This window comes from Prionailurus bengalensis, chromosome X (genome assembly GCF_016509475.1).
Source record: "Prionailurus bengalensis isolate Pbe53 chromosome X, Fcat_Pben_1.1_paternal_pri, whole genome shotgun sequence".
NCBI classification, from domain to species: domain Eukaryota; kingdom Metazoa; phylum Chordata; class Mammalia; order Carnivora; family Felidae; genus Prionailurus; species Prionailurus bengalensis.
Window position 1 is genome coordinate 95,052,844 of NC_057361.1, and position 144,179 is coordinate 95,197,022.

The 144,179-nt window shown below is 38.8% G+C and overlaps 2 protein-coding genes and 1 non-coding gene across 4 annotated transcripts; 1 reads left to right on the forward strand and 2 right to left on the reverse strand.

Annotated features, from left to right (window-relative positions):
- Positions 1–13,248: 13,248 nt before the first annotated feature.
- Positions 13,249–113,763, reverse strand: LRCH2 (leucine rich repeats and calponin homology domain containing 2). Of its 2 annotated transcripts, XM_043571473.1 has the most exons (21): positions 113,347–113,763; positions 81,826–81,970; positions 77,299–77,425; positions 72,115–72,220; positions 71,895–72,031; positions 67,389–67,522; positions 59,880–59,967; positions 59,461–59,572; positions 58,900–58,997; positions 58,744–58,802; positions 56,833–56,940; positions 50,883–50,948; positions 43,246–43,294; positions 43,051–43,167; positions 36,072–36,116; positions 33,758–33,808; positions 31,260–31,317; positions 30,384–30,496; positions 30,062–30,199; positions 29,838–29,915; positions 13,249–16,023 (listed from the first exon to the last, which is right to left on the reverse strand). In XM_043571473.1, exons 1-21 carry the CDS (start codon positions 113,696–113,698, stop codon positions 15,904–15,906), a joined length of 2,301 nt encoding a protein of 766 aa, XP_043427408.1. In that variant the 5' UTR covers positions 113,699–113,763; the 3' UTR covers positions 13,249–15,903. The 2 variants fall into 2 exon arrangements, with proteins under 2 accessions (XP_043427408.1, XP_043427410.1); XM_043571475.1 differs by lacking the exon at positions 33,758–33,808.
- Positions 33,309–33,437, reverse strand: LOC122478137. Its single transcript, XR_006295887.1, has one exon. It is a non-coding gene; the product is annotated as a small nucleolar RNA SNORA35 (small nucleolar RNA).
- LOC122477946 (protein SET-like) lies at positions 61,176–62,265 on the forward strand. Its single transcript, XM_043571476.1, has 2 exons — positions 61,176–62,034; positions 62,218–62,265. The coding sequence occupies exons 1-2, from the start codon at positions 61,176–61,178 to the stop codon at positions 62,244–62,246; spliced, it is 888 nt and encodes a 295-aa protein (XP_043427411.1). The 3' UTR covers positions 62,247–62,265.
- Positions 113,764–144,179: the final 30,416 nt, after the last annotated feature.

Below are 144,179 nucleotides of genomic sequence, written 5' to 3' on the forward strand. Positions count from 1 at the left end.
CGCTCTGGAAAGCAGTGTGGAGGTTCCTCAGAAAATTAAAAATAGACCTACCCTATGACCCAGCAATAGCACTGCTAGGAATTTATCCAAGGGATACAGGAGTACTGATGCATAGGGCCACTTGTACCCCAATGTTCATAGCAGCACTCTCAACAATAGCCAAATTATGGAAAGAGCCTAAATGTCCATCAACTGATGAATGGATAAAGAAATTGTGGTTTATATACACAATGGAATACTACGTGGCAATGAGAAAAAATGAAATATGGCCTTTTGTAGCAACGTGGATGGAACTGGAGAGTGTGATGCTAAGTGAAATAAGCCATACAGAGAAAGACAGATACCATATGGTTTCACTCTTATGTGGATCCTGAGAAACTTAACAGGAACCCATGGGGGAGGGGAAGGAAAAAAAAAAAAGAGGTTAGAATAGGAGAGAGCCAAAGCATAAGAGACTGTTAAAAACTGAGAACAAACTGAGGGTTGATGGGGGGTGGGAGGGAGGAGAGGGTGGGTGATGGGTATTGAGGAGGGCACCTTTTGGGATGAGCACTGGGTGTTGTATGGAAACCAATTTGTCAATAAATTTCATAAAAAAAAAATACTTGAAATAAATTAAGCTAACTAAAAGTAGCCCTGAATGGAAACTGTTTATCAGTACCCTGAAACAATTCAGAAGCACCTACTTACCATTATCTAGATGATTTTTTTTATGGTAACCATTTAAATTAAGAAGAACTGTGTTTGTGGGTAATGCATTTAACCATGTCACTTTCCTCAGTGAAATATTTTCATCCTCTTATCAGATCATTTTTCACATTAATTAATTATTAAAATTCTTTATTTGTTTAAAAATTTTTAATGTTTATTATTTTAATATGAAATGTATTGTCAAATTGGTTTCCATACCTAGATGATTTTTAATCAATCTTCTCTGTATATCAAGCATTCCTCCACATTTCAATCGTAGCCAGGAGCCTAGAAACATGCAGGTGAGTAGATGGAAAGAAGTGAATGAGAGTTTCAAAGTATTCTGGTCTCATTTGTCGCTAGGTTGAAAACCTGGCAAAAACCTTGCTGGTCCAAAATAACACTCATTACTAATATTGTCACCAAAAATTGCATCTTCAAAGCAGTGTTCTCAGGAGCCTCGGCAACATATAGAGATTAGCACGCAGCTTCATGCGACAGTTTATGGAGAATTTATTTTCCCTGGTCTTAACAGGTAAGGAAATCAGGGGGAAAAAACCTGTTCATAATGTATCTTATGCCTGAAAAAGTTATTCATAGATGTGCTTAGAGTCCTCAGTATTTAAACTGTGTTCCACGGACCACCAGCATCAACCTGACACAAAGGCTTGTTAGAAATACAAAACCTCATGCTCTTCCCCAGACCTACTGAGCCAAAATCTGCATTTTAACAAGATTCCTAGGCAATCTGTGTGCACATTAAAGTTTTGGGAAGCACTGGCCTAGATGATTTTGGAATGCTTTATATCTAGTTGATAAAGTACTTTAATAGTGTCGATTATTATCAATTGTGAAGAAGGTCTCAACCAGAATACATTAATAAAACACTGAAAAACACAATCTATACAGATTTAGATGGAGATATAAATGTATGCTTATCAAACTGGGAAGGGGTAACCGCTAATATGTTAGAATGCAGAATCAAGACTCCAAAACAATTTGGAAATGTCTGACAACTAACAAGATAAAATGAATGGAGAAAAACTATAAAAGTTCAAAAACTAAACTGTACAAAAACAGAAGAAGGGAATCTGGCTCAATAGCAGTTTATATATAAAATACCTAAGGGGTTGGGGCACCTGGGTGGCTCAGCCGTTTGAGGGTCCAACCTGCCTTCAGCTCAGGTCACGATCTCGCGGGTTGTGAGTTCGAGCCCCGCGTCGGGCTCTGTGCTGACAGCTTGGAGCCTGAAGCCTGCTTCGGATTCTGTGCTTCCCTCTCTCTCTGCCTCTCTCCTGCCCTCTCTCTCTCTCTCTCTCTCTCTGTCTCTCTCTCTCTCTCAAAAATAAAACATTAAACAAAAGATATTTTTTTAAATACCTAAGGGGCACCGCACCTGAGTGGCTCAGCCGGTAAGCAAGACTTCTAAAAATTCTGTCAATGATGGAAAACTAGCACAATTACTAACTTCTTCCATGAAATTAACTCTAGAGAAACTAGAGAGGAAAATACAGGCCCAAAAAACTAATTGAACTAGTTGAAGTCGAGTACCAATGTTACCTAGATGCTGCAGTGAAAGGAATAGTTGGCAAGAAAAAGAGGTTTATGTTTTGGTTTTGCCTCTACTCTGCATCTCCTTGAAACAATTAGTGTACTACAGTAATGAGAGCAGGTATATGCGACCACAGGGGTAATATCAGGGCAGGCCAAATGAAATATGAGGTATTAAAGCAATCGTTATCAAGGAGGATTTATCCCATCAACGCAAGGTTGAGTCAACGTCAGAAAGCCTATTAATGTCAATTGCCATAAAACAGACTATGGGACTAAATTACAATTGATGCAAACAATATTTAATACAGCCTAACATCTACTTATGGTTATTTTTAAAAGTCTAGAAATTTAAAAGTCTAGAAATATTTTTAAAAGTCTAGTTTAAAAGTCTAGAATACTTGATAGCATGTTCAAAAACGTACAGAAAATATTATCCTTAATGGAAGAAGATGAATTCATTTCTGTCAAGACTAAAATGAGGACAAAACAGCCAGCTATCACCATAGTATAAAACATACATTGCAGGTCCTGGCCAAGGTGACAAAGAAATAAGAGGTTTAAGGATTTAGAGGGAGACCTGAAAGCTATCATTATTTGAAGATGATATGATCATTTACATTAAAGAACCAGTATCATAAGCAAGTCATTGAAACTAAGAAGACTTAAGCAAGATTTCCAAACACAAACTAAAGAGCATTTTACCATGTCCGCAATAACTAAGTAAAAATATAATTTCAAAAGTACCATTCGCAATTGCATCAAAATCATAAAATATCCAGGCATTAACTTAATCAGGAAGGCCAAAGGTCTCTATGGAGAAAATGATAAATTGTAATAGCAGACACAGAAAAGCCAAATAGACATACGTTCCATACTCCTGGCTGGAATGACTTGTTACAAATGCATCAATTATCCCCAATTAATATTTAAATCCTATGTAATCTCAACTAAAATTCTAGTTCGTTTTTTTAAGAAAGTAAATAAATGTCCTAAAAATGTACACAGTATAATAAAGGTCCACGCATTGTTATGTCAACCTTAAGAAGGGTGAAGAAAGTGCCATAATAACTTTTTTTTTTTACTTTTTAGAAAACCGTAATACTATTGCAACAGTCAAATGCACCTATATAACAAAATAGGAAGCACAGAGATAGACACGTGTTTATGTGACAATTTAAAATAACAAAGACGGGGCGCCTGGGTGGCTCAGTCAGTTGAGCGCCCAACTTCGGCTCAGGTCATGATCTCACGGTCCGTGGGTTTGAGCCCCACGTCGGGCTCTGTGCTGACAGCTCAGAGCCTGGAGCCTGCTTCAGATTCTGTGTCTCCCTCTCTCTTTGACCCTCCCCCGTTCATGCTCTGTCTCTCTGTGTCTCAAAAATAAATAAACATTAAAAAAAATTTTTTTTAAATAACAAAGATGGCACCACAAATCAAAAGAAAAATAATGGATTACTTAGTACATGGTGTTGAAAAAAACCCTCTCTCTGTATGAAGGAATATAAATGAATATTGCCATTGTGTTACAATAAGAAAGTCTCTGCCTCCAAGTTTGTCCCTGTGATCCAAAGCAAGCAGGTCTGAAAACTCCATCTTGACAAATAATCCTTCCTTTTCTGAAGAATCTGTCCTTATAAAAACATAATTATAGGCTAACTAATCTTTGACAAAGCAGGAAAGAGTATCCAATGGAAAAAAGACGGTCTCTTCAACAAATGGTGCTGGGAGAACTGGACAGCAACATGCAGAAGGTTGAAACTAGACCACGTGCTTACACCACACACAAAAATAAACTCAAAATGGATGAAAGACCTAAATGTGAGGCAGGAAACCATCAAAATCCTAGAGGAGAGCACAGGCCACAACCTCTTTGACCTCGGCCACAGCAATTCCAATAAATACATACATACATACATAAATAAATAAATAAATAAATAAATAAATAAGAAAACGTTCATCACTATGTCATACATCTGCAACTATTGCACAATTGTGTCAATTATTCAAATTAAAATATATTTTTTAAATTTTTTAATGTTTATTTATTTTTGCGAGAAAGAGAGAGAGCACGATCGGGGGAGGGTCAGAGATAAAGGGAGACACAGAATCCGAAGCAGGTTCCAGGCTCTGAGCTGTCAGCACAGAGCCCAATGCAGGGCTCGAACCCACAACCTATGAGGTCACGGCCTGAGCTGAAGTCGGATGCTTAACCGACTGAGCCACCCAGGTACCCCTAAGATAATTTTTAATAAATAAATGAAATTTTAAAAAGTGTTTTATTTATTTTTGAGAGAGACAGAGTGTGAGCAGGGGAGGGGCAGAGAGAGAGAGAGGGAGACACAGAATCCGAAGGAGGCTCCAGGCTCTGAGCTGTCAGTACAGAGCCCGGCGTGGGGCTCGAACCCAAGAACTGTGAGATCATGACCTGAACCGAAATCAGAGGCTTAAGCGACTGAGCCACCCAGGTGCCCCATAAACAAATGAAATTTCAATTTGGTTCATCAAAAAAAGTGACAAGTCTTACAAATGATTTGAATATGAAAAATAAAGTTAAAAAAGATGACACCCAGTTTCCTATCATGAGCACCTGAGTGGATGATATTAATATTTATTCCTATGGGTATGAATGTGTTTGAGGCCAGGGTGCAGAATCAGTAGTTCTTTTTTATGTTTATTTACTTTGAGACAGAGTGAGTGGGGAAGGGACAGAGAGAGAGAATCTCAAGCAGGCTTTGCACGGTCAGTGCAGAGCCCAACACGGGGCTCGAACTAATGAACCGTGAGATCATGACTCTGAGCTAAAGTTGAACGCGTAACCAACTGAGCCACGCAGGAACCCTCAAAATCGATAGTTCGTTATTGGCTATTTTAGGATTGAGATGTCTGAGATACTGCAATATGATGTTAAGTAGGCAACTGGATACATTCGTTTGAAACTCAGGAAAACAGTTAAGCCAAAGATAAAAGTTCTAAGTCTACAGAATAGTGCGTTTCTCAACTCTGGCTGCAAAGGAGTATAACCTGGGAAGCTTTTAATAATAGTACAGTCTAAGCTACATTCCCAGCATTTGTCTATGTGGTCTGTAATTGGCACTGGAAGTTTTTAAATGCTCCCTAGGTGATTCTATATTGTAGCTATGGCTGAGAAGCATTGATATAGTTAGAAGTGGAGGAGTTCTCCAAAAGAGAAAGTAGTAGACAGAAAGAAGGCACAGGAATGACCTAAAGAGCAAAGGTTTTCAAAATCGAGATTTACGACCCATCTGTATCATAATTTTTGGGAGTACTGGTCAAAGATAGGTTCTTAGGCTTCATTCAGAGCTCTTAAATCAGAATTTCTGAGAATGCCCAAGAATCTGCATTTTAAGAAGCTTCCAAGGTGATCGTAGTGTATTACTAAAGTTTGAGAACCACTCATTTAGAAGTAGGGTAGGAGTAGCCAGGGGAATGCGGAGGCCAACTGGGAGAATACAGTGTCCTAAAGATATGAGAGGGCAATGTTGAAAGGAGGGAGAGGCCAACAATGAGGAAAGCTGGTGAGAGGTCGAAAGAGATGATGAGAATAAAGAACTGACCATATCTGGAAACACTGAGATCATGGCGATTTTAGCAAGAGCAATCCTTGTCAGTGAGGTGGGGAGGTAGGGAAGAATAGAGAGGACTGAAGGATGAATGGGAGGCGAGGAAGTGGAGACAGCTTAAGGAATCTTCTAAGAGATTTGGGTTTGTAGGCAAGCAGAAACAGCAGCCAATTGCTGGGAGTACTGTGGGGGGTTTTGTGATTGTTTTCAAATAGCATGTGTTTTTATCTTGATGGTAACAATCAAAGTGGAGGCAAGAAAATTAACTAACAAAAAAAGCAAAGTACAGTTTGTTTGTTTTTTCCCTTCAGATAATAGGTGGCCTTTGATTAAGTGGAAAGACACATCTTCCATTGTAAGAGTCCTGAATAATCCAATAGTTTTAAGGGTAGTTCAATCTGCAAGTGGAAAGATTAGGGAGTTCTCAACTGATCATTTCTACTTATGAAATGAAGTGTGAAGCAAATTAACCAAGAAAATGTGGGGATGAACTTAAATTCCTGAAAAACTTATAATTTGTATACATTACCTCTAGTTGGACCACTGAGAAAGCATTCCACCCCAAAATGAAGTATTTAATATGGCAGGAATCATATTAAAGTTACTTTGTTGCTAAGGAGATAATCAGACCTTCTGGTTTAAAGCAATCTCGTCTGCATTATAGTGCAAACCTGGAATTTCAACTGAGCAACTGTTAGACTTTTTTTTTTCTTTTTCAAAATTTTTTTTAATGCTTATATATTTTTGAGAGAGACAGAGACAGAATGCGAGTGGGTTGGGGCAAAGAGAGAGGGAGGCACAGAATCTGAAGCAGGCTCCAGGCTCCGAGCTGTCAGCACAGAGCCCAACACGGGGCTCAAACTCACGAGCTGTGAGATCATGACCTGAGCCGAAGTCAGACACTCAACCGACTGAGCCACCCAGGCGCCCCGTTGGACTTTTAAATAGACGATACCCATAAAGGAAGTTTGGTACCTACCTACAGGCAATCCTGTGGCCAACCAATAGAAAGCTTACATCTGAATTATGATATAATTTTCTCAACAAAATATCTTTGGCGATCTGCACATTTAATATCCAAATGGAGGAAACCTACGTCACATAAGAGCTATGCTGGGCAATCTACACAATTCCCATTTCATCTACTCCATGTACTAGCCATATAGACAGGTTAAGTTAGCACAAAGTTCCATAGCTAGTAAAGGAATTTTGGATTAAAGGGTCTGTCTTATGCTCTGTGCACAATACATAACAAATTATTACACTTACGGTTCACTGAACGCAGCACTGAATGATCTCCAAAACCTAGGGAAACAGTGATCCTCTTGTACGAATTCCATTGTATATTATATACCACTTCTTCTTTATCCATTCATCAGTCAATGAGCCTTTGGGCTCTTTCCATAATTTGGCTACTGTTGATAATGCTGCTATAAACATTGGGGGGCATGTGACCCTTTAAATCAACATTTTTATATCCTTTGGATAAATCCCTAGGAGTGCAATTACTGGGTCGTAGGGTAGTTCTACTTTTAACTTTTTGAGGAATCTCCATCCTATTTTCCAGAGTGGCTGCACCGGTTTGCATTCCCACCAGCAGTGTAAGAAGATTCCCCTTTAACTGCATCCTTGCCAACATCTGTTGTTTCCTGTGTTAATTTTAGCCATTCTGACAGGTGTGAGGGGATATCTCGTTGCAGTTTTTTTTTAGTTTATTTATTTTGAGAGAAAGAGAGAGTGAGCATGGGGGAGGGGCAGAGAGAAAGGGAGAGAGAGAATCCCAAGCATGCTCTGTGCTGTCAGCATGCAGCCCAACATGGGGCTCTATCTCACAAACCGATACCAAGAGTCAGACACTTATCTGACTGAGCCACCCAGACGTCCCTCATTGTAGTTTTGATTTGTATTTCCCTGATGATGAGTGATGTTGAGCATCTTTTCATGTATCTGTTAGCCATCTGTATGTTTTCTTTGGAAAAATGTCTATGCACGTCTTCTGCCCATTTTTTAACTGGATTATTTGTATTTTGGGTGTTGACTTTGATAAGTTCTTACAATTTTTTTAACGTTTATTTATTTTTGAGATTGAGAGAGAGACAGAGCACAAGTGGGGAAGGGCAGTGAGAGAGAGAGAGAGAGAGAGAGAGGGAGGGAGGGAGGGAGACACAGAATCTGAAGCAGGATCCAGGCTCCGAGTTGTCAGCATAGAGCCTGACATGGGGCCCACACTCATGGACCACGAGATCATGACCTGAGCCGAAGTTGGATGCTTAACTGACTGAGCCACCCAGGCATCCTAACTTTGATAAGTTCTTTACAGATTTTGCAGGAGGAAAGAATATCCAATGGAAAAAAGACAGTCTCTTCAACAAATGGTGTTGGGAAAACTGGACAGCAACATGCAAAAGAATGAAACTGGACCGCTTTCTTATGCCAAACACAAAAATAAATTCAAAATGGATGAAAGACCTAAATGTGAGGCAGGACACCATCAAAGTCCTAGAGGAGAACACAGGGAGTAATCTCTTTGACATTGGTCATAGCAACTTCTTACTAGACACATCTCCTGAGGCAAGGGAAACAAAAGCAAAAATGAACTATTGGGACCTCATCAAGATAAAGAGCTTCTGCACAACAAAGGAAACCATCAACAAACTAGAAGGCAAACATTGGAATGGGAGGATATTTGCAAATAACATGTCTGATAAAGTGTTAGTATCATCATCTATAAAAAAATTTATCAATCTCTACTCATTTTTTAATTGGATTATCAGGGCTTTTTTTAGTGTTGTGTAAGTTCTTCACAGATTTCGGATATTAACCCCTTATTGGACATTTGTAAGTGTCTTCTCTTGTCAGTAGGTTGCATTTTTATGGTTTCCTTCACTGTAGAAAAGTCTTTTATTTTGGTGTTGTCACAATAGTTTAGTTTTGCTTTTGTTTTCCTTGCCTGAGGAGACCTATTCATAAATATGTTGCTAAGGCCGGTGTCCAAGAAGCTATTTCTTCATTTCGGAGTTTTATAGTTTTATGTGTAACACATTCAGGTCTTTAATGCATTCAGAGTTTCCTTTTGTGTTTGGTGTAAGAAAGTGGTCCAGTTTCATTCTTCTACATGTTGCTGCCCAGTTTTCCCAAAACCATTTGTTGAAGACAGACTGTCCTTTATCCATTGTACTTTCTTCCCTTTTTTATCATAGATTAATTAACCATATAGGTATGAGTTTATTTGGGGCTCTCTGTCTTATAATTCTGGGCCTCAGCTTCCTAGTATAAAGAATGAAACAGCAGCAGTACACAAATTGTAAAAGCTTTTATGGAATTAAATTTTTTATGATTATACCTAGGAGTGTATCATGAACTATTTCTTATCTTATTACATAAAACACCTGGAAATTTTGGTGGCACACAATAACAAGAAATTATACCAGTACTTTGTATATCGGTACATTTGTACATTTGGTATATTTGTACATTTTATTTAAAAAAATGTATACGGCATAGATGTTGTTTCTTCACTAATAACCATGATTATATGCAATTAAGTACGATTTTATAATTTAGGTTACGCCATAACACTAATTTCTAACACTAAATCAATCTTAATTTTATTATTTAAAAAAAATTTTTTTTAACGTTTATTTATTTTTGAGACAGAGAGAGACAGAGCATGAATGGAGGAGGGTCAGAGAGAGAGACAGACACAGAATCCGAAACAAGTGCCAGGCTCTGAGTGGTCAGCACAGAGCCTGACGCGGGGCTCGAACTCACGGACCGCGAGATCATGACCTGAGCTGAAGTCGGCCGCTTAACCGACTGAGCCACCCAGGTGCCCCTCAATCTTAATTTTAAAGATTATGAATAAGAGACAAACTTCAGTAAAAGTATATAGATTTCATTATTTGTAATTCAATTAATAAAAAAGCATCTAGTAAAATGTTTCACATGATTCTGCTCTCCCTTTTTATACTTAATTATAAACCTTCCCATATTTTCATCAGAGTAAATGAGTCATCTTGCCCCAGAAGACATTCAGCTGCCCTTGGTAATTCAGGCTAACTTGTATTTTAATTTGATTTTTAATGGACAATTTACCACATGCTTTGGGAGGCACTAAAATAAGTGAAATGATTCCAAATGTTTTAAGTCAATATAACTCACTTTACCATAAAAAAAAAAAGGAATGAAATAGAGGCACCTGCGTGGCTCAGTCGATTAAGCCACCAATTCTTGATCTCAGCTCAGGTCATGATCTCACAGTTGTGAGATCAAGCACCATGTTGGGCTCCACACTGACAGCATGGAGCCTGCTTGGGATTCTTTCTCCCTCCCTCTCTCTGCCCCTCTCCTGCTCATGCTCTCATTCTCTGTCTCTAAAAATAAATAAATAAACATCTTTAAAAAAGGAATGAAATAAATAAATACCTTTTTCCATTTGTTCACAAGGGATGTAATCTGTAACTGAAAGTGTGAACTCTAATTAAAAAACCATAAATTGGGGCGCCTGGGTGGCTCAGTCGGTTAAGCGTCTGATTTCAGCTCAGGTCATGAGTTCACAGTTTGTGAGTTTGAGCCCCGCGGGGGGCTCTGTGCTGACAGCTCAGAGCCTGGAGCCTGCTTCGGATTCTGCATCTTCCTCTCTCTCTGCCCCCTCCCCCACTTAAGCACGCGCGCTCTCTCTCTCTCTCTCTCTCAAAAATAAATAAGCATTAAAAAATTATAAATATTTAAAATTAAGTATGCATTTGTATGGGGCCCAAATTTTGTATTCATCATGGTAGCCTGAAAGAGTAAGTATGCTTTCAACTTGAAACCAAGAATTTCTGCCTAGCAAGAGGAGAATGGACTAACATGAACACCATGAAAAGTAAGTGTGGTTTTCTTCCCTAAGCATTCCAAAAGAGGAACATGCTTTGCGTTAATATTTGCTAATTTAACATTATATGAACTTGAGTTTTATAAATACTTATATTATTCTTCATGTGACTAAAATCACATGGTCATGTGTGCTTAAAATAGATTTTAAAAGAAAATTTAAAAAATAGTATTAATCAGAGCATCAAGCACATCTCTTTTTTTTTTTTTAAGTTTTTTAAATTTATTTTGAGAGAGACGGAGACAGAGGGAGACAGAGAATCCCAAGGAGGCTCTGCACTGTCAGCACAGAGCTCAATCTCATGAACTGAGAGATCATGACCTGAGCCGAGATCAAGAGTTGGAGGCTTAATCCACTGAGCCACCAAGGCGCCCTAAGCACACCTTTTAAAACCATAAAAGAAGGGGAAAGCGTTGGTGGGGAAGGGGTTAAATAGGCAATGGGGACTAAGGAATGCACCTGTCGTGATGAGTACCAGGTGATGTATGGAAGTGTTCAAACACTATATTGTTCACCCGAAACTAATACAACACTGTATGTTAACTAACTGAAATTAATATAAAAACTTAAGAAAATAATTAAATAAAACCATAAAAGAAAATCCAAAAGTTCTTAATAAAGTAGAACACATTTCAGAATAGAGACCTATTAAAAAATGCTAAGTACCTGTTACCAAGACCTTGAATCATCACTTAAAATATCGAACTACTATTGTATAATAAACTGATACTGACATAAAGTTTGAACGACCACAAAGCCTTATTACTAAAACTGGTCACTCAACCAGCAAGATCTGCATCACTTGGGAGCTTGTTAGAAATGGAGAATCTGAAAGCCCACCCCTGAACTGTTGAATCAACTGGTATTTGGTTAATAAGGTCACTAGGTGCTTCACATGCATATTAAAGTTTCAGAATCACTGTCCTATAGAATAATATTATTACTTCATAAATTATACAGCATTACTTGTTATTTCTTTGCATTAGAAGTGACTGAGGTATCTGAACAAAGTTCTAGAAAATTCAACTTGCTATCTGAAAAATCTATTTCTATTTATATATTTACATATGTACATACCTAATATATTTTTTGCTTATTTAGGTAGACCCTTGATGAATATTAATGGCATACAGTAAAAATGATTAACTTTCCTTAATCTTCAAGTGGCAGGATAATATTATGTATTTAAGAATCAAAGAAAATAGGCTGCAATAGCTTCTTCAAAATTTTTTAAAAGAAAAAATTTAAAGAATTTTAAAGAATCTCTTTTACAAATTGTGGTAACTTTCAAATGATTGTCAGCAACTTCCCATCCTAAACTACTGATGTCAGAATTCTCACAGCTTGTAAAAACTCTGATTTTCCAATGCAGTAAGACTCTCCTTGGCTACAATAGACGAAGCCTTGCTTAACACGTGCATGCGTGTGTGCACACACACACACACACACACTCACACACACACTCTCTCCCTCTTTCTGTGGAAAATCTAAGCTGTTTTAACACCATAAGCACAGGGATTTTTTTCATGTTTTAAAATGCAGAAATAAAAAAGACTATGCCTTAAGGAAGAGAAGACATCTAGGCATTTCCAAATTAACTTAATATACATTAATGTATCAAAGGGCACCCAGTCTGTTAGAGCACTCTGGATGCTGAGACAGGTTCCTGAGAACCTTAGAACCACTCTATGTATAACATCAATATTTATTAAAGCAAATAAAGACAATTCAAAATTCTGTGATAAAGTTAGGATACTTTTTTAACAACTTATGCTAAATGTTTACTTCTTTTCAAAAAAAAATTTTACATTTATTTATTTTTGATAGACAGAGACAAAGCACAAGTTGGGGAGGGGCAGAGAAAGGAGGAGACACAGAATCCAAAGCAGGCTTCAGGCTCTGAGCTGTCAGCACAGAGCCCGACGAGGGGCTCGAACTCACAAACTGTGAGATCATGACCCGAGCCGAAGTCGGATGCTTAACCAACTGAGCCACTCAGGCACCCCACTGTTTACTTACTTCTTAAGCACATCTTTAAATCTCAGACTTTAGGGTAACTTTATAGTTACAGGGGCAATATCACCTTTAATAATAATATTTACCTGAATAAGCTTCCACTAGTAGGATGAATAATAATTATGAATAAATGACAGTCATTTTAATGAAATAGGTGAAGCTTTTAAAAACTGGAATTACTTGAAAATGAAAGATTTTTTTTATCAAATTGCTTAAGGGTAATTCAATCATATACCTCACACTAAATTCTACAATATAAACAACCACCTATCCTATCTTTTATTTTACGTAAAAGTTTATCTGACATTTATGTATCTAAAGAGTCTAACTTATATAAAGGTGATTTATTTTGTGACGGTATCTTAGGAACTGTAAAGAGAATCTGAACTCTTAAGCAACTTACATGAAATATCCTCTTGAAGTCTATTTTTCCATAGTAGAGAATACAGACACAAGCTATCAAATACCTAGGAAAGATGGATGCTGTGATGTTGGGAGAAGAAGTAAAGAGAGAGAAAAGAAATCTCAGACTTTAATTTTTTCATTCAACTTTATCCACAGTTTGCATCGGTAATATACATTTAGTGTTCCATTTATTTTTAAATGCATCAGAAAATCAATTATGATAGATCTGTGACCAATACAAAGATTTCTGAATTCTTCAAAAAATTCACTTAGAAAAGTCGATAAACTAGCATTCTGTAAAGATAATTATTAAACAAATGGTAATGCATTTTTACTCCTTATTTCAATTCTAACATATCCAACATCACTTCTTTCTTGTGCCATACAGTAATAAAATTTAGCAGAAGTAGCTATCTACTACATTTTTTAGGGCCTAATAAAATATTTGCTTGACTTATTTAACCCCTTCAAATCACAAATCCAATTCAAATAATTATAATCATTCTTAATTCAATAAGTGATGAAGTAAATATAAAATAACCATAAAAACCATTTAGAATAAAATTTACACTTATTTTAAAAACTACTAAAAGAAATACATCAGAGCCTTGATAAAATGTGTCCTTGGGGACTATGCTGAGAAACTGACTTAGAGGTGGTGTTGCCTTTTGGCACTAGAGTAAATAGACTGACATGATGTGAACCTCAGATGAACCCATCTTAAATGGAATTTTGCTTTGCGGCGAAGAATGCTGTAAGTGAGGTTCTGGTGTATTTTCCCTTTAAAGCAATAACTGACAAGTAAGTGAAATGCAATAAGGAAATGGCCTATAATTTCAATGAGAAACAGGAAAATACCTGTAGAATAATTAACATCTAGACTGACTGAGAAGACGAATCCTACCGCATGGGAACGAACTATGAAAGCAGTATGAATGATTGCTGTAGCTCTTAATGGTCACTTGATTTGTAACGTTGTCAGATTTGTACAATAAAAACTAACAACTTGAGATCTTTATTTGCCATTTCTTACCTTTATTACCCAAGTTTTCACTAGGGAGATTGATTATGCCAATGAAGTTTTTTTTTAGATCCAACTGAAAAATAGTAACTAATTAACTGAAATATTTAAAGTAATAAATTACTAATAATTTAATTTTAAACCTTACAGTTATAAGAAGCTTTAGTTCTTTAAAAGCTCCAATTTCACACTTGGGGAATGTAAAGAACACATGTGTATTCTAATGCCAAAATGTAATTATATGGCTTCATTGCCAACTGATCAATAAAAGTAGAGTTGTTTCTAAACCAACCCTTATTATACCATTTGGCACACTAGTTTTTACCTTTTATATATACCCTTTGAAATACCCAGGCCAACACTTTTAATAAGTTGCATCCATATTAAGAGGTAACAAGTGCAAATAATCACGTATTTAAGATATGGTACTTGCTTGGCTACTACAAAAGTAATTATACTAAGGTTCTTCTATAGCAAACTGAGTTATTACAGTAATGTTTTTGAAAAATTCCTGCACTCCTACCAACGTAAATTTACCCAGCTCCAAACTAAACAAGGACTTTAGGTAACATAGCATACTTAGGAAAATATTTATAGAATGGTCTGTGTTTAATTCAACATCATGTTCACTGAGGATCCTAAGATTTACAGGATCCACAAATGGCCAGATTCCAAATGCACACCTATTCTTCAATGGCTGCTCTATGAATCTGAAAAAAAAAAAACAACCCAGCTAATGGCAGCACGCCGACTGAAAGTCCAGACACAGATCCAAACTTTGGCAGTTTTATCAAAGTGTCCTTGATAATGAGTACTTGGCTACTTCTCAAAAACCTTACTGCTTTGTGTAACATTTTCAATACAGAAATAAAATACTCTTCAAATAATACATATTAAAAGATGATTAAGTTTTGCAAAATTAAATAGCATAAATTAAGCATATTAACATTGTTTTTTTTTTTTTGACAACATGACATAACCAATTTAAGGAAAACTGCAATGGACTAAATAAAAAACCACAAATGTCACCGTGTGAGGCACATTTAAATCCTCACGTATAACTGACCTTACAAAATCTACTAAAATATTTTAAAGTTCCATTGATTCCATTAATACATAAAAAGAAATTGCAAAAATGCTTAAGACTATGTAAGAGTCATCAATTACACAGGCACTTCACATGTAAACAGTCTACAGTACAACTGAAAATATTTTGGCACTAACCTATAATACTAAAAGAATTTAATATAAAGCCAGAGTTCTGCATTTTCTACTCATTTTTTTTCTAGAAAACTAAGACCAAAGATTGAAGAAACTGTGTATAAACTAGAATTAGAAGTGTATTAAATAACTCAAATATAGAATAGTTTTAAATCGGTAAAAAAATGATTACCTCATCCAGGTGTTTACTAGTATGCTCTGATATAAAAAAGTAAACCTAATGTGATTATTAAATTGAAACCACATCTTAAATTTAGTATCAATCTGGTTTTTGAAAAATAATGAAGGTTATCAACTGACTCAGTAAAAAGAGAATTTGAATTTATCAAAAACTCTTATTAAGTTAATCCAGTTTTTCCCCCAAAAGAAGTTTGGGCAATTCGAAATTTAACTTTGATGTTTTAACATGATTTTTTTTAAGCTATGGATTGACCTAATAAAATTATTAATTTTGATTAGACATTCTTATCACGAATTGGAGATTTTTTAAATCACTTCAAATAAATGAAACTATACACTTATAATTTTGAAATGTTACATCAAGCTGTAGAAAGCTGAGATGCCTTGGTTGTAGGTAATTCAAGAAGAGCCTGCACTGTGACACCAACTTTCACAAGACCTCTCTCTTCCAGAATATGATGAGGCAAACAGAGTCTTTCCTGAAAAACAAAATAAATGATATCAGAACATCTGTTTTTTAATAGTGCAGTAAAGCCTGAACAAGTCAGAACTGGATTTTTAAAACATGTGTCCTGTAAAACTTCAAGTAGAAAGTACACAATTTTAATTAAATTCTAAACTTTTTATTCTCTTCTTGAGGTGTAATTGCCATGTAACATTATATTAGTTTCAAGTGTAAAACATAATGATTTGAACAGCATTCTCTTCTCTGTATCTATAATGTACATTTTATTTTGTTTGTCCACTTGGGTTTTTTTTAGAGTCTACATGTAAGTGGAAACATACAGGATTTGTCGTTCTCTGTCTGACTTAATTTTGTTTAGCGTAATTCCCTCAAAGTCCATCCAAGTCACAAATGGCAAGATTTCGTTCTTTTTTATGGCTGAGTAGTATTCCGCTGTATGTATACCACATCTGTGTCCATTCATCCACCAACGGTCTCTTCGGTTGCCTCCATATCCTGGCTATCGTAAATAATGCCACAATGAACACAGGGGTGTGAATATCCCCTTGAATTGGTATGTTTGTTTTCTTTGGATAAACACTCCGAAGTAGAATTGCTGGATCATATGGTATTTCTATTTTTAATTTTTGAGGATCCTGCATACTGTTTGCCACAGTGGCTGCACCAATTTACCTTCCCATCAACCTGACGCAAGGGTTCTCTTTTTTCCACGTCCTCATCAACATTTTGTCTTTTGGACAACAGCCATTCTAACAGCGGTCAGGTGGCATCTCCTTGTACAAATTCTAATTCTAAAATGGCTCTTTCGATAGACTTTTAGGGTATGGGATTCTATTTTACGGGCTCTGTTCTGATCTGAGGTTGATCTGATCCACATAAATAAGCGAATATTTTAAAGTGAGACAGTCATGCTAGAAGTTCCCTAAGCTCTTGTGCTGGAGTAGAAAGAGCACTCCATTTCCAGTCAGGAAATCTAAGGGCCATGCAATACGAAGTACTAAAGGTACTAAAAACTACCCAGAGACTCAGTTTCTTCAACCTGAAGAAAGGACCGTGTAAGAAACAAACTGAACTCTTCAGTCCTGTACAAAATTGGCCTCTCTACAAAATTAGAGACGAGAGAGGTCTCTAATATATGAAATGACTCAGTACTTTTTTTTTTGTCTTACTGTTACTTCTTTCCAGCTGCTAGTGATCTTTGTTGCTTCTTAGTTCAGTGGTCTAGAATTTGAGAAGTAGCAACTGCCTCCTCTTGTAAGCACATCACATGTCATTTGACCTTAAAGGCAGCTTTGCATTAGGTTTCATTAGCCTTGGCTGATCCTCTTCTAACTTCTTTCCTTTTTGTAAGTAATCTCTACTCCCGACGTGGGGCTCAAACTCACCACCCCAAGATCAAGAGTCACATGCTCTACCAACTCAGCCAGCCAGGTTGTCCCTCTTCTAGCATTCTTGATGTTTTCAAGAGTTCTGTCTTCACTCTCTTCTCTTTTGTACTATATCTTCTCTTTGGTATTCTGAAAGCCTTATCAAAATTGCAAGGGTTAACTAAATAAATTTGGTAGCTATTTCTGAAGAAACAGGGTAGTCCACTGCTTCAGCTGGGACACACATTCATCTCAGGAAAGTAAGCTAGTAATGGATAGTGTGGGCGGCAAACAGACCATCGACAGGACCCATCTGGTCCATAACTATACACTTGGTGAGCACAGTATCTTACAAGTCTAGAAACATTACATTTTTTTCTAAATCCACTGTTTCTTCAAACATGGGGGGCCTTGGCAAGACTAGGCCCCTATTCCCAAACAGTAATAACTATATCCTCCACGCTGATGACTTTCAAATCTTTATTTCCTGCCATGACCTCTCTATTGAGCTCCAGATACAAATATGAACATGATACAGCCAAATGGATGTCTAACAGGCAGATCAAAATCAATCTGTCCACAACCGAATTACATCATCACTAAGTTAAACTGTCCTTTTATATTCTGTACCTACGTCAGTAATACACTATTCAATTTCTCTCAATATAAACCTCGGAATCCTAATAGTCTTTTCTTTCTTCCTTATTCCCATAAACCATTCACCAAACACTACTGGTAATAATCCCATTTATCAGAAGCATTCTCAAAAACTATCTTCTTATCTCCATTTTCACAATAGCATTTGCTGCCTTCCCAATGTTGTGTTTATTTATTCAAATAATCACTGAAATGTTAGAAAAGAAAAAACGGTTTCAAATCAATGACCTCAGCTTCCACCTTAGAACTAGAAAAAGAACAAACAAATTAAGCCGATGGCAAGAAGAAAGAAAGAACATATGAAGTTGAGAGAGGAAAGCAATAAAATAAAAACCAGAAAATAATAGACAAAAAAAAAAATCAGTGAAACCAAATGTTAGTTCACTGAGAAAATTTTTAAAAATTTATAAGCTTCTAGCTAGGTTAATCAGAAAAAAGAAAATACACAAATTACCTACATCAGGAATAAGAGAAGTAACATCAGAAGAGATATTACAAATACTAAACTGATAATAAGGGGACATTATAAACAACTTTATAATAATAAGTTTGACAAACTACATGAAATAGACAAATTCCTTGACACACAGTATACCAAAAGCTCATGCAAGAAGAAACAGAAAACCAGAATAGCCTTGTATCTATTAAAGAAATTAGAATTGTAGTTGAAATCCTTTCCGCAAAGAAAACTTTTGGCCCAGCTGGGTTCATTAAAGAATCTGACCAAATGTTTTAAAAGGAAGTAAGATCAATTCTACACAAAATTTTCACAAAAAGTGAGGGGCAGGGAATACTTCCTAACCTATTTCTTAAGGTCAATATTACCATGACACTAAAGCCAGGCAAAAGATATTAAAAGAAAAGAAAACTAAAGACCAATATCCCCATGAACAGAGATGTAAAAAGTCTAAACAAAATTTTAGCAAACTGAGTTCAACAATATCAAAACAACAACAAAATCTATGATGACCAAGAGGGGTTTATCCCAGAAATCTAGGTTTGAGTTAATATCTGAAAATCAACCACCATTAAGTCACAATACTGTGAAAGCAAAAGGATGTTATCATCTCAGTAGTTGTAGAAAAAGCATTTGACAGAACTCAACATCCGTTCCTGATAAGAACTCTCAACAATCTACGAATAGAAAGGAATTTGCTCAACCTGATACAGTTCATCTATAAAGAAAAACAACAGCTAACACTTGCAAAGCATATATCTCATAGAGTACTTTTATCTGGAATATAGAAAAAAAACCACCCACAACTCATTAATAAAAAGGTGAATAATCCAATTAATAAAGGGGCACAGGATTGGAAAAGACACTTCTCCAAAGAATGTATACAAATAGTCAATAAGCACATGAAAATGTGTCCCACATAATTAGCCACTAGGGAAATGCTAATTAAAACCACAATGGCTGTGGGTGCCTCACATCCAGTGAGCTATGCTAGCTTACTGTCAACTTCCCCTAGAGGGTGAGGGCCCCCAATCCAGCTGCACAGCTGTGGATGCTGGGGATTGTGTTGGATGTCCAGAAACAGTCAGGGGTGGCAAATGGGTCAGATCCACATTTCAGCTCTGGAGGAACTCTGGGTGCGGGGTGGGGCAATGGGATCCTCCAGCCTTTGCATCCCAGGCTCCCCCATCGAGCCCAGAGCCCAATCCCTCCCCCGAGGCAATGGCAGGACTGGGTCCCTAGCTGACCAGGCGCAGGGATGCTGCAGGGGAGGCGACACAGGCATCAGCCACAAGAAACCGAAAAGCAGCAGCTGTGAACCTCTCCCAAGCACAGTAAATGATGTGACGTTCCCCGGCTCCTCTGAGAATCTCTGCCTGCTCCCTCCTCCTTCCCACCCTCAACTGTGTCCTTGGGGCCTAGGTATAGAATGAAGAAAGCTGAAACAAGTGTTCAAAAAAAAAAATTTGTTCATGAGTGTTCATAGCAGCATTATTCATAATAAACAATGAGTGGAAACAGCCCAAACGTCCATCAACTTATGAACTGTAAACAAAATGTGGTATAAATGTTAGTCAGTTAGTTAGAAGGTATCAGCCAGGAGGGATAAACTGGTGCTGGCCACACCCTCGGAGGCACCCCCAAAGGTTAACAGCCACACCTTCAGAGCCACCTCTAAGGGCTAACAGAGCAGGAAAGGCTTAGCCACAGAGTTGGCTCAAAAGGCACAAAGGGACTTCTAAGAACTGAGCAAGCACACAAAAGGTTGCCTTGTGCTATCCCCTGTCACCTTAGGTTACCTTAAAGTCACAGCAAAGCCCATTAAAACTCTTGAATATGCAGCACATAAATAAATACAATTATAACAGAATGCATCATATGTAGCTAGAGCTTCTCAGGTCCATTGCCATTCTTACTCCGGCAGGGGCCTGCTTTCACTCTTAAAAGTATACTATACTTATCTACTTGATAAACTCTATCTCCCTATTCTGGTCTCAGGTCTCTAATTCATTGCTGCATCCAGGCCAAGAACCTAGTGACCCAGTAACCTAGACATACAATAAAATATTCAGCCATAAAAATAAATAAAGTACCACTTTACACAAGAACACGGATAAACCTTGGAAACATTATACAAAATGAAAAAAGCAGACACAAAAGATCCCATATTGTAGGACTTCATTTATACGTAATGTCCACGATAGGCAAATCCACAGAAACAGAATGGAGTGTGGGGTGCTGGGGGTGGGGAGTATGGACAGGGAGACTACTAATGGGTAAGAGGTTTCTTTCTGGGAGGATAAAAATATTCTAGGGGAGGAGCTAAGATGGTAGAGTACTAGGAGGACCCTAGGCTTCCCTCATCACTGGAACATACCTAGATAACCATCAAATCATTCTGAATACCTAAAAAATCCATTTGAGGACTGACAGAACAAACTGCACAACTAAAGGGAGAGAAGGGGCCACATCATGGAAGGTAGGAGGCACGGAGCTATGGTCTGGGGAAGAAAAGTGCTGCAGAGGGGAGGGAGCCCTGGTTGTGGAGAAAAGAGAGGGAGAGAGAGAGAGAGAGAGAGAGAGAGAGAGAGAGAGAGAGAAGCACAACAGGGGGTAGCATAAGGAAAACACTTCTCCAAAGCTACTGACTGGGAAAAGGAGAGAGGCTGATTTTCATGAGTTTTCGCACCCAGCGGGGCTCAAAGACTGAAGTATTAGAGGTCTGTGGCACAGCTGGTCTAGAGCCCTGAGAGCACTGCAGTGCTCCTGTAAGAGGTGATAGGCAGGTGACCCGGGGGCAGACATGTGACGCGTGGACTGCCTGAGATGCACTGACAGAGACAGTTCTCCATTCTTGGAGCACATCTGAGAGAGGTGGAGTTTCCTCTCCAGGGACAAAGGAGCCAGTGAACGCCATTTCCCACCCCTGCCCCCTGAGCATAGACACAGAGACACCCACTGAGGGCAGCCAGCCTAGGCACTGGTTCTTTAGCGCACTTGGCCCCTGCCCTTCTGGGTCAAACCTGCATCAATCCCAGTGCAGCAAGACCCTCCCCAGGAAGACCGGCACAGGTCCCCCCCCCCCCCCCCGCCATACCTGGGTCCCTAAAGTTCAGAGTTTTAAACTCAGTGGGCCTGGCTGGGATAGAGTCCAAAGTGCACTGCACTGCTCCAGGCAGGCAAACAATCCAGACATATTGTGAAAACAGCAATCTGAAAAACACCTAGGACACATGAGGGAAAATTATTAGCTCCTCTGGGAGGGCTTCCCTGACAGCAGTGAGCATAAACCCCTCTCTGGGGACAAAGGAGCTGGTTGGTGCCATTTCCCTCTCCCATCCCTCAGCATAGACTAACTTCAGTCAACAGCACAGTGCCAACACCTGCTGCTAAAATTACTTTCACTAAGCCCCGCCACCCTTCGTTGTGCTGGTACTGCTTTTCTCAGGCAAACATCCCTGAGAACTGATGCAGCAGGCTCCTCCCCCAGAAGACCAGCACAAAACCCTGCACAAACCACATCTACTGACCATAAAGATCTGCAAGGCTTCAGCTCTAGTGGAAAAAGCATCAGGTCTGTTAACAAGCAGACCAAAGCACATGTAGATAGAACTAGCCACGCTCTGGCCAAGGTCCAAACACTCCCCACTGCAGGCAAGGAGCAACTCTACAGAGGACTAACGGATGGGATACAGCAGTCATAACGTGGCAGCAGAGCACATGTAGCATACGCCAGAGACACTTCCTGAAGCGTCAGGCCCTGGATGTTCTATGATTTCTTATTCATAGAGCCATTAACCTCAGAAGCAGGGAACATAACAGGCTTTCCTAACACACAGAAGAAGACAGAAACCTAGACAAAATGCCAAGACAAAGGAATTCATCCCAAAAGAAAGAATAAGAAAAAGTCATGGCCAGGGATCTAATCAAAACAGATGTAAGTAATACGCCTGATCCAGAATTTAAAACAACAATCATAAGGATACTAGCTGGGCTTGGGAAAAGCATAGAAGACATCAGGGAGACACTTACCACAGCAATAAAAGAGCTTAAAACTGATAAGGCCAAAATGAAAAGTGAAATAACCAAGATTCGAAACCAACTGGTTGTAATGACCACAAGGACGGAAGAAGCAGAGGAATGAACAACATATAAGATAAAATTATGGAAATAATGAATCTAATCAAAAGAAGGAAAGAAAAATCTTGGACCATGAATGTAGACTTAGGGAACTCGGTGGCTTAATGAAGTGTAGTTAACATTCATATCATAGGACACCCAGAAGAAGAGACAGAAAAGGGGACAGAAAATTTATTTGAGGAAATTATAGCGTCCCTAATCTGGGGAAGGAAATAGACTTCCAAATCCAGGAGGCACAGAAAACTCCCATCAAAATCAACAGAAACAGGCCAACACCAAAATGTATCATTAATTTGCAAAATACAGAGGTAAGGAAAAAAATCCTAAAAGCAGAAGACAAAAGAAGCCCCTAACTTACAAGAGATGACAAATAAGGTTAGCAGCAGATCTCTCTACAGAAACTTGGCAGGCTAGAAGGGAGTGGAATGATACACTCAATGTGCTGAATGGGAAAAATCTTCAGCCAAGAATACTCTATTGAGCAAGGCAATCAATCAGAAAAGAAGGAAAGATAAAAGAGTTTCCTAGACAAACAAAAATTAAGAGTTTGTGACCACTAAAGTAGCCCTGCAAGAAATATTAAAGGGGACTCTTTGAGTGGGAAAGAAAGACCAAAAGCAACAAAGATTAGAAAGGAACAGAGAAAATCTCCAGAAACAATGACAAAACAAGTAATAAGATGGCACTAAATTCATATCTATCATTACTCTGAATGTAAATGGACGAAATGCTCCACTCAAAAGACACAGGGTGTCAGGATGCATAAAAAACAAGAGCCATCAAGGGGCGCTTGGGTGGCTCAGTCAGGTAAGTGTCCAACTTTGGCTCAGGTCATGATCTTACAGTTCGTGGGTTCAAACCCTGTGTTGGGCTCCATGATGACAGCTCAGAGCCTGGAGCTTGCTTCGGATTCTGTGTCTCGCTCTCTACCCCTCCCCCACTTGTGCTCTGTCTCTATCTCTCAAAAATAAATAAAACATTAAAAAAAAAAAGACCCATCTATATGCTGCCTAGAAGAGACCCATTTTGGACCTATAGACAGCTGCATACTGAAAGTAAGCAGAGGGAAAAACATTTACCATGCAAATGGACATCAAAACAAAAAAGCCAGAGTAGCAATACTTATATCAGACAAACTAGATTTTAAACTAAAGATTGTAACAAGAGATGAAGAAGGGCACTATATCATAATAAAGGAGTCTGTCTATCCAACAAGATCTAACAAGTAAATATTTATGTCCCCAACTTGAAACCCCAAACATATAAAACAATTAATAACAAACATAAAGGAACTCATTGACAATAATACAATAATGGTAGACTTTAAAACCCCACTCATATCAATGGACAGATCATCTGAACAGAAAATCAACAAGGAACAATGCCTTTGAATGACACACTGGACCAGATGGACTTAACAGATACATTCAGAACATTTTATCCAAAAGCAACAGAATATACATTCTTCTCAAGCACACATGGGACATTCTCCAGGATAGATCATGTATTAGTTCACAAATCAGGGCTCAGCAAGTACAAAAAGATTGAGATCATACCATGCATATTTTCAGATCCCAACGCTATGAAACTGAAAGTGAACCACAAGAAAAATTTTGAAAATACCACAAATACATGGGAGGATAAAGAATATCATTCTAAAGAATGAATAAGTCAAGCAGGAAATTAAAGAAAAAATAAAAAACACACATGGAAACAAATGAAAATGAACAACATGGTCCAAAAGATTTGGGATGCAGCAAAAGTGATCATAAGAGGGAAGTATACAGCAATACAGGGCTACCTCAAGAAGCAAGAAAAATCTCAAATACACAGCCTAACCTTACACATAAAGGAGCTAGAAAAAGAACAACATATGAAGCCTAAAGCAAGTAGATAGGAAATAATAAATATCAGAGCAGAAATAAATGATATAGAAGGAAGAACAAGAACAACAAAAAACCACAGTAGAACAGATCAAAGACACCAGAAGCTGATTCCTTGAAAAAATTAATAAAATTGATAAACCCCTACCTGGACTTACCAAAAAGAAAAGAGAAAGGACCCAAATAAATAAAATCATGAATGAGTGGGGAGAAATCACAACCAACACCACAGAAATACAAAGAATTATAAGAGAAAATTATAAAAAATTATATGTAAACAAATTGGACATTCTGGAATACAATCTGGAATAAATTCCTAGAAATATATCAACTACCAAAACTGAAACATGAGGAAATAGAAAACTTGAACAGACTAATAATAACCAGCAAAGAAATTGAATCAGTAATCAAAACTCTCCCAACAAACAAAGTCCAGTATCAGATGGCTTCAGAGGAGAAATCTAACAAACATTTAAAGAAGAATTAATAGCTATTCTTCTCAAACTGTTCCAAAAAATAGAAATGGAAGGAAAACCGCCACGTTCATTCTACGAGGACAGCATTACCTTGATTCTAAAACCAGACAAACCCATTAGAAACAGAGCTACAACCCAATATCCCTGATGAACATGGATGCAAAAATTCTCAACAAAATACTAGCAAAGCGAATCCAACAGCACATTAAAATAACCATTCTCCACAATCAAGTAGGATTTCTTCCTGGTTGCCAGGGTTGGTCAATATTCACAAATCAATCAATGTGAAACACCACATTCATAAAGGAAAGGATAAGAACCAACATGATCCTCTCAACAGACACAGAAAAAGCATTTGACAAACTACAGCATCCATTCATGATAAAACCCTCGAGAAAGTAGGGATCCAGGGAACGTACCTCAACATCATAAAGGTCATATATGAAAAACCCATGGCTAGTATCATCCTCGCTGGGGAAAAACGGAGAGCTTTTCCTCTACAGTCAGGAATAAGACAAGGCTGTCCACTCTCACTGCTGTTATTTAACATAGTACTGGAAGTCCTAGCCTCAGCAATCAGACAACAAAAAGAAATAAAAGGCATCCAAATTGGCAAAGAAGAAGTCAAACTTTCACTATTTGCACATTACATGATATCTATGTAGAAAACGCAAAAGACTCTACCAAAAGACTGCTAGAGTTGATACACAAATTCAGTGAAGTCGCAGGATACAAAACCAACATACAGAAATCTGTTGCATTTCTATACACAAATAATGAAGCAGCAGAAAGAGAAATCAAGGAATCAATCCCATTTACGATTCTACCGAAAACCATGAGACACTCAGGAATAAACAAATCAAAGAGGTAAAAGATCTGTATTCCAAAAACTATAAAACATTGATGAAAGAAACTGAAGACACCACAAGGAAATCGAAAGACATACCATGGATATTCTTTCCTGCTTTGTCAAAGAGGAGTTGACCATATAGTTGTGGATTCATCTCTGGGTTTTTTATTCTGTTCCACTGATCTATGTGTCTGTTTTTGTGCCAGTACCATACTGTCTTGGTCCCTACAGGTTTGTAATACAGCTTGAAGTCTGGATTTGTGACCCCCTCCAGCTTTGCTTTTCTTTTTCAGGATTTCTTTGGCTATTCGGGGTCGTTTGTGGTTTCATACAAATCCAAAAGCACTATTTTTAAACATGATAAATTTTACTTCAAAAAATATAAAGCTTGTGCTGTTTGGAAGATACTATAATGAGGGGCACCTGGGTGGCTCATTTGGCTAAGCGTCTGACTCGACTTTGCCTCAGGTCATGATCTCATGGTTCTTGAGTTCAAGCCCTGTATTGAGCTCTATGCTGACAGCGCAGCATCTGCTGGAGCTTCTCTCTCTGTCCCTCCCTCTCTGCCCTTCCCCTTCGTGCTCTCTATGAAAATAAATAAATAAACTTAAAAAAAGATACTCTAATGAGAATGAAAAGATAAGCCAAAGACTTGTGATACAATATTTGTTTATCACATATCTGGTAAAGAACTTAGTTCAAAATTTATAGAGAAATCTCAAACTCAGTGACAAGAAAACAGCTCAATTAAAAAACAGACAAAAGAGGGGTGCCTGGGTGGCTCAGTTGAGTAAGCATCTGACTCGATCTCGGCCCAAGTCTTGATCTCACGGTTCTTGGGATGAAGTCCCGCGTCAGGCTCTGTCACTGATAGTGCAGAGCTTGCTTGGGATTCTCTCTCTCTCTGCCCCTCTCCTGTGCACACATGCATGCGTTCTCTCTAAATAAATAAATAAACTTTGAAAAAAGAGACTAAAATAATAGAAGATTAGAATAGAATACGCCATAAAAGAAGCCATACCAATGGCAAATAAGCCCTTGAAAAGATGATCAACATTATTAGCCTTCAGGGAAGTGCAGATTAAAACCACATTGACAAACTGGTACATACCTATCACAATGGCAAAAAATAAAGAAAAAAAAACACTATATTAAATGCTGTTGAGGATATGGAGGAACTAGAACTCTCATATACTGTTGACAGGAATGTAAAATGGTACAACTACTTTGGGAAACAGTTTTTTACTTTCCTGTAAGGTTAAGTACACACCTACCATATGTTTCATTCATGTTACTCCTGGGTATCTACCCCAAATTAAAGAATGTATGTATATATTCAAAGACTTGTGTATAAATGTTCATAGCAGTCTTGTTTGTCTCAGTGGTCGCTAAAACTGGAAACAATCCAAATGACCATCAACAAGTCAAAAGACCAACAAACTGTGGTTCACAATGAAATACTACTCAGCAATAAAAAGGAATGATCTATTTATATATGCAACATCACTGATGAGTCTTAAAACAATTACACTGAGTGAAAAAAGCCAGAAAAAAAATCATACATATTCTATCATTCCATTTATATACAACTCTAGATAGAAAATGCAAACTATTTTTTTATTTTTATTTTTTTTACATTTATTTATTTTTGAGAAACAGAGTGAGACAAAGCATGAGCAGGGGAGGGACAGAGAGAGAGAAGGAGACACAGACTCCAAAGCAGGCTCCAGGCTCCAGGCTCTGAGCTGCCAGCACAGAGCCTGACGCGGGGCTCGAACCCACGAACCGTGAGATCATGACCTGAGCTGAAGTCGGATGCTCAACTGACTGAGCCACCCAGGCACCCCAGAAAATGCAAACTAAACTATAACAACAGATAGCAGATTAGTGGTTACCCACAGAAAAAAGGATTGCCAAGGGACACACGGAAAGTTTTAGGGGTCATGAACATGCTCATTATCTTGACTATGGTGATGATTGCATGGTGTATGCATGTCAAAACTTACTTAATTGTATAGCTTATCTATATGCACTTTATTGTATGTCAATTATACCTCAAAAAAGCTATTAAAACACAAAAATCTCTTGGGGCTCCTGGGTGGCTTAGTCAGTTAGGCATCTGACTTCGGCTCAGGTCATGATCTCATGGTTCGTGAATTAGAGTCTCACATCGGATGAGCTTGAGCCCAACTTTGGGTGAGCCTCACTTCTCTCTCTCTCTCTCCCTCTCTCTGCCCCTCATGGGATTCTCTCTCCCTCTCTCTGCCCCTAGCTCACTTGCACCCTCTCTCTAAAAAAAATACAAAAATACAAAAGTACATGAAAATGAAATAAAAAACACTAAATGAAGAAACGGACTCTATATTACAATTTCTAAGTCAAGGAAAAACAAGAAGCTAATGCTAAAACTCTTTCCCCGATACCAGTAGCTGGGAAGTTTGAAAATGGGAGTTGAAAACTGGTCCTTCCATAGTCCCTCTTGTGGTAGCATGGGTGGGTTACTAACCCTTTCCTAAAACAAGCTAGAAAGAGAGTATTAGACTATGCTAAGTAGAATAGTTTCCGTTAAGACCTTCCTAATTGATGCTTCTTGCCTACTGTACCAAGAAGGTATCTGGAATATGTTGCAATGTCTTTTCTTTCATATAAAAGAACACAAATAGAGAGCATCCAAGCTTGAGGATATGTTCTCAAGTTAGATCACCTGGGTTCATAGCTTGGCCCCCACTGTGCACTAAAGATGAGACCTTGGACAAGTTCTCTAACCTCCCTGTGCCTCAGTTTACTCATCTGTAAAATGTGCATTCATTCGATAAATGTTTATCGAGAATGCCCCCCCAAAAAACTCTTAAAAATGATAAAACAGAAAAATATATATAATGTAATCCTAACTAGAAAACAAAACTTCCTAATTTTTCTGTTTTCTCAATAAGAGATTAAGAGTCTAACAAAGAAGAACTAACATAAAAATGTTTAAGAATTAAAATTTTAAAACATCATGTCAAGCATAAAGATGTAATTAGAGAACAGCAGCATGTAGTTTCGAAATTACAGGGTAATTCAACTGATTCTCTCTATATAAATTATATTTGTTCACTTGAGGAAAGAGATTAAAGTGGAATCTGTCGACCAGATTATTAGGACACTGGTAAAAAGAGCTAAATGAGCACAACTCAATATATAAATGTATCAAATCAACACACTGCACACCAAACTTAATGTTATGGATCAATTATATCTCAATAAAAATGAATTTTTAAAAATAAAAGGATGTCAGCAAATTTGACAACAAATTATATTTGAAAAACTAAATAAAGAAAATAAAAGGGAAAAGTATCACAACTATATTGTGATCTGGTAACAACACCATGTCCTTTCAACACCTGATCATCTTGATGTTGGGCCTATGATGTTTTCTAAAAAAGTAGTATTTTAATTATTTGTTTTCATTATACATTTACAATACTACTTTGCTAATTTTATAGTACTGCAATTATCACCTGAAACATAAGCCAAATTCTACAAATTTCAGACAAAGTTTGTCCCATGAGAAATTGTCATAATATGTTACTAATATGTAGAATTCGACATTCTAAAGTTTAAAACGCTGTTCACCCTGAATGCAAATCTTCTGATGAGAGTCTACCCATGGATTTACAAAGCAGTCCAAATGTGTTTCAGCAGGAGAAATGAAAGCAGCAACTGCATCACAATCAACTTTTAATATAGCCACTAAGTTATGTTTTCTCAGTGATACGTATGATTACTGCATTTTTCCATATATGTAGCTATTTCATAAATGACTTTAAAAGCAGCTTTAAAACATTCATTAGACAGCTGCTACAGTTAAAGCTGGAACTCAGTAAAAGGTACCAAGAGAACGTATTCATTTTCATGTCCACAAAGCATTATTTGTTCCTATTGTGAAGAAGAACCCTCGTATGCACATAATAAGTTAATATATAAATGATCATTTTGTTAGAAAAAGAACAGTTACCTGTGAGACACCCAACTTTTTACATGCATCAAGAAAATTTTCTACATTTCTTCGACATTTTGCCATGCTCAGTTTAGGCTGTGAAGTAAGGGGAAAAAGGTATTTTTCAGGCACATTTATACAAAAATTAATCAAAACTAAAAATTACATTTACTGACGTGTATTATTTAAAGACAGTTTTGAGAAGCTCTATCTTCCTTTAGAGAATTACTGAAGAAACTTACCACTGCTGGTGATGGCACGTGAATACTAGCTACAGAGCGTGGCCTTATATGATTGGCTAAATGGCAAAGAACAACCCCATCCATCAGTGCAGCTCCAATGTCATCAGGCAAAATGACTTTTAACCTGGATTCGAGATTCTATAAAGAAATGGGTATAAATCACAGACATTCTATCTAAATATAAATGCTATATATTTGTATCAGTAACCATTATATAATCCAAAATTTTAAAAAGCTTTGCAAATAAAATGCATCTAGCTTGCTAATTTTCCAAGTTAAACTCATTTCTACAAAGCAAATCTGTAAGGTCAATCTCGCTTACATTGCGAAGTTGTCGTATTTGCTCTCGTTCTTCCCGGAGATGTTCCATCTTTCTTCTCATTGTAAATCCTGGATCTGCTGCCCCATATTCCTGACGAGATGAGCGGCTAAAAGCTATAAAAACAGACATTTCCTAGCTTATCACAAGGCTAACAGGAAGAAGCAACCAGCAGTGGGGAAAGAGGCATGATGAAAAAGAATCAGTACAAAACTACAAAAAACACCATCACTCAATACATTCTAAATACTTTTTGTAGAATATCATTGAAATCTACTTATGTGCATAACTGAAAGCAACAGGGAAGACAAGTGTAACAATTTCTACCACCCATACATGTTCTTATTTAAACATATGTGATTAGAAACTTATGATCCAGGTTAAAAATTGTTATTGAACATACATCAGCCGTTATTATCTTTAAAGAAAAAGGAAATTATTCTTGAAGGTCAATACAGTTATTCAGGAATAAAAACTATAATTCAATACCTTGCCAAGTAACATGGATCCATTTTCTTTTGGGCTTGCCAAATGCGAAAAGATCCCTTTTTAAAACCACAATATAATGGAGTGCTACAATTTCAAACAGTGTTTGGTCTGCTGGCAGAGTGGTCATTCTAAGAGCAGTCACAGTAGAGTAGAAATAAGACTGCAGTATATCTAAGGCAAAAAGCTGAGGTTTCAGGAGCTTGAAGGTAAAGAGGAAGAAAGAAATGGGGGATGGGAATTGGAAAGACAAATAAGGTTAAGAGAAAATTACTTTTAGGAGAGGGGAAAGAATCTATGTGTACTTAAAACTACGGAATCAATCCCATTTAAGCAGGAAAGCTCTAGTTTCATACATAACCAATAAATTTTATTTGCAGAATATATATTTACCTGATCTAGGCTTCAAGCCAAAAGGACCATGTGAAAAACCATCAGTTCTATCATACTCCTAAAAAAAAAAAAAAAAAAAAGAAAAAAAAAGAAAAGAAAAGAAAAGAAAGAAAAAAATAAATAAATAAAACCACTTCTCTTTCCAAATAACCAAGGTAGTTATTTGTATCCGTTTCAATTTTAGAAGTATTTGGTTTTTTCCATGATTAGTGGAGCACAGAAAGGTAAACTGCATTTCAATTCAAATCGATACATTTCACTTTTAAAAGACCTACAAATATTTGCTAATTGATCTGACTGCATAAGCTTTTAAATACTTCTCTCTCATAGTTTAAGGAAAATTAAAAATTATTGAATTACATAAAATAAATAGGTATTTTTTGAATGAAGAACCAGATTAAAGCCTCCGAAAAAAATGAAGTAAGCTGCAATGAAGAAATAAGTGAAATCAGCAACATTTACTAAGTGTCTACTACGGACTTGACATTGAATAGATAATCTGAGGCAAATCTACACGTTCACGGTAATAGGGAGTGACAGGTGATACCAACAGATGACAAATTATCATCTCTTCTATTTTAAGGTTCATTGTTTCCAAGTGCATTTAGAGGTGTGCTATGGAAAGAACTGTGGTATGTTTTTAACGTCTGAGCTTGGAGTTAGAAAGCTTAGCAAAACATTTAATTTCTCTGTGACTACTTCTTCACATTTAAACTGGAAGACTGTTGTGAAGATTAACTGAGATGACTAAAAGAAAGTACTCTGGAAATTGTACAGCTGTAAGAAAACAATTTTAGCAGTAGCTTACTTAACACTTGCAACAACTGCAAGGCCCTCAGTCGCTTCCCTACCATTTATTGACTGGGATCGTTGGCAAAGGTTACCAGTCTCCGCAGCTATAAAATTATGAGGATAATACTCAGCTCATGGGGCTGGCTCTAGGTTCAGGTGGACAGGCAAGCACTTTGTTAAAAGTAGAGTACTATAACTAGGGGCGCCTGGCTGGCCCAGTCGGAAGAGCATGCAACTCTTGATCTCGGGGTCATGAGTTCAAGCCCGACGTTGTGCATGGAGCCTCCTTAACATTTTTTAAAAAACGAAAATGAAAATAAATAGTATAGCAATATACTAAATGTTTTTACCATTTTGTTTGACAGATGAAATGGAAGTTATCAGAATTTCGGTGATTCTCTGAATCTTCTGCTGATCAGTATGGTACATGCAGTTCAAGTTGAATGTTAATTGAGCCACCACCACATGTATTCATCACCCTATCCACCCACAAGCCTCACGATTTGTTCGTTATTTTGGTTAAAAGTATTATGAATTCCCCCAAATTTCATTTATCCAAATGCAAGCAAAATGTATTATAAAAGCAATATAATTTATCTGAGAAAACTGGCACTAATACTCTCTCCCCATGAGCATAGATCATAAAATCATAAAGCAACCAGGCAACTAGTCACTTATATGCTTACATTTTTATAACTGAAAGTAAAAGAAAGGATTAACAAAAGTGACAAAGACTAATTTTACGATACCCTAACTTAAATTACTTTCTAAAAGAATGCAAACCATTTTACCTGCCATACAAATAATTTAGAGATGTGTTTATAAAACTAACATCCAAGTCCATTTAAAAGTTTTATAATGCAACTCACCCAAAACAACAGACAAATGATCCGGGCTTTTTAAAAAAACTAACACCACCTATATAAAATGAAACACTACCTTTGTAATTAACCAAAGTTATATGGTGAATATGGATGACCCAAACATTTAGACAAAGTTCCGAATTCACCAAATGAATACATAATCATTTATTTACCAATGCCAACACACTTTTATAATACTAAATAAGGTCATCTGAAGTAGCAAAGATACTGCTTAGAATTGTTCATTTATCTCTTGTTGTAAAGCAATAGGTCTCACTAAGTTAGAAGAACCAATCATTCAAACCACTAGAGTATTTGGGTAAGATCTCACAAACTCCACCTTTCAGCCACCCCTCCTTCCCCAGGCTCGCCCTTAGGTCTAAGATGCCAGGAAATGTGTACCCTCCTGTCGATAGGAACAACCCACCGCAGGGATGTTTCTCGTGGAAAAAGGAAGTTTCTGTTGCATTGCTTTCAGACCTAAGTGGTTATGAGAAAAACCAAAGGTCATTGCACAATGCTGAAGTACTTCTTTCAAATTTAAAACTGTAAAGTTGCTCTTCTCATTTCAAAATATAGATGAATTCTAAAACACAGAATTTTATAAATGGAAGTCTTTTCTGTGCTCTACAGGCATTTTCCAATTATGATTATGAACATTTGTACAAAAGATGGTGTCCTCAGAATTTTTTTACAGACTAGGTTTGTACAAATTAACCTACTGTGGATTTTTTAATATGAGTGAATAAATTGTATTGTTTCAAAAAAAAAAAGAAAGATGAGGTTACAGAGAAGAGACAAGGAAGAAACCTATGTAAACACACATAAAAACAGAACTTGTACCTCAGATGATACTGGAGATTGTGGTGACATATAAGCATTATCACTGTCTTGCTAAAATATAAAAATAAAAAGATGAAAGATGAAATTAAAATACAAATGATGATTTAGACATATAAAAGAAAAACTGAAAATTGCTTCTGATCCACTGCTAAAGGAAGAATCTAGAAAATACCATCTACCACCTTGCCACTCAAAGTGTGGTCGGTGAACCAACAGCATCAGCACCCTCTGGAAGCCTGTTAGAAATGCAGAATCTCAGGCCAACCCTAGACCCGCTGAACCAGAATCTAGATCAATAAAATCATAAGCACTTTAAGGTATCAGAAGCACTATCTAGTCGTATCAAATATTCCTGTGAATTTATGTCCTTTAAGTAACACAAATGAGGAAAATCTTTATTTCTTACAAGAGATCCATATATTAGGATTAATTCAAAATGCCAACAATACGCGACAATCTGAGAGAAGTACGTGGAGGCAAGCAAAAATTGCATCACCTCAAATAAGAACATTTACCTGGAAAATTACGTGTATCTACTATAGGCTTAGAAATAAATACAAAAGATTTACCTGCCTAAACTAATAGTAAATAGTCCATGTTTTTTTAATGACCACTAGCAACCAAATTGAAAAATCTTAACATTTAACCTTGAATATGCATACCATAGGACATCATCATTTCCTTTAACAGAAGATTACCGACTACCTACTGTATGTCAGACACTGTGCTACCCAGTGGGAATATTAAAACTTAGTAAAATATCATCCACTCAAGGATCTCTCAGTCTAGGGGGAAAATAGATTCATTTGTACAGGCAATACAACCTTCTCAGTACGATGACAGACCCATGGCCTGGCATATTATGAGACGCAGATGAGGGGCACTTGGGGAAATGGTAGGGGTGGCGGAGAAAGGCAAATTTCCTGGGAAAGTAAAAAACTGAGTAGGTGTTTACCAGAAACAGAAGGAAGGGAACAACATTCCAAGACGAGAGGACAAGGACGAAGGCACGGGAGCAAAAATGAAAGGATGAGGCAGAAAACCCGTGAGCAGTTCATACTGCTGGACGGCACAACGAAAGCGAGAGAAAGCAGAACACATCATGAGCAGAGGCTGGTGTGATAAACAGGGGCTTGATCAGGAAGGCCCTAGAATTTACCTTCTAAGTGACGGGGACGCATTGAAGGTTTCTAAGCAAGGAGAGAACCTGCTCACATTTCTGTGTTCTTTGGAGCAGTCACTGTGGCTGCAGGGAGGAAAATGGACTGGAGAAAGGGATGAGAGCAAGGACGCTATTGTGGTGGTACAGGCAGAAACTGTTAAGGGCCTGGGTCAGGGCAGAAATAGCAGAAGTGCAGGTGGGGAATGTATACAAAACATTTCAGTATCAAAAAGAAAAAGTAGGTCTTGCTAAGTGATTAGATATTGAGGTAGGCAGGACCAGAGTGGATATAAAATATAAAGGGACAGGGACAATAGCCAAGCTGAGCGTCTGGCTCAGGGTTCAGCAAACATTTTCTGTGTGGTCCCATTTCTTAAAATTGAAGTATTCAGAAGCCCTGCCAAGTACTCAACACCAAATTAATACCAATCCCTTCAACCAAAAATACCCAAAGCTGAAGTATTTATGGTGATGACACTGTGTCATTCCAAAAATGCTAGGTTGCTGCATAACTTAAAATGGTGAGGTAGAAAAATTTATAATAAGGCACAAACCATAGAAATCTAATTTCAAATGTTAAAATAGTACACAGAATTTGCAGAAAAAGATTAACAAATTCCAAAAGAATCTCAACTGACCACAAGGTTGGTTTAGGGAGACAAAAGATGAGAAAATGTAAAAGGTAAATGTTAATAAAATTCTAAAACCGAACTATTAGATGGGGCGCCTGGGTGGCTCAGTCAGTTAAGCGTCTGACTTCAGCTCAGGTCATGATCTTGTGGTTCGTGGGTTCGAGCTCTGTGTTGGGCTCTGTGCTGACGGCTCAGAGCCTGGAACCTGCTTCTGATTCTGTGTCTCCCTCTCTCTCTCTCTCTGCCCCTCCCCTGCTCTCACACTTGTCTCGCTCTCAAAAATAAATAAACATTAAAAAGAAAGAACTGAACTATCAGAAATTCCGTTCGAGGTAAAAGATATATGGAAATTACATAATTAAATCAATAACTGCATGATGATGTTCTGTTTGTATTATTGGAAAAAACCCACGCATTAAATCACTAACAAACTGACAGATGTATTACATTTTACTTTCATTGAACCAACTACATATGAAAAGTAAACATTTTAAAGAATTGCTTTACCCTCTTTTCTCACCTCATCGTTTTCATTGCCACTTGAACTCTTCCTTGATGATTTATACTGAAAAAAATTTAAAACATATACTTTACTTTTCTTTGAACATACGAATTCTCTACTAGTAAATGCTATGTGAGGTTTATTCATATCTTATTAAATTCTCTGATACTTTTGTTAAATTACCTGATACCAAGTTTAGATATATAAGCAGTTAAATAGTCCTTGGCGCTTACTAATAGCTAACATACAGTGCTTTCTATGTGCAAGGCATTGTTCTATATATCTAGTAACGTTTCTTTCCTGAGCTGATCCATTTCCCATCCATTCAGGTTTGCTATCTGAAGGTTGTCTTAAGTTCGCCCTTTTTCTTAACCCACCATATCCAAGACATCATTGTCATTTTTTTCCATAATCTCTCTCAGACTTACTTCTTCTGAACTCTTGTAACTACCAGGGTGCCTGGGTGGCTCAGTCAATTAAGTGTGCAACTTTGGTTCTGGTCATGATCTCACGGTTTTTGGGTCCAAGCCCCACGTCGGGCTCTGTGTTGACAGCTCAGAGCCTGGAACCTGCTTCAGATTCCATGTCTCCCTCTCTCTCTGCCCCTCCCCCACTTGTTCTCTCTCTCTCTCTCTCTCTCTCTCTCAAAAATAAATAAACATTTGAATTCTTACAACTACCAACTTATCCTGGGCCCCCATTATCTCACACTTTGTCTGTAATTTCACCAAAAATGCAACCTATTGCTAAGAAGCCTACTGATTTCAGGTAAGAAAAAATACCATACTAGGTGTTTATATTGACTATACAATAACAGTAGTAGCAATAATAGCTAATGCTAATATTGCTGCTTCCTATAGCCCAAGTACTGAAAGAAGTGTGTTTACATGTATCATCCCATTTAATCATCGTAACCACCCTCAAGTAAACACTATTATCTGCATCTTATACTGAGGCACAAAGATAATATGCTTAAAATAAAAAATGCTACTATGTGAAAAGGTGCTTGTTTTTACAATCAAGAATTGAAGAAATGCAGTATGACAACCACTAGTGTTCTTATTTCTAAGTCCTCCTCACCACAAATAATCTCGTAAATCAGTGGCAGATTACAACACTTGAAATATTGGGGCGCCTGGGTGGCTCAGTCAGTTAGGTGTCCGACTTCGGCTCAGGTCATGATCTAGCGTGGGTTTGAGCCCGGCGTCCGGCTCTGTGCTGACAACTTGGAGCCTGGAGCCTGCTTCGGATTCTGTGTCCTCCCTTTCTTCCTGCCCTGACCCTGCTCTCTCTCTCTCTCTTTCGAAAATAAACATTAAAAAAATTTTTTTTTAAACACTCGAAATACCACTTGCAACTCAGGATTCTCCTATTGGAAAACCGACTTGCAAATTTCTTTGCCTGGCACTCCCATGTTTTATTTAATGGCACCCTTTACTTACGCAGCTTTAATTCCCTACTCTTGGGAAACGAGATAACCTACCTGATAGCTCAACCACAGATTGGTGAACGAGCACGATTACGGATTACAAATACGAGACCTAAGTTCCTCCATTGTCTCTCCAGTGATTTATGACAACCACCACTAACCTACCAGGGTGCTTTTTCAAGCTGACCTCAGACATAGTGTCAATATGTTTGCAACCCGATGTTCCAGAGACAGCCCCTGAAGGCAGCCGGCATGTGCGAACAGACCTATCTGCCATCTCTAGGCTCAATGCTCACTGGCAGCATGTATTCTTGGTCCTATTCTACTTTAACAAAAGGGTGACATTTGCACAGCAGACCCCAGGACCTGAAGATGGTGTCAGTCATAGCAATAACGGAGAAGAAACGCATGGATGTCAAAACGGAGCCGCTGCCAAGCTGAATACCGATGCAGGATCTCACCCCTAAAGGCACTGTTGGGAGGGTTTCAAAGAGGTTACTACCAGTACCACAAGTATGTCAATGCGAAGAAAGGGAGCATCGTGGGGGTTTCTATGTCGCTGGCATCTTACATGCTTTTCAACTACTGCCGTTCATACAAGGACACTCAAACATAAGCAGCTACACAAGTACCACTGAAGAAGGCCCAGTATGGATTCCTGCCTTCCTGACCATGACCTTCTTTGCCAGGCACCCCTGATAATTTGCTGCAACCTTTCATATTTTAATTGAGAATGAATACCCGATAGAAGATGACTCCTGCAAAAACTAAAACTAAAACAAAAGAATGACATTTGAGTGAATAATAAGCTAATTTTTATTAACTGTATACTCTGTGGCAAGTGCTTTTCTAATAACCACTTTATATTATTAAGTAATTCATTAGTGAAAATAATCCTGTAAAGGAAGACACTATTCGAGTCATTTGAGGATAGAAAAAAATTAAGCTTAACAAGGTTAGGTAATTTGTCAAAGTCACACAGTTAGCTGATCTCCCAGTTGAACACTGGAACCAAAGTGGTTTGATTTGACAAGCCAAGGATATTAACCCCTATGCTATACTTCCATCTCTAAATCCCGAATGATTAGCAAAGGTTTGCCAGGAATAAAAAGGGCTAGTGGGCATTCTCAGAAGAAGGAAAGCACAGAGGAATAAAAAAGCTCAGTCTGTGCAGAAAACAAAGAGTAGCAGTATGGCTACTTGAGAAGAGTGAATTGTGGAAGGTAGTAAGACTTAGAGAAGTAGGGAAGCCTGGCGCCTGACATTTTTTAAAAGTCCAAACTTGGGGTGTCTGGGTAGCTCAGTCAGTTAAGTGTCTGACTCTTGATTTCGACTCAGGTCATGATCTCATGGTTCATGAGATCGAGCCCCATGTCAGGCTCTGCACTGACAGCACAGAGCCTGCTTGGAATTCATTCTCTCTCTCTCTCTCTTTCTCTCTCTCTCTCCCCCTCAAAATAAATAAATAAACATTAAAAAATTAGTTTAAATAAAAAAATTCTTAAAATGTCCAAGCTTTCTGTTATTGATACTAGAGAGTCAAGAAAGTCTGGCCCTAAAATAAAAAAGATAAGGCAACAGCTGCAAGGGGAATTAGGGATAACTGTAGAGGTCTAAGCACATTTATAAGATGGAAAGTAAAGAGACAGAAAGGATGTAGAGAAGTGAATAATTGATAAAGGAAAGAAACAGAGGATGATGAAGTCAAGAACACAGATAGTAATAATATTACCTACTACTCAACTATACTTCTAATGAAAACACAGAAAGGTACTACTTAGTTTGCATTACTGCACAGATTTGAAGGTCCTAAAACCCCAAACCTAATATATACACAGATTTGAAAATATTCTAGAAGTCCAACTTGTACTGAATCAACGCAGCTGCCCTCAATTAGTATTAGTCTGAATAACTGAAGCTTACTATATCTAAATTCAAATAATATAATAAAGACCTGTTTACAAACCAGAGAAACAAAAAGGTCGATTCACTTTTGAAATTTAAGTTAATTTCACAGGAGAGACAGTAACTAGTGCACAAACTCGAACTCAGAACAAATCAGGTTATTTCACAAACCCAACTGGCTTCCCCATCCCAGTATAAAATTAACCATGATCACAGAAAATATACAAAAATATTTTCCTTGGAGTTAGCCTTTAAATTCAAACATTATACTATATTTATGCAATCAGATAAGTATTTTAAGGGTCATTGTAATGTTTTAGCGCAACAGTAATAAGATACCTTTGAAGACAAATATGTATGGCATGTCGATAAATCAAATCATCCTTAAAACTGATATGTTACAGTTACTGTAATGCTTTATAACTTCTTTGTTTAGAAATCAATCATCAAATGCATTTAGAAATTCATGTGTTATCATTCTTAGAAGAAATTAAAGCTACTAATTTATATTAATGTAATTTATCAAAAAATCAGATGTTCATATTTTGTTGTGTATCTCATTAAAAAGGTTAACACGTTTCTGTAAAGTGTAAAATACATTTGCTTTTTGTAAATGATTTTTAATAAGGTAATATATTTCCTGAAATACTTTTACTCTGAAAAATGCGGTGACTTTATTTTGGCAATAAGGACACTAAATTTGATTTAGTAGAGTAGTAATCTGCACAAGAATGGCCTGGAAGCCTAGAAGGGTTAGTCAGTATCACTCTGCTGTAGTGATTTACTTACTCAGATAATCTGACCCAATTTATCTTCTTGTTCACATAATCTGGCTAGTATGTTGAAACATTTTTTACTTACTTTCAGGGGCTTACCTGAAAAACCTTACTACCCAAATTCAGTCTTGGCAACTAGGAAGCAGTAACTGGAGAGATCCACATACAACAAACATTCACACAAACGCTTTCAATAAATATACTGAATAACAACACCATTAATAATTTACCATGGAACATAAAGAAACCTTGTGGCTTAGCCATTTATATGTCTTAGGATAAAGTGGCAACAAAAGCTCTGTATGTTTCTTAACACAGAAAAGCTAAAGGGGCCATCACTGAGTGAGCCTGGTGATATTTTGCTATGAATCTCTAGAGTAGTGCATTTTAATGTTGAATGAACTATAAATCCAGATTAAGTGCAGTGCTGTATCCTATGAATAACCCTTTTGATTCCTGGGAGATGGGTGATTAAAAGAAATTTTGTTTTTTTAAATAAAGACACTTCATAGCTGTCAATGATGTTTCAATCAAGAAAATCCTGGCAATTCTGAATAATGGTTTTGACTTAGAAACTATCTCAGGGTTTATATATTTTTTTTTACATCTTAGGAAAAAAACTGTTGACATTCCATTTTTTTGCAGTGTCCTAACACTGACATCTTCTGACTGTTGAGGAGAACTACATATCTCCTTAAAATTTCCCAGTCACTAAAACTTACCTTTGCACCCACTTTATTTTAAAGTGGAAGACATTAACATTTGTTGAAAGATAATAATGTAATGGACATTTCAAATATTATCTCATTTGATCTCTTAGCAACTTATAAAAGAGAAATATTACAGGAGATAATTTAAGCCATAAAAAATGAAATCCTTATCAACAAATGATGCTATTAACTCAAAGAACTTTTTTAAGAGCTCACTGAGGCTTCTAGTAAGACTTTATTGAGAAGTTCAGTTGGGGGCGCCTGGGTGGCTCAGTAAGTCTTAAATGTCTGACTTCTTTCTGCTCAGGTCATGATCTCATGGTTTGTGGGTTTGAGCCCCACGTCAGGCTCTGTGCTGACAGCTTAGAGCCTGGAGCCTGCTTCAGATTCTCTGTCTCCCTCTCTCTCTGCCCCTCCTCCGCTCGTACTCTGTCTCTCTCTCTCAAAAATAAAGAAACATTAAAATTTTTTTTAAAAAGTTCAGTTGGGTTACCATAAAATATTTTTTAAAACAATGAAACTGTATTGATTTGCAAGTTTAATTTGATATTAGGCTATCCACAGTAGATAAACAGACAGCATAGCATAGGCTCTGGGTTCAAATCCTGACTCAGCTACTTATTAGCTAAGTGACGTGGAGCATATTACTTTGCCTCTCTGTGCCTTAATTTCTCCATTTGTAAAATAGGAACGATAAGGTACTTACTTCACAGGATTGTTATGAATATTAAATGAGTTGATATTTGTAAAGTACTTAGAACAGTGCAAAGCATTTAATACATGGTGTGCAAGAGTTCTGATAAATTGTCAGAATTTATATGCTTTTACTTTACTAGTAGATCAAATAAATATCAAAATCTCATTCTTTAGCCAGAAATACCAAAATTTCCCCCACATCATCACTCATTCATCAGGTTTTCTCTACTAACAAATTTTATCAAGTGCCTTTGTTCGAGATCCTATAAACTAAAAGAGGAGACTTTAAAATCAATGTCAGAATGTACACAAAACTGCAGATCTGTAGAGACATGGGATAAACAGACTTACACCATTACTGATCAGGGTTCTACTTTAGAGTGTTTTTCCTTTTTTCCCTATATCTTTTATTACTTCATTACCTCTCACACTGACCAGGTAACATGAAGCGCAATAAAAAGATTCAGTAATTACTTGTTGAAAGATGAAACTTGCTATGACATGTAATGTTTCTGTTTTGGTCATATGATACTACTTCCATATATGCTATACTCCCATATAAGGAAACAGATCAATGTGTATAGATAACCACCTCTACCAAAGAAAAACATGAAATATAATCCTACCCATTAGTGATATAAACTTCAAATTACCTACCCATTAGCATAGAGCAATGTCATTTACATAAAATGATTATTATTAGATAAAAATTAGGCTTCAGGAAACAGAAAAGTACACAAAGACAACAGAATTTGCTATTCATGGGGCAGGAAGCTTCCCTGCACTGTTCATTTGAGTCAGAAATTCCAATAATGGATTCTGATTAGTACTGAATATTATGCTAATTCCACAGGCATCTACAAACATAGCGGACTTTAACCACAAATGAGTAATACTACAATACTTACAAAGGTATACCCAGTAAAATTTCATTAAAACACTTCTAAACTAGAAATCTGAGAGAATTCAGATAGTCTAAGCTTTCCAAATTTATCTATGATGAAAGATCATCTTAAGAAATCTACTATGGTAGCAAGAAGAAAAAATGAGGGACAAACATTTTCAGGCATTTTTAAGAGCCATGTACACAGCATTTATTTAGACAGAAACAGTTAAATGCTAATTGCAAATATGTGTGAACTACATACTGAAACAAATCTAATTAAAGACCTTTTCTAAGTAATTCTTCTAAAACGTTACTACATATTGCTACAATTAGCAGGATAGCAACCATTCATCTTTCTTGTCAAGTATTTGGTAAATCACAATTCAAACTGATCTACTCATCCTTAGTTATTCTGAATTATTGAAATTTTACCTATTTAACTGGATCATAGTATCTATACTCTTGCATGGGGGAAATCAAGACAAAATAACATATTTACTATATGTAACTAGAGTTCTATTCTACCTTATTAACACAAAACTGATAAAATCAAAACTAATAATTACAAAGTAAATTTTGCAATTCAATAAAGTACCTTGAAATATTCTTTTCTAATCTGTTTGCTCCGCCTCCTTTCTTCACTCTGCCAGATTATAGGTTGAGATTCTGGCCACTGCTGTTCATCTATTTGATCCTTCTGATTTTCTAAAGGCTGTAATGAGACAATTTCTTTTAACTAAATAAATGAGAACAAAATATTAGATATAACAGTAATTCATTTTCCTCTTACCTGCCATGTGAGAGGTGATAACGGTGAATTAACTTCATCTGCTGAGACACTACAAAATTAAAGATGCCTTAATATATTAAAATCTTTAGAATTACCCTTAAGTATTTATTATGAGCATTATAAAGTTGTCTCTCTCTCTCTTTTTGTAGCAGAAATCTAAAGAATTTACCCATGTCTATGGTTTGAACTAATAACATAAAACTTAGCTGACAAAAACACATTTAAGTTCCCAATCACTTATATTCCTTTAAAAAACATTAAAACGAGTTTACTTAATATCATCCTACGCACAGAACTCCTCTAAGGACTTTTTAGAGGCCAAAAGAAACGTGGCACCTAGACAAACAATGAAAACACAGAATGTTTATTGTATTAAACCATTACCAAAAACAAACAAACAAACAAACAAACAAACAAACAAAACCCGAGTAATTTCTTTATACAAATGTCTTTTGTTTAAATGCCAAAGAGAATAGGGGAGCAATTCTTTTTGACTATTGAATTACTGATTATGAACCTCTAACGCTTCATTCTGACACACAGGGGCTATGGCAGAAATTCTTTTCATCTATTTTTGTGGGGAACAGTAAACCACACATGCTGTTGTTAGGTAGCCACTCTGAACAAGAAGTTCCTTTGGAAAAAATACACAAACAAAATTCCCACAAGAGCTATTATTATTCAACACTGTTATAGAACTTCTCTATAGTACAGTTAGAAAAGAAACATGTAAAAATTAGAGAGAAAGAAATAAATTTTCAAAATTTATAGAAAACATAATTATCCAAAGGAGGTAAAATCTATTCTTACTAAGAGAATGTTACCAGTTATAAAAAATATACAAAAGTTAATAGCCTTCTCATGTAACAATTATAACAAGCTATAAAATATATTAGGAAAAAACTCATTCATAAAAGTAAGGAAAAGCAAAAATATGGAAGAAACTGAACTTAAACATGCATAAGACCTACATGGAAAAAAAAAAAAAAACTACCAATGTCTAGTAAGGAACTTGAATAATTGGAAAGTTCTTAGACAGAAAGACTAAGTATTATAGGTGTAACTTTTACTTCAAATTAATGGACACCTGAAATGAACTATAATAAAAAACCAGAAAGTATTTTGGGGCTTGTATTAGAAATGCAATAGGGGCGCTTAGGTGGCTCGGTGGTTTAAGGGTCTGACTTTGGCTCAAGTCATGATCTCGTGGTTCACAAGTTCGAGCCCCGCGACAGGCTTTGTGCTGACAGCTCAGAGCCTGGAGCTTGCTTCGGATTCTGTGTCTCCCTCTCCCTTTCTCTCTCTCTCTGTCTCTCTCCCGCTTGTGCTCTGTCTCTGTCTCTGTCTCTCTCTCAAAAGTAAACATTAAATTTTTTTTAAATAAAGAAATGTGATAAAAGAATTTCCAAGTTGATTTGGAAGAACAGATGATCAGGAAGAGAAAAGTTATATAATAAAAGGGACTTCCTTACTAGGAAATTACATATATTCTATTAAATTAGAGTAATTAAATACTACTAGATCCAGATTTTCCAGGGGAAGACAAGTACAGGACCACAAATGTAACAACTTTTGATTTAAAAATATGAAATTTACAATCACCGTAGAAATGATAGGTTATGTAGCAAATAGTGTTGAGACAACTGGTTAACCAATTATAAAATACACACAGAAAGAAAGAAAAACAGAAGGGGAGGAGGAGAGGGCGTGAAAAAAGGAGAGAGGGAGCAAGAGAGGAAAAAAAAAACACTAGATACCTTATACTTTTTATCAAATACCAAATTAATGACTAAAAGATTTAAATATAAATAAAGATAACATCACAAGCATATGAAAAATATGGGCAGTAGAAGTTTTTAAACATTGGGACAGACAAGGTATATGAAGAAGCAAACTAAATATTGACAAAACACACAAAATGTAGGAATTATACTTTGTGTCTGGCCAAGACAGAAGTAACAGTGATCAGATTTATTCCCTGACTAAAAACACTAAAAGAACAGACAAGATATATAAAATTCTACCTTCCAAGATCCTGAATATCAGGCAAGGCCAAAAAAAAAAAAAAAAAAAAAAGACATTTTTTTTTTTCCTGGACAGATGGCTAACAAACAAGTCAAACCCCACAACTGTGCCAGGTTGCTGCAGAAAGAGAGCTTCCAGGCTTCAGGCTTCAGCCCACAGACCAGGAACCAAAGCACGGCCCAAGGGTATCCGTGAATTAAGGAAACCGAGCTGGGACCCAGAGTGAAAGAGGTAGATGGAATTAACAGGACAAAGTAATAAAGAAAAGAGCAACACGCAGAGAAAGAACTTACGAACTCTCACAAATTTTCTTCAAATTTTCAAATTTCAAAATCTTCAAATTTTCAGCTGAGTACTGATCACCGATCTTATACTAGGCAAAAGAATGAATCACCAGAAAGATTCGACAGAATAGTTCTCAGACTCACAGAGGACTACAAGCAATACGGGTTCCCACAAGCCAGACCAGAAAAGCATATAGTTGATGGAGCATCAGCCAGAGTACTAAGTCTTGCCCCACTAGGGGGCCAAATCTGGCCCCAGACTAAATGTCACACTGATTCCACGTAACAAGTCATAAAAACCAAGTCCCCAAAATATCAAATCGTTGTCAAGTAATTTAACCACATCCGAGAACAAAGTTCCAGAATATTTACAGCAATGCTGTAAGATCCAGCACCCAAGAAGGTGAAGTTCACGGTTCAACCAAAAATTCAATCAGGTAATGTTCAGGAAGCTCGAGGAAAAGACTAAACATGTTAAGTACAGACGTGATGGACATAAAATAGGTAAAAATCAAAGTTCAAGAGATGACAAGTACAACATCTCTTTCAAGTACGAAGAAAATGACACTACATGGAAACACAAAGGAACACGGGGCACTAGAGATGGTGATGAAGGGAGTAAGGATAAAAGGCATTATTCTGATTATTTAAATCTCTTTAAAGAAGTTACTATTTAAAGCAAAAGTATAACAATGTATTATGGGGCTTATGACATGTATAGAAGTCAAATGTGTAGCCGCAACACCACAGAGGCCAGAAGGGAAGAAATAGGATTCTGTTGTGAAGTCATGCAATGTATGAAATGGCATAATAGCACTGGGAGATAGACTGTGAGATGTTCAAATACTATACTGTAACCCCCAAAATAATAACTAACGTATGATAACAAAGAGTTATAGCTAATAAGCCCATGAAGGAGAGAAAGAGGAATTTTCAAATAAAATTTAAAAGACAAGAGAAAAAGAAGAAAGATGGCTACAAAGAACAGATAAGACAAAAATTAAACACATTACAAGATGATACATTTAAATCCATTAATACCAATAATTCCATTAAATATGAGCAATATTAACGCTGCCATTAAAATTCAGACTGTCAGATTAGATAAAAAAGGAAGGTGCCACCATATGCTAACTATAAGAAACCCATTTTCTTCACAAAAACACAAATAGGTTAAAAATAAAAGGATGGTAGGGGCGCCTGGGTGACTCAGTCAGTTGAGCGACCGACTCCAGCTCAGGTCATGATCTCAAGGTCTGTGAGTTCGAGCCCCGCGTCGGGCTCTGTGCTGACAGCTCGGAGCCTGGAGCCTGCTTCGGATTCTGTGTCTCCCTCTCTCTCTGCCCCTCCCCCGCTCATGCTCTGTCTCTGTCTCAGAAATAAATAAACATTTTTAAAAAATTAAAAAAAATAAAAGGATGGAGAAAGATGTATCATGTGCTGAGATGACTATATAATATCAGAAGAGTAGACTTCAGAGCAAAGAACATTACCAGAGATATAAAAAATGCCATTTCATAATGACCAACGTATAAACTCGCCCTAAACATTTATGCAGCTAATAAAAGCCTCAGAACATATGAAGGAAAAATGATAGGACTTCAAAGACAAATCCCCGATTTGTGCTGGAGATTTCAATAGTCTTCTCTAACAACTGATAAAGCTGACTGACACTGAAGTGTGCCAAGGGGGCGGTGGGGTAGTGAAGACAAACAACGAACAAATAAAGCAATACACATTCAGGATGCCAGATGGTAAAAAAGTATAAATTCAGAACGTCAGAGGGTTCTGTGGAGAAAAATAAACCCGAGATATGGATAAGGAGACAGAAGTGGGAGAGGCATGGTCTTTTATTTAAGTTGTTCAGGGAACCCCTTGCTGCTGCTACAGAAACCTGACGGCAGAGCATAGGGCTTATACGGTTACCTGGGGGTGAATCATTCCAGGCAGAGGCAAAAGCCTTGAAGGAGTGGAAAATGCCTGGTATATTGAGATTCAACAAGGAGGCCAGTAGAGCTAGAGAAGAACTAACTAACTAGGAAGACCGAGGCAAGAGAGGAAGACAACAGGGAGCCAGATGATGTTAGAGGTTTCCGAGTCCTCAAAGGGCTCTGGTTTTTATTCTCAATGAGACGGAAAGTCATTAAAGAATTACTTCTGAAGGGTGACGTGATCTGACTTACATTTGAAAAAATACCGATCTGATGCTTTTTTGAAAAACAGGCTAAAGGAAAGCAAGGGCGGGAGAACTGTTAGGAAGCTACTGTAATAAATGAAGTAAGAGGGGCGCCTGGGTGGCGCAGTCGGTTGAGCGTCCGACTTCAGCCAGGTCACGATCTCGCGGTCCGGGAGTTCGAGCCCCGCGTCGGGCTCTGGGCTGACGGCTCGGAGCCTGGAGCCTGTTTCCGATTCTGTGTCTCCCTCTCTCTCTGCCCCTCCCCCGTTCATGCTCTGTCTCTCTCTGTCCCAAAAATAAATAAACGTTGAAAAAAAAAAAATTTTTTTTTTAAAATAAAAAATAAAAAAAATAAATGAAGTAAGAGAAGGCCAGGGCTAGGGTGGTAGGTGTGGAGGTGACAAGATGTGATCGGATTCAGGGTATATTCTGAAGGTAGCCTCAACAAGATTTGCTCGTGGATTAGATAGGGTGTGTGAAAGAAAGTGACGAGGTTGACTCTGAGGTTTTTGAGCTGAGTAACTACAAGGATGAGTTGACATTTTCAGAAATGGGAAAAAAAAATACAGGAAAACCAAGTTTAAGAGGTACAAGGAGGGAGATTAAGAGTGTGGTTTTGGAAAATGAAGTTTCGTATGCCTATTATACATCTAAGTAGAGGTGCTCAATAGGCACCGGGTCATACAACTCTGTGGTGTGTGCACACACGCACACACAGATGAAAAAAGGGCCTCAAGGGCAAAATATCAAAGTACTATAGCTTGTCATCTCTAGAGGGATGGACAATAGGTGGTGTTTATTTATGTGTTTGCTAAATTTCATAATTTTTCAACACAAAAGCTACACTAATCTTGTAATCAGGAACAAATTTAAATTATTTTTTGTTCTTAAAAAAAATATTGAGGGCCGCCTGGGTGGCTCAGTCGGTCAAGCGTCCGACTTCGGCTCAGGTCACGATCTCGCGGTCCATGAGTTCCAGCCCCGCGTCGGGCTCTGGGCTGATGGCTCAGAGCCTGGGGCCTGTTTCGGATTCTGTGTCTCCCTCTCTCTCTGCCCCTCCCCCGTTCATGCTCTGTCTCTCTCTGTCTCAAAAATAAATAAAACGTTAAAAAAAAATTAAAAGAAAAAAAAATATTGAGTGTTTTGAAGATGAGGAAAGTAGAAGTAACAGTTCTATGAAGGAGAGGCCAGGATTACACATCACAATTTTGAGGTCTGAGTAACTGGGGCTTTCTCAAGAGAATGTTAGGAACCTGGGGAGGAAGCTTAAGATGGGAATGAAAGGAAGTGACAGGGAAAGTGATAACACAAACTTTACGAGAGCAAACATGTAAGAAAACACAATCAGTTTTCAAAAAGGGAGGGAGTGGGTTAAATCCAATTAATGAAATTTGAGTAGAGGAATGTTTCTAGACTGGAGTATAAAAAGTCATCTTAGGGGTGCCTGGGTGGCTCAGTCAGTTAAGCGTCCGGTTCTTGGTTTTGGCTCAGGTCATGATGTCACAGTTGTGAGATCAAGCCCCGCGGTGGGCTTGGCACTGGGCATGGGGCCTGCTTGGGATTCTCTCTCTCCCTCTCTTTCTACCCCTCCCCAGATCGCTCATGCTCTCTAAATAAATAAATCAATACACGAACTTAAAAAAAAATGTCATCTCACACTTGAACTCAGAATTCTGAAAGCCCAAGTGAAAAAAAGAAGGGCAATCCCAGTAGAGAAACCAGGATATAGAACACAGATATATGAAACCATGCTAGAATAAAGAAGAAAAAGCACCCTTCCAAACGGCAAAAGGTGCCAGTGGGAAAGCACATGATAAGGTTCTTGAGGTAGGCAGAAACTCACTTCAATCTTACAGGTTAAGTCAAACATTTTCAGCTTTCTCCTGAAAGTTATAAAGAACCAGTAGAAAATAATAAATGGGAGGCACACAGTTAGATGGTTTTAGAGCCATCACTCTTTACGTCAGTGCAGAAGACAAATTTAAAGGTAGGCAAAAGTGAAGAAAAGAGATGACTGGTGACTGCTGCAGTAATCCAGGAGGAAAAGGATGGGGCCTAAACCAACACCACCGTGCGAGGAATGGAGAGGTTGGGATAGATGCAAGTGATGTTAAGGAGCTAGAATTTTCTGTGATTGACTAGATGACTGACTAGATTGGGAGGGGTGCCTAACAGAGAGAAGTTTCCGATGATTTCAAAGTTGCCGGCTTGGGTGACTAAGTAGTGACACGTTCATTCAGGCTAACCCTATGAGAAGCAGTCACGTCGGGAAAAAGTAAGTTCACTTTAGACCGTGAGGTATCCACGAAAAGTTATCAGTGGGATGTGTGAACCTCGAGGAAGCTGAATGTTGTTACCATATCTTACGATGAGGGGTTCTGGAACCAGACAACCTGGGCTTGGATCTTCACTGTACCACTTACTAGCCGTGTGACCTTGAGCAAATTATGGTAATTTCTGAGCCTCAGTTTTCTCCCCTACAAAATGGGGTAACAACAGTAACGAACTTCACAAAGAGGATTAAATGAGAGAAGACATCTAACACATCAGAACAGTTTGCATATAACAAGCATTCAAGAAATGTTCGCTCTCTCTGTATTTCAATACTCAGCCTACCCCTAGCCTTGGACCTCTACACTCCTGGGGGAATGACCCAGGAGTTGAGCCTGATGCAAATTTTCAAACCGCCATAAAGAATAAATCGAAACTTTCAAAGTCTTCTAATTCTGTGGAATTCATATATATTAACTTAGACCCTGTATTCATGTAGAAGAATTTAGTAAAACCCAATTGAAATGAAACGAAAAAGTGAACAGTAACAGAGAATAAACACAATGATGAAGAAAAACATTATTCCTGGCAGTAATAGTAATCCAATAAATGGTTTGCTGAATTAATAAATGAATAAACGATTCTATCACCAAGACAGAATGCAGGTATGAGCACAAAAAGAGATCAAATAAGCATTTTTGGATCCGTTTATATGAAAAGTAAATTCAACTGGTGCTGTAAACACATTTCCCCATTAAATTATCTAGTTATATTAAATCTATATCATTTATTCAATTAAAGCCCACACATGGGAACATCACTGTTAGAGAATCAAGTTTCATTATACAATACTAAATATAAGGACTAAGATATTTATATACCTCTTTTCGCATTCCACAGTTTGTTTTGGTTTGTTTCTTGGGACAGAAGTTGAATGGTTAAGAATCCTAGAAGTAAAGCAATACATTAATTTCAAAATACATCGAAAAGTATTCTTTTTTTTTTGCACACGACAGAATAGATCTCCCTAATAAACTGCATCTGGTCCGTGAAGATCTCTGCTAGAAAACAACGTTAAATATTATTTCGATCTAATGCCTATAAGCGCACTGGGTATTACTAGGGAATGAAGCTCACCGACTGTTCCGTGCATCTTCTTTCATAAACCCTTTCTTTAAGTTTGGGGATCTTCTAACCATGCTATTGCCCTGCGTATCTAACTTTTGGCCGAGACAGAAGATAAACAGATGCAGGTTGTTTAGGTACCATCATGATTGATTTCATTTTCCCAGCACAGCAAATGACACGAGTTATACTGATGTAACAGATGACTATTTTGCTAAAAGCCAAATACATCTTAATTCTAAAGGCAAAGCCATGTTGAAGTTCCATTCTTAAAAAAAAAAAAAACACAAGTTTATTACATTTTTAATACCCAAATGAAATGGTATTTGAAGAAAACAAAAAAGAAAAAGAATGATAAAGCATTATATGAGAGAACTATTTGTCCATAATTTTATAGAATTCTAAATATTATTCTCAAAGTCAAAAGTAATGAATTAATATATTTCTTTAGCATAAGTCACCAACATATTTAATAGTTCTTAATATTTATCTAGTGACCATAGATATAAATGTAACTTTTCAATTTTAAAGTTTAGTCTTATAAAGAATAAAATACATCTTTTATTCAAAACTTTTTGGAGGTCAACTATCAAAATATACAGGAGAAAACACTTAAAAATTAAAACTACATATTAACTACTAAAATATATCATAAGCTAAAGATAAGTTGGTAACTATAGAAAGATGGTTGACATAAAGAAGCCAATTTCTATGACCCCGCGTTCCTCACTAGCTTGGATGTATTAAAGCTCCCCTGGGGAAAGTCACATGAGAGGCAAAGGACATGGAACACAGGCAAAGGAGTGTAGCTTTGCACCAAAGAATTTCGAGATTAATGACATCTTTATTCTTCTTAGTACGGGCATGTAACTAAAATTGCACTTAATCCCCAAATGCAGAAGAATCAGGGTAAAAAAATACCCAAGACTATTAAGAAGAAATACTTTTTTAAAGAGTGATTTTTAAAAAAGAGATATAACAGTGAGAACTATCCTGAGGGGTGAGTGTCAGAATTATTGCGGGGGGGGGGATCATATTACTATGCCCTCACTACAGTAAATTCTGAATTCTCCTCAAACCACACTTACTAGCATTGTGATCACTGATGCATATGAGTCATACTGGAGGAGAAAGAAAAAAACAGTTGAGACCTACTTACCTATAGAATGTATTTCATACACTTAAGAATTCTCCTATGTAAATGTTTGTTTGTACGTGGATCTTTAATGTTTTACTCTGTGATATTAAAGGTCAAAATAAACCTCTGCTTGGGGCACCTGGGTAGCTCAGTCAGTTAAGCTGTCCAACTTCAGCTCACGTCGTGACCTCCCGGTTCACGAGTTCGAGTCCCGCGTCGGGCTCTGTGCTGACAGCTCAGAGCCTGGGGCCTGCTTCTGATTCTGTGTCTCCCTCTCTCTGCCCCTCCCCTGCTCATGTTCTGTCTGTCTCTCTCTCAAAAATAAATAAACATTGAAAAATAATAATAATAATAAACATCTGCTTTATCTAAATATCTATTCTAGATTATTAACACATTTCCCTAATCCAGTTACCAGTACTATGTTTTAAGTAAAAGACTATAAAATTCAGCTGTACCCACCTGGCCCCTTAACACTTAAGGCTTCCACAAACTCTATAGACACCCTGATGCATGCCCTGCTGCTCTGGTCCTCTGGAAGAGGTTTTCACTGAACGATGCTCTAGAACATAAAGGCCTCCGTCTGTATTCACATCTCCCATACATCACCCAAACCAAAAGACGGAAGGGGTAAGATTAGGGGGAGAGGACAGGGAAGTCATTAGTAAAGCAAACAGAAAAGAAAGAATGGATGGATTTCAAGGGTTGAGAGAACTACTTAATTAGTTATAACAAGCTAGAGGTTAACACTGGACTACTTGTATGGTCAGAAAAAAAAAATCCCACGAAATTGGTTATGTACATAATTTCAAAATTCCAAACCAAAGTAATGAACTTCTCAAAATCTGATTTTCCTTTCCATGATCCTTAGTTATACATCAATAGAACGTTTCAAAATTGCTTTTTTTTTTTTTTGTTCAGCCGTATCACATAGTACTCAGAAGTACATCTTTCCACAATAAGTGAAAACTCTCAGGACACACTTAACAGCAAATAACATAATTATTAAAAAGAAAGACATAATAGAAAATAGCATACAAGTTAAGAGGAATGAACATGCAATGGGAACCGGTCAACTGAAGCTATTCATTGCAAAAGACCCACATATATTGTAATCCTTTCTCTATGATGATAACCAAGCAAATTCTAAGGAGCCAGCTAAATGTCAACTTATTATAAAGCCACATAATAAGAAAATCTGTGTAAGAAAAATAACAGTAGCCACCTCTCTAATAATAAGATAGATAAGAAGGATTGGTGGAAATTTGAAGAATTAGCTAAATAATTTAGGGTAGAACATTAAGGTAATTTTTAAGACAATAGTATTTTTTTTTAATTTCCCAAATTACAGCAAATGTTGAAAACTTAAAGAATAGGGGCACCTGGATGCCTCAGTAGATTAAGCATCCGACTTCAGCTCAGGTCATGATCTAATGGTTTGAGTTTGAGCCCTGCATCAGGCTCTGTGCTCACAGCTCAGAGCCTGGAGCCTGCTTCAGATTCTGTGTCTCCTTCGCCCTCTGCCCCTCCCCTGCTCACACTCTGTCTCTCTCTCTCTCAAAAATAAATTAAAACATTTTTCAACCACTTGCAGAATAGCTATTTTAATATGGACAGCTTCACTGATTCAGAGGGACTTCAATACACTCAAATACAAGTAGAAATAATCCAGTATTTTGATAAGGGGGATAAAGATGAGCTTCTAAAAACTCAACAGTAAACTGCCAATACAAAGTAGCTTAACCTATGCAATTCAGAGAGGAAACAGTCTTCTAAAAACTAGGCTTCAGACTTTGAACACGTACCAGTTATCTACTTGATAGTCTATTCGATCTCCTTTCCCACTCTTTTTGACTATTAATTCTGTGCAATACCCTCTTGTTATTTTCCTAGGGTATTGCATAGTATGTTTATGCACATAAACATACTAGGCATGTTTATACCTAGTATTAGTATAAACATGCGTAATGAATAAAAGACATTTTTAAAAGTAGCAGGAACTAAACAACTGGCAAAGTTGCTTTAAGAAAATCATCGCTGAACCCAACCTAAGCAGCTTTTTAATAGCCTCTCGTTTGGGAGTGCGCACACGGCTTCTTTCAGCTCAGAGCTACCACTGCATTTACCTTCAACTAGTAGCTAGCTAAAGAACATCTAAGTAGTATACAGTCAAAACAGGAGCCCGAGGTGGCACTTCCTGATATGCGAGGGTAACCTTACTCTAAATAAATTATTTTAAATCTTGACAAACAACAAACAAAAACATTGCAACGACTGTGTTACAACCTAAAGAGACATGTTATAACTCCTGGTTGATCTGCAATTTTAAATAGCATTTCAGATTCTTTATTAATAAAGTTGGAATCTACAATGCAGTATGGAAGAGCAATCTACAACCAGAGAAGGTGTAAATAACATCAAATCCTCTAAGGGATGGATATATCCTTATAGAAGATTACTTCTGATTTTCTTGGACTCACTCCAATTCAAGTATTGTAATAGTAAACAAAAATCTTAATTATCTATACCTAAGAGATGTGAGCAATAGCAACATACTTTAGAAAAAGGGAAGAGATTATTTAGCGGAGAAAATGCTAGAGTTAGCATAAAAAAATTCTGAGATCAATTTAACAGAACTGGCCAAGGATCTAATTAAAATTGTTTATAAATTATACATTTCAAAAGTAAAATGTGCTCCTTACATTATGACCAGATATGATAAATATTTTAATGCCTTCCAAAGCTAGACATAATTATTACATTAATGTCACTGCATATTAACGTTTATCTTTAAGAAATCTGTACTCCTATGTGTTAACATCTGAAAAGGGAGATGAAGAGAAACATCAGACATAAATTGCTTTTGCACACATCTAAAAAAATAAGTTATTTAGAAAGGACATCACTAAATTAATAGTTCCTATTAGCTTTACATTTGTTTACCTCATCTTCCAGCAATCAGTTAACTAATAATATTACTGAGTACCTACCATGTACAAGGCACAGTGCTAGGTGCTATTTTGTACAGATCACAAAACTATCACACAAAAAAACCCTAGGAAACATCATTTGATATTGTTTCTATAGTAAAAAGAATAATTCAAGCCATAGGAATAGATTAAAAACTAATACAGTAGTAGAAAACTGGAAAATATAGAAATGATATATAGGACGATGTTAAAATCTAAAATTATGTACTCTGGTGCTATTCTTCACACAATCAGAGAAATACTGTCGTGGGTTCTTTCAAAATCAATATTATCTGCTCATAATGATAAATACAATTATTTCACCCGCCAGGTACAAAAGATAGAAACTCAACTATTTCTTAAGCTACACAGAGCAGGTGATGGCTTGCTTCAACAAACCTCTTAAACCATGGGGGAGATCAATACTCGGATTATACTGGAAGGGGAAAAACATACACTAGCACTCACAAGTAGCCAGTATAAAAAGAGGCCCATTAGAAATGAATCATAGGAAGAGATTAGAAAATAAATTTCACAGAAAAGGGTGATAGAAAGTTATGGTAAAAGAAAAACATGAACTGGGAATGAGGATACATTAGATATAGAAGGAATAAGGATGAGTGATATTTTCTAGTATGGTTTTTAATTCTATAAATGTAGTAGCTGCACACATGCACAAAAAATATTTAGTAATTATTTTAAAAAACATAGTGGCCCTTAAAACCACACATCTGCAATTTGCTAAGTCTTAACAGCCATTATTCTTCAAAGCCTATCTAAGCAAATGCCAGTATACATCCTAAAACACGGTCACGTAAGCCACAAACATTTATTGCTTTAAGAAAAACAAAATACTCATTAGTTACCCACACTAATAAATGTACCAAAATTATCCTTTTAATTTTCTCAAAGCAAAAAACCACTCAGATCTTCTTTATCATTTCAAAACTAAACTAAATCATGCAGATGCACGAAGAACTGACCCTGAGCAGCACGCAGAACTTCTGTAATTAAAAAGGGACTCGCATTCATTTCATACTCCTTCATATAATGTCTTTCTTATGGCCAACGGCACGTGTATCTGGAGAAAGTCCAGCCAGAGGGAGAAACCCTCCCTGACCAAGAAGCAGACCAAAGTGAACCTGTGACCTTCAAACCATAATGCTGATTTAATCAACAATTATGTAAGTCCATTCAATTCTGAGGAGTTTACGCATATCCCAAGTAATCTGGAATCTCATAAAAAGCATACTACACACACATGACACGGGGAAAAATGCTTATAACGTCTCTAAGGCTATTGTGAGCTAAAATGAATACCAACAAATAAATCAGTTACTATTATTTAGCACACAGGACTAAAAAAGAGACACCTACACAGTAGTTAAATAAAATGACTATGTGGGTATAAGCCATTTGTTAATTGTGGGTGTAACTGGACGCTTCCCTCCTAAGTATTTCCTAGTGTCTTTTAATAGCCCCTTGACACAGATCTTAAATGGTCCTATTGTTTACTGGAAACTTCATTTGATAATCTTTGAATAATCATTTGAGGATTATAACGTCTGCCTATTTGAATCTCATTACTGAAAAAAATACCTGTTCTTCTGCTCTTGCTGCAATAACTGAGCGGCTATTTTCCTCAAATCAGTTACTTCCTTCAAATCATCATCCTCTTCCTCTGCAAGTAACTGTTCTTTCCCAAGTCTGAAAGGTGACACAAACATGGTTATCCAGAAAGTAAGGCAGATGACATTTTATGCCAGCTTCCAGAAGCAGAAACCATTTGTTCGTTTTTAATATCAACTGAAAGCTAAAATCCTAATGTCCTTGTACTTGAAACATTAAAACAAGAAATAAGGAATATTTAAGGAATATAAAAACATACCTAACCTCTAGTCAATAGGAAATGTGTCATACTGGTGATATTAATAAATGGCTAACAAAGTAAACTGTATTACCGTTTTGTAATTTCTGAAATGTATAATTTAACAACGCATACTCCCCAGTCTTGAGTGTAATAAGAACTCCAGAGCCCTATATTCCTGTCTTTATAAATATCAAATGTTATCAGTTTATCAGTTTATTCATCGTGACGTTAAAAGTCTCTATGTAAGATGTTTAAGTAGAGGAAATGCAAAACAGGTCCAAGTAAGACTGGCGAATTTGCAGGAAAATGCTCATTAAAATACATAATTTTTAATCAAAGAGAACAAAAGAATTTTTCAATAAGTTCTCCAAACTCCAGTGATTTTATCCCAAAGGTATTTCATTTACAACGCAGTATCAAACCCTAAGACTCCGTATCTTCACCATATCTTGTATGCCACTGTGACCCTCAAGTTTAGGCAAAGATCTTCAGGAGATAAAGTGAGAAAGTAAGAGAAGAATGACATATAAAGAGTGTAAGACAAAGCAATGTACCTCCTTATGGGGTACCAGAGATGATTAATTCAAGATTGCTTAAAAAGTTACCAATGAGGTCATTTGGAGGAAGCACAATGGACAGAAAAGAGAAAAGCTTGGAGATCAGAAACAGCTAGGGTCACACCGTAGGTTCTAGTGGACGCCATCTAAGTGGTTCTAGGCAAGAAACTTTAGAGTCTCCCAAGCTTCATCTTCCTCATCTGTAAAAATGGGGATAGCATTAACCCTGCAAGATTTAGTGAAGATTAAGTAAGAAACATGAGGGGCACCTGGCTGGCTCAGCTGGGAGAGCACGAAACTCTTGATCTCAGGGCCATGAGTTTGAGTCCCATGTTGGGTTAAATAAATAAAACTTAAAAAACTATATAATAATCTTTGGGACACCTGGCCGGCTCAGTTGCAAGAGCACGCAACTCTTGATCTCAGGGTCATGAGTTCGAGGCCCACACTGTGTATAGAGATTACTAAAACAAAATAAAAATCTTTAAAAATAAATAAATAAGAAACACGGGAAAGCACACAGCACAGATCCTGGTACATGGTAGGTATACGACAAATGTTCCTTCCTTCCTTCCTTCCTTCCTTCCTTCCTTCCTTCCTTCCTTCCTACAGCTGTATAGCAACTTTAAGGAGTGACTGAATGTGGCAGGTCACACTCCATCATTTCCTAAGATGATACAGAAAAGATCTCAAGTGCATTATTTTCATAAAACAGAAGTAGATACCCTTAAAATTACTATAACCAGTCTGATGAAATGGAAAGTGTAGTAGACAAAGAGTTGAAACATCTCAGTTCCAGACATTTGAAACTCCAGGTCTATATCCTTATTGGCCAAATGATGCAAAAAAAAAAAATCATTTATTTTCAAGAGTTGCTTAATAGCTCAAATGAAGCAATGAATGTGAAGGTACAGTCGTCCTCGGTAATAATAGAATTATTACACTTCTTAGCCAGGGTGGTGGGGGGATGTATATACTACACTGAGCTTAAATGCTTACTATCATCTTCAGTTTAATTGAGGAATGCAGACAAATGTTTCGTGTATAAGTTACATTTCAATTGGAGGATTCGTGTATGCTTACCTTTTTTCATCTCCCAATTCTTCATTTTTCTGAGATTTCTCAGGACCTTTTTCTTTTCCCTTACATAAAAGAAAGTTACCATTTTAAATCTGTGTGGTGTACTTTTGTGAGATAAAGGAGAGTATGTTATTAATATTTGTTCAAAGTTTTCTTTACCTTAAGGAAAGAGACATATGATCCAATATGTGCATCTCCTTGTTCAAGAACTGCTACATCTTCTGTGTTGGGATCAATAAAATCATACACCTCCTGGTCTAAGTATAGATTAGTAATTATTAGAAAATATAAATAGTAAGCAGTATGCTTTCATACTGTAGTGTTTAGAATAAAAGTATATTTTTTCAATAAAAGAGGTGGCCAAAGACATTGTAATTTTTCGAAATGCATTTCTGATTAAGGGCAATACACATGAAATAAAAATAGGGGTGCCTGGGTGGCTCAGTCAGTTTAACATCCGACTTCAGTTTGGGTCATGATCTTGAGGTCCGTGAGTTTGAGCCCCACGTCGGGCTCTGTGCTGATAGCTCAGAGCCTGGAGCCTGCTTCAGATTCTGTGTGTGTGTGTGTGTGTGTGTGTGTGTGTGTGTGTGTGTGTGTCTCTCTCTCTCTGCCCCTCCCCCACTTACGCGCACATGCTCTCTCTCTCCCTCTCTCTCTCAAAAACAAATAAACATTAAAAAAAATTAAAATAAAATAGCAGGCACCCATATGAATTACCTTTCTGAGAATCAGGTTTGCTTCCAATTGAGTGACTGTCATTTCTTGATGTCTGTTCTCTATTTGACTCGGAGACTTGAGAGTGAAGGCTGATTGTGTCGTCATCTGATGGCTGAAAGGAATAAGCACAAAGTACAAATGAGGCACTTGAAACATAGAATAAGGATTAGGTTATTTTAATTTCACATAAGACGCGTAGAGTATCTGCTTTACATCTCCAGTTCTCAAACCAAAAATTAGTATGTTAAGCTTTCCTGTTCTGCTTCTAAAAATGTGCATGTCCTTTTCATCTGAAGTCATTAAATGCAATAATGATTGTATTTTTAAGCAAAATAAATCAAGTGTGCACAAGTGTCTATGTATTTCAAAACTCTAACAAAATTTATAAATAAAATAGATTAGCAATAGAAAAGACTCACTTCAGTTGTAGATAATCGTTTCTCTCCATTATCACTTCCAATCCCAGAGTCAGGGCCATGATTTTTATTTGGATAAAAATCTTCCATACTATGGAAATAGAAATTCTAAGGACAATTAGGGTTTTCTTCTTAAATCAACACAGACTTGACCTAAAATGTCCCTAGATAATACAGAATATATACTCTTGATGTTTAACATCCTTAAGGACATGAAGGGAAAGTATCAGAAACCATCTGATAAAATATTTTATTCATATCCCTCATGTAATATTTTCCCTTCATGTGCTCTGTTGTAAAGTGTCAATTGTTAACAATAAACTATTACTTCTCCTGAGAGATTCAGAAAAGCAGAGTCCTGCTAAAAAATACTCTTAATGAAAGCCCTTTCTATTTTTCTCATTGCTTTAACAAATTTTACCATAGAACACTGAAATATGTTTTTAACTTCATAGTTTCTTCTTCATTAGCTGTAAAAATACGCTTTCGCTTTATAAATAATGCCCATCCGATAATTAAGAGAAAATGCAAAAAAAAAAAAAAAAAGTATGCAAAGCACTGAATAAACAATTGTTTTGGCAGAGCAGTCCTTGAAAATTTCGGAATTACACAACACAACAGTATGCCGCCCAGGTTGCAAGGTATTTTTCGCTTTAATTTGCAAATTTACATACGCGCAACCTTGCATACACTCCATACGGACCATTTATTATGTGCCAGGAATTAAGCTAAGTGCTTTAAAGACAATACCTCACACACGCCTTGTGAAAACTCTAGCAGGTTGGTGGTGCAGTCTCACTCTGCAGATGAGAAAACTGAGGCCAGGAGGGATTGAACAACTTTTCCATGACACGCAATTTGCAAATGGCGGCTTAAATGTGATCCCAAGATTATCTAACACTGAAGTCTCTGATCTTAATCACGATGCTCTTATTTCTTCCCCAAATGCCGATCCGTACACTTTCCAGGAATGTATCAATATAGGTGCGCCGCCTCCTCCCCTCCGTACGCAGAAGGCCGGGCGGGGCCCGCGCGACGCCCCGCCCACTCCCCCTCCGCCCCCCCATCATCAGGCCGTGACGTCGTCAGGAAGCGCACTCGTGAGCCACGAGGCAGAGCGAGCGGCCGCGCGCCGGGAGGAGGCGGCTGAACGCCGGGAGGTCGCATAGAGCGAACGAGCGAGCGCCCGCGCGTGTGACCCGTGTGGCGTGAGGCGTGAGGGGAAGCCGCTGCCTGCCCCCTTCGCCTTCCCTTCTCTCCTGTTCCCTGCGACCGTGACCGCGACCGCGGAGCAGCACCATGTGGGCGCCGGCGGCCGAACTCGGTAAAAAGCTCAACTCCAACCACGACGGGTCCGGCGAGACCGCAGAAAAAGAACAGCAAGAAGCGATTGAACATATAGATGAAATACAGGGTGAAATCGACAAACTTAATGAACAAGCCAGCGAGGAGATCCTGAAAATCGAAGAGAAATACAACAAACTCCGCCAACCGTTTTTTCAGAAGAGGTCGGAAGCGATCGCCAAAATCCCAAATTTTTGGGTAACAACATTCGTCAACCATCCACAAGTGTCTGCGCTGCTTGGGGAGGAGGATGAAGCGGCGCTGCATTATCTGACAAGAGTGGAAGTGGCAGAATTTGAAGATATCCAGTCAGGTTACAAAATAGATTTATATTTTGATGAAAACCCTTACTTCGAAAATGAAGTTCTCTCCAAGGAATTTCACGTGAATGAGAGTGGTGATGCATCTTTGAAGTCCACCGAAATCCTATGGAAATCTGGAAAGGATCTGACGAAACGTTCAACTCAGGCACCGAACACGGGCAGCAGGAAGAGAAAGTATGAAGAACCTGAGAGCTTTTTCGCCTGGTTCACTAACCATCCTGATGCAGACGTGGATGAGTTAGGCGAGCTCATCAAAGATGATATTTGGCCAAATCCACTGCAGTACTACTTGCTTCCTGATACGGATGATGATGATGAAGAAGAGGAGGAAGAAGAAGAAGAGGAAGAAGAAGAAGAGGAAGAAGAAGAAGAGGAAGAGGAAGAAGAAGAAGGGGAAGGGAAAGGAGAAGGAGAAGAAGAGAAGAAGGAAGAGGAAGAAGAAGGTGAAGATGATGACAAGGGGGAGAAAGGCGAGCCGGATGACGACAAAGGTGACTAATGGAACGCGGATGGATGCCAACCTTCCTTTTTCAGTTTTCTCCAGTCTCTGGGAGCAACTTACAGTCTTCCCCACCCCCATCCCCCCCCACCCCCCGCCCTTCTCCTCCTCTTGTGCTCATTTGCCCTGTTTTTTGTGTACTTCATTTTTTTAAAAATGTTTGTTTGTTTTTCAGAGAGAGAGCCAGAGACACACGCAGCGTGAGAGCCACAGGCGGAGAGAGGGGGAGACGCAGAACCCGAAGCAGGCTCCAGTCTCCAAGCTGTCGGCGCAGAGCCGGATGCGGGGCTCCAACCCACAAACCGTGAGATCACGACCCGAGCCCAAGTTGGACTGAGCCACACAGGCGCCCCTCGTTTGCCTTATGTTTTGAAGTCTCTTTTCTCTCCCTTTATGCCATGGTTCTCTACTTATTGGGGGGGGGGGGGGAGGGGGAATACGTTGAGCAGAATACACTGGGAAAAGAATCTCTACCCCTTTCTGTTCCAAATTCATTTTTATCCCTTTAAAAATTTCCTCTCAACAAAAACTTTATGGAATCGGCACTGCCATGTTCTGTGGGGAAAAAAAAAGACAAACGTTCTGCTCCCTTAGCTCTGCTGGAAGCTGGAGGGTGTTTAGGCCCCTGTGTAGTAGCGCATAGAATTCTAGCTTTTTCCCTCCTTTCTCTGTATACTGGGCTCAGAGAGTAGTACACTGTGTCTCTGAATATGGACAGTTAGCATTTACCACCATTATCTGTCTACTTTCTCTTGTTTAAAAAAAAAAAAAGAAAACTTTTAAAAATAGGATTAGAGAAGGTCAGCAAAGGGTGAGATGTTTGGGTGGGTTGAGCGGGCATTTTGACCACATGGCTTCTGCTCTGGCAGGTTTATAATTGTGATGTTTAACAGACATCCTTGCAGCTGAAGATGACACTCTTACAACAAAATTCTCTCCTGATGATGATTTGAGCCCTGCCACTTGCCAGGAGAGTCGGCAGAACCCGTAGGATCTTATTTAGAATTGACATTCTCTTGGAATTTTGTTCTTGTTTATTTTTAAATATCTTTTTCTTTCATTGGAAAGATGATGCTCAGTTTTAAACGTTAAACGTGTACAAGTTGCTTTGTTACAATAAAACTAAATTTCTACAAAAAGGATTTGATGCTTTTCTCTCAGAACAGATGTATTTCATTATGACTTTCCAAGTTTGAGTCATATAATGTATTGTCAAACTTGGTCACCCTGACTCCGTATTTTTTGACATGCACTTTGCCGGGTGACCTCGGGGCTTGTGTGGACTGAGAAAGGGATTTGAATTAATGGGTACGATTTGCCATCAGCTTCTGAAATCTTCCACCTCAGTTGGGGTACCAGATTGCTCAAAAGTCAGTTCTGATTATGCTGTGCCCTTGATTTGTATCCCAAATTGGCGTTTTTAAAAATGGGCCTTTATTTACCTGGATATAATCACAGTGCCTGCCACCGCGGTCAGACAGACCTGGTGCTCTAATGCCGAATTACACGAAGGGCGGTTGCTGGCCTGTCTTCATTGGCACTATGAGATGTGGCCGAGAAGACAGACTCTCAAGAGAAGTCTGTGCTGGCGGTGAACTCAGGAGTACTTTCGTCTCAAAGTACTAGCTATTTCGCGCACAGCTCTCAAGCGAGGCCTGTCTGTGTGAATCTGGGTGAGAATGACCGGCTCGGCTCCGCTAAATGCCATTGTGCGCAGACTAACATTTTGGGAAGCTACCTAATGCATAAGCTTTTTCATGCTGTAAAGGATGATAGCTAAAATTAAATGCCACTTAACTTTTTCAGAGAGGAATTCGTGGATAGCCAGGTCAAATTCAAAGTTTTCTGATGCATGAAACTTTATAAATGGAACGATTCCATCGATAGGCAAAGGGTAATGAAAACCTGTCTAGATGGATAGCATGTATAATTTCTGCACAGGTCATGTTTAGTAAGTACTACATCAGTGTATACGGGTCAGGAATCTTGCTCCAATAAAGGAACATAAAGATTTAAAACTATGTATGTATAAAAAATTAAACAAACTCAGGTGAGCAATTACCAAGTGTCAGACACTATGCTGAATGCCTGAAAAGATAGGAGATGAATTAAACAAATGTTTGGCCTCAAAGGGCTCTCAGCCCAGAGGGGAAGTGTGTTTATATATTTTGAAGACTATGACAAAGGTAAATCTATCAAGTAACATGAGAAAAGAGTGACCAATTAATTCTCCTTGGTAAGGTTAGGAAGGGCCTCACCCAAGAAAGTGGCTTTGGAGCTTAGTCTAGAAGGATGAAGAGAGGCAATCATTGCTAGCATTTATGGAGTGTCCTTATTAGCTTCTGTGCCAGGTACACATCATATTTTGTTTATAATCCTTACATTCTGCAATTCATGCATCATTTCTTTTCATAAATGAGAACAGAACTTCTAAAAGTTACCCTCCCAGGGGGGAAAAACAGAACCCGTACTGAATATCATGTCTTGAACTAGTTGCCGAGTACACATTTAATTCTCACAACAAGCTTTTGAAGTGGGTATTGTTAACATTTTAAACAAAGAAATAGGCTCAGAGACAGTAAACAACTTATGCAGGCAAAAGAAGAATTAAGAGGTTAAACCATGATTAGAAGCAAAATCCACCTGACGCCACTGCACAATAATACATCCGTGTACTATACTAAAATCTATGCATATCTGTGATAGTTGACAATGATAACAATAAGCTATTAGTTGAGGAACTGTTATGGGTAAGGCGTGTTAAGTGCTCTATATACATTATTTAATTTAATCCCGACAGCATCCATATGATTATTTCCCTTTTTACAAATGTAAGAACACTGAGGGCTACAGACATTATGACACAAGGACATGAAGTTATCAAGAGTCAGAGAAGGGTTTCATGGGTATATTATGCCTGACTGCAAAAGTTGATATACCTAACCACTGTAATGCTTATCTGTGTAGAATAAATACTTTACAAAATCGCCAAGGCACAGAAGGCTATTCTAGGTAGTAAGAATCAAAGAGACAAAGGCATAAGCGTAGAGGTGGAAAGTGCACACAGGAATTTTCTAAGTAGTTCAAAACAGCCTGTGAGTAGAAAATCAGCACGCCTAAGAGTCGCTTCATAAGTAGATTCAATTGACTTGTACTATCCTATATAGTAGCCACTAACCATCATATGGCTGTTGAGCACTGGACATATGGCTAGTCTAAACTCAAACGTGCTATAAATGAAAAACACACACCAGATTTCAATGATGTAACAGAAAAAGAATGAAAAACCTTACATTTTTTATAGGGATTACATGTTGAAACATGTAATTGCGGGTTTTGGATATCCTGGGTTCAGTAACATTAAAATTAATTTCACCTGTTTCAGTTTTACTTTTTTTTTTATGTGTATTTATCTTGAGAGAGAGAGAGAGAGTCAGACAGAGAGAGACAGAGGGGGAGAGAGAATCCCAAGAGGGGCTGGATCTCACAAACCGTGAGATCATGACCTGAGCCGAAATCAAGAGTCGGACGCTTAACTGACTGAGCCTACCCAGGTGCCCCGTTTTTGCTTTTTTTTTTTTTTTTAATGGATTACAAGAAAATGTAAAATTACACATGTGGCTTATATTCCACTTCTATTGGACACCAGTGCTAGAGACCATCTCTAAAATATATCTCCGTTCTTTCCACTCCTTTTCGTCTCCACCGCACCCACCCTATTCCAGACCCCTTGATCTCTTGGCAGTACTTCAACAACCTAACTAGTCCCTGTGCTTCTACGTTTGTTTACTTCCAATCTATGCTCCTTTCAAAAGCCAAAATAGCTGTTTAAATATAAACCAGATCATGTTCTTCCGCGGCTCATAACTGTCTGCTGACTTCCCACTGCACTGTAAGTAAAATTCAAACTCTGCACACCACAGCCCCCAAAGCCCCCACGTGACTTGAGGCCTGACTACTTCTCCAAAATCAACTCGGACGTCTTTTTCTTCAGCCACTCTGCTCCGACCGTGCTGGCCTTTCAGTTTCTTTAACACACCAAGTTTCTTCCTAACTTCAGGTCTTAGCGCGTGTCGTGCTTTCTGCCTGAAATGCTCCTCCCTTAGTCTTTACGCAGCTAGCTTTTCTCCTTTCAAGTCTTGACTTAAAACCTCACCTTCCCAAAGCGACACTCCCTGACCACACTCCTGAAACGTGTTCCTCTCCTTTGTAGCCCTTGCCACAATTTGAAGTCGTATGTGTGCATGTGTATTAGGTTTCTTTGCTTCATTTGCTGGCTGGCTCCTTCTCCACTAGACTGTGGGCTCCATGAGGGCCGATACCAAGGTACAGGCCATTCAACAAAACATACCCTGAACCTGCCAGCAGGCATCTGACTGCTATTTGGTGTTTGTTTCAACTGATATTGGTACAATAAACAAATGATTAATATAATCAGTGTCACTACTAAAGAAAATTCATTTTTACATAAACGTAAAGCAAACTAATAGAGATCACAATACGAATAAAGCCTAATTTTTATAGAACTGTTTGGTTTATTATCACTCATAATATTAAACAGAATAATCTTTAGGAATTAAATATAATGTGTAAATATTTAATTCTACTGAGGCAACAGAAATACTCTAGAAAACATCCCATTTGGGAATTCAAAAACACTACTTAAATACTGCCATTCCAATTACTCTAAACTTTGTCACAAATAAAATGACAAACCTTTAAACATTTCAGGCAGGAGTGTAGTCTCCCTTTCTGCAGTCTCACCCCATTCCACATTATCTCCCATACTACTTGGTGGAATTGTATTTTCATAAAATCTTTCAGACATCCCGAAAGGATGAATCAAAAACAGATAGTCAAATCTACCATTTCAAAATCTCACGAGGAGATAAACACCAATGTCGTACAGAATATCAGTGATAAGTCGTCTTTAATCCAGACATGAAGAATATGAAGAAAAGGAGAAAGGTACCCTAAAATGTCTCACCCCCAAATCAAATTCTACTAGTTATTACAATACTAGTTAGTACAATAGAGGGATTATCATAATAAATTAACAGTTGCCGAGGGCTGAGAAATCAGTGTTTCTGAGATATAAAGTCAAACATTTACATTTTGCTACCAAAATACTAGTAATACTTAGTTTTTTGAGACAATCCCATATTTATTCTCGTATCACAGAATTCTATGATGGTGATATTTCACTTCAGTCAGTTGTTGATTTTAATCCTGGGCCAATCAACCTAAATATATTCAGTACACTCAAGATGAATCTGTATCTTTTACCTACAGAGAAGACAGCAATCATGAAATGAGACTGTATGAATATTAGGAATATTACATTACCTGTCTGTGAGAGGCTGGGAGGGCATCCTTTTACTCAGTGAGGGAAGATCCAGAGAATCTGGTTTCTTATCCATTCTGCAACATGCTTGGATATTTAAGTATTTAAATATGTGTACTTTACCCTTTAAACAGATCTGTCAATAAATAATTGAGAAAGTAGATTTAGTTATATAGGCCCAAATATTAATGTCACCTACCAATTTATTTATATGTATATATATATATATATATATTTTTTTTTTTAAGTTTATTTACTTTGAGAGAGACAGAATACGAGAGGAGGCGGCACAGAGAGAGAGACAAAGTGGGAAGGCAGATAATCCCTAGCTGGCTCCACAGGGTCAGCACAGAGCCTGACGTGGGGCTCGAACTAACCAAACTGAGAGATCATGACCTGAGCTGAAATCAAGAGTTGGACATTTAACCAACTGAGCCACCCAGGTGCCCCTATTTATATATTTTAATAATCTTAAATTATGCTGAAACCTCACAATCACAATAGAAACTTTACATATCTGAATCATTTGTACTTCTGACACTTTATGAAAAAATCTGACAATACCAACTAAAAGTCTACTGCCAGTTATAAGTTAATTTTTCTGTACGTGACTAAAGTTTTCTTGCTAAAAGTACAACAAACCACTAAATAATATAAAATCTATAATTCACAAAAGTTGCTTATTTTATTTTATTAATGTTTATTTTGAGAGAGAGAGAGAGAGAGAGGGGAAGGGGCAGAGAGAGAGACACAGAATCCAAAGCAGGCTCTAGGCTCCAAGCTGTCAGCACAGAGCCGATGCAGGACTCAAACTCAAACCTCGAGATCATGACCCGAGCCGAAGTTGGATGCTTCACCGACTGAGCCACCCAGACGCCCCTCACAAAAGTTGTTTTTATTAGAAAAAAGGGAGAAGAAATATATTCACTGTAGTGATGAGAACAGAAAAAAAATAATAACCCATGTAATTCTTTAAAATAATCTTATCAGAACCACAAAGTTGTTTGGTCCAAACACTGGAATAAAGTTAATCAAAATAATATAAATATAGGAAAAATGCATTTGTTGAAAGGTGTGATAGCAGGCCAGTTAGAATAAAATAATTTTTCAAATGGTCAATTCAACTAAAATATTGTCCTGAAAAGTTACTTTCGTTGGTGGTGGAGAAGAGGAACAATGGGGGCTAAAATACTATGTGAAAGAAAGTATTTTACATAAAAAAGACAATGAGCAGTAAGAAAACGGTAAGTTAACTTCAGTCACCATGAATAATATCAAATAAATATTTCTCAAAAACTGTCATCATGGGGTGCCTGGCTGGTCAGTCAGTAAAGCGTGCCACTCTTGATCTCGGGGTCCTGAGTTCAAGCCCCACATTGTGTAGAGAGCTTACTTTAAAAAAATTTTTAGGGGAGCCTGGGTGGCTCAGTCAGTTAAGCCTCCAACCTTCGTTTCCGCTCAGGTCATGATCCCATGGTTTATGAGTACGAGCCCCACGTTTGGATCTGCGCTGTTGGCGTGGAGCCCGTTTGGGATTCTCTCGCTCTGCCCCTCCTCCTCTCCTGTGCGTTGTCTCTCTCTCTCTCTCTCTCTCTCTCTCTCACACACACACACACACACACACACACATTTTAAAAAATGAAGACAAATAAAAAATAAAAACAGTTTTTTATAACTTATTCAAAAATGTTTTGGAAGGACTGGCTGGTTCAGTCGGTGGAGCATGGGACTCTTGATCTCGGGGTTGTGAGATCAAGCCCCACATCGGGTGTAGAGATTACTTAGAAAGTGAAATCTTAAAAACCATGCTTTGTTTTATGGATGGTCTTACATAACCTACAAACACGCAAAAAATAATCAACAAAGAAAACAGTAAGAAACAAACAAACAAAAAAACCAGTAAGAAAAGTACATGAAACAGTAATTATCATTCCAGGCATAAAGAATGTTTCTTAGATAATTGTAACAGATACAAGACCTGACCACTGAAAAACTTCATTTAAAAGGAAAAACTCTGAGCTATTAGAATATAAATAATTACCAATTAAAATATATCCCATTATCTGTATAAACCAAAAAAACAATCATCTTTCATTACCAAATTAAATACCGGTGAATTCTTTTCTTCTGTAATTTTTTTATTGCAGTAATTCACATACATAATTTAAAATCAAAGAGAATTACAAAAGTGGTAACGAAAAATTAATCCCCCATTTCACTCCTTTCAATCTCCAAGACTTAGTCCCCACATACCAACTCTTTCGAGCGGTTTTCTGCTATTTACCTTCATATATATCAGTAATATGGTTCTGTTTTACTTCTTAGCTATAGATGTTATTTATTGAGGTCTTACTAAGGAAAATGAGGACTCAGATTTCTTACATTACCACTGCCCACCACTATCACATATCATCACCGCCACCATACCATCCTCCCATCTTCGATCCCCATCAATTTGTTTCCTCCTTCAGAAGTATAGCCTAGTGGTTAGAGCACAGACCCTGCAGTCAGACTGCCTTGCTTTGGAACCAGCTGTACCCACGCTAGCTATGTGGCACTGAATAAGTAAGTCCCGTAACTTCTATGCTTCTGTTTCCTCATGTATGAGATGAGATATAATAGTACCTATTTTACAGGGTTACTGTAAGAATCAAATAATTTAATGCATGTAAAGCATTTCGATAGTGCCTGGAACACAGTAAGCACTAGAAATATCTCTGCTATTATTACTCCTATGTCACAATCTCTCATTAAATCAAAATACAGTATTATGACAAGAAAATATTCTGCTGAGGCCAAGAGTGATACACATTTGGCTGCTGAGTTATGGAAGAGAATCTGAGAGAATCTACCTACGCCGTAGAATAAACCCCAGGCTTTTGCTAAGGCAAGTGAGGGCTAGGCATGCGACTACAGAGCTAAGGGCAAGAATCCGAGGGTGTAAATCTTTTTTTTTTTTTTTTTAATTTTTTTTTTTAACGTTTATTTATTTTTGAGACAGGGAGAGACAGAGCATGAACGGGGGAGGGTCAGAGAGAGAGGGAGACACAGAATCTGAAACAGGCTCCAGGCTCTGAGCTGTCAGCACAGAGTCGGATGCGGGGCTCGAACTCACGGAGTGCGAGATCGTGACCTGAGCCGAAGTCGGCTGCTTAACCAACTGAGCCACCCAGGCGCCCCCGAGGGTGTAAATCTTAAGACCTGTAGTGTCCGATATGGCAGTCACACTAGTCACATGAAGCTATTTCATCTAAAATTAATCAAGATAAGATTAAATTTAAATTTAGGCTCCTTAGGGGGCGCCTGGGTGGCTCAGTCGGTTAAGAGTCTGGCTTTGGCTCAGGTCATGATCTCACGGTTCATGAGTTTGAGCCCCACGTCAGGCTCTGTGCTGACAGCTCAGAGCCTGGAGCCTTCTCTGGATTCTGTCTCCCTCTCTCTCTGCCCCTTCCACGCTAGCTCGCTCGCTCGCTCTCTCTCTCTCTCTCTCTCGCTCTCTCTCAAAAATAAATAAACTTTAAAAACAATTCAGGACAGCACAAATCACAGAACATTCCTGTAGCTGACAAAGTTCTGCTGGACGGCACTGCCTCAGACATTCTACAGACTTTCACAGTTCCAGTCTTTCATCCTTCTATTCAGTTACAGCTCTGCTCCAGTACCAAGCCATTCCCAGGTCTAACACAGCAAGTAAATCAACCTTCTTCGTGTTGCCCTCTCCCATAGCAGACCCAAGTTCCAGCTTTCCCCTGCGCTGCTAAGGCAGCTACTACCAGGACACCAGGCAGCCCTCACTTGAATTAGAGAAAGCATCCTCTTTGGAATGAGTGGAATGTTACCTTTGTAGAAAGAAAAAGGCAACCCTTCTTCTGGAGCAGAGCGCCTGCTGGCATCTCACTGCCACGTGCCTCCTCAGCCAGATCCTCTCGTGCCAGTGTAAGTAAAGACCCCAGTTCCCACTATTTCATCTATCTTCCATGTTCCAAAATTCTGTTGCCATCCCTCCCCTGCTGCCCTCTTCCCTCTCATTCTCTGGCCTTATTATGGGTTTATATCTTGGTACATTCCTTTACTGTCATTTTAGTAGATTCCATATGGATTGAATCCTCAAACTAAAAGGCTGAATTAATTCTTTTCCACTTGTATCTTGTTCTTTCTGTTAGGATTCCATCTATCAGTGTTGAGAATGCGTTCCAATCAATCATACAACAAAAAGTCAAGTAGATACATACCCGAGTAGGATAGAGGCAGAGACCCTCCACAGTCTATGTTTTTAAAGGAACGCTGACAAACAGAATTACGCATCTGGGCATTCTAAATTCTGTGCTCCAGAAGCGAAACTAAAACTCCTACCAAAGTGAAAAAGTCACTTCGCAGAAAAACTCCTTTGGCCAAGAAGGCCTCAACAACGAATGGACTCCTAATTCTGATGCTTTCTGATTTAGCAATCTGATGGATAATTATGAAGAAAAATAGAAGGAACACGTACTGTTATTTTTATTACAAACCTGTGCTGGTGGTACTTGCAATGGATTATTATCCAAAATCATTACTTGCAAATGATGCAGCTTCCTGTAACAAACTGGAATTTCGGTCACTTTATTACAGGAGAAATCCAGCTTGACTAAGGGAAGATCTCCTAATTCTGTTCAGAAATGAAAAATAATAAAATTAAATTGCATATAGTTGCTCTCTTGTTCATTTCAGTAAAAAGAATGAACATCTTACCATCTGGCAACACGTGAAGATTATTTCTTCTGATATTGAGCTCTCTAAGTGAATGTAATTTTCCCATTTGTTGGGGAAGGACCTGAATCTCATTGCAGCTGATATCCTAAGGAAAATAAGAAAATAAAATGATCACAAACTAACTGAGAAATACAGACATATTTCCATTTTCAAATTAAAGCACATGGCTAATAGCAAAAGCTACCTCAAATGTTGTTTCTCTGAAAATGGATTATCTGGCAGATTTCTATTAATGTTTCATCATAAAGTCAAGGTGGCACAGTTAAATTTTTCCGTGCAAAACTGTGAATAATAACTTAGGACTACATAATTCAGCCTTTTGAAAATCGCAGCTGAAGACTACTCTCACCAGCCAAAACCAGAAGTAAGGATAATCCAGGCACTCCTCATTCAGAGGTAAAATAAAAAACAACGATCAATCACTTTGATAATCTGTCAATTATGGTAGTTTTGAATTACTCTGTTGGACAGAAGCTGAGAAAGTCAAGGATTTACAGACGTGAGCTGGAGAACCAAAGGCTACGGTCAGAATCAATTTAAACCTCTTTCTCAACGGGACACAAAATATGAGGGGTTACAAGCTCAAAATCTTGTGGCTCACATCATAACGCAAAGACTTTCCAGGAGATCTGAATCAGAAATGTCTCAAGGTTAAACTAAAATGCAAGTTCCTGATTTAAAGGTAAATGACACCACTTTCCCATCACAGGAGACAGCTGAAAGTAACTGTGCTCTCCTCTTCCTCCCCTCAAAGAAAAATCTGCAGCGTGAGCTCATGCAGCAATCATTCCAGACACACGGCAAATGAAATTCACATTCTTCTGCAACTTCTTCCAATTTCCAGCTTTCACTGGAAATGATATTAGCTTGAAGGGAACAGAGTGGCACGTATATCCAGTTTTATCAAAAATTAAAAAGGCAAGAGGGTAAATTCTGAATACTGAAGCCACGTAGGGAAAAATCCAATAGAGCTAAGACGATTGGAAAAATGTATCCCGCAACACCTGGATGGCTCAGTTGGTCAAGTGCCTGACTCCTGATTTTGGCTCAAGTCACGATCTTACGATTCGTGAGATCAAGCCCCAAGTCAGGCTCCGTGCTGACAGCACCCGAGCCTGCTTGGGATTCTCTCTCTCTGCCCCTCACACGCTCGTGCTCTCGCTGTATTTCAAAATAAATAAATAAACTTTAAAAAAAAGAAAAAATGTACCCTACATACTTCTTTCAAACTATACCTAAGGCACCTTCATTCAACAATATCTATTCATCAAATACTATTTGCTAAACCAGGTTCTAAGTGCTGAATTTAGATTGTCTCATGGAGAAGCTGGTATTTGAGCAGTCTTGTCAGAGCTGAAAGTATGAGCCATGCCAATATATAAGAAAGGCAAAAAAGAAGGAACTTAAGGAAAAAAAGAAGGGACAATAAATGTAAAAAGGCTCGTGAGCAAAACATGCCTGACTTGTACTAAAGAACAGTAAGAAATTCAGTGTCACTAGAAGAAAGCGGGCAAGCAGGAGACTAAACTGGGGGGAGGGGTACAACTTAGGCCTTTACTCAGAGAGGTGTGGGCAGGAACCAAAAACTTATAAACAGAGGTATGACATGATCTGACTTCTATTTTGACAGGACCTTTGCTGCTACGGTGAGAATAGGCTATTATCCAAATGAAAGATAATCAAATTTGGAGAAAACGTCCTTTAAATTAATACTATTGCTTCCTGCAAAAAGTATCCAATACTGGAGAGTTCTATATAAAAAAATCCATTGAAATTTGATAGCCGCCCAGAAGAAATAAACCCAAACACAAAAAACTGACCCACTCACCAATAGGTACTCTACAAAATACTCTGCCGGGATTGGAGACTTGAGAAGATTTCCTAGGTTTCTAATTATAGAATCGCACTATAGTTGGCCACCACATTCTTGCGGAATAGTGTCACGGGAAATACTCCAATGACAGGTAATACCCACAAATTCATTACGTGATTTACCATTATCAATTAGCCATCTTAATGCTATCTATCCACTGTTACTGATTTCAAGAATTTAAATAAAAGCATGATATTTTTATAGTGTCTAGTAAAATACAATCTTTAGTAGCTTTAAAATATTCTATTTAATAACTAAAAATACTAGAATAATTCTAAAAATCCTAAATATTCTTAAAATTTTATCTATCCCAAAACCACCTCATGTAATATAATTTAGAACATAGGGCCAAAACTAAATGACAAAAAAAAAAAAAAAGAAATTACACAGCCACAGAATCTTAAAGTATAATATTTATAAAATCTTTAGAAATATTAAATATCTAGGGGCACCTGGGTGGCTCAGTCAGTTAACCGTCCAATTCTTGACTTCAGCTCAGGTCATGATCTCAAGGTCCATGAGTTTGAGCCTCACCTCAGGCTCTGCGCTGACAGCGTGGAGCCTGTCTGGGATTTTCTCTGTCTCCCTCTCTCTCTGCCCCTCCCTCACTCACTACACTCTCTCTTTCTCTCTCCCTCAAAATAAATACACTTAAAAGAAATATTAATAGTGTCTGGGTCAAGCTAAATATTGGTCCCCTTTTTACTATGAATTTGTTAAATCACATCTAGAACCTTCTGTTCATTTGTGAGTATAATGTTAAAAGGGACCTCAATAAAGGGAAACATTTTCAGGATAAAAATAGCAAAAAATAGTGAGGCACCTGGGTGGCTCAGTCGGTTAAGTGTCCCACTTCGGCTCAGGTCATGATCTCACGGTTCATGGGTTTGAGCCCCACATCGGGCTCTGTGCTGACAGCTCGGAGCCTGGAGCCTGATTCATATTCTGTGTCTCCCTCTCTCTCTGCCCCTCCCTTGCTTATGCTCGGTCTCTCAACAATATATAAATGTTAAAAAAAAAAAAATTTTAAATAGCTAAAAATAAAAAGTAATGAAGAACAGAAATACAGAAAATATAGAAAGGAGTAAAAGTAATAAAGATGTTTAAACTACAGAAAAATAGGCCTTAGAGTTTGGTGAAATGGGAGAGTAAACACATGACATATTACAAATACTTGAAGGGAAGAAAAGTTGTCATTATCTATACTTTTTCACATGGTAGTCCCAGGACCAATGGATAAAAGTGGTAGGGGGCGTGTATTTTAGTTCAAAATAATAAAAATAACAAATAGGAGTTTTGCAAAAGAGAATAAAGGATGCCTCGGTGACACACACACACAAGATTTATCCACCACTGAAAACGTACAACTAGATGTGTTGGGGATTCCTATGCTAGCAAGTGGTTAAAATTCTATGGTTCTAAAACATAACAGGACTAAGTTCAAGGCAATCTCCTTGTGTTATAATTGCACATGCAGGTATTCATTACTGGACAAAAGAAATAAAAGGATGATGTTCCTGAAACGTCTGTTCATAACATTCTATTTGCACACTAATTTGCCACTGAAGAATCATGGATAAGTTTCTCAAAAAAAAACTTTTGGCCCTCCACACATAATAAAGTCATACTTAAGAATACTTTCGTTTTTTTTTAACGTTTATTTATTTTGAGAGAGAGAAAGAGAGAGGGCAAGACAGAGTACGAGGGGGGGAGGGCCAGAGAGAGAGAGAGGGAGAGAGAGAATCCCAAGCAGTCTCCGTGCTGTCAGTGCAGAGCCTGAAGTGGAGCTCAACCCCACAAATGGTGAGATCATGACCCGAGCCAAAATCAAGAGTCAGATGCTTAACCAGCTGAGCCACCAAGGCACCCCAATACTTAAGAATACTTTTAAGGGGCACCTGGGTGGCGCAGTCGGTTAAGCGTCCGACTTCAGCCAGGTCACGATCTCACGGTCCGTGAGTTCGAGCCCCGCGTCAGGCTCTGGGCTGATGGCTGATGGCTCAGAGCCTGGAGCCTGTTTCCGATTCTGTGTCTCCCTCTCTCTCTGCCCCTCCCCCGTTCATGCTCTGTCTCTCTCTGTCCCAAAAAATAAATAAACGTTGAAAAAAAATTAAAAAAAAAAAAGAATACTTTTAAAATGTCCATATATCAGGAAAGCATTACTCCAGACAGAACAAAAAATAGAAATAAACAGCAAGCTATATACTGTGTGAGGTGGAAGCATTGGCGAGAAAGAAATGCCTTTCAAAGTCCTTCTAGACAGACTAAGAATCAAACTGACATGAGACAAATTAACAGGAGAAAATGAAATCCCGTTTCTTAAGTACGGAGAATCCATACCAACATGAAATTCCCAAGACAGGCAAGAAGAGGCTTATATGACATCCTGAGCTAAGGAGAGGGGTAAGAGTCTGGGGATACAAAGGAGGAAGAGCATTATTAGCAGGAAGGTGAGAGGACATGTTTGGAAAACAAAGTGTGCTGGATTATTCAAATAACTTTCTTAGGCAAAGAGGAACCTCTGTTAATAGTGCCTATCCTGGTACAGGCTCTCCTTTCCACTGTAAATTTAGACAGTTGAGGTGGGGGACTAAAGAACTTTTCCTAAATCTGTTGGATGGATTGCTTTTAACTCAAAAGAAGCATGCCAAAGTGCCCATCCTGGCCTGCCCTTGGCCCCTCCAGAAAGTAACAGAAAGATGAGAAAACGGGCCAATGTTTTGAGGAGATAATTATGTTTCTCTCAAAGTTCAATGTCCTTTAATACCTAAAATGTCCTGTACAAGGTAATTACTTTATTCCTTTATTTCTACAATCAGTTGTACACGATGGCCTCTTTCTATCTTGGTCCCAAAAGTGTTGTAAAATCACATGAGAATATAGAAGCGCGAGAGCTATTTTATTCATTCTACTTTGCAGGCATTACACTCTCTTCCTTTATTCCCTTTCTCTGCGGCTTTCATAGCAGCCCCGGTCAAAGACCTTTACTGCCCCCAAAATGCACAGACAAATGCTTACTGGTTTGAAAAGCATTTCTCAAAGCTTATAAGCAAACCTTCTGACCTCACTAGGACTGAGAAACAGCCAGGCTCTTAATGTGGCTGTGAGCTAAAATCAGACATAAGCAATGGGATCTCAAAATTTTACTACGGTGAACACAGACACATACCAAGTTATTCTTTAAAAAAAATTACACTGAAATTCCATGAAAAGCAATCTTCCAAAATACATGTTATGCATATTACACACAATACATTATTATACACGACCAACACAACTGTTTTACTCACCAATTCCATTAAGTCTTTTAACTTCCCAATTTCTTCTGGAATGGATACCAGTTTATTATTACTGACGACCAAAACTTTAAGGGGAAGGTCAAATAGGTATTTTGGCAATGTTGACAAAAGATTTCGACTGAAAAGAATAAGAGAGTCTCATTATGAGATATGTCTGAAATTTCTGCTCTGTTGAAAAAGAACAAATCACCTGAAAAGTAAATAAAAAGCTTCACCAAATAATAACTATCATTTAATGAGTGCTTACTCTGTATCATACTAAAAGCCTTAAATGTAGTATCTCCTTTAATACTCACATTAACCCCGTAAGGCAGGTTAGCAGTACTATCTCTATTACACAAATAAGAAAACAAAGGTTACAACTGTGTTAAGTGACTTGCCCAGTCACAAAAGACTGCAAAGCCTGTGTTGTCACCTATGATACTGTCTTACATGCCATCAGGTCTCAAAACCCAGAATCATTCTTCTGCGCTAGAAAATGCCAGAACCTTGCTCTCTGGTCTCATTTCACCGCATTCAATACCTCCATACCTTTACCTAAGGAAAAGTCCCAAGGATAAGTTTGCACATGCCACCATGTTAAAATGTTTATAAAAGAATGACTGGGGCTACATGTTCAAAAACATGTAGTAACCCTAATCCATTCCCTTTTCTTATGAGTTTATGGGATAAGGGCCCACCCACACCGTTATCTCGGATCAAAGCTGACAGAACATTCCTATCTCTGTGGATATAGCACAACTAACATTAGCAACAACTAACCTAAATACAGCAACAACTCGCATTTATCGAGTACATACTACGTGTCGGGCCACGGTCGGAGTACCTCCCATGAGTTAACTTCGCTAACCCTCACAACAACCTGCTTTAGGAAGAGAGAGAATATCACGATGCCCATTTTACAGACGAAGAATCAGTCAAAAAGAGATTAAGCAAACTGCTCCAAGTCACACAGCTGGGAAATAGGAGAGCCAGGATTCAAATCCGGGCAGTAAGGCTCTGGGGTCCTTCCCCTCAACGTACATACGGTGGGTCAAATTCACATACCAATGCACACCCAAATGATCCCTGCTATAGATTCAATGTTTGTGTTCCCCACAAAATTATAATGTTGAAACCTAATCCCTCATGTAATGGCCTCTGGAAGTAGGGCCTTTGGGAGGTGATCGGGTCATACGGGTGGAGCCCCCATGAACGGGTTTAGTGCCCTTATAAAGAAAATACCTCAGAGAGCTCCCTTGCTCCCTCTGCCAAGTGGGGACAGCTAGACGACGGCTGTTTATGAAATCAGGAAGCAGGTCCTCACCAGACACCAAATCTGCCGGTGCCTTGACCTTGGACTTCCCACCTCCAGAAATGTGAAAAATAAGTTTCTGTTGTTTACAAGGCACCCAGTACATGGCATCCCGTCAGAGCAGCCCAAACAGACTAAGACAATCCCCCTACTAAAAAAAATATAAAGTGGGGCGCCTGGGTGGCGCAGTCGGTTAAGCGTCCGACTTCAGCCAGGTCACGATCTCGCGGTCCGGGAGTTCGAGCCCCGCGTCAGGCTCTGGGCTGATGGCTCGGAGCCTGGAGCCTGTTTCTGATTCTGTGTCTCCCTCTCTCTCTGCCCCTCCCCTGTTCATGCTCTGTCTCTCTCTGTCCCCCAAAAAATAAATAAACGTTGAAAAAAAAAATTTAAAAAAAAAATATATAAAGTATACCATTACATTTACACACTAACAAGTATTCATAAAAATAAGCTATTATTTTTCCTGTTTTTCAAAGTGGCAGTGATAGACCTGTACCTAGCATTGTGCGGAACGTACACAGCAACAAAAACCCAGTGGCAGCCCAAGAAAGAACATCAGGACCTCTCCCTCCCCATGTTATGCCTGCAGAGGACATCCAGAAATACTAGATTGGCTTTAATCACAAGGAACAGACTTAAAAAAATAGACAATACCCCTAGACCAGCAATCCTGGCCAGGCTGCTGGAATGTCAAATATGCCAGGAGCTTGTTACAATTCTTGACGCTTTCAGGATCAAATAGAATCCTTGGGAAGGTGCCCTTGTGGAGCACACAAGGATCTTCCTACAGAATTCTTCTAAAAAAGGGAAGAGCACACAGGAAGAGAGAGCTGAAAAAGCATCTTACAAGTTTCTCAAGGTATTTTCACCAAAATAAAAAACAAAGTAAGTGAGGAAAATAACAGCACATACAAACTCATTCTAACCTTCCCCAGACCAAAAAAAGTTAAAAATTGGTCTATTTTGGGGGGGGGGGAGCACCTGGCTGGCTCAGTGGGTAGAGCATGCGATTCTTGATCTCAGGGTTGTGAGTTCAAGCCCCACGCTGGGCCTAGAGCTTATTTAAAAAAAAAAAAAAAAAAAAAGCCTATTCTCCTCCTTTAAGAAGGTTCATTGAGTTAGCAGTCAGCTTTCTCCAGAGTCGAATTTCTTTTTTTTTTTAATTTTTTTTTTTCAACGTTTATTTATTTTTGGGACAGAGAGAGACAGAGCATGAATGGGGGAGGGGCAGAGAGAGAGGGAGACACAGAATCGGAAACAGGCTCCAGGCTCCGAGCCATCAGCCCAGAGCCTGACGCGGGGCTCGAACTCACGGACCGCGAGATCGTGACCTGGCTGAAGTCGGACGCTTAACCGACTGCGCCACCCAGGCGCCCCAAGAGTCGAATTTCTTTATACACAGCTACTAAGTTGTTAATCTTCACTTTTTTGCCATGTTTTAGAGACAAAAGAAATCAGAAACAAGGACTAATGTTATTTCAATAAAGTTTGTTCAAAACTGTTTGTGACTATACACAAAAATCGGGAGGTGACTTTTAGAGATCAAAACAGCAAAGAATCAGAGAAAGTTTTAGTGAAACTATTTTAAGATTACCATACATTTCTATTCAAATAGAAATTCAATTTTTGACAAGTTTACTTTTTTCCATAAAAGAGCAAACTGAAACAAAAACAGAGACAAAACTTAAACTAAGGCCTTACTTGCCTCAAACCTCTCCCCCAAGCCAGGCCAAGGAGATATTAGAGAATTAGAAAAGAGCAACCCAAATGACTACATCTATGAAAGGAATTTCCTCTCACACATTTTCAAGTATAAAGTTTCAGCTAAAATAGTTAAGTACTGCTAGATGACGTCACTGAGGGAGACACACAGAAGGATTAATACATCGCAGCGAGGAAGGAGCATTTTATTTATATGTATTAGTATTTCCCACTTCCCTATATGGGAATTTAGACAGGTCATTTTGTTAAGGAGGGGGAACAAATGACCCTTACAACTAAAAAAAAGGAACGCAAGAAAATGATTTTACTTTTTTTGAAGACTTGATTTTTTTTAATAATGTCTACACCCAACATGGGGCTCAAGCCCACAACCCCGAGATCAAGAGCCACGCATGTCACAAAGGCTCCCCGAAAATGATCTTAAGCATAAGTCACAACATACCAGTTTCCATTCAATGTCACTCATTTGACAGGACAATCTTTTTCTTATACTTATCGAATGGTGACTGGTATAAATAGAGGGTAACAGCTAAGAAAGAGAGTTCTACAGTCATACTGCTTTGATCTGAATCTTGGCTCTACCACTTGCTGTGTGTGTGTGTGTGTGTGTGTGTGTGTGTGTGTGTGTGACTTTGGGCATACAGTTTCCCTCTGCACTTCAGTTTCTCATCCGTAATGCAGGGATAATAATAGTACCTTTCTCAAAATGCTGCTGAGGAGATGATGTAACATGGATAACATATTTGTAATGTCTGGCACACAGTAAGCATTATTAACATCAACTGTTATCTACTTCCTAGCATTCCAACGCTCCCATCCCAATCCATCCATCCTTAAAGTGGCAACAAGAACTCACAAGAGTGTGAAAAACAGAGCTCAAGAACTGTTTCTTCATAATGGCTCACTTTAAGGGCCGTCTGGGTGGCTCAGTCAGTTAAGTGCCCAACTCTTGGTTTCGGCTCAGGTCATGATCTCATGGTTCGTGAGTTCAGGCCCCTCATCCGGCTTTGAGCTTGGGATTCTGTCCCCCTCTCTCTCTGCCCCTCCCCTGCTTGCGCTTGCTCTCTCTCTCTCTCAAAATAAAGAATAAACTTAAAAATAATAATAATAATAATAATGTTTCACTCTGAGGATGCATATAAATAAATCTGTAGTGTGGTGCTATGGTTTCAGAAAAATACTTCTGCTCTAAAGCCTTGCTACCCAAAGGGATAAGGACCAGCAGGCATTGGCATTACCAGGGGGCTCGCTAGATATGCAGATAATCAGATGTTTTAATCCCCAGGTGGCTCCTGTGCAGGTTAAACGTTGAGAAGCAATACTCTCAAGAACAAGACCAAAAACCTATAAAGTAATGTGAACACATAACAAATATAAGTAAGACACTGCTGAAATAAATATGGGTTACACAGCCAAACCAAACACAATCCTTTGTTACTGGAAAGGGTTAGAACTGCAATAAAAAACAAAATCCACAAAAAAAGAAAAAAAGGTTTCCTTACCTAATGTTAAGGTATGTTAACATCTGCAGGTTTTTAATAGCTTCAGGAATGGTTTTGATGCAATTATGATATAAATTTAATGTTTCAAGAGGTGCAAATAACCAAACATCAGAAGGAATTTCTGTAAAACGGTTTCTCGAAAGATCTGAAAAAGAAAAGTAATATTTGAGTATCAAACATAAACCTGTATCTATTAACAATTAACAGAATTATTTTCATACTTGCTGAATCACTTAGAACCTAAGCAACTACTTAAAATATCATAAAATATGGGGCTCCTGGCTGGCTCAGTCGGTACAGCATGCGACTCTTGATCTCAAGATTGTGAGTTCAAGCCCCAGTTGGGTGTAGAGCTCACATACATACATACGTACATACATACAATATTATAAAATATTATCCAAAAAGGCAAAAAAAAAACCCATGTAGAAACATACTCATTTAAAGCTTATTTATTAACAAATTGTACTTGATACGCTTTGATAGCTTTAAAATTTATCTTTCAAAATACCAATGAAGAATTCTCTCCGATCCTTTCAAAAACACAAAACGTCCTCCGCTGATCCCACATCCTCCTCCACCTCTTCCTCCTTCACAGCCAAACTTACATAAATCTACAACACATCTAAATTTCTTACTTACCATGCATTTCTCAACCCACTGTAATTTTGTTTCTATTCCACTTTCATGCTCATCAAGGTCACCAACAGCCTCCATATCACTAATGACTCATCCACCTGGAAACATTTCCCGTCTCTGGGCTTAGAAGCCTACATTTCTGCATCACTTCTTATCATCTCTCTGGCTACTTATTAGTCTCTTGCTAGATTTTCCCCTGTCTGTATTGTAAACGTCGATGTTCCTAAGAGCTGTGACAAGATATTCTCTCCATCTTAAGATACACTGTAGCAGATGATTCCACCCAGTCCCAGGGCCAAAATAATCTTTATATACCGACAAGTTTCAAATTAAAGCTCTGTCTCAACACCTATGTTCTGATCGTCAGAACTTCTCTTGATAACTCTCAAGCACCTCAAATTCTACAAAATCTGTACAGATTCTGTAAAAATCCGAACTGAAGATCTTCTTCCTCACATCTGTTTCTCTTATCTCAGGTAATGTCACCAACATCCTCCTGTTGAGTTGCACAAGCCAGACACCTGGTATTCATTCTTGATTCCTTCCTCTCCTAAATTATTCCCCATACACACAAATATACTTCCATTCATTTCAATTTTCACAAAAATAAAATCGTGGAATTATTATAACCATTACACCTCCTTTAAAGGTTTGTTAAATGGCATTTTGAAAAAAACTTAGGACATCATGTGGCAGGTTGAAAAAAAATACCCTAAAAGCGTTTCTTAAGTGAAGCACTACTGACCTTTTAGGGGGCATGACGATTTGTTGTGTGAGGCTATCCTGGGTGTTATAGGATATTTAGCAGCATCCCTGCCATCGATCCATAAGATGCCATTAATACCATCTAATCATGGCAGCCAAAAAATGTCCCCTGGGGTTCAAACCCCCCTACACGTGTTGAGAACCACTGCTACCTCATCAGAGAAGTTCACTTTGCTTACATTAATTCATTATACTTATTTGGTTAAAAACATAAGAATATTATTTATCTGTGTCAGGGAGAACATCGATAGTGTACCTTCACCCACCATGTATCATTTAGCATGCGATCTGCCCTCATGAGAAGAACAGCCTCCTATCAATGCTCAACTTCCTCACTCCGAAGAATGAGACCCACTTACTTAGCAATACAGTAGATTCCTATTTGGAATATTAATATACATGTATTAATATATGTTTGTGTGTGTATAAACACGTACTCACCTAATGTAAAATTTTATAATAGGCAAAAGAAAACATTAGTTATGATTATTTGAGGATTAATTTGGAAACTTCTTCCTACAACCGTAAGATTCTGAATGACTAAATAAAAGGATAGACAGAATTACTAGAAACCAAAATCTGAACTTGAAACAGAAGTTTCTCAATATCCTGGCTTACTTCCTCTGGATACCCAAGCATCATGGAGGACAAATGAATTCATTATTTCTTTAGTTTAGGATGTTTCTTTTACATTTAGGGTTCTACCTCTTGCTCTTGTAACTTCAGAATCCCAGGAGTTGAAAATTACTGTTTACAATTAATTTTAAATCCTAAAAACAAACTTTGCCTGGTTCATTATTCTGTATAAGTATTATATACCCATAAATAATACAGTGCTCCTAGAGCTAGATGATGGAAGCTTCAATTAAGATTGCAAGAATAAGGATAAGAAAATTAGGTAGAATTTGAAATATATCTTGGCATTAGTACTTAACAGGGATTGGGCAAGTGATTGTCTATGTGGGATACATAAGAGGCAAGAATCAAGGATGGCATCCAGGACTCTGGCCTAAGCAACTAAAAATGATGCTACTTAATAAAAGAGGTGGAGGTAGAACAGGATTTTTGGTTTTCTGCTGGTGGAAGTTTTATTTTGTTTTTTGAGGCAGAGGTTAGAATCGAAGATTCTATTTCATATTTGTATAATGTGAGATATCTGAAAGAGAGCCAATGGAGGAGTTAGTCAGATGATTATAGATCTCAGAAATGAGGTCTGGGATGGATATATAAAACTGAAAGTGGTGGGAACGTGGTCAGTACTATAAAATCATAGAAATGGAAGACATCACCAAACATCAGAGTACTGAGTTGGAAAAAGCTCAAGAATGGGCCATCAGGATAGCCAATATTTACAAGCTGAGTAGAGGGGGGGGGCGGGGAAAGCAAGCAGAGAAGACTAAAAATAATGGTCAAGAGAAAGAGTGCTCTAAAAAGTGACAGGAAAAAAATATCAAAATTACTATTTGTTCAGCTACAAGGTAAAAGCAATCATAATCCTATTCTTGATTTGTTTTATCAGCAGACAAGCTAACTGTTGGTCTGATGCGTAACTGTAGCCCCAAACATAAGAGAAACAAAATGAGTGTACATTTATTTCCTGACAATATAAAAAAGCCAAAATATCAGTATTAATGAAAACAATGATTTTAATAAAATAATTTAAATACTATGAACACATTATTTTAATAAGTTACATATTATTGTGTGAGGCTTTATGTTCTTTCCCCTCTAAAAAAAAGGATTATTTAGTTAAATTACCAAGTAATATTGAGAGTTCCCTTAGGGAATTTAATTAAATTTGCAATAATAACCTATTTTCTGGATGAGCTAATATACTTGCTTAGTAAACACCACTTAAAATTACAATTAATTATTCTAATTTAATTGAGTGAAATCAAAGCATAATAAACTCAAAATTAAAACTCAAGCCATTATCAAGCCCTTAATTAAGAATATCTTGTTCTAGGGTTTTTCAGATTTTAAATCTCTATAAACATCCTTTCTAGGAATTCGGTAAACAGAATAACAATGTCAAAAGAAAAAAATACGACCAAGGAAAGAAAGATAGGGAATAACACAAAACAATCTGTATCTCAATTTCTTGAAATATCACACACTAACAGCAGCTCACATTTTCCTTCAAAAAAGTACAAATGGACTTTTAGATAGATACAATGGATAAAATTCTAACTTCTAAATTTTTCATCTTGCGACGTACAATGAAAACATAAAAGAATCTTTACAACATTCAAAATCACTTAATTAACACGTACAGTTGGGCACCTAGACTAACATGACTGGTAACGAACATACTCAAGAAACACATGCAGAATTGGTATCGTATTTAATACGGTTCCATCCAAAGATGAGAAAACAAAGTGTTAATTTATTCCTTATGGGGACGTTCATCTCACAACAGCCTTATAAAGCCTGCCTTCTTTGGGGGTAAACGGGACTTGGGAAAAGATAATTATAAAGATGTTCCTGCTTTCCCCCCCACACACACAAAAGAAAACTAAAATTCGTTCCGTATCTTCCTGAAGTGAGTTGAATGGTGGCCCTCCAAGACACCAGGCCCTAATTGCTGTGAACGCTTAGGCGGTAACATCGTGCAGATATAATTAAGAGTCTTGCACTGAGGAGACTAACCTGGATTGTCCAGGTGGGCCCTAACTTCCCCCACAGGCATCCTGATAGGAGGAAGGCACCGGGAGGTTGGACACACACATAAGAGGAGAAAGCCGTGTGAAGATGGAGAGAGAATTGGAGCGATGCAGCCAAAGAATGCCAGCAGCCGCCAGAAGCTGCAAGAGGCAAGGAAAGAATTCTCCTGTAGAGCCTCTGGAGGGCGAACAGCACTGCTGAAATCTTGATTTTAGCCCCATAAGACTCATTTCCTATTCTGGCCTCCAGAACTGTAAAAAAAAAAAAAATAATAAGCTTCTGCCGTTTTTAAACCACCAAGTTTGTGGTAATTTGTTACAGCAGACACAGGAAACTAACACACTCCTCATCAAAATAGTTTATCAGAAGTAATGAGAGAATGCCTGCGATTTTTCTTTTTTAAATGAAATAGCTGCACATTTTTTCTTCCTTAAGCAGGAAGGTGATATCTCAGTTAATTAGTGTCCTTGGAGATAAGCACCTTTATAACCACTGAATTATTTTTCTTTTGTCTTGGTGTTAATCATAAATCATTACCAAGCAGTACTGGCAACAACTCAACAGCAGACAGACTGCTGTGTACTGTTTCCTGCCTTCTTTCAAACCTCTCCCGGTAAAACTGCGAGGAGCCTTTTAGAGATGTTAACAGGTCATTTTACATAATCTGATCTAAATTATGTCCTGTATCACTCTTGGGCTTCAGAGGTCAAGGAAGCCAGGGGAAGGAAGGAAAGGAGTCAGATGGAATGGAAATCTGTTTGCTGTCCCCCAAGCTGCAGCCACAAGAGCCACAGATGGGTCCATATGCCAGCCAGTGCCATTCCTGGCCCACCGGCTGGCATTCCTGCCAAGGTATAGAAAACGGCTTTCAGAAATTATACTATTATACCATAGTAATTATACTAATTATAGTTTGATCTTATTCCATGTACAAAAGAGTGTACGGTTTTTGTCACAAATTGTTGAAATTTAAACGAAGATGCGTGAGTCTTCTTTAGGTGATATTTAATAATATAGATTACTATAGCCCCTCTTATTAAAAGAATCCTAGATAGTATCTGAAAATCTGACACATTTCTACCTCTGGAAAAATATCTAATAATGAAGCATGTTGTTGGAACACACCCTCATCATTAACAGAGATATCATCATAGAATTTTCTGCTTAAAGAAACATGAGGAGGGCACCTGGCTGGCTCGGTCAGCAGAGCATGTGACTCTTGATCTCGGGAGTCATAGGTTTGAGCCCCACGTTGGGGGCAGAGTTTACTTAATAAAAAAAAATTTTTTTTAAAGAAACATGAGGATTAAGTGGAGAAATAATTTGAAATGAGAACTCAAAATTCACACCAACAATAACCTAAGTGGAACTGGGGTGACTATTTCTCTCTCTCTCTCTCTCTCTCTCTCTCTGTCTCTCTCTGTCTCTGTCTCTCTCTCTGACACACACACACCCTGCATATGCTAGATCAGAATACTAGAGGCCTTGCATAATTATGTTTAATCCTCATAACAGCCTTGTAAGGTAGCTATTATTCCACATTATATGTATGAATCAAAAACAGATTGAATGTCATGCCCAATGTTAAAAAACTAGTAATAACCGACAGCACCAGGGTTCCAAACTCAGATGGGACTTCAAAGCCCACATTCTATGTGTGGATTCCACTCCTTCAACACACTATTATGACCTCATGTCCCAGATTTCAAATATTCTCTTCCACTGGAATCAGAAAGCAGGGTCAGAGAAATTCTCAATCTCCTAGCCACATTCATAGGTTAGGTTACTTCTTGCAATAGGAAGCAGTGTGTAAATCTTAGTTCAATCCAATTTTTAATTAAGAAAATAATGAACACCTTTATAAAGCTCTCAGCTGTTCCTAATTTACCAATTCAGAAGTGTTTGGTCTGAGCCAACACACAGCTTTCTTGGCTCCTTGAAGAGTGGACTCTACTAATTTTTCAGTATTTTTAACCAATCCAACGAACAAGGATTAAAGAAAATGAAACAAGTTTCTTCAAAAGGTAAGTAACATCTTATAGGCAAAACCAGTCAGTTGAGTACCTGTCAAAAACTCTGAAGAATCTGAGACTTTATCCTACTTGCAAGCCAACGAGTTAGCCTAACATAGTTGTATGGATGCTGGATGAAGGTAGGAGGTTCCTGTGAGACAAAGGACTTTATTACTCACAGGTGGCAGAAGCAGCATATTTTTATCAGTTCTCCTTGCCTCCCAAATCCCACCAGGGCAACACAGATAAGTACAGATGAATGCTTACCCACATAGTATATCGTGTTATAGGAGAGGAACTCTGAGCTGGGAGAACCAAATCTTTTATAATAGACAGTAAGCATGCATGCACTTTGTTCAAAGGGAGGCATTATCTTCATACTAGACATTAAGCACAACTGTCCTTTGCTCTGCAGAGAGAAACTATCTCATTTTTCCAAAAGACAGTCCTGAACAAAGAGCAGTTAGTGCCTCACTCACAAGCTGTGCAGAAACATGAAGCCCATGGAAAATTATCTCCCAATAGTACCATGTACATTCCTTATCAAGCAGGGATTTGAAGTTGCAGCCTCACCACAGAGACTATACAAGGTAAAACAATTACCTTAATTCTCAAGTTCGCTGTCGTCCTGCACTTACTGTCTGTGATAGAGGCAGGCAAATCCTGATCCTCACCTTCTAAGCCCCATTCTCTTTATTTCCTGGGCAGCATTCTGACTGGACTCATTCATTCAAACAAAATTCTCTTAAGCACTATGAATTAGGCACTAGGTGTTAAGGTAGGTAAAAAGCCCAATCAGACACCAACCCTAAGTAATCCCAATTATTGTTTCACTCTAGCACCAAATATAATCTACTTAGATAATAACAACTCACTGAAAGAAGCTATGCAAAAAGAATCACACCCACTTAGTTCTACTAAAATTGTAATTTTTATAAAGCTGTTGTGGTGAGACCAGTACTATATCATTCGTGGAGTATATCTCAAAGTTCACACAAAGACGGACAGCATGAAAAGGGAAAGGTAGCCACTATTTAGCAGCTGAGCACTAAACTGGATCTGAATATTCTGATTCTACTGATTACTACCTATAAAACATCGCCAAAGTCACTTATTTACTATTCCTCACTCACTCAGAGATATTGGAAAGGAGTGAATCTTCTATGAAAAACCTAAAATCCCAAGAAACAATAGAAATGAAGGGAAAATTACCAACTTGCACCTAGTGATATATATATGCTAATAAAGATACAAAATAAAATGATAGAAATTGATCATTATATTCAGTTCTTATGACATGGAAAATATGTACCAGAAGTCTATGTCTTTACGGTGTGGATAAAAATCAACCAACCCAAAAGCATGTATCCTAATATGAAAATTTTAAAATTAAATTTTCTGTGCCCTTTGGTAACTGGTATTACTCAAATGTAAGCACAGTATGTAAAATCTCATTAATATGCTCTCAAATATGAATGCTTCCTTACCTATTTTCCATCTAGAAGAAATGTCAGGACTAAAAACAAAAGCAACAAGAAACCAGGAGGCATCACAGCTGTCTGTTGATGCAAGAATGGAGAGTGTCTTTGAAGTATCAGAGACTCTGATGTTGGAGCCTGATGGGAAATGACAACCCCGTGGCTCTGGCATCTGCTTTCAACAGATGCCCTCTGCAAAGACAGGTGATTTCTTGATTCAGTATTCCCTAGAAGGGTGTTGGGCTGTCATTCGGGACAAGATAATGGAAAGTCCATCTAAAACTCTGAAGCCTTGTTGAATGAGTAAGACGTATGGGTAACAGAATTTCTAAGCTCCGTGGTGAGTTAAATTGCTAACCGTTAGTACAGTGGAGAGAAGAAAAAGGGGGGTCAAGTAGATATGTGAAAAAAAATGAAGGAAAAATGCTTTAAAGCCAACAATTATGAGAAACAATAACAGGCAGACCTCACTGGCCTACAGCAACCAACACTGGAAAGCTCTTTTTGAGCACAGGCACTTTGAGAAGTAAGGGTGCAAACAAAAACAGATGCTACAAGGAGAAACCACAGCTGCTAACCAGAGGGTAGATTACATGCATGCTCAGTGAGAAAAGGACTGTGAGTCATACAACTATTAGGCCACGTGGAAGTATGAGACTTTATTTAAAAAAAAAAAAAAAAAAAGGAGGGGGCAGCTCCATGCAGTTATCTGTAGGAAATCCTGCGAAGTGTTTTAGTTTCGCCAAGAAATAACGACTAATTAACCGTGCAATGACACTCCAACATCAAAGTAATGTTTAAAAATGACACTATACTTCAAACCTTATGAAGACTTATTCTACTGTACATTTGGCATTATGAATCTATGCAGTATTATTTATTAAATGGTTCTTGGAAAACCTTTATTTTCAAAAGACAAATGTTATAGCCTCATCATATAACTTTTACTAAAATAAATTCCAGATGGAGGAAAAAGATAAAAATGAACCAGAAAAAAACCCAGAAAAACACTGTAGTGAACAGTCACTATTAGAATGGGGAAGGACTTTCAAAGCATTAAATAAGGGAATAATTCAAAAATGAAAAGATTTCTAGATTTAGTGACATAACAAGAAAGGAAAACTGAAGTAAAAAAAAAAAGCAATGTATATATATATATATATATACATACACACACACACACACACACATATATATATATATGTGTGTGTGTGTGTATATGTATATATATGTATACACACATCCCAATAGCTCATAGGTAAAACCTGGGCCAAAGACATAAACAGAATCAAAAATGAAAAATTATCAATGACCAAGATGCCCATGAAAATATGTTCAACCTCACTGTCAATCAAAAGAAATGCAAAGAATAAGATACTATAACTCACTCATCAAATTTAAAGGTTTTTAAAGGTATCGCTCAGTATTGGCAAGGCATTTCCATACACCACTGATGGGATTTCAAAATGAGATAACCTGTCTAGAAGGCAATTTGACAATATGAATCAAGGTCCCAAAAAATGTTCATACCCATTGATCCAAGAAATCAACCTCTAGCAATTTTGGAAACCAAATAAAGATACATAAGAAATTATGTACATTGGCAGCACCTGAGTGGCTCAGTCGGTTAAGCATCCAACTTCGGATCAGGTCATGATCTCACATTTCTTGAGTTCAAGCCTGCATGGGGCCGTCTGTGGTCAGCACAGAGCCCGCTTTGGATCCTCTGTCCCCCTCTCTCTCTGCCCCTCCCCTGCACTCTCTCAAAATAAATAAACTTAAAAAAACCTTTTAATTAAAAAAAAGGAAATTATGTACATTTAAGGATTATTTAAAACAGTAGAAAATTAGAAACAACTTAAATGTCCAACAGTAGGTAAAGGCTAAGTAAAATATGGTATATACTTAAAGTAGAAGATCTTGCAGCCTTTAAAATTTTAATTTTAATTAAATTTAATTTAATTAATTTAATTTTAATTAAATTTAATTAATTTAATTTTAATTAATTTAATTCCTTAATACGAAAATAAGAATACTCACAAAATAACTAGAGCATTTTAAATATCAAGCTGTATACACAGTATGAGCCGTTTCCTTTAAAAAGGTACATTTTTAGAAAGTACCTTTTATACACTCTTTCATACACATATAAAGGTAGGGAGTGTGGGAGTATGAAGTAAATATACCAAAATGTTAATATTTATTCAAGGTTGGTGGAATGCGGAGTATTTTGTATTTTCTTCCCTATGCTTTTATTTTCCAGGTTTTCTACAATAAATAAACGTTTCTGTTATAAGAAAAACACAACATTATACTATTTTAAAGGTATTCGACTGACTACACAAGGTAAACTGAATTCTAACCATATACATCCCACTCATTAAAATGGTATGTGCAGACAGTTACAGGCTTTGTAAGTTGGTATTATATATAATCTTCTCTTTTGATGGGACACAACTTGGTCCTGCTACCACAACCTCCTACAAAGCATCTATCACATGTTATCATCTATAACATGACGCTGAGTCATGTTATACTGACTCTACTAAACATCATAATTTATTAAATTACCAGGAAAGTATGCAACTTTTAATGGCAAGATCATGCTCTCATGTCAATCCTTTTCTTTTTTTTTAAGTGTATTTATTTTGAGAGACAGAGAGATAGGATACGTTTATACAGTATACTTTTTATTTGTCTTAATTTAGACAGCTTAGTAGCTTCCTACTGCATGAGAAAAGAAAAATCTAATGTAATAAGAGAACAGTCTGCATCAAATGGACTCCCCAGAATAGTAGGCTTTGGATTCCAAAACAAAAGTAGTTCTTTAAAAAAAGAGGTGGGGGAGGTCACCTAGCTGGCTCAGTAGGTAGAGCATGTGACTCTTGATCTAAAAAGGGTCATGAGTTTGAGCCCCACATTGGGCTCAAAAAGTACTCATAAAGTAGAGCTTACTTTCAACAAGCAGTCCTGGGGTGGTGGTGGGGGGGACACCTGGGTGGCTTAGCTGGTTAAGCGTCTGACTTCGGCTCAGGTTGTGATCTCACGGTTCATGGGTTCAAGCCTGGCAACAGGCTGCGTGCTGACAATGCAGAGCCAGCTTGGGATTCTCTCTCTCTCTGCCCCCCCCCCCCCGACTTGCACTTTCTCTCTCAAAATAAATAAATGAACTTAAAAAAAAAAGTAGTCCTAAGGGCACCTGGGTGGCTCAGTCAGTTAGGCATCTGACTCTTTGTTAATTTTTTTTAATCTTTTTATTTTGAGAGAAAGAGAGATCAGGGGTGGGGACAGAGAGAGAGAAAGGGAGAGAGAGAGAATCCCAAGCAGACTCCACACCGCCAACATGCAACCAGATGCAGGGCTCAAACTCATGAACCACGAGACCATGACCTGAGCCAAAATCAAGAGGCAGAGGCTCAACTGACCGAGCCACCCATGTGCCCCGTAAGTGGACCAACTCCTGATTTCAGCTCAGGTCATGATCTCACTGTTTCACCGGTTCGAGCCCCATGTCGGGCACTGCTCACTGACCATGCGGGGCCTACTTGGGATTCTCCCTCTTTCCCTCTCTCTGCCCTTCCCCTGTTCACACTCTGTCTCTCTCAAAATAAATAAATAAACTTAAAAAAAAAGAGGCTAATGACCGCTTCTCAGCCTTTTGATTAAGATCAAGTGTCAAAAGAATGGCTAATGAATTATCTTTTTTAAAAAAAGTAGTCTTTGAGGAGGGTTAAAAACAACAACAACAACAAATCCAAGAGCAAGCTAAATAGATACAAAACCATCCTAAATAAAACTAACTGCTTCATCTTTGATGAATCCAGATTATGAGGAATTTTACAGGCAGTATACTGTGCTCTTTAAGAAAAAGTACTGGGGGCGCCTGGGTGGTGCAGTCAGTTAAGCGTCCGACTTCAGCCAGGTCACGATCTCGCGGTCCGTGAGTTCGAGCCCCGCGTCAGGCTCTGGGCTGATGGCTGGGAGCCTGGAGCCTGTTTCTGATTCTGTGTCTCCCTCTCTCTCTGCCCCTCCCCCATTCATGCTCTGTCTCTCTCTGTCCCAAAAAATAAATAAAAAACGTTGAAAAAAAATTAAAAAAAAAAAAAAGAAAAAGTACTGTATTTAGAGAGCAAAGATCATGCTTACTTGAGTTGTTTCACAACAAAGCACTAAAATATCAGATGCTGATATTTTTTTTAATGTTTTTTTTTTGTTTGTTTTTTGTTTTTGAGACAGAGAGAGACAGAGCATGAACGGGGGAGGGTCAGAGAGAGAGGGAGACAGAATCTGATGCAGGTTCCAGGCTCTGAGCCATCAGCACAGAGCCTGATGTGGGGCTCGAACCCACGGACCGTGAGATCATGACCTGAGCCGAAGTCGGACGCTCAACCGACTGAGCCACCCAGGCGCCCCTGGATGCGGAAATTAAAAGCAAGTTACAGCACATTAATCACAAAGTAATGACAAATTCCACAAACCAGGCCAAAGAAGACTCCATCCGTTCGTGGTAAGTGGTCAAGCAACGCCTACAGAGCAGCACACTGGCAGCTACCAGTAAGACCGAGTGAATTCACAGGCACTTTATTGCTAACAGAGAAAGCATCGTAGGAACACTATCAGTCCCCCACGTCTCAAGTCCTACAGGACACAACCAAACTGGAGGGAGGGACCAAGTGACAGACCACAGGCACAGTGGGCCGCCCGTTCTGGAGACGTCAATTCTAGACTGGATTGCAGCTCTGCACTTTTATGCTCACAGCTATACCTGGATGTCCAGCGTCCCAAAATGAGAGAAGAAGATAATAAACTCCCACAAGATAGGGAGGTGGATGAGAAATGACCTGACATCATCTGTCTATGTGCCCTGTACCGGGGAGGAGTCTTCCCCCAAGATATGGGTCAGACCGTGGTCGAGCCCGGCGTATGTGGACTATGAGGAAACGTGCAAGATCACCAAGGTACCGTGGCAGAGCCATTCCACTAGTTTTTAGTAAAAAAGAACAAGAAGTCCGTACATAAAAGAATATACCATGACGTGCCCACAATATACCATGACCTCCCCACAATTTTAAATCCAGAAATCTGACAACCATTGCAGAGAAGCACAACACCGAACCAAACACTATAGGGAATTTTTGTATCTGCCCTCAAAGCATTTAAATTCCTCTCGGGGCAAGCAATTTAAAGCCAAAAATACAATTGCACCTGGCTGTCTACTCACATTAAATAGTCACTTAAAATTCTAACAGTAGAAGATGGTTAAATAAAATACGGTCCATTCATACAATAGACTATTAGGCCGTCATAAAAAATGTTATAAAAATTTTTCTTCAATGAACACTGGCATAAGGAAGACTCAGGAAGAACAATTTGGAAGAAGACTGTACAACAGACTATAATGGGAAGACTTTTATGGCAACATTACACAGATAAATGTTGAGAAAATTCAACGATGAGGTGATGAGGCTTTTTACAAGAGAAGCACTGAACATATAAAGAGTTGTTTATGAGGGCCTTTAAGCTCTGATCCTACTGAGGATGATAAACTTTGCAACTCGGAAGTGTAGACCTTAGCTTTGCCTAAGGCAAATGGAGGACGACAGACGAATCATGTAAGGACAGAGTACTGGACCAAGACATGCAAAAAATATAGTTTTAAACAATTTAGAGCTATACTACCAAGAAAACTGCTAAATCTAATCATAAAATGTGCATTTATCTCCCAATTTTTACGGGACTTCATCTACCAATGTAATTTTCAAAACAGAATTTGTTAAACCAACATAATAATCCTCAAAACATTTTATAATTCAGTATTTTCTGTGGGGGCTGGGCTTAGGAATCCCCCGGGCTTACACCAATGGGTTAACAAGGCACAAAGAAATACAAAGCCATAGGATGCTCACACCCGAGTTTGGGTAAACCAGATTGGCACACTAAGAATAGGGAGGTGTAAAGGCACCCCAAAATAGAGAGGGGATGCAGAGCCCCCAGAATAGAGAGGGAGGGGCAAAAACCCAAAATAGGAACGGGCGCAAAGGTTCCCAATACAAAGGTATACGACGTAAACCAGATCAGGCGTGCGGGGCCAAAATGCCCCCCAATTTAGTACTATAGCAGAAAAGCTGCTTTCACAGGAGGGAAGGGCCAAGTTAGGTAAACTGATAAACTGGACTATGGATTGCTGTGCTGCAGGCGAAGCAGCCCACAGTGGAGATGGTTAACAAAAGAAAAGGTGCCTTGTTAACCCTGAGGTTATTCCCCCTATCTGTCTCATCCCCTAGGCTAGCTAAGATAAACAAGCACAGCGCCTCCTGTCTGCCCTCAACAACCATCTGCCCATCTGCCCCGCGCCAGGATTTTGTTTTGTAACTGACCCAAACCCCAAACACCGTATATCTTCAAAACCCCCCTTTTCCCTCATGTCCCCAAGTTAATGTTCACTGTTCCTTTGTCTCTTTGTGCACGCCCATCACGTTTGTAAGCCTTCTGATCTGAATAAATACAGGGCAAGGACCCTTATTTGGGGCTCTTGTCTTTTTCCAGACATCAGCCATCTCTCACTTTAATCCTGCATCCCCCTCTTTTGCTGACCAAAAGAGAACTTTAGACTTAGAGTCTACCACAGTTTTCAAAAATCAATTTAATTAGTTAACCTAAATATTTAAAAGTAGTCAACTATTCTGTGGAGCACCTGGCTGGCTCATTTGGTAGAACATGCAACTCTTGATCTCGGGATCGTGGGTTCAAGCCCTATGTTGGTCATACAGTCTATAAACAAACAAACAAACAAACAAATAAATAAAAGCTGTCAATTATTATAAAATAAAAACACATCCCATGCTACAATATAACAATATACAAAAACTATAGATAAAATAAATACACTTTTTTTTTTTAGAAGAGCATGACTCTTGATCTCAGGATCATGAGTTCAAGCCCCACACTAGGTCTGGAGGTTATTAAAAACACAAAGAAATAAACTTTAAAAAAAACTATAGCTAATGTGCAATAGTTAAAAATTAAATAATCATATTTCTGCATTTGAAGCAATAATAAACTTATTTTTGTAGTGACTGGCTGGCTCAGCCGGTAGAGCACACAACTCATGATCTTAGGGTCGTGAGTTCAAGCCCAACGCTGGGCATGGAGCCTACTTTCAAAAACTAAAATAAAAAATAAACGTATTTCTTTTCTTCTAATAGTTTTTCATTTTTTTAAATAATAACAAAGCAATTATTATTTTTTTTAATGTTTATTTTTGAAAGAGAGACAGCGTGACTGGAGGAGGGGCAGAGAGAGAGGGAGACACAGAATCTGAAGCAGGCTCCAGGCTCTGAGCCGTCAGCACAGAGCCTGACACGGGGCTTGAACTCACGAACTGCGAGATCATGACCCAAGCCGAAGTCGGACACTTAACCAACTGAGCTACCCAGGTACCTCAATAACAACATAATTAAAACAACATCAGGGAGACAATGAGAAGTCCAATCTGACTGGAGAACAGGGTACACAGATGAGTAGTGGGAAATATAGAGGAAAAAGAAATAGACAAATTATGGGAGAACTGAAAAGGCATTCAGGGTAAGAAGTATGCTTAATTGAACAAATGTGTTAAACACCTACTATGCACCACACACTCTACTTTAGTGCTGGAGTGGCAGCAAAGTAACTACATTCAAATAACTCCAAAATCAGTAAAAGGAAATGTAAACAAATACCATATTTCTTTGATTTTATAATGCCCGTTTTCTTCTAATGTTAACATTTCTGAAATCCACGTGTGTGCTTATTGTGGAAGTTTTCTTTCCAGAAAAGTTACTAAATTGATGGTGAATGCTACAACAAAGGAAATACATTAATTGCAATAAAGGATCACACCTGTTATAACAGAAGTATAGAGTAATCACGATATGTGGAAGATGAGAGGACAGGAAACAAATAAAGACCTGATCTGGGATACAAAAGATCGATAGGAATTCACAAGGTAGAAAAGAAGGAGAAGGACATTTAACAGTAGGTGGTAAAAACATGGAAACCTAGAAGCTCATGATATGGGGCACCAGGGTGGCTCAGTCAGTTAAGTGTCCAGCTCTTGGTTTCAGCTCAGGTCACAATCTCAGTTTCGTGACTTTGAGCCCCACACCGGGCTAATGTGCTAGCAGCGTGGAGCCTGCTTGGGATTCTCATTCTCCCTCTTTCTCTTCCCCTCCCCCGCTCGTGCTCTGTCTTTCTCAAAATAAACTTAAAAAGAAAAAAAAAAAAAAGTGCATGATACCATCAAGGAACAGCATGTAGTTTGGGAGACTGCACTGTGGAGTCTGGGGGCAGCATAAGACTAACTTGAGGGGTGCCTGGGTGGCTCGGTCGGTTAAGCGACTGACTTCACCTCAGGTCATGACCTCACGGTTTGTGAGTTCAAGCCCCATGTTGGGCTCTGTGCTGACAGATCCAAGCCAGCTTCCGGTTCTGTGTCTCCCTCTCTCTCTGCCCCTCCCCCATTCACTCTGTCTCTCTCTCTTTCAAAAATAAATAAATATTAAAAAAAAAAAAAAAAGACTAACATGAAGAGCAGTAAGCCAGGAATGCAAGGGGGATATAATAGACAAAAAACAATCAAAGTAAGTATACCATATTAATGCAGTAAAAGACAAAACCCACGTGATCATCTCAACAGACACAGAAAAAGCATCTGAAAAATCCAACACCCTACTGTGATTTAAAAAATTTTTCAAAAACTTCGGTATAAAAGGCACTTTCTTCAACTTAATAAAGGGCATCTATGAAAAAAACAGAGCTAACACCATATTCAATGGTGAAAGACTGACTGCATTCCTCTTAAATTCAGGAACAAGGCAAGAATTTCCACTCTCACCATTTCTACTCAACATTGTACTACCAGAAGTTCTAGCCAGGACAATTAAGTCAGAAACAAGTAAAAAGCATCCAGATTAAAAAAAAAAAAAAAAAAAAAAAAAAAAAAAAGAAGTAAAACGTTTCTATTTGTAGATGACATGATCTTGTATACAGAAAAACCTACTGATCCATTAAAAAACTATTAGAATGAAGACACTAGTTCAGCAAGGTTGCAAGATAAAAGGTCAGTATATAAAAACCAATTATATTTCTATGCACTAGCAATGAGTATCCCCAGAACAAAATTAAGAAAAAATGTCCATATTTACTCAGCCATAAAAAAAATCTTGCCATATGAAACAATTTGGATGAAACCAGATGGTATTATGGTAAGTGAAATAAGTCAGCAGAAAAAGATAAATACCTTGTGATTTCACTTATATTTGGAATCTAAAAAACAAAACAAATAAAACAAACATAAACACAGAGAACAAACTGGTGGTGGGAGGAGGGATGGGCAGAATAGGTGATGGGGATTAAGAGGAACAAATTTCCAGTTATGAAATAAATAAGTTACGGGAATGTAAAGTGTGGCATAGGGAATATAGTCAATAGTATTGTAATAACTTTGTAGGGTGATAGATGATAACTACACATCATGGTAATCATTTTGTAATGTTTATTAACGTCAAATCAGTACACTGTAGAATTGAAACTAATCTAATATTCTATGACAAGTAAACTTTAAAAAAGAAAAATTCTATTTACAGTAAAATCAAAAAAAAAATAAAAACTTAGGAAAATTATAAAATGTTGAAAGAAATGAAAACTATAAATAAGTCAAAAGACATGAACATTTGAGACACCCGGGTGGCTCAGTCGGTTAAGGGTCCGAATTCAGCTCAGGTCATGATCTTGTGGTTTGTGAGTTCAAGCTGTACTGACAGCTCAGAGCCTGGAGCTCACTTGGGATTCTGTGTCTCCCTCTCTCTCGGCCCCTCCCCTACTCATGCCGTGTGTCTTTCTCTCAAAAATAAATGAACGTTTTAGGAAAAATTTTTTTTTAAATTTTTACAGACATGAATATTCACAGGTTGGACAATCTAATATTAAGACAGTAAAACTCCCCTAAAGTGATCTAGAAATTCAACACAATTCCTATCAAAATCCCAACTTGCATTTTCTAAAGAAATGGACAGGCTGATCCTAAAATTTATACAAGAAGGCAAGGGTCTCAGAGCGGCCAAAGCAATCTTGGAAAAGAACAATGCTGGAAGACTCACACCTCCTGGTTATAAAACTTCAGACACAGCTCACTACACAGCTACAGAAATCAAGAGAGTGTGGTACTGGGATAAGGACAGAAATAAATATATATATATATATATATATATATATATATAACAGAAATAAAGATCAATGGAGTAGAATTGAGAGTCCAGACAATCAACTGATTTTCAACAAAGGTGACAAGACAAGTGGATGAGGAAAGAAATCTATTATCGAGAAACGGTGCTAGCACAACCAAATATCCACATGCAAAAGGATAAAGGTGGACCCTGATCTCACACCATACACAAAAAACTAAAAATGGACAATACACCTAAATGTAAAAGCTAAAGCTCTGAAATTCAAACAAAAACATAAGGGTAAGCCTTCATAACCCTGGGTTAGGCAATGGTTTCTCAGGTATGGCACCAAAAGCACAAGTAACATAACTAAAAATAGACAAAATGTGCTTTGTCAAAATTTCAAAATTTTGTGTTTCAAAGTAGAGATCCCACAGAATAGGAAACAAATATTTGCAAACCATATATCTGTGAAGGGATTTATGTACGGAATTAAAAAAATAAAAACTCTTATAACTCAGTAAAGATAAGACAGCCCAATTAGAAAACGGGCAAAAAGTCTGAAGAGATATTTCCATTAGGAAGATATACACATGAGATGCTTAACATCATCAGTTATTAGGGAAATGCAAATCAAAACCATGAGGAGATTATACTTCACACCCTAAGATGGCTGTCAACAAAAATACAGCTAATAACAAATGTTGTCCAGGAGGTGGAGAAATTAGAATCCTCACGATGTAAAATGGTGGTGCTAGCACTTTGGAAACAATTTAACATTTCCTCGGATTGTTAAACATAGAATTACCACGGGATTCAGGAATTCCACACCTACCTATATACACAAAAAAGTGACAAGAGACATCTACACAAAAACTTGTACATCAGTGTTCACAGCAGTATTATTTATAATAAACAGCCAGAGTGGAAACAATCCAATTGTCTATCAATTGATGAATGGATAAATAAAATGTACCATGGAATATTATTCAGATTTAAAAAGGAATGAAGTACTGATACATGCTACAACATAAACGAACTTTGAAAACATTATGGTAAATAAATCTGTCACAAAAGGCCAGATACTTTATGAATCAATCTATATGAAATGTCCAGAATGGGCTAATTCTATAGAGACAGAAAAGAGATTAGCGGTTAACCAAGTCTGGATGAGGGGAATGAGAGGGTAATGGGGAGGGACTGCTTATAGCTATGGGGTTTTGGGGGAACACAATGGAAATATTCGAAAATTACACTGTAGTGATGGGTGCAGAACTAATAATCAATAAACTATACACTTTATTTTTTTTTATTCTGTTTTTTTTAATTTAAGAGAGCTTGCAGGCACACACACGTGCATGCAGGGGTGGTGGAGGGGTGGAGGGAGAGGGAGAGAGAGAATCTTAAGCAGGCTCCTTGCTCAGCATAGAGCCCAATGCGGGGCTCAACCCCATGACCCTGGGATCATGACCTGAGCTGAAATGGAGAGTCGGACGCTCAGGGTGCCTGGGTGGCTCAGTTGGTTAAGCGTCAGACTTCGGCTCAGGTCATGATCTCACGGTTCCTGGGTTTGAGCCCCACAGCTCAGAGCCTGGAGCCTGCTTCAGATTCTGTGTCTCCCTCTCTCTTCTTGTCCCCTGCTGTGCTCTCTCTCTCTCTCTCTCTAAGAATAAATAAACTAAAAAACAAACAAACAAACAAAAAAGAGACCCTCAACCAACTGAGCCATCCAGGTGCCCCTATACTATCTATATACTTTAAATGGGTGAATTTTTGTTATGTGACTTATAACTCAAGAAAATGTTAAAAAGAAAAGGAGTAAGCAGAGATAGATCTGGAAAAAAAGATCTGTGTCTTAAAATATGAAACTGGACCTCATTCTATTATATAAAAATCAATTCCATATTGATTAGGAACTTAAACATCCAAAACAACCCTTTAAAACTCTTAGTAAAAAAGGTAGATGAATATATTTCACACATTCTTAAAACAAGATGCAAAAAGCAATAACTATAAAGCACGGACAAAGTTGACTGTATTCAAATTTTGAACATTTGCTCATGAAAAGACTTCTTAAAAAGCAAAAAGAGGGGCGCCTGGGTGGCTCAGTCAGTTAAGCGTCTGACTTCAGCTCAGGTCATGATCTCGCGGTCCATGAGTTGAAGCCCTGCGTCGGGCTCTGTGCTGACAGCCCAGAGCCTGGAGCCTGCTTTGGATTCCGTGTCTCCCTCTCTCTCTGCCCCTCTCCGGCTTGTGTTCTGTTTCTCTCTGTCTCTCAAAATAAATAAATAAGCAAATGTTTTTTAAAAATTAAAAAAAAAACAATTTAAAAAAGTAGCAAAAAGACAAGTGATAAACTAGGAAAAAATATTCACAATATGCAAAGTTGACAAATGAGTAGTGTAAGGAATACTTTTTTTAACTCATAGAATTCTATAAGAAAAGGACAAACAGGGGCGCCTGGGTGGCGCAGTTGGTTAAGCGTCCGACTTCAGCCAGGTCACGATCTCACGGTCCGTGAGTTCGAGCCCCGCGTCGGGCTCTGGGCTGATGGCTCAGAGCCTGGAGCCTGTTTCCGATTCTGTGTCTCCCTCTCTCTCTGCCCCTCCCCTGCTCATGCTCTGTCTCTCTCTGTCCCAAAAATAAATAAACGTTGAAAAAAAAAATTAAAAAAAAAAAAAAAGAAAAGAAAAGGACAAACAACCAATAGAAATGGGGCAAAATACACAAAAAGTTATTTCACAGTACAGGAAACAGCTATGGCCAAAAAGACATTTGAAGGTATGTTAACATCACTCGTGATCAGAAAAATGTATACCAAGAAACACTTCACTGAAACACCATTTTAAACTCATTTGGTCAAAAGGTGTAGATCTGACAACATTATGTGCTGGAGATCTGGATTCGTAGGCTCTCTCATACATGATGAAGGAAATGTAATTTTTTTTTTCATTTCAGAGAGAGAGAGAGAACACATGCACAGGGGAGAGGGGCAGAGGAGCGAGGGAGAGAATAGGGAATGCTAAGCAGGTTCCTCGTTCAGCGTGGAGACCGACACAGTGCTCAATCCCAGGACCCTGGCATCATGACCTGAGCTGAATCATGAGTCTGGGTGCTCAACCAACTGAGCAACCCAGGAGCCCCAAAAGAAATGTAAATTTTACACCAATCTGGCAGTCTCTCAAGTCGAACGCTGGCATGCCACATAACCCCGAAATTCCACTACCAAGTGTATACGCAAGAGAAATTCTTGCACGTGCACCACAGGAGACATAATAATACTTACAGCAGCACTGTTCACAAGAGCAAAAACGTGGCAACGACCCAAATGGCCATCAGAGAGAAAGTGAATAGAGTATAGTATAGTATAGTCACACAATGAAAGATAAATATTAAGTAACACAAAAATTACCAGTCATATAGAGCATAGTGTATGCGTTAGCTTTTTTAAACGTTTTTTTAAATATTCAAGACAAAGAATAAGCAAGGTATTGTTACGGAGCCAGCCTACTGGCTCCAAGGTGTGTTAGCAGCTACGAGTGACAATCAGATCTGCATATTAGAAAGAGTGCTGTGGCTACAGTGTGAAGAATTGGATTTGAAGCATATAGCAGGCAGAGAGAGATCATTCAGGAAAACTGCTGATAAGTCCAGTTAAAGGTGAGGGGAGGAGGACCTGAATTACAACAATAGCAGCGAAAATAGACAGGAAGGAAAGAGATCTGAAAGCTATTCAAAGGGCTATGCCCAACAGGCCTTAGTTCCTAACTAGATATAGAAGGGAAAGGGAAGAGTCGAAAATCATTCCCAAGTTTATGGTCTGGGTGACCAGGGGGTCTAAGGTCAATAGCAAGAGCTGGTTTTTTAACTTATTTTTTTAAGTTTATTTATTTATTTGGAGAGAGAACGCGCACACGAGGGAGGTAGAGGCAGAAAAAGAGGGAGAGAGAGAATCCCAAGCGGGATCTGTGCCAATAGCAGGGCTTGATCTCACGAACCATGAGATCCTGACCTGAGCCGAAATCAAGAGTCAGAGGCCTAACCAACTGAGCCACACAGGCACCCCAGGAGCTGATTTTTTAAATATATTTTGAGTTTGAAGAGACTCCAAGATGTCAATATTTATGTAGTTTCCCTCTTCATGAGTAACTATAGAATCTGATCCTTTCCCCTACCTCCAATATCCTCTATAAAGCCCTCTCTGATGTTCTACCAATGCAATCAGATGTCACCTCTCCCTCTTTGAACTTGCACTGTGGCAGCCCTCTCTACACACTACAGGATCCTTAGGGGATTCCAGGCCTCTACCCACTAGATGTCAGTAGCATTCCAAAGTTGTGGCAATCAAAACATCTCCAGATATTACTAAATATACTCTAGGGCAAATCTTCCCTGGTTGAGAACAATTGATCTAGCCTATACAATAGATACGTGAGTACAAATAAGTATTTATTTCATAGCACTGTGAAATCATAAATTCCTTTAAGGCAGCAACTTTACAATCTTGTCTATATAGGTAAAACAGATATGAAAACCCCATTCTTTTTTTTCTTAAACAAATGTTCCTTTGGGGCACCTGGGTGGCTCAGTTGCTTGGGTGTCCAACTCTTGGTTTTGGCTCAGGTCACGATGTCTCAGTTTGGGTTCGAGCGCCGCATTGGGCTCTGTGCTGACAGCCTGCTTTGAATTCCCTCTCTCCCTCTCTCTGCCCCCCTCCCTCACTTGTGTGCTCTTTCTCAAAAAATAAACTTAAAAATTTTTTTTAAATAAAAAAATAAACAAATGTTATTTTTTTAAAGTTCATTTATTTTTGAGAGAGAGAGATACAGAGTGCAAGCAGGGGATGGGAAGAGAGAGAGGGAGACACGGAATCGGAAGCAGGCTCCAGGCTCCAAGCTGTCAGCACAGAGCCCGACACGGGGCGCGAACTCACAAATCACAAGATCATGAGCTGAGCCAAAGTCTGCACTTAACTGACTGAGCCACCCAGGTACCCCATGACAAATCCATTCTTACATATTAAGGCAGGTTAAGTTATCTATGTTCATAGGGTGCCTGGGTAGCTCAGTTGATTGAGCATCTGGCTCTTGATTTCAGCTCAGGTCATCTCACAGTTTGTGAGTTCAAGTCCTGCATCAGGCTCTACGCTGACAGCACAGAGCCTGCTTGAGATTCTCTCTCTCCCTCTCTCTCTGCCTCACTCTGGCTTGAGCTCTCTCTCTCTCTCTTAAAATAAATAAATAAACTTAAAAAAAAGTTATCTATGTCCAATTTACTATTTTTAATTTATAAATATCTTTAAAAGTAATTGATTTCTTTTTAAGTTTTTATTTATTTATTTTATTTATTTAACTACACCAAACATGGGGATCGAACTCTGACCCCAAAATGAAAAGTCACATGCTCTTGTGAGTGAGCCAGGCAGGTACCCCTAAAAGCAACTGATTTCCCACTGACACAGACATCCCCAACCAAATAGCTCAAAGTATTAAGGATTTACATATTGTAATTACTTTTTTAAGAGAGGAAGAATTCTAGGGGTGCCTGGGTGGCTCAGTCGGTTAAGTGTCCGACTTCGGCTCAGGTCATGATCTCACGTTTCGTGAGTTCGAGCCCCACGTCGGGCTCTGTGCCTGGAGAGATTCAGATTCTGTGTCTCCCTCTCCCTCTGCCCCTCCCCCGCTCATGCTCTGTCTCTCTCTGTCTCTCAAAATAAAGATTAAAAAAAAGAGAGAAAGGAAGAATTCTAGGCTGTGCATTCTAGAGCCTCTTTGGGGCATAACCATCTAATGAAGTGATTTTTGAATGCAATCCAAATTCACAAATGTTCTAGAACTGGTTAGTCTCCGTAGAGTTCAAATAAAAGTTTATGCTGCAGTTAATTATTTCTGTCTTTTGTCATCTTGAATCCCTAATATTATGCATAAAATTCTACTGAAAAAGACTGAAGTGATCAATTTAAAGGTAAAGTGACAAAAATCTCTGTCAAAAATCATACAAGAGTACATAAAATTAGATTTACGTCCTTACTTGGAAAAAAACAACTTTTAAAATTTTTCGTATCAAAAAATACATTAGAAAACAGCCATTGTTTACCCATTAGAGGACACTGATATTCTGTAAGTGGAATGCTACCAACTTACAATTTATTTGAAACAAGAGAAATGTAAAGATTAAAATTTAAAACTTGACCTTTAGAAGACTTGAGTGCACTAGTTTTTAAGTGAGACTAAACATAAACTTAAATTACAATTATAAAACTGTCTTGTACAGGGGCATCTGAGTGGCTCAGTCAGTTAAAGCGTCTGGCTCTTGATTTCAGTTCAGGTCATGATCTCACAGTTCGTGAGTTCGAGCCCTGTGTCCAGCTCTGCACTGACAGCACAGAGCCTCCCTGGGATACACACACTCTCTCTCTCTCTCTCTCTGTCTCTCTGTCTCTCTCTCTCTCTCCTTCGCTGCCCCTCCCCTGCTCATACTCCCTCTATTTCTCTCTCAAAATAAATAAATAAACATTTTTAAAAAATAAAATAAAACTGACTGGTACAGCTTTTATTATATTAAATGGTTCCCTGGAATGTAAGGTGTTCCTTTCTATAAAGGGAAGCAGACAAAACTTTCTGAAACTTTCCAGAGTATTAAAATGATTCAAGAAGTACCCAAATATACCAGAGTGTAACAAAACAGAGAGAACTAAAAGATTTCCCCTCTAGGTCATGATGAAAAACTTTGGGGGCGCCTGGGCGGCTCGGTCGGTTGAGCGTCCGACTTCGGCTCAGGTCGTGATCTCACAGCTCGTGAGTTTGAGCCCCGCGTCGGGCTCTGTGCTGACAGCTCAGAGCCTGCGGCCTGCTTCAGATTCTGTGCCTCCCTCTCTCTCTGCCCCAACTCACTCGCGTTCTGTCTCTGTCTCTCTCAAAAATAAATAAAACATCAAAAAAATTAAAATTAAAATTAAAAAAATAAAAAACTTTGTAGAATAAAGGGTGGGTATCACACAGTTTAAGCATCCCTTAGAGTGAGCTGTTGGGATGGTCTAGGAGAATGATATGCCCTTCTGCACAGTTTCACAGTGCCTTGGAAATTAAACAAATACTATGTACCAGGGAATCAATAAGCTGCAAGTCTTCAATTATTTCCATTGGTGAAATATATTTTATTTGTGAAAAGTATTCCTAGCATCATCTTTTATTTTGTCCGTACGCTTCTGGATCTTGTCCCACTTTATGCTTTGATGACAAATAAATGCTTCAGGGTTTGTATTACAGATAATCTAAATCCAAGTATTAAATTTTAAACTTTAAGAAAAGTGTCCCTATAAATCCAATTCCAAAATATCCCGATCAACCACTTCTGTTCTTTTACCTGCCACAGAGTATATATATTTTTTCATAAAATATGATAAGCTCATATTTTCCAAAAGCTACTAATTTAGCTGCTTACCACACAGTCCTAATTCTAAACTGTGGCTTCTTCTCCAAATTGATTCCTTAAAGCACTATGCTCTACTGAATACCTTTTCCTACGCTCATCAACCTTTTCCCTGATGACACTGCCTCAGTTCTTTACGATTAAAAGTTAAGACATTAGCGTCCCCAGGCATCTAACTTCACTTGCACCTTAGTCAGGCTACTTCTCCCATCCTTGGCTAACAGCTCCCCACCCTGTTCTTGCTTCCCTCGCCCTCAAATAAAGGTCCTCTCTCCTCCTCCTCTTGCATTTTAACACCGAACTCTCCACCAGTTTCCTCCTCTCAGCCTCTTAGTATGTTTGCGAAAATACAGAGTAAACCTTCGGTTAACATCTGCCCTTAACACGCAGTGTCTATTCTCAACTCTGTGTTCATAACAGTTTTTCCCCTGAAATTCTGCAACTGCCCCTCCTACCTAACCATAACTTGATCCCATGCTGATTGTTGATCAAGATTCAGCATACATCTAACTTTAAAGGAAGCTTTCTCAAACTAACTTCACTCCCACTAAAAGGAAGCCTTATGACACAGTTTCACATCACTTATTTGTAGATTTTATAAAAGCATACAATTTCGAATATTCTCATGTCTTTTCCTTTTTATGAATATTTTAGTAAGTTTCTTTTTTAAGTTTGTTTGTTTATTTATTTATTTATTTATTTATTTATTAGTAATCTCTACACCTAACATGGAGCTCCAGCTAAGCCAGCCAGGCACACCTATTCTTTTATAATTGTCACACATATTCCTGTACACATTCAACTACTATGTTACAAACCCTTCAAGGACAAGAACCATGTCTTTTTCTTTTGTACTGGCTAGTCATGTTTCCAAAGTTGGAGATCAATAAAGGCTTTCTTTTTTTTTTTTTTTTTCAACGTTTATTTATTTTTGGGACAGAGAGAGACAGAGCATGAACGGGGGAGGGGCAGACAGAGAGGGAGACACAGAATCTGAAACAGGCTCCAGGCTCTGAGCCATCAGCCCAGAGCCCGACGCGGTGCTCGAACTCACGGACCGCGAGATCGTGACCTGGCTGAAGTCGGACGCTTAACCGACTGCGCCACCCAGGCGCCCCAATAAAGGCTTTCTTAATGAATCTCTTCTAAAACCGTCAGAAAGAGAAGCATGGCGACAAGCTATGCAACTATCACGCCACACAGAACAAAACACACTGCGCCACGAGCGAAAATTATATGACCTATGAAGTTAGGTAAGCATTCTCCAGAATAAATACTCTATTAGTATAGTGTTTAGTTGAACGAGAGTTTTATTATAAAGGCAGAATGTGTCACGATGGAAATAACACTGTAATGGTGAGTGCTACCGGCGGAAAACCTAGGCTCTGACCCACACTTTGTCATACGCTGGCCATTTCGCTTTGGGCAAATCACTTAACCTCTCACAACAACAAGGAGTAATTACTATGTATACCCTGCCGAGCTCACAGGGTTATTATTAGGATACAATAGTATAATGTACATGAAAGCGCTTAGAAATTTATAAAGAACTATATAAATGGTAATATTTTCATGATGAACATACCCTCCAATTTAAGATGACATTTTATTTTAAAATGTGAACTTACAAAAGAGAGCAATTAGGGGCACCTATTTATGCTGTAGAAGAATTCATCACTGAATAAAATAAATCGCTGCAAGGTCCAGCAACTGAAATTCAATCTAGAGCAAGTAAACGATGAGTTAACTGTCAAAAATGTGCTTCACGTCCAATTTTCCAGGAAGACGCTTATTACATAAAGCAAAGTAGATAGCTGAATCAGTCCACAAAATCACAATCACAGGTCCATTCCACTGGATGCACTGAGAGGACCTTCATCTACAATCAGATGCTGCAAAGTTTATCTGGCTCCATTGTACAACCTGATACAATGCACCATATGCCCCGCAGTTGAAGGGGTGAACCAGCACATGTAGGAAATAGTACAGTTGACTCCAGGTTTACAGGAAAACATGTGATTAACCAGGACACAGCACGATCTGATGCGTGTAAGAATTCCTAACTCTGTTTCACAGACCTATTGTTTATGGACATAAAGGGGTAGGAAGAAGCAGAGGGAGCAGCTGCAAGTAGGCTGAGACTTATTTGTAGCATTGGTGACAAAGTCAAAGATGAAAAGCTTCAAGATTTGTTTGGGTGGCTATTAAATAATTTTCAAGCTCTCTTAAGGTCAACAAATTATCACAGTATCCACAGAGACGAAAAAGTTCTAGGTAACTTCCCTTTGCCTCGCCAAGTCTACCTATAGACCGTGGAAGACAAGACATTACAACAAGAGTCAGCTACTTTCCTGAAATGGATTACCAGCTTTCTCATCCCTGTTTTTATGTCTTTATATAGACGAGGACTTGAACCAAGAAGAATCTCAAAGGCAGACATATTCAAAAAGGTCAGGAGCACAAACCACCAATTGAAGATTCAAGTAAATTAGCAAACTCTCCCTTTTAAATATTCATCTCCTGAAAAGGCTGCATAATTAGTTAGCTTTGGGCTACATCAGAGCAGAAGAAGGGGAGTGAGCTAAAGAGGGGAAAAGAAACAAGGAGAGCAGGCGGGCAGGGCCAGGTGAAGAACACACACCAGAAATGCAAAAAAGGTAATGAAACATCAAAAACAAACTTGGTCAATAGCTACCAACTATCCATCTTCCCTCACAGCAAGACTATTAATAGAGAAAACAAGATTTTGCTGCTACGTGTTTTGGGGGCACTATTTTCTTAACGCAAAGTTATTGAACAGTATTAAATATAAACCAGTGCAAATATAAACTGAAGAAACTATAGCTTCTTGTAAGTTTCTACTCATTAGAGGCATGATATAATGGAAAAAAAAATGTGTCTCTGCTTCACCAAGTCTAATAAAAATAATACTGAGGGGCGCCTGGGTGGCTCAATCATATATAAGCATCAGACTCTTGATTTGATTTCGGCTCAGGATTTCGGCTCTGGTCCTGATCTCAAGGTGAGATCAAGCCCTGAGGCAGCTCGGCGCTGACAGCAGGGATGGAGCCTGTTTGAGACTCTCTCTCTCTCTCTCTCTCTCTCTCTCTCTCTCTGCCCCTCCCCCACTCATTCCCTCGCACTCTCTGCCCCTCCAAGTAAATAAATAAACATTAAGAAAAGTTTATTCCTAGGTATCTAAAAACTAATAAAATAAAATGAAAAGAATACTGAACTAGATCTTGAATACATAGCTCCTAATTTTGATTTTGACCCTCTTGACAAGTGACTTCGGTTTAGTCACTACATTCTTATCCATGTTCTCATTCACTTAAACAGTATTTCTTGAGTACCTTAAAAATGAGCTATTTTAGACTTTCTCAGCCCTGACTACACTTTAGGATCATCTGGGAAGACTTTAAAAACAAAACAAAAAACGAGCCTCTTGGCCCCTGAGATTCTGATTTAATTGGTCTGGGGTGGGGCCCAGTGTTTTTAAAAAACACTCCCTTGCGATTTTAACGTGCAGCCCAGGTGAAGAACCACAGGTCTATCTTGTCTTGTGGATGTATATGTGAGAAACAGCAAAATGATGCAAAAAGCCTTCCCTGCTTCCTTTGAAATTTATCACTTTTCCCTTCTTATCCAACTTAGTTTTACCCCCAGATTCTCACCACCTCACACCTAGATTAACAGAATACCTTCCTACCTATTTTCCCTTCCTCCAGTCTCCTCCCAATCCAATAAACCATGATATGCTTGCCTAACTAATGAGTTTGGTTCTGAAACATTATCCCACTGAGAGTCATTTTAAGTGTAACAATACCAACAAACAGAACTGTTTTCATCAAACAGAGGATACTTTATGTATACATATGTGTATGTATGAGCGTGTGTATGTGTGTATGTATCATCTCAAATGTGCTCTATTCTTCTTCAGTTTCAGTGTACTCACCTTCATTTATACATAATGAATAGTAGTCCCCTAACCTACAAAAATATTGCCCCTAAATAGTTCATGACTGAATTTTGTCAAAAATGAATGGAAATGAGTCACTCACAAATTTCTCATTTAAATCTGGAAGGGTTCCCACAAGGAACACGCATTCGACTGAAAAAAAACAGTACAATGAGGTGGAATTATCTCAAACCCTCTGTCTTACAGTAGACACCAATAAAGTTTATGACAAATGAATGCTTGCCAACGACAAATACGGTTCTGCTTTGTGTTAAAAGCTCGCCTCAAGAAAACCAACTGAAGGCTTAAAAGCTAAAGAGTATAAGCACACAAGATGATACTGATGCGTATGAAAAATATTATCAAGTACAATATAAGCAATATATAAAGAGAAGACGAAACAAGGAAATGACCTATCCCCTGCCTTTAAGTAGCTCCCCATCTTCTCAGGCACCACATGACACAAACATAAAAAGAAACTAAGGCCAGCACTAACAACTATGTGGTAAAGGTAGTAAGTACCATAAAGACTCAAAAACAGGGAGACTGCTATGGACTCAGGGAGTCACAGACAAGTTCTTGGAAAAGCTGGGGCTTGAACAAAACTAAATAGGTGGAGTAAAGGAAGAAATCCCAAGCATGTGGGTGACCTTCAACAAACATGAGGCAGAAAATTCATTAAATACATTTGAGGAACAGGGAGTTGACTTGGTCGGAACAGAGGGTTCTATGTAGGAGTGTTTGGGGTAATAAGGTTGCAACAATAAACTGGAGCAGACAGTGAAAGCCCTGAACGCCAAGCCAGGATGCTCCAACTTTGTCCTACAGACAGATCCTTTACAGGTTATAAAGCACAATGAGCAAAACAGTGTAGCCTTATAATGATGCAGTCTGAAACCATTTTTCTCGAAGCCTTTGAAGAACATACCAAGTACTATAATATTTTGCCAATATATTCATAATTATGTGAACATATTGTTTATGAAATGTGTTCAGAGTGAAGGAGTAAATACTCAAACATGCTTTCCAAAATACAGAATCAGCGATCGATTACGCATTCATAGTTCTTAGGGTAATTCCTAAGAGAACACTGGGCGGAAGGCTTCAATTTTAGGTTTTCCTCCTCTCTGCACCCTCCTCCAAACACATATCTAAATTTAATATCCAGAAACTGAACACACTGAAATAGTGTTACTCCAAAAATAAGAGGCCTTTTATTACTTCTCATTATGGGCGAATTTACTTGCTGTACTGTTTCAAAATTACTACATCTATTCAAATAATTTTACCCATGATCTCTTTCAGCAAAGCAAATAAAAATAGCTAACAAATGTAAAGATTATGAAAAGCAAAAAACCCTTCATGAAACCAAAACACATTTAAAACAATCAGCGCTGATTTATAAGACAGAGGGGAAAGAGAGTATGTTCATAACAAAAAATGCCATCCACAACAAAGAGTACCAGAGAGGGTACGAAGAACATTACAATAGCCAATTTCTCAACCAAAATGATAAGCCATTAGCCCACAACTCCCTGAAGAACAGAGTTCATTCTGTCTCTCAAAAATGCCCTTCAATGTTTTGGCTATTGCTGCTATAAAAATTAGGACTCTTAACATAACTCAAAAGAAGGATCCTTTCCCCTAGTAACCGGACACGTTAGTGATTGATGATTTCATTTGCCGCTGCAGCAAATACTAATTTAACCACCACTACCTTCTCAACACCAGGAAAATGAAAAATCTCAGTCTTTACAGGCATACGTGACAAGAAGGCAAGAATATTCTCGGATGATTCACACACATACACACACAAAATAAGAACACAAGAAAACCGTGGCAATGCTGCTGTCGCTGTACTACGAAAAGGAATATGCCGTTCTTACAGGCACGTATGCCTTTAAAGAATATGTAGCAATTGTGATTTTATGTATTGTCTTTTTTTTTTTTTTAACCCGTCCGGGGAAAGATGGGAACATCCAGGAGAGTTGGAAGAAGTGCATTAAGGAAGGTGTCAATACCTCCCTCCCTACTCCTTACTGGACAAAGTCGCTTTAACAATAATGCTCTTTCACCCCTCACATCCCGCCCGGTTTCCATACATCCTTCAATCAGCACACACGCACGCGCGCGCGCGCGCGCACGCACACACACACACACACACACACACACACACACCCGCCACCATTCCCTCCTCTCCCCCTCACATTCAGGAGAACAGGCTGCTCCGACTTTGTCAGTCTCGCCGCCCCCGCGAACCCGCCCAGACCAGCAGAGTCCAACAACGCAGCCACGCAGCCACCTACTCCCCCCCACCTCCTCCATCCGAGCCCAGCTTCCCCTCCCCGCCCCCCACCCCGTCCTGTCACCTGCTTGGGTGGTGTCCGTCAGGTCGTAGCCGCTGCCGGGGAAGTCTCGGAGTTTCCTACCGCTGAGGCTCAGGATGCCGGAGTTGCCCGCCTCCTCCAGGGCCCGGTCCAGGCTCCTCACCGTGTGCTGAGGCTGCAGGCTCCCCGGGTTCCACTGCGGCCCGTTGGGGAACGGCTGACCGAAGAGAGTCGGTACCGGGATGGGCACCACCAGGGTCCCGCCGCCGCCGCCGCCGCCTCCCCCTCCGGCTCCGCCACCTCCCCCTCCGGCTGCGCCACCGCCACCGCTACTTCCACCTCCACCACAACCGCCGCCCCCACTGTTAACACCACCTCCCTGACTCGCCGCCATGTTCCTGGAGAGAGAATAGCCCCCGACAATACTCTCAGCTTGTGCCGCGAGTGTAGGGGATTCTTAGGACGCATGCGCAGGCTGGGGGGGTGGCGGCTGGGGGGGGCGAGGTTGAGGGTGGGAAGGAACCAGGGGGCGGGCTGGGAGGAGGTGTTGGGTAGAGAAGAGACGGTGTTCAAACGTGCAGAACGCTTGCTTTAAGAAATGTGTGCTCAGAGGAAGGATGCTAAATCTCGGTTCCGCTGCTTTGGGTACCAAAATCTTGCGAAGCGACACCAGCTTAAACACAGGTCAGTTAGCAGTGGGTCTCCAAATCTGGAAATTGCTTCACCTTTCTCCCTCTGCAAAACAAAGGCAAATATATCAGATAGGGGTGAAAGGGATTCGTTTCAGAATATATTGAAACAGCATTCAGAAGGGCTATCAGCCACCTTATTGAAACGCTTACCGCACATGCCTCAGGAATTGTTTACCAGTGTTGACACGGAGAGAAACGGCGGAGGGGCATTTGGGGAGGAAAACTGATGCAGAATTGAGTTTTAAGCATATATGAATTTTGCCATATAATTTAGACTTCCAAAATAGGAAACGACTTTTTAAATGTTTTCAAGTATGTGTGGGTCCCAGCCAAACTGCTGCCTTCCAAAACTTGGAAAAGTTCTCTGCATGCTGTTCTATCACTCTTTGAAGTTGTGCCAAGATCTCCAAAATATCTCAGGTTTCTTCTCATCATGTCAGTATGGCTGATGGAAAACTCTTTGATCGTTAAACAACCTGAAAGTTTATTTTTGGAATGAAGGTTTTGGTTTTAGGTGGAATTCTGTAGGTTTAACACTTGAAGATAACAAGCTAATCAATCTTGGATTTTAGGAGGTCATTCTTAGAACCTGAACCCAATCATTCAGGCCACTGTTACCTCTCTACCTGCACTCAGAGTATTCAAGTCTTTTTCACGAAGAGTCAGTAAAGTTACCAAAAAAAAAAAAAAAACTATCAGAATGCTTGGACATATTCGGTTATCATTAATTTGAATATCCAATGCATCTCTTTTACATGCATTTCAATTTGAGCAATCTGCTAACAATCTCATTTTCTTAGAGCTATCTCCACAAAAGCTTATCTGCCATTGGCTCTACTTTGGGGAAAAATGCAGGAGAAATTAACAACTTGTCTAAATTGCTTTGTGGCCATACAGGCTAATTAAAATTATGTTGTCAGAAATTACATTTGCCATATGCATGACCCACAGAAGGAAGACAACTGAGAATCAGACCCTACGATGAATTAGCAAGTGAAATCAAATTATTTAAACCCACTGGTGTCCAAAAGGGATGCTGTACCTTATAGCTCATCTTTATATCACAATTCAAATCAAGTATTAATTGAGAACTTCCAGAATCAAGAAGGGTAGGAGGAGAAAGTAAAGTCATTAGTCAGAGAAAAGATTAGGAAAGGAACTCTTTTAATAATTAGCCAATAAGAATTTTGACATTATTTAAAACAATGTATTGGACTCCAGGAAAAATAGGTCTTCAGGATCAGGATACCCATCAAGTGAAAATGGCCATGTACAACCAAATTTAGAAGTAAAATAATCTTTTGGGGCACCTGGGTGGTTCAGTCACTTAAGCATCTGACTTCGGCTCAAGTCATGGTCTCACGGTTCATGGGCTCAAGATCTGCATCAGGCTCTATGCTGACAGCTCAGAGCCTGGAGCCTACTTTGGATTCTGTGTCTCCCTCGCTCTCTGCCCCTCCCCCACTCGTGCTCGCTCATTCTCTCTCTCTCTCTCTCTCTCTCTCTCTCTCTCTCAAAAATAAATAAAAATTAATTCTTAAAAAAGAACTATCTTTCAAAGAATTAAAAGAGAGTCTAAGTACAAAAAGCAGGAAGCCTGCAAAGTTGGCTAGATATACCAGACAATCGGACAAAATAACACATTCCAGAGCTCTTTCACACAAATATCAAGGCCATAAGGAGTGTTAAAAGGTAAACTGAGGCATACTCTAAAATGTTTAGAGTTGATCTGAGCACTCATCGACTTAAATTAGGCAGAGTACCAAACCAGAAGTAGCTCGGCCAACAGGAGCCAGGGGAAAGACAAGTAGAAAAAATGCAGAAGCAGAAAAGGGAAATTATCTGATTGGCTATGACTTAAAACTTCCTTGGCTGTTTGTGATTGGTTGTCCTTAGCATTTTGATTTCATAACCTTGAGGCATTTATAGACTTAAATTCTGGTTTGCTTAAGTAAGTCGCCTTAACACTAGAGCCACCTCAGTCTGATGGCCTCCTTGTTTCATTAATTTAACAGGAGAGAGAAGGTTTAGAGGAAAGAATATGAAACTTAGAAATTCGTTCCAACCACTTAGCTGCCTCTGGAATACTCAGAAAAGTGACTTAAAATCTCTGTACTTCAGTTTCCGCAAAATGACACTAAAAAATGACAACAAGAAGAACAAGGAGAAGAAAATTTAAAGTAGTGCTTACTATTTACCAGGAACTGGTCTCATTCCGTTACATATACAAAGCCATTCAGCCCTCATAACGATCCTGTAAAATAAGCCCTATTATTCTTCCATTTTATGGATGAGATAAAACAGTCTGTGCTTTACATAGGATTGTTCTGGGAATAAATAAGGTTACTTATGAGCTATTACGCTGTTCCAGCAACTCTTCTCTGCAAGTAATAGTATAGCATTAGGTACTCAGTAACTGTTAATCTCTTTATTATATCCTTGCCCCTCTCAAAAAAGAAAACTAAATAACAAGGAATATACAAATACAGGAGCCAAGGGAGAAATCAGTTAATTTGTTGATAATTGTGGGCAAAGAGATACTTGACATGTTGCATGATTTTTTTTTTTTTTTTTGTATCAGTCTACACTAGAGAATATTTTACAATGATTACCACTTCAGTGTTATTTCTGATATGGACATGTTTGCCATTGGTTAAATTGCAGTCAATAGTCAGCATTATCCAAGCCAAACTTAGAAAACAAATGTTGATAGGGACACGTGGGCGGCTCAGTCAGTTAGTGTCTGACTCTTGATTTCTCCTCAGGTGGTGGTCCTCAGGGATTCCTGAGTTTGAGCCCCACATCCGGCTCCGCACCGACTGCAGAGTCTGCTTGGGATTCTCTCTCTTTCTCTCTCTCTCTGTCTCTCTCTCTCTCTGCCCCTTCCCAGCTTGAGGTCTGTCTCTCTCAAAATAAATAAATAAACTTAAAAAAAAAAAAGAAAACAAATGTTGATAAATCACCAGGACTAGATGACACATATCAAAGATTACAGAAGGAAAACAAGGGATTTTGAACAAAATATGCAGCCTCTATCAAATAAAGCACTGGCAAATGACAAATGTGATTGTATTCAAGAGAAGTCTAAAGGGACCTTCTGAAATTCCAGGCCCGTTTAGAGTCACTGCTATTCCAAACAAATTGGCAGTTACTCAACATCTCCAAACAATATGGAGAAGGAAAGGCACAGTTCAAAACTCCAAATTCTTCTATTAGAGAACAAGGTTATTGCGATAGACTACAGGATGTTCTTAACCAGTCTGTAAATGAATCAAAAGTGAGATATGTTTTATCTCATGATCTAGAGCAAGTCAACGAACCTGGGGATTAAATGGACCAAACTATAGTATGAATTTTTTTTTAATCTTGGTCAGAAGCCAAGAAAAAGCCCTGTGAGTCTCTGCAGTTTGTTCCCTGAAAACATCAGGTCAATTACATGCTAATTTCAGGGGAAGGGGGTGCAGGGGGCTAGCTGGCTCTATTGGGAGAGCATGTGACTCTTGATCTGGGGGTTGTGAATTCAAGCCTGCCTGGGGCATAAGGCTTATTTAAAATAAATAAATAGGGGCGCCTGGGTGGCACAGTCGGTTAAGCGGCCGACTTCAGCCAGGTCACGATCTTGCCGTCTGTGAGTTTGAGCCCCGCGTCGGGCTCTGGGCTGATGGCTCAGAGCCTGGAGCCTGTTTCTGATTCTGTGTCTCCCTCTCTCTCTGCCCTTCCCCCGTTCATGCTCTGTCTCTCTCTGTCCCAAAAATAAATAAACGTTGAAAAAAAATTTTTTTTTAAATAAATAAATAAACAAATTCAGGGAAAATAAGAAATGGTGGGTATCATCAAGATACATATCAGAAGCCCTAAAAAAACCTATTTTGGGGGTGCCTGGGTGGCTCAGTCGGTTAGGCGTCCGGCTTTAGTTCAGGTCATGTTCTCACTGTTCGTGGTTCGAGACCCACGTTGGGCTCTGTGCTGAGAGCTCAGAGCCTGGAGCCTGCTTCGGATTCTGTGTCTCCCTTTTGCTGGCCCTCCCCCGCTCACACTCTGTCTCTCTCTCTCAAAAATAAATAAACGTTTAAAAAAGTTTTTTTAAAAAACAACCTATTTTTTAAATCAACAAAGATACATTTTTTAAGATTTTAGTTTTAAGTAATCTCTACACCCAACACGGGGCTCAAACTTTTAGCCCCAAGATCCAGGGTCACGCGCTCTACTGACTGAGCCAGCCAGGCACCCCTGGAAAAGCCATTAATATATCTGTACTGAACTACTTCACAGCTGCAGCTAGAACGAGATGTGCAGTTCTGCTCACTCCAATCTCAGCACAACTCTTGAATTAGAGAAAGCCCTGAGAAGTGCACTTAAAATGATTGGCAACATGGGGAAAGGGGAAACTCACTTGGTCCTCCTCTCTCTAGTAACGTGATCTTTAGTCCCTTCCAAAATCCCTGTTCTGGTATGGGACTTTCAGAAGACTATACGTTAACTTATTTCAGCATAATTTATAGCACACTATTTACAACATCCTTGATCCTCCTTTGCCTCTCTGTCCCTGCTTCTACCCTTGCAGCTAACCCTTTGCACCGCTTTAACCGATCTTGACAAACTCTCTAATCCCAAAGTTAATATTTATTAACTCAAAAGAGATTTTGACAAATGTATCAGTGATCATTCTTACTTAAAAGAAGCTATTGCATACCTAATCTTCAGTGTCGACATCAACAAGCACTATTTTATTCTGTCGTGGTCAGAATCCCTGCTATGACACTTACAAGGTATGAGATAGACAAGTCTTACCTCTCAAGCTTCGGACTCCTCATCTAAGGACCAGAAATCATAACATTATTAGCTGTTTCATAGGATTGTAGTGAGGATTACATGAGAAAATTACATAAAACACCTACCATATTATAAAGGTTATTATTATCTTTTTTCTAGGTTCACTTTGCCAATAGAACACTGAATTGAGTGAACCATGAATTACCAGCATGGCAATTCTTAAATTCTTCTGTATTATTGTGCCACCAGCACTAACAGACATTTTCCTCTGTGCTGCTGTTGAAGTTATATCCTTGTTAACTCACTCCAAATTTCTGCCTCTCCTAACTTTTGTGTCACCACTATGATCCCTTAACCTGATTCCAATTCCTGTTTAATGTCTCTAATGCAATTCCAGATTTTGACCTCTAGGTTTCTAGTATGTTAACCTGATATCATGAAATCCATTTAAATATCTGTCCCAGGGGTGCCTGGGTGGCCCAACTCTTGATTTCAGCTCAAGTCATGATCCCAGGGTCGTGAGATCGAGCCCCACATCGACTTCTGTGCTAAGCATGGAGCCTGGTTCAGAGTCTTTCTCTCTCCCTCTGCTCCTCTCCCCCACCCACTCATTCTCTCTTATATTTTTTTTAAGTTTATTTATTTATTTTGAGAGAGACAGAGAGAGCCTGAGCAGGGGAGAGGCAGAGAGAGAGGAAGAATCCCAAGCAGGTTCCACGAGGCCAGCACAGAGCCGGATGTGGGACTCAAACCCACAAAACTGAGTTCATGACCTGAGCTGAAACCAAAAGCCAGACACTTAACCGACTGAGCCACCCAGGTGCCCCTCGCTTTCTCTCCCTCTTAAAAAAAAAAAAAAAAAAAAAAGTTTAAATATCTGTTCCAAATCCTTCTCAAAAATATACCTTAAAATGCAGCTCAGTGAATAGAGCATGTGACTCTTGATCTTGATCTTGGAATTGTGAGTTCGAGCCCCACATTGGGGGTAGAGTTTACTCAAAAATAAAAAACCAACACAAACAGAGAGGGAAGGAGGCAAACCACAAGAGACTCTTAAATACAGAGAACAAACTGAAGGTGGATGCGGGGTGGGGGTGGAGAGGGGAAAATAGGCAATGGGCATTGAGGAGGGCACTTGATGGGATGAGCACTGGGTGTTTTATGAAAGCCAATTTGACAATACATTATTTTAAAAGATAATAAGATTACAAAAAAATTAAAAAATAAATAAATAAAAATAAAAAGCCCATATATATATTTTTTTGTATATATATTTTTCTGTATATATATATATATATACACACACATGTATATATATATTTGCTTGTTTTGTTTTATTTTGTTTTGTGTAAGCGACACAAGTCTGTGAAACATCCTGAAGAGCTTTCTTATTAGAGGAGCATGTAAAAGATACAGAGCATAGAGCACAGAATTTTGCTACTTTAGCTTGGCCGAAAGAAAGTATATAAAGCATCAACTAGATTATTAAAACTGTAATTAGAAAACATAAGGTTGAGGAAGATTTTTCTTTTTTTAGTCTTCTTTAGTATTACATTGGAAAGTCTCCTCTTTATATATAAACATGGAAACATGCCATATGCCTTTTGGGTAATCTTGTCTTGTATAATTTTCTTCTTCTTCTTGCACTATGTGAAAGAGAATGATGAAGCAGGGCCTTTTTGAGCAAAATCCAAATTCCTAATAGGAAAACCTAGGCAACAATCATGCTACCTATAAGCAGGCCATACCTGTGATAGAGAAAAACAGACATTAGTGGCATTTCAGTAAAGCATATTAAAGGAATTATGATATCAAGCTAGATTAAAACCTCAGGAGAAAATATAAATGCCAGCAGTGTTTAGATTCTTTATGTCCTTAAATAGAATAAGATAGAAACATTTGGCCCAAAATCTGTGTATAAAATGAGGCTTGTGGGGCGCCTGGCTGGGTCACTGTCTCAGTCGGTGCAGCATTAGGTGGTGATTTCCAGATCATGAGTTTAAGCCCCACGATGGGCATGGAGATTACTTAAAAAAAAAAAGGTTATGATGAAATGATGAAGAATCAAGTTGGACATCTACACATCTACGAAAGCCTAATTATATTTGTTTACCTTAAAATTTGGCTCAAAAAATTTTTTGGTTCAAGAGTGCCTGGGTGGCTCAGTCGGTTGAGCGTCCGACTTCGGCTCAGGACATGATCCCATAGTTCGTGGGTTCCAGCCCCATGTCAGGCTCTTTGCTGACAGCTCAGAGCCTGGAGCCTGCTTCAGATTCTGTGTCTCCCTCTCTTTCTGCCCCTCCCCGACTCATGCTCTGTCTGTCTCTCTCTCAACAATAAATAAACATTAAAAAAAAATGGGGGCGAGGGGGTCCAAATCTTCATTATTGTACATAGCATTTATTTCATGTGAAGAGTGGTTGGTTTACGGGTTTATGTTTTTTGGTTCCCTCTCTCTCGATCACGTAAATGTAGGACATAAATCTCTGTGGGACTGTGACTGAGGTATCACCTGGTGACGGTATACCCAAACTACAAGGGTTTTTTGCTTTTTTGTTGGGGGCGGGGGGTTTGGTTTGATGATGAAAATCCTTTTATTTTTTTTTTTTTAGTTTATTTATTTTGAGAGAGAGCGAGAGAGAGCACATGTGCGTGCATGAGAGAGTGGGGGAGGGGCACAGAGAAAGGGAGAGAGAATCCCAAGCAGACTCCATGCTCACTGTGTAGCCCAATGCAGGCCTCAATCTCATGATTGTGAAATCATGACTTGAGCTGATATCAAGAGTTGGACGCTTAACCGACGGAGCCACCCAGGCACCCCAAAATTCCTCTTAAAGATTAAGTCTACAAACCTAAATTTCTAGGGTTGCCTGGCTCGCTTGGTTGGTAGACAATGTGACTCTTGACTTCAGTCAGGGTTATGAGTTCGAGCTCCACATTGGGTGCAGAGATTACTTAAAAGATTAATTAAAATCTGATAAACCTAAAACTCTAAAGTGATAACTGGGTCACAAATGACCCTAAACTCCAGTTTTTCCTCTCCATGTGGCACCAAGACTATTTCTTCTTGGCCACTGCCATAATCATGACCCCAGTTAGCCTACTTGTAAGTTGTCAGAAGGAAGGGTCAAAGCTGTGTTCCCTGAACAAGAGAGGGTATGATCAAATATTGCAAGTTATTTTAGATGTGTCTCGTTTTGGTGAGGCAGTCAGAAATTTCAGTTTTCACTAACATTATAGGTTTAGGTTGGCAATGCTAACCCTCAAGAGCTATTTATTTCTGCTTAAGTACTTTGTCTACAATTATGGTATGATTCCACAAAGTAGGAGAAAATATATTGGTTGCGATGACCTCATGTTTTACACTTCCTGTCTTTAACACGAATAGTTAATGTAGAAAACTAACACACTTTCCCACTCTTTTGTAGTTGTAAAGGTATCTTTATTGAAACAGCTAGCCATAGTCATTCAATAACGGAGTAGATAATTCTAAGGTACTACTGAATAAACAACTAGGTTATCCTTGATGGCTTCATTGACTTCTCTATTTTGTGCAAGTTGAACACTCCTTAATAAATTCTTCACCTTAAATACTTCTACTTAGATTAAAACTTTTTTTTTTTTTTAGGATACAGACATACAGTTCCAGAGGCCTTTAAAATTTTCTTAGCTAAATAACAATAATAATAATAATAATAATAATGAAATAAGATTTTCTGAGCTGGCAATGGCTTCTCCTATCGGTCATAAACAATAGCCTTTTGATAGGTTGGCAAAACCATAAATGCACCATACTACGTGAATACTAACATCGTCTCTACCACCGTAAACTTCGTTCAAGTCATTATTTTCTCTATTGTAGTCTCCTCACACTGGCCTTTCTGCTTCTATTCCTCTACAACTTAGTAATTACCTAAGGGCGCCCGGGTGACTCAGCTGGGTGGCTCAGTTGGTTCTCTCTGCACCTCCCCCCTCACACCGTGTCTCTCTCGGTCTCTTGGAAATAAATAAATGTTAACAAAAAAAATTTTAATTAATAATAATTATGTGGTCTTGGGCAAGTACCTTAGCTTCTTTGTGTCCCCTTTTTCTTATCTGAAAAACAGGTATGATAATCCCACCTACCTTACAGGGATACTGTGAGGATTAGAATTATTTAATACATGTAGAGCATCTAGAAGAGTATCTAGCACATAGTAAGTCCTCAAAGAACCTTTGCTAGTATAATTGCCATTATCATTAACATACTCTGCTAGGGGCGCCTGGGTGGCGCAGTCGGTTAAGCGTCCGACTTCAGCCAGGTCACGATCTCGCAGTCCGTGAGTTCGAGCCCCGCGTCAGGCTCTGGGCTGATGGCTCAGAGCCTGGAGCCTGTTTCCGATTCTGTGTCTCCCTCTCTCTCTGCCCCTCCCCCGTTCATGCTCTGTCTCTCTCTGTCCCAAAAATAAATAAACGTTGAAAAAAAAATTTTTTTTAAAAACATACTCTGCTTGCTAGTAATACCTAGTAAATGATCTCTCTTAATTGCACAAGGGTCCTGTGGAGTAGACATTATTATTAAACCCATTGTATTTACTTACTTATTTATTGTTGAGAGAGAGAGAGAGAGACAAAGAGCACACGAGCAGGGGGAGGGGCAGAGAGAGGGGGTGGGGCAGAGAGAGGGAGACGGCAGGCTCTGAAGCATGCTCCAGAGTGGGGTCTGCACTAACAGCAGCAAGCCTGACATGGGGTTCAAACTCACGAACTGTGAGATCTTGACCCGAGCTGAAGTCTGCCATTTAACCGACTGAGCCACCCAGGCGCCCAAATTATCCCCATTTTATAAGTGAGGAAACTGGTTCAGAGAAATTAAGTAACTTGTTCAAGGTTTCAGTTGCAAAGTGGCAAAGCAAACATTTGAACAGGAATATGATTGACTCCTAACCCTAGGTTCACTTTTTTAAAAATTTTTTTGAAATGTTTTATTTTATTTTTGAGAGAGACAGAGCGTGAGTCCGGGAGGGGCAGAGAGAGAGGGAGACACAGAATCCGAAACAGGCTCCAGGCTCTGAGCTGTCAGCACAGAGCCCGACGCGGGGCTCGAACTCACGGACCGCGAGATCGTGACCTGAGCTGAAGTCGGACGCTTAACCGACTGAGCCACTAGGTGCCCCTAACCCTAAGTTCTTAACCACTGTAACTTCTGGCAGAAAAATATCTGCATTAGTGTCTCTTCTCAGTCCAAAAAATTTTGGCTACTTAAGTCCTTCAAAGTTATCTCCATGTAACAGTTACTACCAGTTGCTAAGTACTGCCTGGTTAATTTATATAAAATCATTAAGTTTACTCATTAACAATTTCCATCAATTTTCAAATCAACCAACTTTCTTATATGGACTTATATTGACTGTCTTCTCTTTTGAAATCCTATAAACCCAAGATTATCACAACAGATTTGTTAAAGGTTTTATTATTATTATTATTAAGAAAATTTACCCCTAGCCCTGGTTCACAAAGACAACCAAAGGTATGTATTTGGTGATAATATTTTTATACATTTGATTCCAGGTTTTCCTGTAGGCATAAATTTTTATTTTATTTATTAGTTATGATACATATAAATATCTATAGTATTTATTTATTTTATAAATTGATATAAGCATTTTTATTATTATATACTCTTTACAGATATTATTTTAAATGTTAATTTATTTATTTAAGTAATCTCCACATCCAATGTGGGGCTTGAACTCACAGCCCCCAGATCAAGAGTTGCATGCTTTTCTGACTGATCCAGCCAGGCACCCCTCTTTACAGATATAACTATATACTGCATATTATATATTTCTCTATATTATATAACCATATACTGCTTGATCTGTACATCTGTTATTGCATGTTAGGTTCTTACCAATATTCCTTTATTATGCATAACCTTGCTATTAAGATTATTACTAATAAAGTGCTTTTCTTATGCATTTTTTCCTTACACTAGATTCCAAGAAACTCAGTTACTTAATCTTAGGGTAGAAGTATTTTAAGTCTCTTAATAAATATTGACAAGTTGCTTCCCAAAACGTTGTACCTATTTACATTGTCAAAACAATATAAGTAAGATTATTTTGCCAGTACTAGGAATGTTCAGTTTTTTTAAATATCTTTACTATATTATATATGGCAAAAAAGAGAAAAGAGTCTTAGTTCTTCTGCTTAAAGCCAACATAGCCTAAAGACACCAGATTTATTGTCCTACCTGAAATAGCCAAAAACTTGAACAAAGTATATGAAACTATGGTTTTCAAGACACTGAATATCGGTCAACAAAAAAAAGTAATACATGAGGTATGAGACACAAATGAAGTAAGACCTGCAAATGCTCGATTTTATTGCTTTGAGAGAATTTCCAGAAACTTCCTCGACTGGAATAAAGAAAATCTATGAAACACCTACAACTAACAATAAACTTGATGGTGAAAGAAGGCTTTCTTTCTAAGATCAGGAACAAGAAAAGGATGCCCACTCTCACCAACTCATTGAACATTGTACTGAAATTTCTAGACAGAGTAAGACAGCAAAGGAAGGAAAGAAAAGAAAAGAAGAGAAGAGAGGAGAGGAGAGGAAAAGAGAGGAAAGGAGAAAGAAGAGAAGAAAAGAGAAAAGAGAAGAAAAGAAAAGAGAAAAGAAGGAAAGGAAAGGGAAAGGGAAAGGGAAGGGAAGGGAAGGGAAGGGAAGGGAAGGGAAGGGAAGGGAAGGAAAGGAAAGGAAAGAGGCAGGCCTGGGTGGCTCAGTCAGTTGAGCCTGATTCTTGATTTTGACTCAGGTCATGATCTCAGTGGTGAGATGGAGCCCCTAGTCCCATGTCTGGCTCAGCACTGGGCACGGAGCCTACTTGAGATTCTCTCTCTCCCTCTCCTTCTGTCCCTCCCCTGCTCATGTGCACTCTCTCTCTTTCTCAAAAAAGAAAGAAAGAAAGAAAGAAAGAAAGAAAGAAAGAAAGAAAGAGGAGAGAGAGAGAGAAAGAAAGAAAGGAAGGAAGAAAGAAGAGAAGGAGAGAGAGAAAAGAGGACAGGAAGGTAGGAGGGTGGGAGACAAGCTGGAAGGGAAGAAAGGAGGAAGAGAGGGAGGAAGGGAGGGAGAGAGAGAGGGAGAGTTTGAGGCAGATAAGCATCTGGATTGGAAAGAGTCTTTATTCGTAGATGATATGATCATCAATGCAGAAAATCCAATGGAGTCTACAAAACAGCTACAAGAACAAATAAATGAGTTTGACACAGTTGCAGAATAGGAAATCTGACAAAGATGTGAAAGACCTGTACACAGAAAACTGCAAACTACTGCTAAAACAAATTAAATATGTCATAAACGGATACATATCAACTCCAAGGGTTGGAAGACAATACTGTTATGATGTCAATTCTCCCCAAAGCCTCAGAAGGCATTTTTGTAGAAATTGGCAAGCCAATTCTCGAATTCATACGAAGATGCAAAGGATCTAGAATAGTAATCACAATTTGGAAAAAGAAGAACAAAATTCAAGACAAAGCTACACTAATCAAGGCAGTGTGGTACTCGTTTAAAAACAGAGAAATAGGGGCGCCTGGGTGGCGCAGTCGGTTAAGCGTCCGACTTCAGCCAGGTCACGATCTCGCAGTCCGTGAGTTCGAGCCCCGCGTCAGGCTCTGGGCTGATGGCTCAGAGCCTGGAGCCTGTTTCCGATTCTGTGTCTCCCTCTCTCTCTGCCCCTCCCCTGTTCATGCTCTGTCTCTCTCTGTCCCCAAAATAAATAAACGTTCAAAAAAAAGAAAATTAAAAAAAAAACAAAAAACAGAGAAATAGATTAATGGCACAGAATAGAAAGTCCAGAAATAAACTCATATATACGGACAAATGACGTTTGACAATGTTATAAAGGCAAATAAGTGGAAAACAAGACAGTTCCAACAAATGCTGCTAGCACAATTAAATATTCATATGCGGGGGCACGTGGGTGGCTCATTCAGTTAAGCATCTGACTTCACTCAGGTCATAATATCGAAGTTCCTGGGTTTGAGACCCACATCAGGCTCTGTGCTGACAGTGCAGAGCCTGCTTGGGATTCTCTCTGTCCCTCCCTCTCTGCCCCTCCCCCACTTGCATCTGTCTCTCTCCCTCCCTCAAAAATAAACTTAAAAAAATAAATAAATAAAAAATATTCATATGCAAAAAAGACAAACATAGATCCATACCTCACATCACATATAAACGCTAACCAACAGTGAATCACAGACCTAAATGTAAAACCTAAAACTTGAAATAAAACATAGGAGGAAATATTTGTGGCCTTGATTTTAGGGAAAGATGTCTTAAACGTGACACCAATAACACAATCCATTAAAAAATTAACAAATTTGACCTTATCTAGATTATAAATCTCTGCTCTTTGAAAGACAAAGATTCTTGTTGAGGGAATGAAAAGAGAAAGCACAGAACGAGAGAATGGTATATTCACCAAGTTCATCATGGTGATGGCTGCATGAGTGTGTACATATGTCCAAACTTATCAAATTGCACACTTTCATTATGTGTACTTCATTGTATGTCAATTATGTCTCTATAAAAGTGTGAAAATTGATAAATATTCATTGTAAAATGAACATGGGAAAAAGTGCTTAAGATTAAAGTTTCAGTAAAATAAAAATACAAAAAATATTAAAATGTTTTAATAGCATTTAATAGAAAATTGATCAAAGATTTAAACTGGGTTCATTGAATTCACTCTTAATATGCTTTCTCAACAAAAACAGTCAGTGAAATGTAATTCTGAATCAAATGTTTGTACATACAAGTAAGAAATCAACATGTTTGGGGTGCCTGGCTGGCTCGGTCCAGTGGAGAGAGTGACTGTTGATCTCAAGGTTGTGAGTTCAAGCCCCATGTTGGGCGTGGAGCCTACTAGAAAGAAAGAAAGAAAGAAAGAAAGAAAGAAAGAAAGAAAGAAAGAAAGAAAGAAAGAAAGAAAAAGAGGGAGGGAGGGAAGGAGGGAGGGAGGGAGGAAGGAAAAAGAAAGGAAAGGAAAGGAAAGGAAAGGAAAGGAAAGAAAGAAATCAACATGTTCTTAGAGTTCAAATATGTACTGTAGCAAAATCAGTGAAAATGTTAGAATGAAAATGGCCTGGACCCAATTGGGATAATTGAAGTAATATTGAATTATATCCCCTTGATGAGTTTACAATGTAGCTGAAGAAGTAAGACTTGCATATAATACACTGTTAAATAATAGTTAAATTATCTATAGGGTATATGTTTCCATTTATAATCGTAATGGGAAATCAAAGAACTAAGAAAGTTAAGGAACTCTTCATGGCAGGGTTGGAATTTGATCTGAGCCATGAAGGACAGTGGGGCAGACAGAGCAGATAGAGTATTACACCTCAGGAAGGGACAGAGACAGAACAGAGCATGTCGTGTTTTAGGAACAGGCCGCAGCATGGCCTGACCATAGGGGGCACGTTGGAATGAATGAAAGATAAGCTTGCATAGGTAGCATGGAACTAGATTATAAAAGATCTTCAGGTCAGAAAGAGATGTTTTGGTTGGATTTATTAGACAAATTTCTCAACGAGGATATGATATCATTACACTGGATGAGTTTAAACAGGAAAAAATTGGTATAGAGGAGATTTAACTATTCTGGAAGACTAAGGTAGTGGTGTCAGAAATGTTTAGGAGACAAATTTAAGAGAGATTTTATAGGAGGACTCAACAAGACTTGGAGACCTATTAGACATTTATTTCCATCACATCATTCGTTCTATTCCTTGTTTCCTTGATATTTGATTGATATCTAGTGTTGATCTAATATTTAAGTCTCCTTTCACATCCATAGTTAAGAATAATTACATAGTCACATTTATATAATCTAAGCCTGGGATCTTTTCTATTCTTGTTCAAGCATAATCTATCATCTAACTCTTCCTGATTAATTTATTCAGTATTAAGCATTCTGAGTTCAGTTTTATTAACATGCTTTATATGATGGCTTTAGTGTAACCACACTTCATAATCTGATATACTGCTTATTCTGTTTATTCTGTTGTGTTTTCTTTTTACAACAAGATTCATTTTTATTTTTTTCATTTATTTTTTAAGTAAGCCCTGTGTCCAGCACGGGGCTTGAACTCATAACACTGAGATCAAGAGTCCCATACTTAAGGCTCCTGAGTGGCTCGGTTGGTGAAACGTCCAACTTTGGCTCAGGTTGTGATCTCAAGGTTGGTGGGTTCAAGCCCCAAATCTGGCTCTGAGGGGCAGTGTGGAGCCTGCCTCGGATTCTCTGCTCCCTCTGTCTCTACCCCTCCCCCATTCTCTCAATCTCTCTCTCTCTCTCTCTCTCTCTCTCTCTCTCTCTCTTTCTCTCTCTCTCAACATAAATAAACATTTAAAAAAAAAAAAAGCGTCGCATGCTCCAAGGGCTGAGCCAGCCAGGCACCCCACAAGATTCATTTTTAAATGGATATATTGAACTATAATTTTTTAAACTTTTGGACTATAATTTTTAAAACTTTCCTTAGTATTATTTTTAAAGCAGGCCCCACACCCAACTTGGGGCTTGAACTCACAACCCTGAGATCAAGAGTTGCATGCTCTGTCGACTGAGCTAGCCAGGTGCCCCTAAAACTTCCTGTAGTGTTTTAAACTTAATTTCTGTGATAATTGTCCTAATAATTTAACATTTATTCTAGTTATTTCTTCTGACTGTTCCTGTACGTACTGAAGTCAATATCATTGTCAAATGCATTCCATACCTCTTCCGGACTCTTCCTTTGTAAAATAAACAGATTTCTGGCCCAGAAAGTTTCTTTTTTTGTGGGATTGCGCAGAGGGTATTTGGGCATTTGGAGAGAGGAAAAGAGACAGCTGGCAGAACCTTTCTCCCCTGCTCTGACCCTAGCTTGCTTTATTCCCATTGCACAATTGCCCAGAGCAGGCTGAACCACATTAGTTATTAACCCTCCACGATAGGCTAAGCGACCAATCGTCGGCAAATGGTTACCCTTGCAAGCTGAGCAGAGAAGAGAATATGTTTCTTTTGCAAAGGACGTTTTCAGAATGATTTTCATACCCTCTCTCTACTGCCACCACATCCACCACTTTGACCTCAGGGTCAAACTAAGGCGTGGATCAACACAAAACGAGGACAACACAACTCTGTCTGAACAGTCTCTCTCAGACTCAAACCCATTCCCTTCCTGCCATCCCCAGTGCTTCCTCTTCGTTCAGACCCTAGTCACAACATCCTGAGCTATTATAGCAGCCTCCTAACTAGTCGCCCTCCTTCTGGTCTTGCCTCTCTCTGGTCCTTTCCATTCTCTACACTGCAGCCAGAGCACCTTACCAAAATGGTCACTTACCAGCAGCCTTAGCGTAGCATACAGGGCCTTTCATGATTTGCCTCTTGCCTATCTTTCCAGCTTCATCTCTCACCACTCACTGGCTTTGTACTTCATGCTCTGGTCTAGTCCTCCTCGGTTACCTACATTTCCTGCCACATACCATGCCGCTCCCCTTGACTGAGTTGAACTCCCCGAACTCTTTCCTCTGGGTAATGCCTACTCATCTTTCAGGATTCAGTTGAGGCATCGCTTTTCCAAAAAGCCTTTATTCAACTTCTCATCAGCTGGCTCCCCTCCGGCTCACTTTGTTCTCAATACGTTCTGGGCTTTTCTCTAATTGGTTATTACCGAGTTCTGGTCCAGGGGCACCTGGGTGGCTCAGTCGGTTGAGCATCCAACTCTTGATGTCAGTTCAGGTCGTGATCCCAGGGTCATAGGATCGAGCCCCACAGTGGGCTCCACGCTGAGCCTGGAGCCTGTTGGAGATTCTCTCTCTCCCTCTGCCCGTCTCCCCCACTCGCCCTTGCTCTCTCTCTCAAAACAAATTTTCAAAAATTAAAAGAGTCTGGTCCCAACTCTTTTTGAGGTATGCATATATGCATGTGAGAATTGAAATCACTTCATCCTAACCTCTGCAGTAGAAAGATCTTTTGGGGGCGCCTGGGTGGCTCAGTCGGTTGGGCTTCCGACTTCAGCTCAGGTCATGATCTCACGATTCGTGGGCTCGAGCCCCGCCTCAGGCTCTGCGCTGACAGCTCAGAGCCTGGAGCCTGCTTCGGATTCTGTGTCTCCCTCTCTCTCTGCTCCCGCTCGCGCTTTGTCTCTCTCTGTAGCTCAAAAATAAATAAATGTAAAAAAAAAAAAGAAAGAAAGATCTTTTTTTTCTCAGACTCACATTCTAAACTCGCCTCTCTTCACATCATAGTTGAGATCATGGCCCTATCCTTGCATTCTCCACAAAGCTGCCATGTTTCAAAGTTTTGTTGCTTGCAACCCCAAGTCCCTTTCAGACTTCCAGTTCTATCTGAAGACGCTAACAACTAATTTCACCCAATGTGACGGTTCCCCCCCTGGATTTCTGGGAGCCTCAGACTCCAGCCTTGTGAGCAGCTAAATTCCACCGCTTACTGCCCTAAGGCCAAATCCGAGAAAGGTTTTCTGGCTCATAAATTTCTCCTGCTGTTTGGAGTAGAGAGCACAGAGCCTGGGTGTCATAACAGAAAGTGCTAATCTGTACACCGGGTGTACTGAAGCATGTAAAGCCAATTCATAACATTCTATGACACTTTTATGAGCTTAAAAGCATCTTGCCAGACCTATTCAAATTGTATGCATGTGGGAGAATTGTGCTCATAGCTATATTTAGAGTTTTAGATCATCTTTTACAAATATGCCAAGGTACCCTCGGTAGTCTGTGAGATATCAAAAATGTTTCCGAAGAAGTGTGCCAAGGTTCCAGTTCCTTCTGATGTGGCAGGGCTGCTTACAGAATAGTGATCCTTATTGTGGGTTAAGAGGTTGGGCAGCTGGACAAGAAGGACAGCTTTCTAATAAGACGTAAAGCAGATTGTTAATCTGCTGAGACTCCAGAGAGAGGATCAGGAGGTGACCGGGGGCAGCAGTTCCCGCAAAAGGCTGGCAGGGGGACATCTCAGGGGCTCAGGGGAAGTGGACTTACCCAGAAGTCAGTGTGCCACCTTTAGCGGGATACTATATATGGCTGCCCCTCTTCAGGACATGCCTTTATCTACTGTCGTCTCACCTATTCCCTCTGTCATTTTTTGTTAACGTTTACGTGTTTGTTTTTGACGGAAAGAGAGTGAGCAGAGGAGGTGCAGAGAGGGAGAGCGAATCCCAAGCCAGCGCCTCACTGTCAGCGCGGAGCCCAACGCGGGGTTCGATCCCACGAACCGTAAGATCATGACCCGAGTTGAAATCGAGAGCCAGATGCAGACGCTTGACCGGCCGAGCCATCCAGGTGCCCCTTTCTCTTTCTTTCTCATCTGTGACCTTCAGGTTATCCATTCCCTGTAATCCATTCCCGCCCTAACGGGTTTTAGCTAACAACAAAACCACAGTCAATAATGTGACACGTGAACAGTTTCAGAAGGTACAGAAAGCAGGTTAATGGAGATAATATCTTCGCTCCACTTCTAATTAATCAAAATACACCCGGGGCGCCCGGGAGGCTCAGTCGGTTGGGCGTCCGACTTCGGCTCAGGTCGTGATCTCACAGTTCGTGGGTTCGAGCCCCGCGTCGGGCTCTGTGCTGAGAGCTCGGAGCCTGGCGCCTGCTTCGGATTCTGTGGCTCCCTCTCTCTCTGCCCTTCCCCCGCTCTCTCTTTCTCTCTCTCAAAAATAAATAAGTGTAAAAAAAAATTTAAAAATATACCTGAATATTTGGTTCTAGCATGGGGGCTACACTTGAAGAGAATAGACACAAATACCTAGTGACTTTGAAGACCAAGTCTTACAAACACCATTTATTGGAAATTTTTAAAAATACATTTTCCTAGGCAGTGTCTCTTGACAAGTAGTCTATGGACTATCCGTATCAGAATTCTCTGGGATACTTGTTAAAATTTCAGATTCCTGAGCTCAATCCCAGACTTATTGAATCAGAGTCTCTGGGGATAGGACCAGGAGATCTACATTTTTTGCATGTTCCCCAGGCAATTCTGTTGTACATTAAATCTTGAAAATTAATGGTTTAGAAAGTACATAATAATGACCTTCATCTTCTTGGAAGCGTTCTTATATGGAAAAAGGAAAAGATTAATTTTGAGTTGCTCAAGAAGGCAGAACTTTAACTATGGATGGAAGCTGTAATAGGGAAGTGCTTACAATGAGGAAAATTAAAAAAAAAAACAATTAGTCATCAATAGGAGTAACTTTCTTGAAAATCAGTGTGTTCTTCACCTCTAGAACTGTTCATATAGAGGGGATAAAGGGCTGTCTTTAAGGCACGATGTCGTACAGTTTTTACATTGAGTGGGAAGTTGAACAAAGTGATTTCTTGAACCCCTTCTAACTCATGCACTTGATAAATTTATGCAAAAAGCTTCAAACTAGAGAGATTATGCCATGGCCTCCAAAATTGATAATGCTGATTTCTTTGATCTTTCCTTTTTTTATTTTTTAATTTTTTTTAATTTTTATTTTTTAAAAAAAATTTTTAACGTTTATTCATTTTTGAGAGACACAGAGACAGCGTGTGAATGGGGGAAGGGCAGAGAGAGAGGGAGACACAGAATCCGAAGCAGGATCCAGGCTCCCAGTTGTCAGCACAGAGCCCGACGCGGGGCTCGAACCCACGAACTGTGCGATCATGACCTGAGCCGAAGTCGGACGCTCAACCGACTGAGCCACCCAGGCGCCCCTCCTCTTTTTTTTTTTTAAGTTTATTTATTTATTTTGAGGAAGAGAGAGTAAGCAGGGGAGGGGCAGAGAGAGAGGGAGAGATAGAGAATCCCAAGCAGGTTCCTTGCTGTCAGTGCAGACCCTGATGCTGGGCTAGATCCCATGAACCATGAGATCATGACCTGAGCTGAAATCAAGAGCTGGATACAGAAGCTTAACTGACCGAGCCAGCCGCGTGCCCCTCTTTGATCTTTCCTTTATTTAGCTTTTGCTTGTGAGCAACTAGTATGAATTGAACACTGTGTTAGTTTGTAGAGATACAATGGTCAACAGGCAGCAATGTTCCTGCCTTCATGGAATGTACAGTGTAGTCAGAAAACAGGATAAAGGTACAATTACAGAGCAGTAAGTTCTGTGATGGAGGAAATACAAAGTGTTAAGGGAACATAAAGAAGGTGCACCTCACTGGATTTGGGAGTCCGGGAATGCTCTCTGGAGGACATAATATCTAAGCTAAGAGCTCAACAATTGGCAGGAGTTAACGAGGCACAGAGACAGAAGAGCCTATGCAAAGGGCAGGAGGCAAAAGATAGCAAACCCACTCAGGGAAATGAAGGCTATTCAGAATGGCTAGAATAAAAGTGCCAGGGGGCACTGGCACTGAAACGGTATATGGGGTCCAAATCTGAATGAGACTAAAATAGTCTAGGGGGTCCAAATCTCTCTGGGCCATGTAGATCATAATAAAGACTTTGGATTTTATCCCAAAAGGCAATGTGGAACCATTGAAGGGTTTTAAGAAAGAAAATAATAGGATCAAATTTTTAGCTTACCAAAAAATATTTTTTAGTGCCCAGAAAATATTGGAGAGCAGGCAAGACTAAAGGCCTGGACACCAGTTACAAAAGGCTTTCTTCAGTAGTTTGGAAGAAAGACAACATTGCTTAGACCAGTGAGAAGATATTGGAGATGAAGAGATGTGAATTATTTGAGAAAGATTATAAGTTATCTTTTTATTTTTTTTAACGTTTATTTATTTTTGAGACAGAGAGAGACAAAGCATGAATGGGGGAGGGTCAGGGAGAGGAAGACACAGAATCTGAAACAGGCTCCAGGCTCTGAGCTGTCAGCACAGAGCCCGACGCGGGGCTCGAACTCACGGACCTCGAGATCATGACCTGAGCCGAAGTTGGCCGTTTAACTGACTGAGCCACCCAGGCGCCCCTATAAGTTATCTTTGATAGGAGTTGATGATTGGATGTAAGGGTTAAGGAGAAGCAGGAACCAAGGACAGTTCTTAGGTTTATGGCTTGAGCAGCTGAATGGATGGTAGCATTGCTCAGTGAGACAGAGAAATAAGGGCCATAGGTTCTATGCAGAGAAGGTGGACACGATGAGGTCAGTTTGGAACATGGAGAATTTGAGCAGCCTATAAGGTATCCACATAAAGATAGAAAATAGGCAATTGCATATGTTGAAGAAGGAGAGGGATCTGAGCCAGAGATTAGGTTTGAAAGTCATCAGCTTTTGAAACCACATGAAATAGACAGAATCACCCAGGGAGAGTATAGTAAGTGAGAAGGTCTAGGAGAAATCCCTATGAAAACTAACAAGCTACAGATGAGAGAACAAAGAGCCAGGACACCTGGCTGGCTCAGTTGGCAGAACACGATCTCAGGGTTGTGAGTTCAAGCCCCATGCTGGGTGTGGAGCCTACTTAAAATAAAGATTAAAAGAGAGAGAGAGAGAGAGAGAGAGAGAGAGAGAGAGAGAGAGAGAGACAGAGCGCCTGGGTGGCTTAGTTGGTTAAGCGCTCGACTTCAGCTCAAGTCATGATCTCACAGTTGGTGAGTTGGAGCTCTGCCTCCAGGCCCTGTGCTGACAGTTCAGAGCCTGGAGCCTGTTTCGGATTCTGTGTCTCCTTCTGTCTCTGCCCCTCACCTGCTCACACTCTGTCTCTCTCTCTCTCCGAAATAAACATTAAAAAAGAGAGAGAGAAAACAGCCTACAAGGAGCACTGAGAATGTCCAGATTTTTTTATTCATGCATTTGTATTGTTTTTTATCTCCAGTTGTGAACCACTGAACTCTAATAATGGTTTGGTATACATTAAAAGGCACTCTCTGTTGGGGAGCCAGGGTGGCTCAGTCGGTTAAGTGTCCGACTTCAGCTCAGGCCATGAACTTGCAGTTTGCGAGTTTAAGCCCCACCTCAGGCTCTGTGCTGATAGCCCGGAGCCTGGAGCCTGCTTCAGATTCTGTGTCTCCTTCTTTCTCTGTTCCTCCCCTGCTTGCACTTTGACTCTCTCTCTCTCTCAAAAATAAATAAAGATTAAAAACATTTTTTTTTTTTTTAAATACACTCATTGTCCCATTTGACTACTTGGTTTTCTGATCATTTCCTTAGTACACAGAACAGTCTCTTGCTCTGACTTTCAGCAATAATGTTCTGGAACCCTACTTGCTTACCTAGTGCCCAGCTGGCTTTGATCTCTGGCACAATGTTTCCTATGACTATTACCTACTTTCTGATTACTACCTCACCGCCATCATTCATATAAAGTAGAAGGTAAATGTGTGGATACGCAGCCACACAGACTGATCTTGAGTTACTTATGCAACCTCTCTAAGACTCAGGTAAGTGGCTCATGACCACCAGATCACAAGCTCCATGAAGACAAGAATCTTGTTTACTATGACAGCCCCAGGGCCTGGTACATTATTATTACTCTGTTAATATTTGTTGATTGAATAACAAATCCATAAAATGTGGATTTGGGCACATACCTATCCCATTGTTGTCATTAGTATTGAAAGGGAGAACTACGTTACAAATATAAAGCCCGAAACATAGTGAGGGTCCAGGAATTATGGTTGTCACTGCCATCATGATGTCTTGCTGCTCTTGACTCTGGAACATCACCTTATCACCCTAGTCTAATGTAATTTACAGTCATGGCTGGACACGGCTGGCCCTGGCTTTTCTCCTCTTTTGCATGAGATTGCCAGTTTCCTCAACACCTGGTAAAGATTTCCGTAACTGGGTATTGTATTTCCATAACTGTGATTCTGACTTCATCCAAACCAAAAAAATTAATAGCAATTTTATTTTGAAAATTCTAATATTATATTAAGACTGATGCTGAAAATTCATGATTCAGCATATTAGGAAATACATTGTTTACAGTCTTTATAATAATTATCTTCTCTTTTTCTTTATCTATTTTTTAAAAGATTTTATTTTTAAATAATCTCTACATCCAACATGGGGCTCAAACTCACAACCCTGAGGTCAGGAGCCAGCCAGGCGCCCCATAATAATCTTTTAAATGGGAGTTATATGATGTAATTAAAAATAAAAGGAAAAGGGGCGTCTGTGTGGCTCAGTCCATTGAGCATAGGACATCGGTTCAGGTCATGACCTCCATTTCCTGAGTTTGAGCCCCTCATGGCCCCCTGCTGAGAGTGTCCGCTTAGGATCCTTTGTCCCCCTCTCTCTGCCCCTCCTCCTCTCTCTCTCTCTCTCTCTCTCTCTCTCAAAAACAAACATTTTTTTTAAAAACTTTATAAAAACAAAATAAAAATAAAAGGAAGATGAATCAATCCAAACCAAGAAACCATGCCTTAGACATTAGTAAAAGAGAACCCTTTCAACTAATACCGAAACTGGTGAAGTGCAAGTTTGGTTTCAGCTACTTGTATACACTAGGGATGCTCAAATCCGTAAAGAACAAAAGCAGAAGATTTGCAAATAGTGATGATGTGAATCAAACTAGGGAAAGATGGATTTGGCGAATTGCTTTCTCAGCCCTGAGGCAGGGAATGGTTCTGTTTACCAGCTGTCTGCCTATTTTCCTAATGTATCTGTTGGGCATTTGCTGTAGAGAGGAAAACAAACAAAAGTCTTGCCAATGTAGGTGAAATTCTGAACAAGTGACCTAAATAAAGGTAATTGGTGTGGTGAGACAAAGAATAATGTTATATAACACTTCCCCGGATTATGTATATTTAATGGCTTAACCTCTAAGAAGAGACCACGGGGTGGTGGATAGAAATGGATGTGAATTTGTGTAGGCCTAATACCAATAAAAGTTTGGGGAAAAAAATTAAATTGTCTGAAGGTAAAAGTAAATGACTAGAATGAGGAAAACATAGACATTTTTGACTGTCCCTTGGTCAGGTCAACACCAGAGATCAGGTTGAGAACACTCTTACGGAAGCAACATTGTAATACGTGAATGTAAATTTATCTAATTATGTTTCCGACGTAGTTGATGATACATAAAAATGTCTAATTGTTGTGTAATCAGGAGAGAGCCAACCCTATTTTGCCCCAAACTCACTTGATAACATTTTATTAAAAGAGATTTTAGATATTCCCTCCACATGCCAAACCTTTTCAGAGTAGAACCGGCTTCATAAGTCTATCAACTGGATGACATTGTAAATCCTATCAAAGAAGATCCTCCCAAGAGCATAAATAGATTGTAAATTCATTATTTTAGAGTAGGTATAGCAACAATCACAAAAACACAACAACAAGAACGCATGCAGGATGACACTTACCAAATGAAAGGTTATAGGCGGAAAGATGTCTCCCCAAGATTTGGTAGCTCTCCCTGTAGAGGAGACAGACTAAGCAAATCTCTCCTTCCCTCATCTGCCGGTCCAATCCTGAACACAGGCCTTATTGTCAAAGCTAACTAACATTCAGGAAATGATCTTGTGTCTTCACTCTAAGGTCTTTCACAAAGATAAAATATAGACTGAGGTAGAGCGCAGAAGAGAGAAACACAAAAATGTGTCGCTGAAACGCTGTCAGAAAATCTCTGATAAATTCAAGCGAAGTCCCATTTATTTGTGACAGAACCAGTTCTGGAAGTCTACAGATACCTGAAATGTATTAAAAGAACCATTTTCCTATCCATCTGATTTGGCAGTGGAGTGCCTCTTAGTGTCCATGGTAACTCCCCTAGAGTGGTTTGGAAATTTATCATTAAAAGGCTTGCACATTAAAATATAATGGGTCAGCCACAGTCCGTAGGTAATGTTCAGTTTCTGAACTTCAAAACAAATTTAAACCATTCTATACCTTTAGGAACATATTATCAGCCGAATCCGTATATAAAAACTAGCCAATTTTTAAAGTCCACAGCAAAATGATTTTTCAAGTATTACAAAGTATATAGCTTTGTAATATAGAAAAGGTAAAAACAGGAGCGTATTTGGAAATCTAGTCTCCTGTTTCCTTAAAAAAAATAAAATAAAAATAAAGCCTTCAGAAATGTTTTCTTAATATAAAAATGAAGGCTTCAGAAACATTGTCTTAAAAAATAGGCTCACAAAATACAAAATGTATATATAAGCTGTAATCATAGAAATGTTATTAAAGGAATAGGAGAACTTCTATTAATGTCCTCAACTGGCTTTTTTGTTTGTGTTCTTTATTTCATTTTATTTTATATTTTTTTATGTAATGTTTATTTATCTTGAGAGAGAGAGAGAGACAGAGCATGAACGGGGGAGGGGCAGAGAGAGAGGGAGACACAGAATCGGAAGCAGGCTCCAGGCTCCGAGCTGTCAGCACAGAGCCCGACGAGGGGCTCGAACTCACGGACTGTGAGATCATGACCTAAGCTGAAGTAGTATACTTCACTGACTGAGCCACCCAGGCACCCCTTTAATTTTTTATTTTTTTTAAGTGTTCTCTACACCCAACGTGGGGCTCAAACTCACAACCCCGATACCAAGAGTCTCATGCTCTACCGACTGAGCCAGCCAGTCACCCCTAAAGTGACTATTTCCAACTCCAAAACTCCTAACATTTTTTTGGTTATTCTTTCAGCATTAAGAAGCTAACTAAAATTGAAGTAAGGCGAAATTTAATGTAGTGGGTTGAAACTAAAGAAATCTGTCTTGGTTCCCACCTATAACCCTTCCTTGACAGGTTTCATATTACAATTTGAGAAATTGGTTAAATGCATGGAAATACTTCATTGGTCTGCTTGAAAGCAACTGACCTTTACCCGGCCTGTTAATCAGTGAGTGAAGTCAGTGAGATGTGACTAATCCCAGAGAAACAGCTTTTGAATATACCTTAGTGTGAGTAAAACCTGGCAGGAACTCGGGATGTATTTAGCTGAAATTGAAATTAAGAATACAAAATGTTAATCTTTTAGTGGTTTGAAATGCATTCTCTCTCTCTCTCTCTCTTTCTATATATATATATGTATATATAAACTTAAAAAAAGTATATATGCTTTTTTATATATATAATATATATTTAGTATATATTTATATATAGTATAGTACTTATTATATAAGTATTTTATATTTAGTATATATATATATTTCTTTTTTTTTAATTTATTTATTTACTTTGAGAGAGAGAGAGAGAGAGCACAAACGGGGGAGTTGCAGAGAGAAGGAGAGACAAAATCCCAAGCAGGCTCCGAGCCATCAGCACACAACCAGGTGCGGGGATCGATCTCACAAATCTTTAGATCATGACCTGAGCCTAGATCAAAAGTCAGAGGCTTCACCGACTGAGCCACTGGGCCTCCCTGCATTCTATATTTTTTAAAAATAGATATCTCCTTGGGGTGCCTGGGTGGCTCAGTCAGTGAAGCCTCTGACTTCGGCTCAGGTCATGATCTCGCAGTTCGTGAGTTTGAGCCCCGCATCAGGCTCTCTGTGCTGACAGCTCAGAGCCTGGAGCCTGCTTCAGATTCTGTGTCTCCCTCTCTCTCTGCCCCTCCTCTGCTCACACTCTGTCTCTCTCTCTCTCTAAAAAAAAATAAACATTAAAAAAATAAAAATAAAAGAATCAAAACCAAATGGATAAAATTAATCGCCTGGGAAAATATTTTCAGGAAAATAACCCACGTAAGAGGTGATTTCTGAGTATGTTTATAATTGGACTAGGGGGTTCTTAAGTCGGAAACACCCCATTTAAAAGACGGTGTCAAGTTAAAATGTAACAATGAGCTATAATCAAGGCCACGTAAAACATGTCTCTCATGAGGAAAAATTAAAATGGACAAAAGTTGTGATAATTGATAAAGAGATATAATAAAGTAAGAGAGTCAGTGTGTAGCCATATGTCCATTTCTCTGGTGCCATTCAGTTTTTCTTTATTTTTCTTTTATTTATTTTTCTTTATTTTAATATAATTTATTGTCAAGTTAGCTAGCATACGGTGTATAAGAGTGTGCTCTTGGTCTCGGGGGTAGATTCCCGTGATTCATCGCGGTTTTTCTTTACAGCCCTATCCCTATAAAAGCAGTGGATGCATCTGATTTTATAACTGGATTACCCTAGCCATTAAGATAATTCAATCCTTTATGCTTCCTTTATACCAAAAGAGACTTTTATCTATCACATATTTCACTGTGAACATTACCCCTCAAGCCCCCGATAAGTAGAGGCTGTAATGCATTGTGGTTCTCCCTCCTCCCGCCACCATGAATAGACATGCTAAGCAGCCAGCTAGACTCCCTCTGTGCCACCTTACGGAAAACGTGGATATGCTTGAATTGATGCTCTGCTGTTGGGAACAGACTTCTATAACTCCATTCGAGAAAAATATTCTTGGGGCGCCTGGGTGGCTCAGTCGGTTAAGGGTCCAACTTCGGCTCAGGTCATGATCTCACAGTTCATGGGTTCCAGCCCCACATCGAGCTCTGTGCTGACAGGTCAGAGCCCGGAGCCTGCCTCGGATTCTGTGCCTCCCTCTCTCTCTGCCCCTCTCCTGCTCAAGCTCTGTCTCTCTTTCAAAAATAAATAAACAGTAAAAAAAAATTTTTTTTAATTTACAAAAAGAAAAATATTCCTTATTTTCAAAACGTATTGAAGAAATTAGTACCTTACACTCCAGCACCTGGGTGGCTCAGTGGGTTAAGCCTCCAACTTTTGATTTCAGCTTGGGTCATGATCATGGTTTGTGAGTTCAAGTCCCGCATTGGGCTCTGCGCTGACAGTATGGAGCCTGTTTGGGATTCTCTCTGTCTCCCCCTCTCCCTCTGCCCCTCCCCCACTCGTGCTCTCTCTGTAAAAAAATAAATAAACTTCAAAAAAAAAAAAGAAAAGGCACCTTACATTGGTACAGCCATTATGAAAGCAGTAAGGAAGTTCCTCAAAACCTTAACAAGAAAACTACCATATGATCTAGCAATCCCCCATCTGGGTTATATCCAAAGGAAATAAAATCACCATCTGAAAGATGGGGTGCGTGAGTGGCTCAGTCAGTTACGTCCGACTTTGGCTCAGGTCATGATCTCACGAGGAGTTCAAGCCCTGCGTGCGGCTCTGTGCTGACAGCTCAGGGCCTGGAGCCTGCTTAGGATTCTGTGTCCCTGTCTCTCTGCCCCTCCCCCACTCATGCTCTGTCTCTCTCTCTCTTTGTCTCTCTCTCCAAAATAAATAAACAACGGGGTGCCTGGGTGGCTCAATCAGTTAAGCGGCTCGGGTCACGATCTCACAGTCCGTGAGTTCGAGCCCCGCGTCGGGCTCTGTGCAGACAGCTCGGAGCCTGGAGCATGTTTCAGATTCTGTGTCTCCCTCTCTCTGCCCCTCCCCCGTTCATGCTCTGTCTTTCTCTGTCTCCAAAATAAAGAAACATTAGAAAAAAATGTTTTTTTCATAAATAAACTTAAAATTTTTTTTTTAAAAATCTCTAAGAGATATCTACACCCCCACATTCACTAAAGAATTATTCACAATAGCCAAGACCTGAACAGAACCTAAATGTTTGTCAATGGAGGAAGAGATCATGAAAGTGTGATCTATGTAAAAAATGGAATATCATTCAACGTTACGAAAAGAAGGAAATTCTGACTTATGCTACTGCATGGGTGAAGCTGGAGGGCATTATGCGAAGTAAAGTTAAGTCTGACACACAAAGACAAATATCCTACGATCTTACTTACATCTGGAACTTTAAAAAGTTGAACTCGTGGAACCAGACAGTGGAACGGTGGATGCCAGAGTCTGGGGAGTGGGGGATATAGGAAGATGTGAGTCAAAGGCTACAAATTTCCACTTACACGATGAATGGTTTCAAGATCTAATGTACACTATGGTGACTCTAGTTAACAATACCACACTGTATACCAGAAATTTGATAAGTAAACAGATCTTAATTAAGTATTCTCGCCACACAGACAAAAAAATGATAACTCTATGAAGTGATGGATGTATCAGTTAACATCATTGTGGTAACCACTTCACAGTGTATATGTATATTAAATCATCGGGTTGTATTATCTTTTTAAAAACCACATTGTACAACCTAAATATATACAATTTTGGTCCATCATACCTCAGTAAAGCTAGAGAAAAATAACTGGATCTTGCATTTGATGAAAAATGGGGTATATCCTGATTTGAGAAAATTCAATGACATATATATATATGTATACATACATATATATGCATACATATATATGTATACATATATACATATATGTATATATACATATACATATACATACACATATACATATATACATATACATATATACATATGTATATGTATACATATACATATATATGTATATATGTATATGTGTGTGTATGTGTATATGTGTATATATATACATATACATGTATATATACATATATATGTATACATACATATATGTATACATATATATATGTGTGTGTGTGTATATATATATATATATATATATATAGTAATCTCTACTCCCAATATGGGGCTCGAACTCACGACCCTGAGACCAAGAGTCACATCTTCCACAGACTGAGCCAGCCAGGTGCCCCTTCAACGACATATATAAACTCTGAGAAATAAGTCCACTGACCCAATCAAAGGAGGGACGCGGAGACTGGGAGCACAGTGAAGCAAGGCTTTAGTCAACGTTCTTGCAAGAGCAGATGTCTGATGGACAGGCACACCCGGGGCAGTTACAGCAGGCAATTTATCTCCTAGCAAGAAGTCCCTCCCCTGATTCCTCATTGGCTGAGTACCACAGAGGTTACAGCCTTACCCAGACATTGCATTTGCCCATGTAAGGCAAAAAGTAGTCTGATTGGATCAAATGTGCATTCCCTAAGGTGATGCAGAGACTTTCAGTCCCTCCTTTGTTCTTTGGCACATGCTCATGGCAAAGCCTGGGAAAATAAGCCCGCAAAACTGGAGGGAGGAATCAGGAAGAGAAGTGTCCAAGGGTTTGGGACTCCATTATGGGGGTGGGGGGATTCATATATTTTTCCATTAGGTTGTAAACCTACTGTTAACTAGATAGCACAACTTTAAAAAAAAAAAACTCAATGTTTCTTTTTGAGAGAGAGAGACAGAAACGGAGTGTGAGCAAGGGAGGGAGGGCAGAGACAGGGAGACAGGGAATCTGAAGCAGGATCCAGGCTCTGAGCTGTCTGCACAGAGCCCAATGCAGGGCTCGAACTCACGAACTGTTAGATCATGACCTAAGCCAAAGTCGGACACTTAACGAACTGAGCCACCCAGGCACCCCTAGATAGCACAGCTTTTAATAGGTGTTTCTGGAAATGAATCATCTCCCTCACTTCTCATGTAAACAAATAACACCAGAAACAGAAATCAGGGAGTGAATAAATTATTTAAAGTCTTTTTCTTACAGATTCACTGTGTGTTTCTTGTAAATAATAAATAACTCTTACAGATTTCAAATGTCAGTGAGCTATAGGCATAACTTTTT

Coding starts and splice junctions, on each gene's coding strand:
- LOC122477946 (XM_043571476.1), top strand. CDS start 61,176: ATGTGGGCGCCGGCGGCCGAACTCGGTAAAAAGCTCAACTCCAACCAC. Junction 62,035..62,217: donor CGAGCCGGATGACGACAAAG/GTGACTAATGGA, acceptor TTTGTTTTTCAG/AGAGAGAGCCAGAGACACAC.
- LRCH2 (XM_043571473.1), bottom strand. CDS start 113,698: ATGGCGGCGAGTCAGGGAGGTGGTGTTAACAGTGGGGGCGGCGGTTGT. Junction 81,971..113,346: donor GACGGACACCACCCAAGCAG/GTGACAGGACGG, acceptor TTTCTTTTTCAG/ATCTTTCGAGAAACCGTTTT. Junction 43,168..43,245: donor TATCACCTCTCACATGGCAG/GTAAGAGGAAAA, acceptor GTCTCATTACAG/CCTTTAGAAAATCAGAAGGA.